This window comes from Artibeus jamaicensis, unplaced genomic scaffold, assembly GCF_021234435.1.
Source record: "Artibeus jamaicensis isolate MK-2021 breed Jamaican fruit bat unplaced genomic scaffold, CSHL_Jam_final contig_718, whole genome shotgun sequence".
In the NCBI taxonomy this organism is placed as follows: Eukaryota; Metazoa; Chordata; class Mammalia; order Chiroptera; family Phyllostomidae; genus Artibeus; species Artibeus jamaicensis.
Genome location: NW_026521936.1, coordinates 2,592,726 through 2,728,071, shown reverse-complemented (window position 1 = coordinate 2,728,071; position 135,346 = coordinate 2,592,726). Strand labels below are relative to the sequence as shown.

Genomic DNA, 135,346 nt, shown 5'->3' with positions numbered 1-135,346 from the left:
TAATTTGTCCTTAAAAATTTTGGGTCAAAAGAGAGAAAAAACGCACATATTGCGGACTGTATACCCTGATAAAACTGTATACCCTGTATACCCTGACAGGCCTGATAAAAACACCTGGAAATTCCAAACAGGCTGCGATAAACATACTGTTAAATACAGAGCTGGGAGAGAAAAGAGCACAGAGAAATTCTCGTGGCCAGAAACGAAGGCAGGACTGACCACCCACTCTGAGTGTTCGAGAAGAGGATGCACCCGCCTGGAGTCGGGTGAGGAGAAGGGCGCACAGGCCTCGGGCCCCTGCAGGTGAGAAGCTGCCCCCGATGCCTCTGGAGAAAATCTCTTGAAGGCGTCGTCTTCAGAAAATACGCAGCTCAGTAACAATGCACCCTGACACCCGGAGATGTATCCCTGGAGAGTGGATGCTGACTCAGACTTGCAGGAGGTTCACTGGGGAATGACGCCCATGAAAGGTCAGAGGAGGGGGGAGGAGGGCTTTGCAGGCCAAGTCTCAGCCCAGGGCGTGGGTCCAACATGTGGGACAGGAGAAGAGGCGGGTCTGGGTAGCAGCTCCCACCATGTTGCAGCCAACCCAGCACAGGGTCCTTCCTGGAGCAAATGTCGGCTGGCAGGGCAATCTCGTGCAGGGCAGAAAGGACCAGGCCTCAGACCCCACCCGCTCCCGGGGCTGGGCGGGGCTGCCCAAGAAAAGCGTGGCCTTAGTGAGAAAGCTGAGCCCGTCCTGAAGGCGTTAATGACTGGAACTGCCTGTTGAATCACTCCTGACAGCTGAATGATAAGTTCTTGACTAGAAAGCTGAGTGGCTTAACTCCACGGCTGCCTCGGGGGCAAAAAGCTTATCTGTCTTGGGCTAAGGCTCCGAGCAGCAGAAGTGGACAGGACAGTATCCGTCCTTGAAAATCCAAAGCCACGGCCACTACCTCATGGATGCTGGGATTCAAACTTACCATTACCCACGGGGCTGATAAACTGGCACGAGAACTGGAGTTTGGCCAGTGCCTGCACTTGAGGTTTCTGGCTGAAGGGAACTCGGGCGCAGGGGGGACCATCCCACAGTCCGAGCCACAAGCCTGGCTTGCTTAAGCTCACAACCAGAAACTGCAAGGTCCACGAGGAAGGAGTCCACCATTGGTGAGAACACAACAAACAGCATGATCAAAAATCCCAGAGATTGAATTCATGTGATCATCCAAAATAGAACATAACTGTGAACCGTCCCCTAAGGTATAAAATGAACAGGGCAGAAAGTGGAAAAAGCATGAAAAAGGCATGGTGAATAGAAATCGTGAAACTTTTTTTTTATTTTATTTATTTTCAGAGTGAGAGAAAGGGAAGGAGAAAGAGAGGAAGAGAAACATCAATGTGTGGTTGCCTCTAGCACGCCCCCCAGTGGGGACTGACCCACAACCCAGGCACGTGCCCTGACTGGGAATCAAACAGGCAACCCTTTAGTTCGCAGGCAGATGCTCAATCCACTGAGCCACACCAGCCAGGGCGAAATCACCAAATCTTAAGAAAAATCAAGATACTATTTAAAAAAAAACATATTTTTCTATATATTTCTAAACATAAACTATAAAACTATATAGTCACTGGAATTTTTACAACCTCCATAGGCTGGTGAAATAGTGGATCTGGACACAGCTAGAAAAAAGTTAACGGAATGAATGACGAGGAAAGTATGCAGAACGAGGGACGGAGAGAAAAGCGACGGCCGGAATCAGGACGCGTTAAGAGCACAGACCAGAAACACCTACATCGAATTGAATGTTCGCATCTAGGAAGAGATGATGAGGAAATTAGGAGACAGTTAATATCTTTTCAAAGAATAGGTGACGATCTTCAAGAACTGATGAAAGACATAAACATAAAACCCTCAAATTCAAGAGAAAAAGGCTGATGTCAAAGGAAAAGCTATTAGGTTGATAACAGACTTCTCTGAGGCAAAAACAGAAGTCGGACAGTGGGGGGCGGGGGGCTAACACGTACGAAGTGAGGGGATGCAGCTCGCCCTTAATTTTATGCCTCGACCTGTTATTGCTCGCAGGCAAAAACAAATAAAGACATGTTCAGGAAATAAAAACTGAGGATGTGCCATTCATCGAAACACTACTGAGGACTACCCTTTGGGAAGGAAAAAGAAGGACCTAAGGAAAAGAGTCAGCAAAAGAGTTTAGTGAACGTGGGTAAATCCAACATGCTTTGGCTTCGTAAGACAATAAAGACAACGTGGAACAAAAATAGTAGGACAACGATCGCACGTAAGACAGATGGGGCAGGATGTCAATAAAAGCATCTCAGGATCCTTGAGATTTCAAGGGACGGGCAGAAATATCGATTCCTTTTAAACGTTCTAACTCAGACATACACATTTAAAATGTCTGTCATAGCCAATAAGGGAACAGAGCAGAATGGCTCCCAGCAGAGAAGAAAAGGGAATAAAGGAAACCTGATCAGGCCCTGGCTGGTGTGGCTCAGTGGATTGAGAACGGGTCTGAAAACTAAAGTATCATGGTTCAATTCCCAGTCAGGGCACATGCTTGGGTTGTGGGTCAGGTCCTCAGTAGGGGGTGTGAGAAAGGCAACCACACATTGATGTTTCTCTCTTGTTCTCCCTTCCCTTCTCTCTAAAAATAAATAAATCTTTAAAAAAAAAGAAAACCTGATTAGCCTAATAGAAGGTAAGAAAAAGGGGAAAGAAGCGAAGTTATGGTCAATGAAGGTCACAAAATAAGATTTAAAATCTAAATAGATCTGTATTCACTATAAATGGGAAGAAAATAAGCTCTCTGGTCAGAAAAAACAAACAAAAAAAAACCCCAACTCATCAGATTAGAAACTAAGCAAAAATCCGCTCTATGCCTTGATGTTTTAGTGAGAAACACCAGGTCGTGGTGACAGCGGCGCAACTTTGAACACACGAAAGCCACCGACTCGCACACTTTAAACAGATGATTTACACCAGGCAAAGTCAATCTCAGTAAAGATGCAATTTATCAAAAGCCAAAGATTAAAGACCTAACTGTGAAAAAGCAAAACTGTACAGGTTTTAGAATAAAATGTTGAGGACTATTCCGAAGACATTGGGGGAAGGAAGAAAACAAACAAAAAAAGACAGGAAAAGCACAAACCCTGAAAAAGAAAAGTACTAGATTCGGTTATGTTTAAATATAAATAATGGTGCCACACCTACTATGAATGATGTTAAGAAAAGAGAGATCAGGAGAAGGGTTTTGTCCTGTGTATGACCCATAGCATTACTCAGCTTATAAGACAGATTTGTCAAATGGAAGCTAAACCCAGAAAAAGGGGGGGGGTGGAAAACCTGTCGGGAGGTAGTTGTGCACCGCAGGTGAGGTGGCAGAATGTGTGCCAAGTAGGCTGTTAAAAATTAAAGCTTTATCCCGTCAAACTCAGGGCAACCATTAAAAATGAGATGTAACTAATAAGTGACTGGCCAAAAATAAAATTATTTTTTTTAAATAATGCAAAAGCAGCCCTGGCTGGTATAGCTCAGTGGATTGAGCGCGGGCCTGGGAACCAAAGAACCGTGGTTCAATTCCCAGTCAGGGCACATGCCTGGGTTGCAGGCCAATTCCCAGCAGGGGACGCACAAAAGGCAACCATACATTGATGTTTCTCTCCCTCTCTCCTTCCCTTTCCCTCTAAAGATAATAAATAAAATTTTAATTAATTAATTAAAATAAAAATAATTCAAAAGCAGACCAAAAAAAAAAATCGGGAGGTATCATCACACACCTGGAACCCAGAAAAAAACTACTAGTAAAAATGGCAGAGTTAGGCGCAATCATTAATGACATCCCATTAATGATATAATTAACATCATTAATTACATGAAGGGTTTGGTGATGAGACCGATATCCGGAATGTTTTTTTTTTTTTAAATGGCTATAAAAACTGCCCTGACTGGTGTAGCTCAGTGGATTGAGAATGGTCTGTGAACTAAGGGGTCGCTGGTTCGATTCCCAGTCAGGGCACATGCCTGGGTTGCAGGCCAGGTCCCCAGTGGGGCCTGTGAGAGACAACCACACACTGATGTTTCTCTCCCTCTCTCTCTTCATTCCTTCTCTCTAAAAATAAATAAAATAAAAAAATCTTTAAAAAAATTTAAAAAACAGCTATAAACCAATACGAAAGACTTCACAACAGAAATACTGGTGAAGGATAGGAAGAAGAAATTCACCGGGGAAGAAATTCACAGGAGGAAGAGTGCCTAGTACAAGGACAAGATGTGCAACTTCCTTAATCGTCAGGGAAACACAACACAGACACCGAGAAAAGTTGTGAGCTACCATTTCACAGCCATTGTGATGCCAAGGCTACTGAGCCCACTGTCAGGGACTGTTGGCAGAGATATGAAGACGGGACCCCACCCGCTGCTGGTGGGGGTGTCCCCGGCACCCTCCCGCTGGTGAGCAGCCTGCGGAGCCCAGGGAAGGTGGAGGCCCAGCCTGGGGAGCCCAGGGAAGGGTGCAGCGAGACGCCGGCTTGTTTCCATTCCTCAGGGGCATGGAAAGTCCACCGGAACTTGCTTATTCGATGAAATACTATAGAGTGGTTAAAATGAATCAACCGGATATGCTTGTTTAAACATGACCTGCATCTCAAAACCAGAATGATGAGTGCCAATAAAAACGCAGATTCCGACAGGATCTGGACTGAACTGCATCACTCACTTGAAACTGTAAAATACCAAAGCCAGTGGAATGCACTGTTTACTGATAGAGGGAAGGAAAAGCAGCAAGACGACTGACTGGGAAGTCTGGTCTCTGGGAAGGGAAAGGACCGGGTGGCACTGGCCTTATCTCTACCTCTAAGTTTCCACTTTTAAAGAGACAGCTGAGCCAAAAGCACACACGGGGCCCTTCTCCTGTCGCCTCCACGCAGCTCACCCCTGACCTCCCTGGGGCCCCTTAGGTGAACAAATTTACTCCCTATCCCCGGCCCCTTTAAGTTAAGCTCCACTTGGATTTTCATCACTTGTAATCAGAAGGCCTGCCTGTACGTTGTTGTTGGGTTTTTTTTCCTCTTTTTTTTCCTTTTCATTTCCAGTTCTTGCCACCTGGAAGGTAGGTATGCCATGAATATGTGACTGAACCTGTCCAGGGAAAGGAGTCGCCAACTCCCAAGCTCTACCATGCCTTTGGGGATATCTCTTGTGGGTAGAAAGCACACTCACAGAGGGGACCGAGACCGCAGCTTAGAGTAAACAAGTCTCTTCGCACTCGGCCTCAGTTTCCTTCCAAAGGACGGGTCTGGACCCTGCGGGCCCCAGCACTCTAGAATTCTCGGAATTCTGTCCTTTCAGGTCACAAACAACACTCGGGCATTTCACAAAAGCACTCAACCCCCCGGCTACCCTTGGAAGCACAGCCCGCTTCCCTGGAACCCAGGGCTGCACAGAGCTGGTCACATGAACTGGGGCTGTCTTTGGTGTGACGGGTTTCTTAGATCCCTTTGTGAGCGCAGGTTTGAAAGGGTTCTGGGTTTGAGAGGAGCAGGGGATCCGGCGGGGGAAGGCTGTCGGAGCCAATCAAGCCGCCTCCAGACCCCACCACGTCGCCCGGGCTGCGCGCTCTTATTTCTCCTCTGCGCTCCCGCCTCCCGGTCTCGCCCTAGGGTGCCGAGCCGGCGAGGACCCCAGGTGAGAGGCCCGGGGGGCCCGAGGGTGGAAGGCCCGGGAGGTTCGGCCGGGGCTGCACGACGGGCTGGCCCCGGGCTCAGGGCGTGTCCGTCGCCGCCAGGCTGCTCGCTCGACACTGTTCGCTCCTACCGGCTGTAGATGGAGCTGTCTGGGTTCCTGCAGCCTCCGACGAGCCTCGGAGTGTTTCTCTTTAAACGGCCTGAGAGGGACATGCCTCCCAGGATGCAGTTTGTATCAACATGGCAGCTGCGGTGCAGCTCCCCTGCTGAAGAGGCGCCGGGACGGCAGCGCAGCTCGCAGCCGGGGCCGGGGCCGGAGCCGGGGTCGCCGCCGCGGCCGCAGAGGGGCCGCGCGCGGGCCGGGGGCCGCTGCTGAGGGCCGGGGCCCAGTTCGCGGCCGGAGCGCAGCCCGCCCGGCCGCCCGCACCGCCGCGCGCCCCGCTCCGACGCCGCCGCCGGTCTCGGCCGCTCCGTCCCAGCCCGCTCCGCACGCCCCGAGCAGGCCGGGCCCGACGGCCGCGCGAGCCCGGGCGGGGGAGGCAGGCCGGGCGGGCGGGCGGCGCCTGCGGAGAGGCCGGGGCCGGCCTGCGTGGGGCCGCGCGGCGGCGGCGGCGGCTCCGGGCCCGGCCGGACAGCGCAGGGCCATGGCCGAGGCGGTGAGGGCGGCCCGCGCGCGCACGGACGCGCGGACTCGGGGCCCCGGGGACGGCCTGCGCGTCCCAAGCTCGGCGGCCCGGCCTGGGGTCTCGGTAAGGGACAGAAACGCTGCGACGTTGGCGGTGGGGGGGTTGGAGGGCTCGCGCGCCCCCGAACAGGAGGGGGGGCTGCGGGACGGGAGCGGGGCCGAGGAGCCGGCCGCCGTCCGGGCGAGGCTGCGGGGACGCGCCTGGCCTGGCGCGCACGCGGGCCGGCGGTGGGCGCCGGGGCGGCGCGCCTCGCTCCCTGCGGAGCCGGCGTTGCGTCCGTCGGGGTTGCCGCCGCACGTTTTCCGCAGAGCTCGGCCCCGCGGAGCCTCCCGCGGCCGGAGCGCGGCGCTGACGCGGCTCTCCCCATTTCGCAGAGCGGAGACACTGAGGCACAGACACCTGGCGGCGACCTGCCCTGCCTGCCCCAAGGTCACGTAGCGAGTCATCCGTGGCTCGGTGCCCGCGTCCCCGGAAAAGCCTGCCTCCAGGCCTGCGGGCCTGGACGGGGTGGGGGCGGCTCTGGCGGCGGCCTCCCGGGAGTTACAGGCCTGGGCCGGGTGCGCGGTGGATGCGGCCCGTCGGGGGTGGGGGAGGGGCGACGGCCGGGTGGGAGGCCCGGCAGCGCCCTGCCGAGCGTCGCCACCGTGGGGAGCTGGTGACCCTCGGACTCGGCGTCTGGGCCTCCAGCCTCTGCCTGTGGAGGGTCCCCGGACGAACTTTGGGTGTCTAGACGGATGGGGTCTGGGGAGCGAGCTTCCAAGGGTTTGGGGGCTGATGTGCCTCTTCAGTGGGCCGTTCTTAAAAATCTGTCTGAAGATCCCCCATAGACCTGCTCTCGAAGACGCAGCAGCCGTTCTGGGAGGATTGCTGCATGGGAGTCAGTGCCTCTGAGCCTCAGTTTCCTGTTGTGCGCAGGAAGGGGTCAGGATGTACGGCTTTCTACAGAGCCTCTCAGTTCTTTAATAATAATAATAATAATGATAATAATAATAATAATAATAATAATCGTGTCTTAGAGAAGTAAAGTAAAATGAAGGTTTTTAAATGTCTACCTCCAGTATAGATCTGCAGGGCCCTACATAATAATTCCGGGTGAACCCCACTGGGTCATAAAAAAATGGCATAGCTCTCTTTATAAATCAGATATGTATGGCTCTGTATTTTTCTGCTAATATGGCGTGAATCCTGAAGACCCCATCCGCTTAGGAGAACAGTTACAGTTAAATGGTATAAAATACAGTTCAGAAGAATTCTATTCCCCCCTCCCCAACAGTTGGAGAATACACTTATTAATCTCAGATGTAATATTTACCTCCCACTCTGGCGCCACTTCTCTCTGCATAGGGTAACATAAAGCCACTATGAAATGATAGCAAGGGGCTTTTCTTTGGGGGCGGGCAGGGGGGTGGCATCCTATTGTGGCCCCTGGACCCTCCATAGCCCTCCGCATCCGGGAGTGGAGAGAGACGGTCTATTAATAGAAAGCAAAGAAATGGTATTTTCCTTCAAGTTCTGATTAGGCCAGTGGGTGAATGTCTTACTGTGCTGGCTCTATTGACTGTACTGGAGCTTGTTTTCATTGTTTGGGTTAAACCCCTGAATTACTCAGGGAGACTAACTCGGCCCTGGGGGATTTTCCCTTCTTCCTACTAGTTGTAGGCAAATACCCTAATCTCCTCTGAGGATGAGGCCATCCTGTGCCTATTGTATTACTTTACCTGAGTCGGAGGTTCCCTTTGCTGAGGGCAGCCCAGTCTTGTCCCCACCTGGGAAAGTTGAGAGGTGGCTTTGTTGTCGAACCTTCCGGTTTAGGGGTCTGTGAACCCCTTGGCAGTGTATGCAGAATTGTGTGTATGTGCCCACGTGCTCTTTTGGGGGGAGGAGAGAATCTATAGCTTTCACTAGGTTTTCAAAGGGAGCCCTGACCCCAACTTTAAATGGAAATGTCTTTTCCGGGGGCAGGGCCTTCCACACCCCCCCCCCCCATGATAGAACCTCCCACAGATCTTTGTTTAATCTCAGAGCCTCTGAATGTTGGAGGGAAAAGGGATTCAGAGCACCAACCAGCTGCCTCAGTTCACCAGGCGGGGAGGTGAGCTGCTGCGTTAGCTGAAACTTGGCCTAGGGGCCCCGACCACTTTTGTGACCTTGGGCAGTTATTTAGCCTCTCCTGCGTAGGTGTGGATGACAGTTCTAGTAGTCATTATTTCACAGGGGTTGGGGAAGATTAAGCGAGATAACCCTTTAAAATGCTTAACACAGTTCACAGCGAGTACGTGCTAAATACCGCTGAGCTATCTGACTCATTTAGCGGGTACCTCTGGCTAGCTCCAGAGCTCTTGATGTATCATACTACCTCCGAGTTTTCGTGCCCAAGTAAAGTCTTAAATCTTTAATCCTTGGCTTAAAAATGTAACGGTGTCTTAGTTAAGAGACCCGTAAGTGAACCAGTGAATGAAGAAAAGAAGGCAAGGGAAATATAAATAGGTTTAGACGATCTTTGCTAAAAGACGAAAGAAACAAACCTCATCAGTTACCCTACTAATTTTTTCTCATGATGCAACAGTTTATACTGTTCATTCATCCAGCAGCCATTTACTGAGCACATACTATGTATCAGACTGGACACGAGGGATGTGTTGATTTTCAAGCAAAGACAATGCGGATTTCAGTTATTTTAAAGATCTCTGGTATGGTAATTGGCATTCAGTGGACTCACTGAAGGAAGCTGATGAGGATACAGGCAGAGGTCGTTATAGGAGAAATTCAGTTGAGTTCCAGTGAAGTTTTTGGTGGTCTGGACAGGAAAATATGGAACTCATCACGTGGCCGTTGGCTTCACATTCCTGATGGCAGAAGAATCCTCTCAATGTGGCTGTATCAAGGTGGGGAACAGGGCCAGGGAGACTAATGGAAGCCCCCCAAAGAGTCAGTATTTACATGGGTTCTGGTCCCCTCCAATCCTGGCAGGAGGCACAGAACTTCAGCTCTGCCCCCAGCCCTTCTAGGCCTCCCTTGCTCATTCCCCACCTCACAAGTGGAAGGGAGGAAGCCAGACCACCAGAGCCGCTGTCCCGCCGAGCCCCTGCCTGTCTCCCTGTGACTCCTCCCCCGGTGCTCAGAGCAGAAGCCAGCTGGGAAGGCCCAGAAGGCCATTCAGCCTCTCCAGCGAGGGGGGGTGGGGGCTGGGTCCCTACAACATGTGTTCAAGCCAACCTACCGCATAAAACTCAGGAGTTTTATTGGTAAGCCCACAATTCAGGCTTGATCAGAGTTGGGGAAACTTGAGGTCAACCCTTCACTCTCGGACACAGTGGGAGGAAGAACACAGGTATTGTGCCTGCTGGGAATTCATGTAGGAGCAGTGGGACTGGAGGACTCACCTGTGAGCTAGGCCTGTGGACAGCACCGGCCCCCCACCTGTGATCACCTCCCCCCGGCCAGGAGTCGGGGGTCAGCCGCAGTGCCTGGCGCGGACAGAATTCCCCTCTGTTTCCCGGAGTTTTATTCCATCGGGTGCTCAGACACCTCACTGAGGTAGCAGGGTGTGTCGGGTTATAACCCCCACGTTAGGGGCACAGGACAGAGAGGTCAAAGGATGGGCCCAGACAACACAGGCAGCAGTAGGTGGGGACGGGCCTGAGAGCCAAGCGCTCGAATTCAAGGCCGGCACCCTTCCTCCTCCCCGATGCCCCGAGTCCTTAGTCGGGGTACGCATGAAAAAGGAGTTGGCTTTCCAAAGGTCGGAAGCTGGCATAACCCTCTTCTATTTGTTGTTAATGGTTTCATAATTGATGTCTACGCACTAGGCTTTAAAGAAAACATTCATATCCACAAAATATGGCTACCAGTGCCCTTGTAATGTGGGTGCTTGTCTTTGGCGTTTGTTTTGCTAGCTGGAGACCGTGGCGTTCACTGCTGCCCTTTCCTTGACCACAGGTCCAGCAGCTCGACATGGAGACCCAGCGCTCGTCGCCTCTGTCATTGCCCAGCGTTCCGCCCGAAGAGACCCCGAGACAGGCCCCTGCTGGACCCCCCCGGGAAGCTCTGTTCCAATCCCGTGTTCTTCCCCCCAAAGAAATTCCTTCTTTGTCCCCCTCTGTCCCCCGACAAGGCTCCCAGCCCCTCACTCCCAAGCAAGAGACCTCCGGCCGGATGCCGCCCACCCTCCAGAAGGGACCCTCACTCCTGTACTCTGCCGCCTCTGAGCAAGAGATGCCACTCCAGGGCCCCCTGACTTCCCAGGAAGAGACCCAGTATCCAGCCCCAGCTGCTGCTGAGCAAGAAATGTCACTGCTTTCTCACTCCACTCACCACCAAGAAGCCCCACTCCGCTCCCCCGAAGTTCCCGAGAAAGACCCCCTCACCCTGTCCCCCACCGTTCCCGAGGCCGACATGGACCCCCTGCTCCAGAGCCCGGCTTCCCAAAAGGAGACCCCCTTCCACGTCTCTTCCGCAGCCCAGAAGGACACACCCCTCCCGACGGCGGAGATCACCCGCTTGGCCGTGTGGGCTGCCGTCCAAGCGGTGGAGAGGAAACTGGAGGCCCAGGCCATGCGGCTGCTGACGCTGGAGGGGCGGACGGGGACGAACGAGAAAAAGATCGCCGACTGCGAGAAGACGGCCGTGGAGTTTGCAAACCATCTGGAGAGCAAGTGGGTTGTGCTGGGGACGCTGCTGCAGGAGTACGGGCTGCTGCAGAGGCGCCTGGAGAACATGGAGAACCTGCTGAAGAACAGAAATTTCTGGATCTTGCGGCTGCCCCCGGGCAGCAATGGAGAAGTTCCCAAGGTAACCCTGTCTGTCCCCACTGGGGCTCCCGGGGAGTGATCTGAATTAGGACGTGTTTTAGGAATTTAGTTTAATGTAAAGGAAGGGGAAAGTGATGGTTGAGAAGGGGAGAAATACACATGCAACGATACCCAGTTGTCAACATTGCTTTACTAAGAACAGGGCGTGGTACAGTCAAATGATTTCTCCTGTTGATAAAAACAGAAGTTGAGAGATCGGAAGAAGGGCCTGGAGGTCGGGGCGTGTTGGTTTTGCGGGGTGTTCAGTCTGTGACGTCCGAGAGGACGAGAAGGCAGAGAGCAAAGGCCCCGAGACGGGTGCTGAGTCCTTCCCGCCGGTCTGCGTGAGTGTGACATAGCCGTCCGCCACCGGGAGAGGGAGAACTCGCAGAAATATTAGGGGGCTCTGTGGGGCTCGAAGTTTTTATCAGTTGGCTTGTGAATCATGTCAGTGCCAGTAAAAATGTGCTCTCACGAGGGATCCTTAAAAAAAAAAAACTAGAGAACATGAGGTTTCGACATTATTTTCCAGAAGACTGCAAGAACTTGAACGTGGACCAAATTTCTTAGCGTTCCTTTGTGCCGCTGCCCTGGCCCCAGCCTTTAAGAAAGAACTCGGACTGTGTCCTCGGGGCCAGCACTGGCCCGGTTTGGTTGTGGTTGGGAATCGTGCGGGGAGCTCACCGAAGGCAGAGTCTGATTTGTGGGTCTAGGGTGAGGCCCAAGAGCCCGTGTTTTTAGCAAGTTCCCTGGTTGTGCTTATGCTGCGCACCATGCTTTATAGCAAGAGGGGGTTGTCCTGATGGAGGGGAAAGGACCAGACAAGGCAAGGTCCTTATTCTGTGTGGCCTAAGCCTGGCCAGACCCCTTGGTGACACCTCAGGGCTGTGCCCTTGGGCCTTTTCCCACTCGGGTCCAAAGAAGAGATGTTTGAACTCAGCCCAGGGTCGGGGGTCATCTGTTTCCTTGGGATTTGGCAGCCGAGAGCCTGTGACAGCTGTGCAGTTGGTCCCAGCTGAGCTTGTCGTATGGTTTCAGGTCCCTGTCACCTTCGACGACGTGGCCGTCCACTTCTCGGAGCAGGAGTGGGGGAACCTGTCCGAGTGGCAGAAGGAGCTGTACAAGAACGTGATGAGGGGCAACTACGAGTCTCTGGTTTCCATGGGTAAGGAGGGGGCTTCCCTCGCCGGGGCTGCCTTGCCTGTCCCTGTCTGCGGGTCATGTGGAACCATTGGGAACGTGGAACTCCAGTGATGGCCACGGGCCAGGGAGACTGGACACTCGAGAGCACTCCATCCACTTCGTTCACCCGTGTAGCCCAGCTCGGGACTGCTCGCGAGGGGAGTCATCCCCCGGCCCGCGGAGAAGCCACTGGGGCGAGGGGAGAGGGCAGATTCAGAGAGCAGGGGTCTCTCGCCTCTCTGGTGTTTGCCCCATGGACTCCTGCATGTTTTCAAATTAGTTTGTCCAGCAAACTATTACTAAGCAAGTGCGAGGTGCTTTACAGGAATCGAGTCATTGAATCCTCATGCCCGTCCACAAGGGAGCTAGGGCAGGGGCGGGTCCTCCTGTTTCACTCTGCAGGCGACCAAGCATGGTCACTTCTTGTTTTCCTTTTTAATTTTGTTGTTTAACAAAAGGGTTTTATTATTTTTTTTTCAAACAACGCAAGGATTTTAGAATACTGTGGGTTATGTGTTCTCCTGAATGGCGTGCTGTTGCCGTTTTTTAAAATTGTTGTTCAAGTACAGCTGTCTCCATTTTCTCACCACCACTCCCCCCTGCCCCACCCACCCCCACCTCCCACCCTCCATGCTTTCCCCCTTTGGCTTTGTCCTTTCTTGAGGGCTTAAGTCCCCTACATTTCTGTCCCCCTTGTCAAGAGAGGAAACTGTGACCCAGGGAGGTCCCAGGTCCCCACCAGACAGTCACAGGTTCACTGAGATCTCTCATACCCCAACGTCTGTGGACTGTTGTCTTTGTTCAATGAGAGTACTTGAGGATGAAAACCGGGAAAAACTATAATTTCATATGTATCCCTTTCTCAGGGTAACTCTTTGGGCACACCAAAATTTTTAAAAATACGAAGTACTCTGCTGTGTACAAATCATGATTCTTGTTAGAATTGTTAATTTTATACACACGAATCTGTGCTTAGGATAACTTTTTTCTTTTCAGTTTGATTTCTTCTTGTTTTCAAGATTTTATTTATTTATTTTTAGAGAGAGGAGAAGGGAGGGACAAAGAGAGGGAGAGAAACATCGATGTGTGGTTGCCTCTTACACGCCCCCTACTGGGGACCTGGCCCACAACCCAGGCAAGTGCCCTGACTGGGAATCAAACCCATGACCCCTTTCTTCGCAGGCCTGCACTCAGTCCACTGGGCTACACCAGCCAGGGCTCTTCTTTTCTTTTTAAAGTATGTACGTGCATAACTGTGAAAACTCAGCAATTTAGATTTCTCTAATAAAGGGCCACCCCCATCCCACCAGTGCCACTTCCCGGAGGTAGCCCCCCGTGAGCCCGCCAGCCCGTGTGGTCCCCCATCTTTTTTGTGCACATGTAAACACGCACACACCCCCCGCGCACTCGTGCACACGCAGTTTGTGGTTTGCACCAGCGGGACTGTTCACTCATCTCACTTCATGGTGGGTCACAGGCAGCTTTCCGTGTCAGCGCACGCAGGCTTGCTGGGGGAGACGGGCTGCTGGCGTGTAATGAACAGCCGCTGGGTTTGTCCTCTCCCCATCGGAGTGTTGCCATAAACACGTGTGGGCGTCCGTGCACTTCCGTGAGTGTTTCAGTGGCACGGATTCCCAAAGGGAATTTCTACTCTTCAGAGTAAAGATGGTGCACAGTTGCAGTAATGCCACGGCCCCTGTGATGGCGCCCTCCGGAGGCCGTGCATGTTTATGCAGCGGTGTGCAATAATGCCTTCCAACGCACCCTGACGTTCTGTTTTAAATACTTGTTTTTTCTGATGGGTGAAAAATGACACCTCATTTTTTTATCTGTTTCTTGGATGACTGGTGAACTTGTTTATCTTTTCATGTGTTAACTAGCCATTGGCATTTCTTCTATGAATTGCCTATTCTCATCTTTGCCTTTTTATTTTTCGACTAATTATAGAGACTTTGTATGTAGAATTATGGATATCAGCCCTTTGCCTTACATATAACAGATGTGTGTATATGAATATTTCCTCCAGTTTCATCTTTTAACTTTATTTTCAGAGAACTTTAAACTTTTTTTAAGATTTTATTTTTAGCCCTAGCTGGTGTAGCTCAGTGGATTGAGCGTGGGCCTGTGAACCAAACAACCATGGTTCGATTCCCAGTCAGGGCACATGCCTGGGCTGCAGGCCAGTTCCCAGTAGGGGAAGCATGAGAAGCAACCGTACATTGATATTTCTCTTCCTCTCTCCTTCCCTTCTCCTCTAAAGATAAATAAATCTCCTTTATTCTTATTTATTTTTAGAGGGGAAGGGAAGGATGGAAGGGAGAGAAACATTGAGAGAAACACACCCCCAGCGGGGGACCTGGCCTGCAGCCCAGGCATGTGCCCTGACCGGGAATCAAACCAGCAACCTTCTGGTTTGCAGGACAACACCCAACCCACTGAGCCACACTGGCCAGGGCTAAAGTTTTTTAATATAAGGAAATTGATCAGTATTCTTTAGATTTTATCAGGATTAGTTTCGTGCTTTATAAAGTTTTAAACACTTTGTGCATCTGTCATGAAAAACCTGAGCAACAGGAGCAGTAGGTGACAAAGGGGCCAGTTTCCATTGGTGGCAGGTGGCACCCCACCGCCGGTCCCCACGTGGGAGGACCCAGTATGTGGCTAACTAACACTTACACGCGTGTGCACACGCAGACACCCAGGGCACCCCAAGAAAAGGGCTGGAAACTTGGCTGGTAGCTGTTCCAACGTTGCTCGCTGTTCCGGGGTCGCACCCCCGCAGGTGACGCCTCTGCAGCGTCCGGTGCGCCCTCCCCCCAGAGTGTGTCTTCTTTCCTTCCCTCCGCACAGACTATGCGATTTCCAAACCAGACCTGATGTCACAGATGGAACGCGGGGAGAGGCCGACCATGCAGGAGCAGGAGGACTCGGAGGAGGGCGAGCCGCCCGCAGACCCCAGTGCCGGTGAGTGGCCGCCGGGCAGCTCAGAGCCCCGGCTTCTAGGTCCGTCCTCTGGACGATGCGGAGTAGACCCTGGACGGATGCGTTAGCCAGCTGTGCGTCGCAAGGCGGTCGGCCTGAGGTGCTGGGCCCTCCTCGGTCACCAGGCTGATACACAGGCCTGCCACTGTGTTCCTTGTCTCAGGGAGTTTTGACACGATCAAGTGTCACCTCACTCTGCGGGAAACAAAATGAGAACGGAGAGAAAGGTGGTCCTTGTTCAGGGTGCCTGTGCCTGCTGGGTCCTGCAGCCAGACAGCCGGGTAGGGACAAAAGTGACCTTAACCCGAAACGTCCTCCTCTGTGCAAAACCGTGTCTAGACAAGGCGTTCGATGGAGGCAGTAGACAGGTGCCAGGCAGGCCTGGCCATGCGACTCGAGTTCCGGGTTGCATGGCCGCCCGTGTTTGAGCCCCGCCTGTCTGCTTGCCAGCAGGGTGACTTCAGTTCCTCGGCCTTTTCGGAGGCCTCGTGTCCTCGTCGGTTAAGTAGGGCTTGCACTACTGTCTGGGGCCCGGCGTGGTGACTGGCAGGTAGCAGTGGCCGGGGAACACCAGCTGGGGTCGTGCTGCGCCGGGTGCTGTCCCTTCCTCACCGGCCGCTCAGTAGCCTGCATACTCACCCTGTGGTCTTGCGCGGCCTGCAGCTCCTAGTCTGGAATTGCCTTTGGACTTGCGTCACTTACCGTCAAGGTCTTCAGTGGAAGCAGATCCTTGTCCTTTGTAGCCAAATGTCATTGGTGATCGTGGAGGATAACCTCCTTGGGTCCAGCGTCAGGTCTTGTTGTGAGGAAATGTCGTGGATCCTGGGACCACCTATAAACTGGCTCCAAGGTTGAGACGTACGGAGTAATGTCAGCCCCATGGACTGAGAGCGGAGGTAACTTGTGGAAGAGACAGACCCTGCAGAGAAGGAAGTGCTGGCGTGTTTCGGGGAAATCAGTGTCGCGCCCCTCTAGGGCTTTGCCCTGGAGACTTAGCTCAGAGGGGGAGGCGGATCCTGAACTCATCTGGCAGACAGAGGAGATGGATTTACAAGGAGAAAGGAATGCAGGTCGGGGAGGAGTATGGCACTCGGCAGCAAGGGGGGGTCTTTGGTTCGAAGGGAAGTCTGGACCTGAAAGGTGCGAGTGGTCGACCCCAAAAACAAGGGGCTTGCGGGCGCGGAGCGACTCAGAGCAGGAGTAAGGCCGAAGCCTTGCAAGGTGAAGAACGCGAATGTGGGAGAGGCGACCTGTGGTTAAAATCCTGACATCCAGCCCCCTGCGCCAGTGTGGTTTTGTGGTCCAGCTGCTGCTTTTCCAGCATCTGTTTGAAAGGGCAGGAAGGAGAGTGTTGGTCCCCTGCCTCTGTCCACTTGTCACACCCTCATCACAGATGGGCCTCCCGCAGACCAGGCCAGAGTCGGGAAGCAGACAGCCCCAACCCACCGGGCCCGGGGCCGCTTTTTCCTGGCACATGCACGTCCACCCCAGAGCCTCTCTGGGAGGTGCTGGCCTCACAGAGGCTGCCTTGTGTGGCTGGGACGTGCCATTTGTCCCACTGACCATCTCCAGCCACTTGGAACCTGGGCTGGGAGGGATGGCAGGAGACAACACGGGAACCACGGAGCCCGGGCTGGCTTTGAACGTGTACCTCCCTGTGACCCAAGAGGCCCTGGCCTCTGGATAGCAGGGTTGTTCTGAGGATCCACGGTGACCAGAGGCCTGAACGTGCCCGGGGTAACCCATCCGCGTGTCTCCCTTACAACTTACAAGGCTGGCGGCCGAGCCAGCCCTCGGCCAGACCCAGTGGTGTGATCCCAAGGGGGAAAAGTCCAGAAAACGCAGAATCTTCGTAGTTGTTTGCTTAAGGCGGGGACTGCTAAAGCCTGTCGGACACGTTGATGGGAAAATGTCGGTACAACACGAAGTCCAGGATGTAAACAAAAGGGAGAGAAAATTGGGCGCAAACATACGAAAACCATTTCTCAGTGCATTGCAGGATTTTCTGAAGTGAGTGGGTATTACTTTTTATTCAGTAAAAAAAAACAACATTTTTAAGGAAGGACACGTGTAGAATGAGTTTGACCGAATGATGGCGGATTGAGTATGTGTTGACTCCATTTCCCCCCAAGTCTTTCTTAAACAAGAATAAAGAGACTTTGGAGAGAAGAGACGAGACGGCAGCTGCCAGGTTTAGGGAGCCTGAAGGCAAATGGCTGAACGGTGACTGATCTGAAAGCTGCATCCGAAATCAGCGCCGGGGGCAGTGAGGGGACACCGGACCTGGGCTCCACCCCACCCGCACTTGAGAGTCGGCAGTTAGCACCAGAGACTCCAGGTGTCTTTGGAAATGGGCGCAAAGGTGAGGCTGAAACAGGACTCGTGGAACATTTTTTTATAAAGAGGCCTTTAAAGGCACTTCCCGCTTTGTTGCTTCCCCCATCCTGGCCTCTGCCTCTCTCAGCCCCGGAAGAGAACCAAGGCTCAGTCTCTGGAGCCTTGAGGTGAACACGAGGGTGTCGGGACGTGGGCACCAGGCACGGCCGAGGGAGGGGTGCCACACTGGAAATGGGACCGCGAGAGTTGACATACAGATGTCAAGAGGTCCAGCATCCTTCCCAAACTTGGCTCCCGGAGTGATGCTGACGTCCAGGATTAGAATCCTCAGGGCAGGGTGTTGGGGGTTTTCCCAGGAGACCTCTGGGACCAGCCAGGGAGTGTCCCAGAGAAAGGACCCTCCTGGGAGGGTCCGCCTCCTGGGAGGCGTGCGGTCGGCGGGCTCCCCCGGAATGCGCCAAAGTCTCGCTTCTCTTCTGAGTGTCCACTGTAATAAAAATGGACAGCTGAGGGCCACAGGGCATTTGGGAAAAGCCGCCCGTGTACAGAGACTGAAGGGGAAAAGGCAGAAGAAAAACAGCTTTTGGGGAAACAGGGATCGTGTTGAGAGGAAAAGAGTGTTTAGAGACAGACAGGCACATGTAATCCTAAGAGAGATGGAAGTGACTGCATCCGTGCCACAAAACAGCGATGCTTATTAAAAAAAGACACTAGGAAGGGACGCTTCAAAATAAAAAATGGAATAACACAAATTAAAAGCTCATCAGCAGCAGTAGACGATAGCATTGAGCACACGTTTCATAAAATAAAGCAAAAAAGGCAAATGAAATAGGGCAAGAACAAGAAAACCAGAGGGTGGAAATTCAATGGCCAGAAAATGGGACTGTTGGGGGGAAAAAAACAGAAAAACCAGGAAGGAGAAAATTAGTAACAAAGCGATTCAAGAAACATTTCCATCTATATGTGACACTAACATAATATTGTATGTCAGTTGTAATTGAAAAAGTAAAAATAATAAAAAGTAAAAATAGCCCTGGCTGGCTTGGTTCAGTTGGTTGGAGCATTATCCCCCAAACAGAAGGGTTTGGGGTTCAATGCACTGTCAGGGCACATGCTCGGGGCTGTGGGTTCAGTCCCAGTTGGAATGTGTACGGGAGGCAGCCAGACTTCTCTCACACCTGTGTTTCTCTCTCTCTCTGGAATAAAAAAAACTATAAAGATAAACAAATAAAAATTAAAAAATAAATTTTGCAGAGAGAAAAATCCTCAGCACCAAAAGGCAGGGCTTTCCAGATTGGGAACGCCCACCAGCCGCCCGAGGGACGGAAATAGACACGCACCTTAGATCCTGCAGCCAGAAATCTCAGAGCCACCGAGGACAAAGGAGATTTTGCAAGCTTCTGGAGAGGGAAAAAAAAATGGGTTCACACCAGGGAGCAAGAATTAGAATGGCTCTGGACTTAGAAGGAATATTAGAAGCTACAAGATAGTATAGCAATGCCTTTAATATGCTTAAAATGTAAAAATAGGAAAATATCGTCCAACCTTTCTAGAAGGTGATACGGAGTCAGATTATTCTAATTAAATATGAGTGAAATTGAGACACTTCGAAGTGGTCACATCTCCTGTGCCCCCCATTCTGAAAATGGGGCGGTAAACCCAGAAAGGGGCGTTAGGAGTTCAACGCCAGAGAGGTGAAGGGAGCCCCACTGGGGTCGAAGCCCAAAAAGACAGCTGTGTACCTGCAGGCAACCTGGAGCTCAGACTGGAAGCACGTCAGAAGGTTCCAGAAATTTCCGCTTCAAGTAGATGAGATTCAGAAACACCCAGTATGTTTGCACATTTTGAAAGGAGAGTTACCTACAGAGCAGGGTTGGGGAAGAGGCCAGGATAATGAAGGGTGAGCCAGGCAGAAACAAAACTTACAAGCTCCAGGGAAAAGCAAAAAAGGTTTATAGGCATAGAACTGTGCTTATAGCATACTGCATGCTTTAGTTTAAAATAGCATTTACATAATGTAATAATGCAGACACCCTGATATCAATCCAGTCAGAATGGCAGACTGAACTGGAAGGGTCAGGGGTTTGGAAGAAAGGTGGATGGATGGGGAAGAGGTGGTCCTCCCGCCGGCAGCTCTTGGAAGCCAGTCAATTTACACTTAACATGGAAAATTCAAAGAGTAGCCACAGAAGAAGTATGTATGTTACTTAGAATTATGAAGATAAATGACAAAAAGTCCGTTAGAAGAATTGAAAGCAATCACCCCTGGGAGCCTTGTAGTAAGGGCTCCGGGATGGAGGATAGTGTTTTAAAAACAGATTTTGAAGAACTGTTCAACCCTCTGGCCTACATGCGTGTTTAACTGCTGAGAAAGATCTTAACGCTAGTATACCAGAATCAATAACATCTCACAGGAAGTGCAGCCATGAGAAGGTTGGAGGGCCAGGGCTCAGCCATCACGTCTCTGCGCGTTGCTGGTGGAGAAAGTTAACGTGGCAACACCGCTTCTCACTCCAATAAAGCAGAGTTTCACCCAGAGGAACAGATGCGGAGAGCGAAGGCTCCGGGTCATTCTCCCACAAGAGTCTACAGTTTATTTCTCACACACACACACACACACACACACACACACACACACGGCCTTAATAAGTCATATGTCAATACATACTCACTGTAAAAAAAAAATTCAAACAGCACAGAGGTATTGTTTGGCAGCTTGTTTGATTTAATAATATGTCTTTGACATCTTTACATGTCAGAACACATAAATCTGTCTTTTTTTTTAATAGCAGACTATAGTGTTCTGTGCACTGATTTTATAATTTACTTAAATCAGCTCCCATCAAGGTATATTTAGAGTGTTTGTAGTTTCGTTGCTTCATTAAAGGACCTTCATAAATATATCTTCGAACACTTGTCCGAAACTTACTTAGAAGTGGATTTTCTGAGTTGAAGGATACACCTGTTTAAAAATGTAATAGCTAGTAGGCCTGGCTGGCATAGCTCAGTGGATTGAGCATGGGCTGGAGAACCAAAGGATCGTGGTTTGATTCCCAGTCAGGGCACATGCCTGGGTTGCAGGCCAGGTCCCCAGGAGAGGAGACACATGAGAGGCAACCACACATTGATGTTTCTCTCCCACTCTTTCTCTTTCCCTTCCCCTCTCTCTAAAAATAAATAAAATCTTTAAAAAATACATAATAGATATTAGCAAATGCCCTTCACAACAGTTGTTTCAATTTGTACACCTTCCATTTACGCGTGAAACTCCTGCTTCCCCAGCATCCTTGGCAACAGTAGGTAATATTTATCTTTTTATTTGCCAGAGTGATGGGTAGAAAGGACAATATTTTGATGTTTTTATTTGACTTGTATAAGAGTGAAGTTGAGTATATCTTTATACCCTTATTGATCGCTAGTGTGTCTTTTTTCATGAGTTGCTTTCTGCCTATTGTTCTTTTCAGCTATTCATCTTTTTATTATTGATTTGTAAAAGCTTCTCACATATTATGGATGTTAGCTCCTCTGTGTTTTATGTGTGTGAACACACGTCAGAGTTTGTGCTTTACCTCTGGGCAATGTCTGTGCGAGGTACAGCTGCCTGACATTTGTCTGTGTGCAAAGCTGTCGATTTTAAGTCTCTACGTGCTCAGATTTACCAGTGCCTGGGCTTCCTAGCAAGGATAGGAGTACTTGGCACATTTTATTCAGTGCACATTATGATCACGGGTCTTGGACCTGTGAGCTTTTCAAAATTCCATAAAAGTATTTCAAACCTGGAATAAGATATATTTTTTTGTTCCAGAAAATAAAGAGAAAATTGCAAACTGTGAATCATTAAATGTTTAACTGCCTACAAACATAACTTCACATCAGCCTCATGAATTTTCAAATTCAGTGTTCGCAAACATTGAATAAATTGGCAAACAAGTTACAGGCCAGGCTTCCCCATCTCACAGAAGTTCTTATGAAGAGGCATGCCGGCCGAGGTCAAAAAGCAATCGCAAACGAAGTCAGTTCCCCAGAGCCAAAACAACATCGAGGCACAGCTACAAAAGTTATTTCCCAAAACTTGATGGCAGAAGATTATGGTTGACACTGGCGGGGCACTTGGGGTGTGTTCGGACCACTGAGCAGACAGCCTCAGGGGGGGGCGGCGTCTGAAGTCCCCGAGGCCCCGGGACAGCCTGTTCCTCAGCTCAAAGCTGAAAAAGGAAAAGAAAGAGAAGGCTGTACTTTTGTCTAACACCAGTAGGGTTTTATTATTTATGTTTGAATTTTTGATTCTTTGGTGATTTATGTCGACGTGAGATATGGGAAGGCAGATTTTTTTTTTCCCCTTCTACTCAGGAAGCCAGTTATCTCAACACCATTTCTCTAAAACTTTTGGAAAAGCTACCTTTGGTCGTAAATTATGTTCCCACAATGCATGTGTCTTCCGTTTTTGAAACGGGAGAGCAAATTGCCACTTAGAAATGCAAGTGGGTTATGGGGGTTCTTTTGAAACTTGTTTGGTGGGAGACCTCTTTGGGGGGAGACAGCTAGCTTCTCTACCATCTAACAGATGTGGGGGGAGAATGCGTAAATGTATGTTTCTGGAGAAAATGAATTAAATGTCAGAGGAAGAGAAAAGAACTTGGGGTTCAGGGAGGAGCACAGCTGGGCCCCCTGAGCGCGCTGTGCGAGGTTTGGGGGAGTGGGCTCTTGAAGGAGGGGCAGGTACTGGGAGGCAGCGCTGGTCAAGCTGGGGCAGCCAGGCTAGTGACGGCCCAGGGTCCCAAAGAGACACAACAGGAGCCTTGGAAGGTGCGTTTTCCAGGCCTTCGTCCATCGTCCAACCCCTCGGCGAGCGTGCACAGCACATGCGCCCCTGAAATGCTGGTCCCCGTCTCCTGCCTCCCCCATGACCGCAAAATTAAAAAAAAGAGCAGGCACCTCCACCCATCTTGACCGTGTCACAGAGGGTTTCTGTGAAGTTTGAAAAGCCCTCTGGGTCACGAAACAGGGACAGCCTCACACGTCGGGGTTCACCCCACACACGACCAGAAGTTCACTGCTCAGGGGGCCTGGGTGCTGGATTCTCTTGCAGGTTAGATCGTGAGACTTTGCTTTCAACAAAATTGAAAGAGAAACTAATTAAGTTGTCAGCTAGTAAGTCATTAAAAACAATTTGTAAGGTGTTCACCCTGTGCTGTTCTTGGTATTATAATTCAGAAGTTCAAAGAATGGGGTGATGATTCCCTAACAAAGCTCCCGCCAGCCCCTCCACATGTCTATGTAGGTGAGTTTACCCACTGCTTTTATTTGTAAAAATGAAAAAAAAAGGGAATAGATTGGGTTGTGAACTCATTTAAACGGTGGGAATATTCATCCTCAGATAAAGTGAAGTAATTGCAGGGGGGGGGGGGCTGTGGAATCCCTATCCATCCTTGTAAGAGGTACATTTCCAACTCGTTTTTTTCCCTTTGTTTTCTATCTTGAATAAAATTGTTTATCGATCTATAGTAGTTCTAACTAAGGGTGACTTAAGCCGGGGGGGGGGGTGGGGTGGGCGATTGGACACCCGGAGGCCTCTGGTGGTTGCCAGTGAAAGTGAAATTACCCTTTCGCGGTGCACACGCAGTTCTGTGGCGCAGTGGGGGACAAGTTGATTGGTGAGAGGGTTCTCAACCCGAAAATATGCTCCATTAGGATGGAATTCTGTGGGCACAGTAGGAGTGGAAACAAGTTCAAGGTGGAAAGGAATGATAGAAAAATTTCAGCTGTCAAAGAACTTGTTTATGTATTTCTTAAGCGAAGAACGGTGGGTTTTAAATTGCTGGGGTCCTTAGATTCCGTGGGCCACCTTCAAGGGCGACCGAAGAGTTTATTTTAAAACACCAATATTTACAATACCCCAGAAATCACATCTTTTGCAGTTATGGGAGCATTTTGTATGTTTATTCAAAAGGTGCAGAGGGCACATAGTTTTAAAAACATGTTTTAGGAAGGAGGCAAACAGAAAGGATTTTTAAGGAGTTTGTCGGTAGATCTTTTGATGCCGTGGTCGCGGTGATGTTTGTGGCTTTAGTGCGGAGACAAGGGTGGAAGATAGAGAAGGAAGGCACACAGCTTGCGAAGCGCCATTCCGAGGGATTTAGGTTGGAATGCAGGCAGAGGGGAGACACTGCTTTTCCTCAGATCGAGGAGGGGGGTACAGTCAACATGGTGGCCTTGAGCTAGAGCAGGAGGAAGTCCGAGAGGTAGGTGTGGACAGAGGCCAGCACGCAGATGACTTTGCACAGGGAGGATAGATCTTTGGGGGCTCAGTTAGGTGGGAAAGGATGCAGCATCTGCATTTAAGGCCGGAGGGGGTGGTGCAGCCGTGAGTATTGGAGCTGCTTTGTCTGGTGTCTGTCTGCCGATGGGCTGAGTTGTCCAATGGGAGAGGAATGCAAGGACTGCCACAGTTACTAGCGGGTCTGGTCGGTGTGCTTGCTCGGCCATGTGATTGGTTCACTTGACTCAGGAACGGCTAGGGGAGGGGATTAGGCAGAACACGGGGGAGGCTTCGTGAAGGCGGCCCGTCGGCTTTGTCCCCTGGCTTTCCGGCTTCTTCTTTTTCCTCCATTACTCACCACTGTCGGACACACCGTAGAATTTACCCATTACGTTTATTGGCTTCCGAAGATGCATGAGGCAGAGAGCTCTGCTCTGCTGGCCAGCCTCTCCCGAGCCACGGACCCCGCGTCAGACACCTCGTGCGCTCAGCGAGTGACCGTTGAGGGAGCGTTCAGCGAGTGCGTGAGTGTGTTCACAAGTTATCGCTCACGGTTTCCTTCATTGACAAAGGGATTTGCAGCCCAGAAGGGGGTTTATGCGGTCACAATTCCACCCTTAAGGGGAAAAAAAATAAATTCCAGGTGTAGTTAAGGCCCAGGTATGCATAATTGAACAATAAAAATCTTCAGATAAAATCTACAAGACCAGAAGAACCGTCTAGGACAGGGGAGACCCTCTTAACTAAGACCAAAAGCCCAGGGGTGATAAAGAGAAAGGGACGCACTTAACGGTATGAAAACTCGGAGGAATTTGTGTGGCAGAAGGGAACAGAGTAAGCAGACCAATGATAGACTTGGGAAGTACTTGAAATGTTGATAAGAGAAAATGGGTGATCTTTAACACAGAAATCCAAGGGCTCTTACAAATCGAACAGAACACAGTGACATGGATTCAAATCTACAAGACCAAGAATTATTCAGATAACCCTAGTCCAGGAAGCGCAGGGAAAGGGTCCTGAGTTACCACTTCCCACCCATCCGAGTGAGGCAGGTTGGAAGGGCATCGTACCTGTCGCTGGCAGGGACATGGGGACGAGGCCGCTCTCTGGCCGGGCCAGTGGAAATGGGAATCTGTCACGGCCTTGTTGAAAAGCAGGCCGAGGGCATTTCTCAGAATTAGAAAAAGACACAGACGGCTTTGGACTTTGCAGGGCCACTCCAGGAACTCGTGTAGAAATAAAACCCCGTCTGTGTAGTTAGAGGTGTAAATAAGCAAATGTTTATTGCAGCCTTGTCCACAGTGGCGAGAGACTGGGGAGGAAGAGTGCGTGTCCTGCAGGAGGGACCGGTCGGTCCTATCACAGCGCCCTCCTTACGGGGTGTGCGCACAGCTCGGGGAGGGAACGCATTGGCCCCGCAGAACGGGAGCGCAGGGGTCTCCACGAGATGTTTCAGTGAGCCAGGGAACAGAGAGGGCTGGGCACAAGGCGGTTTTGTTTTCTTAAACCAATAATGGTCAGAAAATAAAAACGTGTCAGTGCAAATGTGTTATAATAGGTAGTTACATAACCGTAAAGAAAAATACTGGGTTGGTTAGAGGAGTTATCTGGGAAGGTCATACCTGTGAGATGGGAAGTGAGGGGAAGGGGAAGGCAAATTATGGAGAAAACGGGCCCTGGCTGGTGCAGCTCAGTGGATTGAGTGCCGGCCTGCGAACCAAAGGGTCACCAGTTCAATTCCCAGTCAGGGCACGTGCCTGGGTTGTGGGCCAGGTCGCCAGTAGGGGGCATGTGAGAGGCAAGTACACATTGATGTTTCTCTCCCTCTCTTTCTCCCTCCCTTCTCCTCTCTCTAAAATCTTTGAAGAAAGAAAAAATTTCCCTTCAAAGAGAAAACTGCACTAGCGTGCTGAATCTCATTAACGTGGTGGCGGTTGTGTGGGTAATGAATTTGAACTTGGCCTACGTACCCATAGAGCAATGAGCGTGTTCTGGGTTCCTCTGTCCTCCTCAGCTCATGATGGCATCGTGATCAAGATCGAGGTGCAGACCAACGACGAGGGCTCCGAGAGCTTGGAGACGCCGGAGCCCCTGATGGGCCAGGTGGAGGAACACGGCTTCCAGGACTCAGAGCTGGGGGACCCGTGCGGGGAGCAGGCCGACCTGGACATGCCGGAGCCGGAGAACGCGCTGGAGGAGTCCCCGGAGGGCTCCGGCGAGTTCAGCGAGCTCAAGCAGATGCTGGTGCAGCAGAGAAACTGCGCAGGTCAGTCGGGGCGGGGACTCCAGGGTGCCCGCAGCTGGCCCGGGAACGCGAGCACAGCCTCAGGCGAGGGAAGAAGGTGTTACCGCCAGTCACTAGGTCAGATGGGGACCCCTCCTTCTACAGGCAGGAGAGAGTCCAGTGACAATGACAAAGCTAGAACTTCCCTGTCCTGACGGGTCTGTGACTGTTCCTGTGTCACACTAGACGCCGAACCTGACTTGAAGGTTTCAGCCCTTGGAGAGCACGTTTGTTAACATGACCGCCTGTCCTTTTCCTGGTGGAATGGAGGCATCATCTCTGTTTAGTTGTAAAATTCTGCACACTCGTGAGTGCGAGGAGAACGGGGAAAGTGGGCCCCCACTGCCCAGCCCAGGACACCTTTTGTGGACACCTTTTGTGGTGCTTGGAACCAGCGTGCCTTCCTGAGAAAAGCCCAACCTCCTCATCTTGCTGTCCTTTTTCAGTTAAAAAAAATTTAAATATACTTTTATTGATGTGAGAGAGAAACCTTGATCGGTTACCTCCCATACACACCCCAACTGGGGATTGAACTCACAACCTAGGTATATGCCCTGACCAGGAATTGAACCTGCGGCCTTTCAGTATAGGGGATGACGCTCCAACCAGCTGAGCCACTCCGGCAAGGAAGGGTGTGGTGTCTTTCTCAAACACGCTATTAGACCGAGTTAGCTACTCTTTTATGGAGGAGCTTTCCAACTCTATTCGTAAATGAAGTGAACTTGAACTTTCCTTGACTCAGTCTCATCCAGTATTGGAGACAAGATTGTACTTGACTTACCAAATGAGCTGGGAAGCTTTTGCCCTTCTTTATATTCTGAAAATAATGTAGAAGATAAGAATTAAGTGTGTTCCTTGGAAATCTGATAGAACTTGGCTTTTGGTTTTTGTTTGGATATTTTGTTTATGCGTGAAAGTCGTTAACCATGCTATCAATTTATGTGTTACTTATATTTAGAACTGTGTGCACATCCACTTTAATTTGGTTTTTTAAAGCATTATGTTGATTTTTAATCATAATATCTATAGATAATTCCTCCGAAACTTGCCTTTTTGCAACTTGATATAATTTGGGCATGTTTCTTTGTCCAAAGATGTGGACCTAGTTCATTTTATTTTATTTTTTTTTAAGATTTTATTTATTTATCTTTAGAGAGGAAGGAAAGGAGAGGAGAGAAACCTCAATGTGTGGTTGCCTCTCATGCATCCCCTGCTGGGAACTGGCCTGCAACCCAGGCATGTGCCCTGGCTGGGAATCGAACTGCGATCGTGTGGTTTGCAGGCCTGCACTCAATCCACTGAGCTATGCCAGCCAGGACCCTTATTTTTAAATAACCGCATGATATTTCAGAAGTTTTTAAAAATACACCACGTTGTCTTTCCCAAAGGAATAGTGCAAGACACAAGGCAAATTGTGAGTAGACACTAAATTAGAGCTTCCTAGTAGAAATTCCAGATCGTCTCTTGAACGGTCCCCATTGATTCTGGTAGAACCTTAGAAGATTACTAAGGAGTCCTTTTGGGATTCTGAGCCCTGGAGGGCTCAAAATTTTTTGAGATGTTTAGGGCCAGATGTTCCATTCTGATTTCATTAAGAAAAAACAACTCTGCCTGACTGGTGTAGCTCAGTGGATTGAGCGCGGGCCTGTGAACCAGAGGATCGAGGTTCGATTCCCAGTCAGCGCATATTCCTGGGTTGCAAGCCAGCTCCCAGCAGGGGACACACGGGAGGCAACCACACATTGATGTTTCTCTCCCTCTCTCCTTCCCTTCCCCTCTAAAGATAAATAAATAAATAAATATTTTTTTAAAAAAGGAAAAAGAAAAAACAACTCTGGTGTCGAAGGAGAGGGGGACCCTTCCGAGGCCCATGCTCCCCCCCTCTCTTTCATAAACAGCCCTGGAGAAACGTCTGGGCGGCTAGCGACCAATGTCGGAAGCTGCTTCCTCCTTCCCTGTCTTTTAAGCATTGTGTTCCTAGGACCCTGGGTCACGTCCTGCCGGGAGTCCTGGCAGGACTGAGCAGCGTGGCGTAATGGGCAGAGGCCTGAGCTGGGAGTCGGTGCACCTCTGTTCGGAGGTTAACACTGCCTTTTATTGTAGTGGTAGGAAGTCACCGACACTCCAGCTTCAGTCCTGTCAGGTGAGGGGAGAGGCTAGGTGTTCCCCAAATGGCCAGCTCTGCAAAGGTCTATGACTTACTTTACCCGGAAACATTGCCTGGCACCCCCAGGCTCAGGTGCCTCCCCGTCTGTGAAATGGGGGTGCTTCTTGCTTGACGTAGCCTGCAGTCAGATACTGTGGCTACGAGAGAGAGAACAGGGGGGAGGGGCGTTGAGAAAGGTCTCCTTTGCTTGTGAGTAAGAAATCCACAAGTGCACGCTGCTACTGTGTCTCCCGTCTCAGAGGTGGGCCCAGAAGAGTGAGTGACTTCCTCATGTCCCACAAAGCCGGTCAGTGAGACTGAAAATAGAGCTCCCCCATTCACAGTGTTTAGGGTGTACCAGTAAGTACAAGGCACTTGAGAAGACTCAGGCAGACTTGCATGGGAGGCCACTCCTTTTTCCTGGGATGTCGGTCTTCCTGGGCCACAGCACACACAGCCTTATTTAGGTCCTAGAGGGGGCGGAGGGAGGGCAGTCATGCATGGGGGTGTCTGTGGTCCCTGCACTGGGGCTTGTGGGACAGGCAGAGGAGGCCCCAGCTTCAGGGTGGCAACCCCCTGGGCAGGTGAGATGCTGCCCGGGAAGGCCGAGTCCTCGGGCCCGGGGAGGTGCACCAGCCCAGGCTGTGGGCTCAGGAGGCGCTGAGGGCTGCAGGGGAATGGTCAGGGGAGGTTTTAGGGAGCAGAGAGGATCGGAGCCGGTGCGCGTTGAGCGGCACAACTTCGAGACGTGGAAAGGAGGGTGAGTAAAAGTACCCGAGGAGAAAGGCCCAGGCGAGTCCACGAGAGACGTAGCTCAGTGGGACTGAGCTGAGTTCAGGTGGGGGAGACCGTGGGGAGGGAAGGTTGGCAAGACCCTTAACCCTAGTTAAGACCCTTTGGATACAGGCGGAAGAAACCCAACCCTAATGTGAAGTGAAGACCCGGTATTTGTGGGCTCAGATAGCCACAGGTTCACGCTGTAGGCCAACCTCAGGCACTGGGGGCCCCCAGGAGGGCTCCGTGCTGGTGTCCTTTCCTGCAGGTTGCCACTCGCTAGCAGCCCAGACAGTGGGCGTCCGCAGTGCCAGCTGCCCATCACAGGGACCCATCTTCCCTGCGTCCTCTGCGTCAAGTTCCAGCAGAGGGTCTGGGCTCACTCCTGAACCAAGTTGGCATGTTGTTGTATGGCCAACCCCCCCCAGGGGGGTAGGGGCCGAGGGCGGCAGAGGGTGGAAAGGAGGCTTTACCCACAGGAAGGAATTCGAGGGACAGTCTGCAGTGCTTGGGAGTGAGGATGGAGCACCAGTTATCAGTGCTAGGCAACAGCTAACTTCTTGCTGTCTCTCCTGCCCCTGCCTGTTCCTGGAGCAGAGGGGATTGTGATCAAGACTGAGGAACAGGAGGAGGAGGAGGAAGAGGAGGAGGAGGACGAGCTGCCGCAGCACTTGCAGGACCTCGGGGAGCTGTCTGGGAGGTACGAGGCCAGTATGTACCAGACCCCGCTGCCCGGGGAGCTGTCCCCAGAGGGCGAGGAGAGCCCCCCGCCCTTGCAGCTGGGAAACCCGGCGGTGAAGAGGCTGGCACCTGTCCCCCACGGCGACCGGCACATGAGCGACAACCGGGGCTCCTCCAGCCAGCAGCAGCGGAACCGGCGCGGCGAGCGGCCATTCACCTGCATGGAGTGCGGCAAGAGCTTCCGGCTGAAGATCAACCTCATCATCCACCAGCGCAACCACATCAAGGAGGGGCCCTACGAGTGCGCTGAGTGCGAGATCAGCTTCCGGCACAAGCAGCAGCTCACGCTGCACCAGCGCATCCACCGCGTCCGCGGAGGCTACGGGTCACCTGAGCGCGGGCCAAGCTTTGCCTCCAAGCACGTGCTCAAGCCTCGGCCCAAGTCACCCAGCTCGGGTAGCAGTGGCGGCCCCAAGCCCTACAAGTGCCCCGAGTGCGACAGCAGCTTCAGCCACAAGTCAAGCCTGACCAAGCATCAGATCACGCACACGGGCGAGCGGCCCTACACGTGCCCCGAGTGCAAGAAGAGCTTCCGCCTGCACATCAGCCTGGTCATCCACCAGCGCGTGCACGCGGGCAAGCACGAGGTCTCCTTCATCTGTAGCCTGTGCGGCAAGAGCTTCAGCCGCCCGTCGCACCTGCTGCGCCACCAGCGGACTCACACGGGCGAGCGGCCTTTCAAGTGCCCCGAGTGCGAGAAGAGCTTCAGCGAGAAGTCCAAGCTCACCAACCACTGCCGGGTGCACTCGCGCGAGCGCCCGCACGCCTGTCCCGAGTGCGGCAAGAGCTTCATCCGCAAGCACCACCTGCTGGAGCACCGGCGCATCCACACGGGCGAGCGGCCGTACCATTGCGCCGAGTGCGGCAAGCGCTTCACGCAGAAGCATCACCTGCTGGAGCACCAGCGCGCGCACACCGGCGAGCGGCCCTACCCCTGCACGCACTGCGCCAAGTGCTTCCGTTACAAGCAGTCGCTCAAGTACCACCTGCGGACCCACACGGGCGAGTGAGCACGCCCTGCTGCCGCCCGGCCTGGCAGCCTCGAAGCCCCAGCCCAGCCGGCGGGGCGCCCCCCCCCAGCCCCTTTGCTGTGAGCCCCCTCTCCTTTTGTCCCTCCTTCCAAGGACACAGGGGTCCTGAGACCAGGTCGCTTGCTGCCTTGTTTACCTGGGGCCCCAGGTGGGAGATCGTGGACCTGGGGAACCCCTTCGGGCTGTTAATTTCCTTGACAATAAAACGGATGAAACCAATCAGCACGGGGGGAGTGATTTGGCTGGCCACACGGAGAGGCGGTGCAGGGCCACTTAGTTGGGTATAGAACTTTATAATTACCTTTTGGATACTGTGGTTCTATTTGATAATAATAGAGTAATTTTTAAAAGACGAGCGTTTCCTGTTTGCCGTTTTTGTTTGGTTTTGAAGGGGCGGGGTTAAGGTGGCCAAGGGACATCACGTGCCTAGTGTCAGTTGACAGGTTTTCTTGAGTCCCCCTTTTATGTGCTCTTCCCCTCTGTTGGGTGGTGAAGGGGGTGCAGATCCCACCGATTATAAAATCAAAAAGAGAGACGGGATGGAGGCGCTTGAAACAGTGAAGGAGCCTGCAGAAGTGGAGAAGCTCTGGGCCCCTGGGTGTTGGAGGACAGGGGAAATCAGGAGGGAGACAGGAAGAGGGAGGGACTGGTCTGGAATGGGCTGGAAAGATGGCCCACAGCAAAAGTGGGTGCTTCCCGCAGGACCCAGCAGCCTTCCTGCGGAGCTTGCAGTGTGGCTGGGGAGGGGCGTGGCTGGGGGCAGGGAGGCTTAGGGAAGGGGTGCAGAGGGCCTCCCTGCCAGTCTTTGGGGAAACCACACAGGGCACCATTCTGAACTGTTTTTCATTTGTTTGTTGCACCAAAGCTGCTCTCTTTAGCTGTGTTGTTATGTGCACGAATGCACCCAGGTTCCCCTGGGTATTCATGAAAAATCGCCATCCACCGAGGCCTAGAGAAAATGTTGCATTGCCCACAGAGCGACTGACTCTCACTCTGCTCCTGGGCTTGGTAGCGGCCCAGAGGGAATTAAGGCAGTTTGAAGGGACAAGTCATGGGGGCTAGCAGAGTGCCCCCCCCTCGGCCACAAGCAGTGGGAGGCTGGACCTCTGCTGAAGCAGAGAGGCTGACCTGAGAGACAAGAAGGTAGGCAGACTTAAGTCGTGAGTCTGGGGAGGGGAGGAGGTGACAAGAGACACTTAAAGGAGAATTAGAGGGAGGCGCTACGTTACTGTTGGGAAGGGCCACACAGATCACGGACCCCGCTCTTCTCCTCACAGAGATGCACAAACAAGCACAGCGAGGGGAAGTGGTGCCCCCCAAACTCACACTTGAAAGGATGTGACTTCCCCGTTTACATTGAACATTTCCAAAAGGATGGCGGGCCCTCAGGGCGGGCAGGCAGCCAGGGAGGGGCAGATGCCTGGGCTGGCACCAAGGGCCGGGGAGGTGGCCAGTCTGGGCCCTGATCTCCGGAACCAGCTGGAGAGGAGAGTCGCGTCCAGGAGCAGGACTTCCGTGCGGTAGACGTGGGTGCCAAGCGCATCCACACTCTGCTGAGCACGGAAGGAGGAGACTGCAGGGGGTCAGGACGGCGTGCCCGGGGAAGGTGGGTCTGGGCTGGGAGGATTCCACCAGTGAGGAAACTGCAGAATGCCTTTTGGTGGGGGACCCTTAAAGGCAGAAGTGTGGAAAGTGGGCTCCATCGGACGAGGGAGCAGGAACTGATTCAGAGACAGCTTGTAGAGAGGAAGCAGGGTCAGCGAGGTTGGCTTGGGGTAGGTGGGGGTGCAGAGGGACTTAAGACTCCCAGGCTGGAGTTTGAATTTGACCTTGTGTGAGAAACCACTGAAGATGCCCTTGACACAAGTAGACAGCAAGGGACTGAATGTAACGGAGAAGGAGCCTGGCCGTAGCCAGGCCCAGGACAACCAGCCACGTTTGATGGACGGGTCAGGACAATGACACTGCAGGCTGCAAGTTCAAGGGTGGTGGGGGGCAGTGGCTCTTCTGAACACCAGGGTATCTGCAGCCTCTAAGGTTAGCAGAGCTATTTTGAAAAATCTTGGGGAAGGCTCATTGCTGCCCCAAATCTTGACTCATCCTAGAGCCTGAGGACCAAAGACTCGAGTTCTGACTCCAGTGAAAGACCATGGTGCTTTGGGGTGAAATCCAAGGTAGAAACCCGGTAACTTCATCTGTTATGCAATTACCAAGACTGGTGTTTTTGAGCTTTCTTTTTCTAGGCCCCTGGTGTCTGAAGAATTCAGTATAGCCAAAGACTGGAACTTCTTATGTGGAGTGGGGCTGTCAGGGGGGGTCTCTGTGCCCCTGCGTCACCTTCCTGGGCTCTAACCCCGTCCTCAGGCCTCTTTGAAGGGCCCAGAACCCTGTACTCCAGTCGTCCTCTCCCCATCCAGAGTCCCCGATACCAACACGATTCTCCCCTCCGACTGGCCGTCAGTTCCAGTGTGGTCCGAGACCAGCATCTCCGGAGGGGGGTCACTCAAGTCTGACGGCCTCTGGAGTGGAGCAGATGGGGATTTCACCTGAGTCGTGTGCCCCTTGCACAAATTAATTAACAGAACACCAACTTCCGCATCTATTCGGTAGGGATAATAAGGTTGGCATTGTTCTGAGGCTTAAATAACATAACACATAAATACATAGCAAAGGCCCTGGCACCTACTTGGGTTTCGACAAAAGTTGAATAGGAGCTAAAATTTCATTCTGAGCTCCTAGCTAATGACAGCTTAGTAAAAACAGAAGTTCACGTAGGTTGTGGGCCAGCGGTGTATTTTAAAAGAACAAATCGATGAAAAGGAAATTTCCCCAGCAGGCAGAAGTGGAAAATTATTTTCATGTGAGGAAATTCAAATCAAACCACATGGGCCACTATGCTTGGTGGTGATATTGGAGTGTCTGCTATCTCCGATCTGTGGGGGGAGGGTGACTCACCTCTCGGGCACGTGCCAGTCCGCAGCGGGCAGCACCCTCCTTGCTGGGCACCTGGTACCCTTTCGCAGTGGTAGTGCTTTCCCAGGGCGCCCTTGGTCTAATTAGAAAGCCAGACTTTGAAACTCCTAAATCTCCAGTTGCCACTGGCCCCGTGGAGTTGTGTCCCGGAAAGAGTAATCACCACAAACTGAGCACCTCTTGCTTTTGAAGACTTTGCACACCTCCTAACTCTGCGGTCTGCACCGTTTCCACTCGTTTTCCAGGGGAAGAACCTGCGGTTCGGCGTGATCCAATAGGCCCAAAGTCACACAGCAGCCAAACGGACAGGTCACGTCCGTCCCGCTAGAGCCAGGGTTGGGGTTCACGTCTGCCCTGGGTTGGTCGACTCCCAAGCCCCTGGGCTTGGCCACAGAGTTCTTTCCCTGGGATCTGAGTGGCTATTCAAAAAAGGAAAGCCAGCAGCACCTCTTGAAAATTACTCCATTTGGTCCTCAGACTTTAAAATGTAAGACAAAAAAATTAAGGTAAATAGAATATATCAAGCAGGACATTCATGGTGCCATATGGTTGTCAAAATTATGAAAGTAGTAAGAACATTTTTTTAAAAAATTAAAGGCAAAAGAGGCCTCAGCGTCCAGCTTCTGGTGTCACAGCTGGGGACACGGAGATGGAGAGGAGCAAGTTGCTGCCGCCACCTCCTCCGCCCGCCTCGCTGAGGGTCAGCGAGGGCTGCAGGGCCAGTGTCTGGCACCCCGGGGGAGGTTCACTGTCACACCGCCCCTGTGTGTGTGCACAGCATTGCGCTGGGCGCCACAGAGAAACACAAAAGGGTCAGGAAGCCCTCCACGGCCGTGACCAAGTTGAGAACCACTGGAGATTCTGTGGCCTAATTTTCTAGACTTGGCTTTTGGGGGTCGGGATAGCGGAGACCGTCCTAGGGACTGGAGACCGTCCTAGGGACCTGCAGGCGGCTCTCTGTGCAGAAAGGGTCACACCTCCATCTCTTCTTGGCCCCTCCCTTACAGCTTTCGATAGCCAGGTGTCTATGGGGACCTTTCATGAGGCGAGGTGGTTGCAGCTCCTCAGATTAAGGGATCAGGGCCCGAGGCCTCTGGGCCTAGTTGTTGCCAGGGCAACGGTGAGTCAAGCCAAGGCCTCTCCAGCTTTCTGGAAAGTGTTTTGGCCACTGCAGCCTCTTGCTGCTTCCCAGGCATAGTGGGGTCTTCTAGATTTAAATTTAAAAATCCATTCTGCATTTGCGGCTTCTAGCTGGGTTCCTTGAATTGAGTATTTTGTTGTTGTTAAAGCATAATAGAATCTGACCCTTTTCTTTCTCTTTTCTACAAAAGGTAACTCCAGGCTAAAAGAATTTTTTTTTTTTTAATGAAGGAAGGAAGGAAGGAGAGTTAAACCAAACAGTAGGGATTGGCCTTTCCTGAAAACTCCCAGGAAGTGGGCAAGCCCTGGCCTTGAGGTTATTAGAAATAATTGTCATCATCGCCAAGGTTCACTAGGTCCCACCATGTCCCAGGCACTGTACTGAGTTCATGCTCACAGACCGTGTTTGATCTTGTGACAACCTGTGAAATCATGTATGCATGAAGTTCGGAGAGATTAAGCAATTAGCCCAAGGTCACCTGGTCAGAATTTAAACCTAAGTATGGGCTGTTCACTGCTCTTAAATACTGCCTCCCAGTTTCTTCAAGATGAATCCTTTATCTAAAAAAAAAAAAAAAAAAGCAAACAGGCCCCGGCTGGCATAGCTCAGGGAATTGAGTGGGAGCCTGCAAACCAAAGGGTCACTGGTTGGTCTCCCAGTCAGGGCACATGGCTGGGTTGCAGGCCAGGTCCCCAGTAGGGGGTGTATGAGAGATAATCACACGTCAATGTTTCTCTCCTTCTTTCTCCTTCCCTTCCACTCTTTCTAAAAATAAATAAATAAAATCTTTACACACACGCACACACCTTGGTGCTTTTCTTAAAAAAAAAAAAAAAGGCAAAACAGTGCTATTTCTCTCTGACGGGCAGCTCTACCTATCCTGTGGTCACTGTGTGTAAGCTCTGGACACCGCTGAAAGCAGACGGCTCGCTGGCCGGCCAGCCCAGCAACGCTGGGCCTGTGCCCCAGCTCTCCCGACCAGCAGCGAATGGATTGGCTGGTGCCAAGCACCAAGCCAGCCCCCCGTTTTGAATTGGGCCCCTCTCTTCTGGAGGGACTTTGGGAAGAGACTGTCTGTTAAGGCAAGGGGTTCCCTTTCTGCGTCTGTGATGCTGGGGTCTCAGGAGCCATTCAACAGCCAGGGAAGGAGCCGAGTGAAGGAAGACCACAAGGAAAATGCGCCTGAACTCTATAACCAAATAGCACTCAGACCCTGACTTGAAATCGTTCAGGCTTATACTACCTGTTGGGCTTCCCACCATTCCTTCCCCCACTACCGGAGGGATGTACTCACTGCTTCTCTTTGTAGGATAATATCCAAGGTCTCTAACTCAGACTAGGAGATAGAAGCATCACTACTGTCTACTAATGAGGGTAATAGAAAGTTGAATTTTAATGACAAAATGGGCCAGTGAAAATTACCCTCACTAGTCATGTTATTTTTTAAATAATGAAGAACAGGGTAATAAACTCCTTCCATTTAGAATCAGAAGAGTCTAGTACATGTATAACCTTTTAGAGGGGCACATTCAATCAGTTCTTTATTTTCAGGATGCACAAATACTGAAGCTATGCCCTCCAAGGATTGAAATTGATTGCATTTGGGCTAACTTCAATTAAGGAAATTAAACAGGTTATGAAATGGGACGTTAACTGTGCTTCTGCTGAAGGAATGGTCCAAGAATCACAAGGCTCCTTGATCAAATTTTCAGCAGGTAAATTATTTATGCCAATTCTAAAATCTAAGATGAAATGTTTATGCCTGTATTATCCTCATGGCATTGACTTTCATCACGGGACGTCAGCACATTCATTTTGCCTAAAGGTAAAGGCCATAAAGTGGTTGGCACAGGTACCCCGAGCAGTTTAATAACAAATGTCCTACTAACTAAAATGATTATTATTCCTTTTGCATGTTAACCCAGTGCTTTCCTTTGTTTATCTTGAAGTATCGCTGCCTCACCAAGCCAGAGGTTTGTGATACACATTGAAATAAGGTTAGAAAAAAATTTAATAACGTGTTTCAGAGTACCACTGAAAAAGCGAGTCAATACCCAAACCTGAGCACACCCATCTCCAGTATATTTTAATTCAAACAGTAGACATGTAAGAAGAAATAGACATGTTTTCCTGCGCAAACCTCTCCCAGTTCTGCAGAGTCTGAGAACAGCATAAACTGTATACAGACTTGTCTGGGTGTTCATTTTACCAAAAAGACTAACTCAGGTAATAATCGCACAACAGGATTTCAGAATTAATTTAAAACACTTTACCCCTAAAGGAAAAAGCCCGTTTGTTGGGTTGTTTTCTTACTGCAAAGGAATTTCAGAGTTCTAAACAATAAAAACTTACCTTAGAATTAAATTTCCAAGGAGCCCCTAATTTCTTCAAGAGATGGTATCAAGTTTTGGCCATAAATGTAACAGAAGAAAGAATTTTATTTTCCCTCCAGGATGCAGACTTTTAACCATCTCCACGCCTGTGAAATTCAGTGGATGATTAGAATTCATCCCTGCTCTATAGAAACTCAATCCCTACTAGTGTATTTTAGACTCTCTTTCCAATTCAGGACCCAAAATCTTCATCAAGTTTACCATGATTGGCCAAATTTTCTGTGCTTCACGTGTCAGGGTTTTTAAGCTTTTATTTTTAGCCTAGAATCTCTAGTTTAAATAAAACCACTTGCAGAAGCTATGTATGTAAGATAAGTGGAGCCAGAGGGGGCTGGAATTGGAGGGGGGGCAGCTAAACCCACCTGCCTGGCCATCCCGGCCCTGGGGGCTGCTCTGAGGGGGCGTCCGAGGAGGAAGCTGCTTCAACCCCCCTGCTCTGGCCAAGTCCTGCCCACCCTTCTCTTTTGCTTTACCTTTCCCCAGTCTCAGTCCAAACTCTGTATGTTTAATTTGAACTCAATGCTTTCATAGGACATAGGGTCTCAAGTATTTTTCTTCCTTTTAGGGTATACCTGCATTTCTACTCTCTATACCCTTTTCATCCTTGGCCAGATGGTCTCAGCAGACAGCGGGAGCCCTTACAACCTCACCCGTGAATCCAGCCAGCTGACACCCCCCCCCCAGAATTCCTGGAAGGTTGGGGAACAAGCAACACAGATGTCCAGAAAAGCCCTGTCAGAAGCCACAAGGATCCCCAAAGTTATTTTTTTACAGCAAAACGCCTACACTGGGAAGGCAAGGGAAGATCCAAGTAGCAAGTTACAGCCAGGAAGGACCCTGGGCCACACAAACCAACTGGGGGCAGCTTTGAGGGTCTGGATGGGCACACCGGGTGGTATGTGTGCTTGATGTCCCCAAGGGCAGGCTTCTGTTTCCCTGCTCGCTCCTGGGTCTGGCCCTGCAAGGTACTCAATAAATGTTAAGTGAATGGGCAAAAGATTCACAGGTAACAGTGCAGGGAGAGACACAGGTAGAGCCCCAGATCTCTGCTCCGTTGGGCTGCAGATGACCTTCTTCATTAAAGCTAATCCAAAAGCTTTAAAAGATATAATAAAAATGTATTTCATCATTTCCTCCAATAGTTCAGCTCAAATACTAGGTACAGCCCCAGGGACAGTACCGAGTCTTTTTACCAGTCTCAGGGTACCTGGATGATGACACTCGTCCCCGTCGGGGCTGCTGGGCCTTTGAAGGAGGGTCACTCAGGCCCCTGAGAAGGCATCCAGGGGCGGGTAGGCAGGCGGCGGAGCTGGACTGCAGGGAGATGGAGTCGCTGGCACGTCCCTGGCATCCAGGGCGCCCTCCCACCGGTGCTTGGCTGGCTGCAAGCTGTCACGTTGTGACTGGTCTGTTCGCACAGACCTTCTCTTGGTGTAAGTCGCCTTGCTCCGCCGAGCCTTCCTGCTCCTACCGCAGTGGCGCGCGTGCACCACAACTCTGGGGCGTCGGGACCCCCAGGAGGCGACCACCCGAGTCCCAGGCCCCCAGTCCTGGAGGTCCCCACGGAGACAGCCTTGTACTACCTCCTGGCTCCGTCTCTTCCTGCCCGAGACTCCATCTACCCCCTCGGGGTGGGGTCCGAGTGAGCACCTGTGAAATGGGGGCACACCGTGTCTGTCTCCCGGGGGCGCGGTGGGCGATGCTGCGGGACGACGGAGGCTGGGACTAATAAGCACTATAAAATTTTTAATTAAAATATGTCTGCAGATTTACATTTTAAAGAAGTGTGTATGTGTTTTCTAAATTTAATTTTTAACGACTTGAATTTTTTTAATTCCTCGATCCGAGATACCCCTCGCCATCCCGCGGACCGGAGGAGCGCGCTCCCGCCCCGCCTCTCGCTCCGGGCGCCCGCGCCACGTGGGGCCGCCGGGCAGTGCTGCCCCCTGCCGGCCGGAGCCGGGAGGCCCGGAGGCCGGCGCCGCACCTGGCCGCCCGCGGCCGCTCTAGGAACGCGGGCCTCTCGGTGGTGGCGCGGGGTCGCCGTCGCGCGCCCAGGAAGGGGCCGTCCCAGGAACGCCCGGGTGGGCTGCGCGGTGGCCCGGCCTCGGGCGCAGTACCGGAACCGTGCTGCTGCGCCCCAGGGACCAGCCCTTCCTCCCGCGCTTTCTTGTTTCCTCCCGCGCCTCGCCCGATGGGGCCCGCGCTTTGTGCAGATGCAGAGCTGGAACCAGGCGGTGTGGACACAAAGGCAGGGCCTTAGGGTTGTGCAGAGTGCGACGGAGCTGAGACGAGCCCCACCCGGAGAGCGCAAAGCAGTGCCGGAGTCGCGGGGACCAAGAAGGGAGGGCCCCTGGAATTTACCCGAGAGTCAGGCTTTATAAAAACCCTTTCCCGGCAGCGGTTCATTTTAACAACTGTCCTCAAGCTCCAGTCGCTTAAGCCAGGGGCAGATGCACTTACCCCACGTGCAGGTGGGTGGACTTTGAGAAATGCCCCGGACCTCTTCTGGTCCCTAAAATATTTTCAGGTATTTGTCTACTTATGTCCAAGAGGTGGACTTGCCCTGTCAAAGGACATGGACTTCTTTTTTTTTTTTTAAGGCTTTTGATGCGTGTTGCCCAACCCCTTCCTCCAGAAGGTCCCTCAGTTCATATTTGTTCTCCGGTGGGTACCTGCAGCCAGAGATGAGAATTGAGAAGGCAGTTCCAAATTCTTGAGGGGGGGGGTGCTGAGACTTGGGGGTAAAATCCAGAACATCCTGAGGGCGCCGCAGGCCCTGCCTGCCTCTCTAGCCCTATCTTGGGCTGGGTATTAGTTAGTTTCCCTAGGGCTGCCATCACGAAGTACCACCAACTGGAGGATGGTCTTACACAACAGAAATGCATCCGCAAGAAGTCCCGAATCCAGGTGCCCTCAGGGTTGGTTCTCAGTAGAGGCTCTGAAGGAGAGTTTGGTCTATCCCTCTCACCCAGCTTCTGGTGGGGGTCAGTACTCTTGGCGTCTCTTGGCTTGAAGACACATCACTGCCGTGCCTGCCTCCATTGTTAACTGGCTTTTTCCATGTGCGTTGCTATCTCTGTGTGTCATAAACAACAGTCACACTGCATTAAGGGCCCACCTACTCTGGTGTGACTTCATTGTCATTTAATTCGTTACATCTGCAATGACCCTGTTTCCAAGTACGGTCACCTTCTGTGGATCCTGGGAGGACTTAAGTGGGAAGACACTATGTAACCCACAGAAGGCGGTGTCCCTGACTCCAGCATCCTGGTCTCCCCAAGGTGGTGGCTCAGGCTCCACCCACACTGCCTGGACCTCCTGGGCTAACTAACTGCCTTTTATCCTGCAAGGTGTTGTGGAAATGTCACTTCCTCAGAGAAGCTCTCCCAACTCCACAGGCTAGGGTCCTGTGAAGTTGGTTTGTGTGTGTGTGTGTGTGTGTGTGTGTGTATACATACAGTATATACACAGGTAATACACAGTATATATATATATATATATATATATATATATAGTCTTTTTATTGTGTTTATTTTAAAATATATTTTATTGATTATGCTATTACAGTTGTCCATTTTCCCCCTTTATTCCCCTCTGCCCTGCACACCTCCTCCCACCTGCATTTCCTGGCTTTAGTTTATGTCCTTTGGCTTCTACATGTCCTATACTGTCCTTAATATCTCCCTGTCTATTTTCTACCTACCATTTATGCTACTTATTCTTTTGCCTTTCCCCCCTTTCTCCCCCTCCCCCTCCCCTACTGATAACCCTCCATGTGATCTCCATTTCTGTGATTCTGTTCCTGTCCTAGTTGTTTACTTAGTTTATTTTTGTTTTAGGTTTGGTTGTTAATAACTGTGAGTTTGTTGTCATTTCACTGTTCATATTTTTTATCTTCTTTTTCTTAGATAAGTGCCTTTAACATTTCATATAATAAGGGCTTGGTGATGATGAACTTTAACTTGACCTTATCTGGGAAGCACTTTATCTGCCCTTCCATTCTAAATGATAGCTTTGCTGGGTAAAGTAATGTAGGTTGTAGGTCCTTGCCTTTCATGACTTGGAATACCTCTTTCCAACCCCTTCTTGCCTGCAAGGTTTCTTTTGAGAAATCAGCTGACAGACTTATGGGAACTCCTTTGTAGGTAACTGTCTTCTTTTCTCTTGCTGCTTTTAAGATTCTTGCCTCCCTTTGCCACCCTTTCATCTTGGGTAATGTAGTTATGATGTGCCTTGGTGTGTTCCTCCTTGGGTCCACCTTCTTTGGGACTCTCTGAGCTTCCTGGATTTCCTGGAAGTCTATTTCTTTGCCAGATTAGGGAAGTTCTCCTTCATTATTTTTTAAAATAAGTTTTTAATTTCTTGGTCTTCCTCTTTTCCTTCTGGCACCCGTATGATTCGGATGTTGGAACATTTAAAGTTGTCCTGAAGATTCCTAAGCCTCTCCCCATTTTTGAATTCTTGTTTCTTCATTCTGTTCTGGTTGAATGTTTCTTTTTTCCTTCTGGTCCACACCCTTGATTTGAGTCCCAGTTTCCTCCCCATCACTGTTGCCTTCCTGTACATTTTCCTTTATTTCACTTTGCATAGTCTTCATTTTTTTCCTCTAATTTGCAACCATATTCAACCATTTCTGTGAGCATCCTGATCACCAGTGTTTTGAACTGTGCATCTGATAGGTTGGCTGTCTCTTCATTGCTTAGTTGTATTTTTTCTAGAACTTTGATTTGTTCTTTCATTTGGATCTTTTTTTTTTTGGTCTTGGCATGTCTGTTATGTAGTGAGGGGAGGAGCCTTAGGGGCTCACTCGAGTGAGGCAATGCTGTGTTGTGACGCTGTATGTTGGGGAGGTGTCCAAAAGGGAACAGGCTCTCCGCTGGCTTTTAGTCACTTCTCCCACTACCCACAAGCAAATTGGGCCCTTCTGGTGCTGATTCCCGGGTGGGTGGGTTTGTTTACCTTCTAGGACCCTGTGGGTCTCTCCAACGAACTCTCCTGTGATGCTGGGACTTTCTCCAGGTGCTGCAACCCCCACAGGTTTTTTCAGTCAGAGATTTGAAGCTTTATTTCCCGGCGCTGAAACTCTGGGTTGCGTAGTCTGCCTCACTCCCCAGTTATTCCTCGCGGTTTATTTGCACACGAATGTGGGACCTCCCAGTCCTCCACCCGCTGCTTTGCTTCGAGTCCTCTCCACCCAGCTTCTGGACTCCGCCCTTCCTACCCATCTGGATGGATGTTTCTTCTTTAACTCCTTGGTTGTTGGACTTCCATACAGTTCGATTTTCTGTCAGTTCTGATTGTTTTTTGTTTTTAAATTTGTTGTCCTCCTTTTGGTTGTCCGAGGAGGCACAAGGTGTCTACCTATGCCGCCATCTTGGCCAGAAGCCCTTCACTGGTTTTTCTAATTTTTGAAAGTAATACATTGTATGCAATAAAATTGGAGACTGTAGAGAAGCAAAAAGGAGAAAGTTTAAGGAGTCGCCCATCATCGCCCTATTTATGTTTAGCCCTGGTCTTTACACCATGGAGCAAACAAGGCAAGTGTGAGTGTCTCAGAGAGGAACTGCATGGCCGCCCGCAGGCCGGCATCAGGGCAGCGAAGCAGGTAGGTCGTGGCCGTCTTTCATTGAATCTGCACATTTACTATGGTGGACCTGCAGGTCTACCTTCCAGGGGCTCAGTCCTTGGGGCTGTTTTGGTCTGGTGTTAGTAAGTGGCCTAATATCTCCTAGGACAAGTCCTCCAAAGCTGCGTTGTTATCGTCACCGTTTTCTCGGCTTCTGACCTCGGTTTTGTTTGGGGGATCAATGCTCCACCTTTTGTGGACGAGGCCTGTCTTTCCTTCGTATCTCAGGTCAGCAGTTTTAAAAAGGCACAACTTGAACTGAATGAAGGACTAAGGAGGCCTGGGCGGTAGGCTGGGAGGGCGGGTGGGGAGGAGGGTGGAGAGTCAGGAAGAGGAAACACAGCATGAATAAGAGAAGGAGGACAGAAAGAAAGGATGGATGAACGAAAGACAAGTAGGTGAGATGCACCAGGCCCTCAGACCCAGAGCTTGGGTGGGGAAGGGGTCCAGACCACCTGGGTTTTCTCATCTAGGCAACAGGAGGGTCCCTGCTGTCTCCCGCTGTGAGCTAAAGATTGTGACCAAAGCATCAATTATGGGTTGGGGTTCCCATGAGAAAGGCCGGTTTGGAGTGACAGACATGAAGCAGAAGACTCAGAGGCTGTGATGGTTTATAGGGTCTGGGTGTGGCGTTATAAGTATGGAGGTGTGAGGAAGTATATATTGCTGGGGGTATAGCTCAGGGGTAGAGCATTTGACTGCAGATCAAGAGGTCCCTGGTTCAAATCCGGGTGCCCCCTGTGTGTCGCTTTTGCCCAGACTTCAGGCTCCCATCAGCCTTCCCTGGTGGGTGGCTCCAACATCCCCTCTAGAATAAAACTGGGACCCACCCTGTCCTGCTGCAGCACAGGGACTCCCTCCTGCCTCTGTGCCCTCTGTCGAGAGGTGTCTTCACATTCCTATTTCATCCTCACAGGAAGCCTGTGAGATAGGAGTTTTCATCAGGGGTCCCCACCTCACAAGAGAGGAAACCAAGGCAGTTCAGTTCTAAGATGAAGGACTGCTGGGGTGTGGTGTGCGGCGTGGTGACTCTGGTTAGCAGCACTGTGGTCTGTGTTGGAAAGTTGCTGAGAGAGCAGGTCGTCCCAGCTCTCATGGGCGTTAGCTAGACCGAAGGGATTGCTTTTCACTTCATAATTTTTTTCAGTTTTATGGAAATATAATTGACATGGAACATTGTAGAAATGTGGGTGTGAAACATACTGATTTCATATTTGTATATATTGCAAAATGATCGCCGCAGTAATAACCGTCTTAATTTCTCCCTGTGTGCTAGTTGGTACATTTTCAATTCTGTGCCATGCGAAGGCATTGTCATATAAAAGCCAATGAATTTGCAAATGTAGATCAGCTCAGTTCAAGGGCTCTGGCCCCCAGAAGCCTTTGTCGGATGCTTGCCAGGCACAGGCTTCAGTCCCCCGTCTGCTTTTCTGGGCAACTCCATTATGAAGGTGTGGAGAGAGACTGCTGGTTGTCACGGGGCGGGGAGAAGCACTGGTCCAGAGGCAGCAGAGCCCTGGCACCCATCCTCAAGGGCAGCTGAGTCGGAGCAGGATGAAGTGGAGGCTATTGACTTCTTGATTCCGTTGCTTCCTCTTTGTGATTGGGGGCAAGTTGCTTCAGTCCCCTGTGTCACCGTCATCTGTGATGAGGATGGTGACGGTGGTGCGCGTCCAAGTAGTTCTATCACAAATCATTTTTAAATGCATTTATATGAAGCTTTTAGAATAGTTTGCCTCACTTGTTATAAGCACTTAATGCATATTAGGTGTCATAGTTGTGACAGGTGTCTTGGGTGTGGCTCCCCCATAGAGAAGTCCTAAGGAGGCCCATTCATTCCAGCAGGGGGTATAGCTCAGGGGTAGAGCATTTGACTGCAGATCAAGAGGTCCCCAGTTCAAATCTGGGTGCCCCCTATTATTATCCCAAATTTACCTTTACTCTGCTGGGTTTCCTGGTGACGTGTGCTTTATGCTGCCGTTTATGTTTATATGTAAAGAGTCAGGGAGAGCCTATGCTTTAATGACTCACATATACAGATCATCTAGCTCAGTTGGTGGAAGACTCATCCCAGACACTGAAAGGTTGCAGGTTCGATTCCCAGTCAGTGCACATACCTAGGTTGCAAGTTCAATCGCTGGTCAGGGTACATACAGAGGCAACGAATCAATGCTTCTCTCCCCACCCCCCACCCCCGCCCCACCCACAATTCCTCTCTAAGAACAACAAAAACATATCCTTGGTGAAAATCTTTTACAAAAGAAAAACAAAAGAAAGCATGAACATGGGTTTCCTGCAGGAGAGGCTTGTAAGATGAGTGAGAGGGAGAATTTTTACTGTATATATTTAATTTATTTATTATGATGGGTTTTTTGGTTTTATATTCGCAGACAGTTGAGAGGAAGATGCAGAGATCCCATAGACCCCTGCCCCTCCCACATACACAGCCTCCTCACTGTCAGCGTCCCTCCCCAGAGTGGCACATGTCCCAGTGGGTCAGCCACTGGCGTGTCATTGTCACCCAAGGCCATAGTCGACGTTAGGGTTCGCCCTTGGAGGTGTGCGTTCTGTCGTCATGCGTATGACGGCATGTAGACGTCAGTATGGTGTCGCACTGAGCCCTGTTTCACAGCCCTGAAAATCCCCTGTGCTCTGCCCGGGCGTCTCCTCAAAACCCCACCCCCTGACGACCGCCGATCTGTTGACTGTCTTCGTAGCTTTGCCTTTTCCAGGATGTCATACAATATGTAACCTCTTCGGATTGGCGTTTCTCAGGGATAATGCACAGTGAGGGTCCCTCCACGTCTTTTCGTGGCTCGTCAGCCCGCTCCTTCGCAGCGCTCTGGAAGGCCCGCTGTCTGCATGTTCCCCGGCCTGTCTACTCGTTCCCCTGCTGAGGGGCCGTTTCTTCCCACTGCACGGCTTTTGTGCCTTTTGAGCGTTGTGCCATGTGAATTCTGAGATTCCAGTGTTTATTTTCACAAATGCAATGGAAAGCTTAAAAATAACCAAGTTACATGAGGCATCACCCACCGAAAGGGTGGGGAACCCAGCCTGGGTCTCTCTGGCCTGTCTTCCCCTTTCCTGCTGTGTTTTGCAGGGGTCTCGAGTCTGTGATGGGTGCTCAGGTTCACGCCTCACCCAGGTCTGCTCAGGCCACATGGAGGCGGACAGTTCCCCAGGCCTCCGTCCCCCTGGGGGCTGAGCCCAGGACCTGCAGCCAGGCCTTCCCAGTTCTGCCGGGGCCTCCCCAAAGACTCTGTGCTGTTGGGAGTCTGCCTTCTCCCCAGCCCAGACCTGCCTTCCTGTCTGGGGGGCTCCAGCCAGCACTTCTCCAGCGAGGTCCGCCTCCCTCCGCCTCGGAGACTGGGCACGACACCTACTTCCGCAGCCTACCCAGCCTGGAGATTTCATTTTACTTGTGCGAACACACACTCACAGCAGACAGAAAACAAGGAAACTCTCCAAGACCTGCTGGAGCCTCATTCAGTGGGCATAGGAGCCTATGAAACAGGCTCCCAGTAGCCAAAGATGAGACAGTTTGAGGATGAAAAAGACCAAGGGCAATTGATTGAAACTCATAAAACATGCATTTAAAAAAATCCATTGATTCACTATGGTATATATTTTTTAAAGCTCCGACTAGTCAGATTTGAAGGTTGTTGCTAAGGCAGCAATTTATCATTCTGAAAACTCACAAAGAAAAGGACAGAATCAAGCGTTTCTTCTGTACTTTCTGTACTAACTATATTCTCGCAGAACCAAATGCCTATTTAAAAAATTGAGTTAGTAGAGATCAGGAATTCGAATAAAACCCTGTGCAGCTCCTAATGAAATAGAGGGCGTAAGCAAGTTCCACCAATGCCTGGGAAAGCCGTGAGGTGCGTGTTTGACGGGGAAGCTTACAATGCAGTTAACACCTCGGCGCGCCATCCAATCATGAGGAGGGCACACAAGTATTTGGTTAAACATTATCTCGGGGTGTGTTTGTGAGGGCGTTTCTGGATGAGATTAGTTGGTGTCAGCCATTCAGCGAGGGCCTGAACCGAACAGAAAGGCAGGAGAAGGGCCCACTTGCTCTCTGCCCGTCTGCTTGAGCCAAGATAGCGGTCTTCTGCCTTGGACCGGGGTTCACAGCATCCACTCTGGTCCTTGGGCCTTCAGGCTCTGGCTGGAGCCTCGTGGGGCTGCGGAGGGCAGGCCACGGACCTCTCAGCCTCCGTAATCACATGAGCCAGTTCCTTATTCTCTCTCTCTATATATAAATAATATACAATGATATATAATTGGTTACATAAGTTCTATATGTATATAATCAGTTATATAAACTCATATATATAGTTATACCCATTTATATATAAATGGTCATATATTTTTATCTATATACAATCAGTTATATAAAATTATATATAGTTATACCAAATTTATATATGTAATTGGTTATATAAATTGTATCTATATATGATCAGTTATATAAAATTATGTATATATGTGTATATATAAAAAAATATATAACCTGGCTGGTGTAGCTCAGTGGATTGAGCGCGGGCCTGGGAACCGAGCGACCATGGTTCGATCCCCAGTCAGGGCAAATTCCTGGGTTGCAGGCCAGTTCCCAGCAGGGGACTCAGAAGAGGCAACCATACATTGATATTTCTCTCCCTCTCTCCTTCCCTTCCCCTCTAAAGATAAATAAATCAAGTTAAAAAAAATATATATATATATATAATTGGCTCTGTTTCTCCGGAGAACCCCAACACATATACATATAGACACCACCACTTTTTTCTGTATTTGAGATTTTCCGTAATAACAGGGAAAAAATTTTCTTTCTCGTAGATACATATGTTTATAGACAATGAAGGAAACTATGCTAATTAAAAAACACTGTTTTCATTTCTGGTTCTGGCTTGGTTTAGTTTTGCATTTTGCATTAAGAAACTGAACTGGTGTTTCAGGGGGAAAGTCCTGACCCGTCTGAGTGCCACGGAGATGGCCGACATTTCCAGAAGGGACTTCGTTGAGAAGGAAGAAGAAACACAGGCGCACACTCAGAACCGGCCCCTGTCGTTTCTGGCTCATCAGCAGCGTCACCAGCATCACAGGGCTCGCTGACAGACGAGGGCACCTTGGCGGGCACCAGCCGCTAGGCCAGGTGGGCTCCTGCCTTGCTCTTCGGGGGAAGGCACTTACCTCTGCTTCTCTGGGGGTCCTCACACTTTTATTTATATTTTGGGATGAAACTGGAGGCTTCTACCACCCTGTACAAGTGAAACTAGAATCAGCACCCAGGGGTAGCATTGGCCATCAGAAGTGACATGAATAGACATGTTTATGAGCAGAAACCCTCAAAGTGACTTCTCCGAAGGGACTGTCAGTAAGAGTGAGCTATGACCTAATTAATTGTATTGCAACCAGATAGCCTAACACCACGGAGGTGAACTGGTATCTCCCGAATGTATTAGAAGGGAAATCAGACAGGAAGGAACTGGCTGATGTTTCATCTGACGCTGCCTCGCAGACAGAGATCGGATTCGATCTGTGTTGTAGCGAGAGTTCTTGCAACGTGGTCGCAGATTTCAGTTCTGGAGTCGGACTGTCCTGGGCTTCAGAGAACCGAACTTCTCTGAGCTTCCCCACCTGTAAACCGGGGATAATGATCGCCCCTTTCCAGAGGGTTGATGTGCAGACAAAAGGAGACAGCTCGTGGGAAGTGTTCGGTTGTAGGGCGGCCCCGCCACGGCTGTCTTGGAAGGGTGAGGAGGAGTGGGGTCATGGAGGAGGGATGGGGGGGTCTTCCTACAGTGCAGGTGTAGTGGTCACCAAGCCTCCTAGGGCTTGCTATCCAGCCCCTCCCCCCATCTTCCCAGGTGAGTCTTTTGCCTGTAACTGCAGGGAAAGGACGACCCTGTAGAATGCACAGTGTCAGTGTCAGCTTTCAAATTCCAACAATCTGTGTGCTGGGCGACTCAGGGACTGAGACTGGCACCAGAGCAGAAAACATTGTGCCAGAACAGGACAGCCATAGGGGATGTGCCAATGCTGGCAGTGCCAGGGAACCGAGCAGGAGATGCTGGGGACCCCAGCGTGGTATCAGAAGGTCCTGCACTCACAATGTGACCGAGACAACATGGAGGACCAGTGCCCGCCCGCCCACGGCTGCAGTACCCTAAAAAGCCCCTTCAGAACTCAGCTGCAACACGGGGCAAATTGTGGGGTTTCACAGGGGTTGGGACATTAGATCTCTGCCACTTAGCATAATGGGACACGAATCAGAGGTCACACTGGTTTGTAGAAAAATTAAATTCTATACCTTCCACCCCTCCATTGGTGGATGAAGATTTGTACACACAGAGCAGGTCACCGAGCCGAGATACCGGGTGGAGGAGAAGGGATGTGCGTGTTCTGGACACAGAGTGAGAGCACTCAGTGACCTGCAGGGAGTGAGGACGCTGAGGTCCCCAGCTTGGTGCACGTAGATGTTCTGGGCTCTCGAGAACGGACAGTACTTTGGAACGGGAACAGCTCATACAAATTTTCTGGGCCTGAGAAAATACCCTCCAGAGGATTCAATTCCATTGCTCCAGCTGCAGCCTCGCCAAGCAGCCCTCTGATAGCTCATTTGGTTTCCCGGGTAACCTGGAGGGCATTCTGGCTTAAGCATTGCCTTGGAGAGTCTGGTGAGGGAGGTCTCGCGAGCCAGGTCAGACCGGGGTCAGGGTCTGGGGCTGTGAGTCCCGAAGTCACGCTCCGCACCTTGATGGTTGTGCCAGTTCCGAATTTTTGGACGCTTTTCTGAAGCTGATTGTTAACACTCCAGTGAGGGGCCGAGTGGAGGTTGTAACATTGCAGGACTGTGGAGGCGAGGAGGGGGGGTGTGAAACAGTGTAGGGGCCAGCACAGGAGACCCATCAGCACTGAGTTACCGCTGCGGACCGCTGCCCTGGACCACCGTTCCAGGGGTTGGTCTTGAGCCTGGTATGTTCACTTTAAGGAATTGCTCCTAGGGAAATAATGAGACTGGGCAACGACGTGTGATTGTGTTCATCAAGGTCTTTAGAAGCCTGGCGGTATTCTGCCTGCCAACACTCTAAACTCATTTTTTTTTTTAAAGAAAGGCCGACTGCCACATGCCAGGCCATGTGGCGTCTTAGAAGCTTGAGAAACCTACTTTCTCCTACAAGTGGCCTCGAGGGCGTGTATGCAGGTTCTAGCTCCTCAGATGCCCTTGGCCAAAGAACTGTCCTCCTTGGCCGGGGTAGGCCAATCGCACTTCAGAATAATCTAAACTGAAGAGCAGAAATCTTACCCAATACTACCACGTAACTGAGAGAGCCCCAAGCAGATGAAGACCTGGCTCAGGGTTGGAGAAGTGTAAGTGCAAAGAGTTGGGCTGCAGCTTTTTAGTCAGGTGCCTGCCCTGGGAGCTGCTGATTGGTCCCAGGCCTTGGTCCCTGGGAAGGGAAACTGAAACAGAGAGTGGGAGGTGGGGACAAAGGAAGGAAGGAAGGGAGGGAGGGAGGGAGGGAGGGAGGGAGGGAGGGAGGGAGGAAGCGAGGAAGGGAGGGAGAGAAAGGAGGAAGGAAACATCTTAGATATATTTTTTAAATATTTATTTATTTTTAGAGAGAAGATAAGGGAGGGAGAAAGAGAGAGAAACATCAATGTGTGGTTGCCTCTCACATGCCCCCTACTGGGGACCTGGCCTGCAACCCAGGCATGTGCCCAGACTGGGAATCGAACTGGCGATCTTTTGGTTTGCAGGCTGTCGGTCAAGCCACTGAGCCACACCAGCCAGTATCTAAGAAACATCTTAGATACTAAGAGAATGGGTAGAATTCCAGCTGGACCAGTCATAATCATCATAATAAGTCTAAACACTAAGTACACAGACCCTGATAAAAGGGAGCAGCTTCTGACAGGTGTGGAGGTGGGTGCCCAGAGCAGCGGCTCACGCAGCTCCCCAGGGAGACAGGTGATGGTAAGAGCAGAGCTTGGGAAAGACTGCGGTTATGAAGGTATCTTTACTAAGAAAGGATAATGCTGGGGGTGTAGCTCAGGGGTAGGGCATTTGACTATCGATCAAGAGGTCCCTAGTTCAAATCCAAGTGCCCCCTATGCCCTTTGACTTGTGCTCCGGTGGAAGTGTAGCTCCAGGCTATCCCACAGGCCCAGTCTGGTGGGATGTAAATTTTCAACATGTGTTAGAGACCTAAGTGTCTCTCCTGTGACCCTCCTTGTGCCTTTCATTTTTACCTCCTCAGCCATACTCCTTTGCTGGAGGGGCAGAGGAAGTCTGTCCTAGGCTTCCTCTGTGCTTCTCCGGTGTGTAATTACCACCATCCTGATTTTATTTGTGTATGCCAAGCTTCCTTCAAAGAAAAAATAGCATCTGAGGCAGCTCGCAATAAAAGACGCAGTAAAAGCCCAGCGGATAGAGCAGGTATAAAAAGGCAAGGGCTGCTGTGTATGAGCCGGTGCAAGTCATGGAGACGGAAGGAATCACGAGAGCCAGGGGCTGGGGGTGGGAGGAGGCGGAGTCGTTGGTCAGTCCAGATGGTTTCTGTTGGGAAAATGACACATTTCTGGAGATGGATGGTGGCCATGGTCGCACACCATGATGAATTAGTTGACACCACTGAACCGCATGCTGAAAAATAGTATGTGTGTCTTACCGCAGTTCTACACATTGAAGGAAAAAGGAAAAGCAAGGTCTGGTTGTTTAGGAGAGGAGGTAAGTAAATATTCCTGAGCCCAGGTTGGGAGAGGCTACCACTGCTGAATACAAAGCTTAGCGCTGAGCTTCCTGGCGTTCGAACAGAAGTGAGAACAGGGTAACTCGTCCACTTAGTAGAATGTTTTATTAGCTCTGAAAAAGAGCAGGGACTTACACCACAGGTGTTTGCAAGGCCCCACGGAGAGTCAGTGGTGACCGCCAGGGCAGCGGGCACAGTCCACCGGTTCCAATACATAGTCCCCTACAGTGGCACAACCTACTGACCTTAGTAATTGGCCACACTGGATCCCTTTTACAAAACAACAGGATAGAGCAGACAGGGTGGTTTTATAACAACAGAAAGTTATTTCTCACAGTCTGGAGTTTGGAAAGTGCACGATCAAGGTACCGGCACATCCTGTGTCCCGTGAGGACCTGTTTCCTGGTCACGGACATGCTGTCTTCCTGCTGTGTCCTCACGCGCCCAGAGAGACGAGAGAGCTCTTCTGGGGCCTGTCCCGCAAGGGCACCGATCCCATCCCGGAGAGTTCTACCCTAATCACCTCCCAAGTGACCCCCCTGGACGTGTTAATTTGGGGGTGCCACAAACACCCCATCTGTAATACATGTCTGTATGGCCCAGGAAAGGATTTTTTAACATGCCCCCAAATCACAAATCATAAAAGATAAATTCGATATCTAAATTTAAATTTTCATAAGACAAGAGAAATTCCTTAAACAAGAGACTTTGAATTTTGCAGCCATGTAAAATGGAGAATGGATTCGTACCGGAATATGAGCCAGATGAAAAGGTCATGGAGGTCTGTCACAAACAATGCGGACAAACTTCACACTCCTGAACTGTCCGCTTAAAAATGGCTTAGATGGTAAATTCTGCATGTTTTTTACTTCAATTAAAAAATTTGTTATTTTTATGTTTATTTTAATTGTTGTTCAAGGACAATTCTCTGTCTTTTACTCCCATCCCAGCCCACCCCTTAAAATTATTTAAAAAAAAATTTCTATATAGAAAAATATAGCCCAGGAAAAGAATAGAAAAAGACAGGTTCAATAATTCACAGAAGAGGTTTTCTATGCCAAATAAATCTATGAAAAGGTGCTCAATTTTGCTAGAAATGAAAATTAATTAAAACAATAGAGAGGCACCATTTTCACTCCCCTCCCAAAACTTAGGGTACATTCATGTTTTACTAGATCAAGAGTTGGTGGGGGAAATGGTGTTCTCATCTGCTCGCAATGGGAGTACAATCGGTACACTCACTCTGGAGGAAATTTGGGCAATAAAAATAGTAAAGTAAAATTACAACAATTACATAACACTGTGATAGTAACATTAAAAGTGTGCCTACAATCCAGGAATTTCATTTCAGGGGTGAAACTGCAGCAGAAGTGAATCAAGAGACGTGTCCAAATCTGTTCATTGCGGCATCATTTGCAAAGCAACAGGAAACATTCCTAGTACGTCCATTCATACTGCAACAGATAAATAAAACTTTTGCACTCCTATAATGTACCCAAATAAAGCAGTTAAAGGTAGTTTCAACTGAGAGCCCAGGATGAAACAGGTTCAGGCACCAAAGGCAGGAGTGGGGCAGAGTGCCCTGGGCACGTCCCAAAGTCCCTCTGGTCATCAGATTACTCACCCCTCCCCCAGGTGTAAGAGTGCCAGGTGGCTGGGGATCCGTGAGTATTGTGCGGACACCCTTTTCTGGCCAGACTGTGTTGTGAGGACCACTCCTCAGCAGAGGAAGAGTTGGGGCGTTCTCCTCCAATGTTGATCCCCGCCTGGGTCCCATGTCCTGGGGCTGGGATTTGCAGTGAGGTGTGCCCGACTCTGAGGATAGAGAGAGGCCAGGCCACTCTCTGGAATCAGCAGGTGTCACCCGAGTGGGTGGGAACAAAAGGCACACAAGGGTTTCCTGGGCCACACAGGAGAGAGGCATTCTGGAACGATTCAAACTTTCTGCAAGAGGACAGGGTCGTGGACCCTAACAGAGGGAGTTGGAACACAGATCCCGGAAATCCAGGAGAAGAATGCACGGCCAGGCTGTGGAGCTGGTCGGGTGTCCCAGCAGAGGCCTCAGATGCCCCCGAGGAGATGCCCCCAGGAAATGCCCCAGGAGTAACTTCAGACATTCTCCAGCCCGGAGAAAACGAGTCTGTTTCACCTAGAACTCACCCAGTGAGAGCTCTCCTTTCCTCTCCTCCTTCCCATCCTTCTCCCCGCCTAAACGCTAGCAATGGATGCCAGGTGGGGACAGGGAGACCAAGGAGCACGTGCCGACTCTCCCACTTCTCAGGGAGGACAGAAGTTGAAGTCAGTTTCAGAGCACTGGTTATGGCCTGGGACCAGACACCCTGGTGACAGAATTCAGACTGCCACCCCGGGGCTTTCTGTTACCTAAGAATGGTCATTAAAGTCACCTGGAGAAGAAAAGTTTCACTGAGAAAAGTTTAAAGGGACAGCGTGAGACGCAAAGATGAGGTTGCTCTTCTTAGGACTTTGTGAAGACTTGGAAAAAACGGATCCCTCACATTTAGCAGTCAGAAGGTGACATGGTGCAGCCACTCCAGAAAACAGGGTGACAAATTCTTACCAAGCCGAATGTACTCTTACCACACGTGATGGTTGGTTTCATGTGTTGCCTTGCCTGGGCCACGTGGTACTCAGATTTTTGGTCCCACACTGCTCTGGGTGTGTGGGTGAGGGTGTTTGTAAATGAGATTAAGTGTCAGGAGGCCCTTGTGCCAAGGACGCAAGCCTCCTGCCTGCAGCCAGTGAGGAGCGGAGCCCTCCCTCCAGCAGCACGTGGGTGCGTGTTCAGAACCGAGACTGGTCCCCCAGCCCCAGGCCAACCCTCAGGTGAGCAGCCCCACTGACAGCGCACCTGCAAGCCCCTGAGAGACCCTGAGCCAGAGCCACCCAGCAAAGCCACCCCCAGATTCCGAACCTCTGAACCTGCAAGATAGAATGAAGATTTGTCATCCGAGGTTGCTAGGTTTTCCTTTAGTTTGTATCTAAGACGGAGTCCTTCTGCCATCAATCCTGACGCACCTGCCCTAGAAGCTCCCAAGCCTCTGAACCATGTGGAGGAAGCACAAGGGAGACAGGGACTTGGTGATGACAGAGAAATCCTGAGAAACAGTCTAGAAAGTGTATGTCATCATGGATTGGAGGGGATGGCTAAAGAACAAACAGGAAGCAGCCGTGAGCAGTGAGGGCAGGACACACAGGACAGAAAGCTGAAGTCAGAGCTGAAGTTCAAGGGCCTTAGAGATCTGAGTCCGTGCTGCCCAGAGAAACTCCCCTGGGCTTCATCTTCCGCCTGATACACCAAGCAAGGTACAGACTTTGCTGCCCCAGATGGAACCCTCGGTGACCTTTCAAGCTGGCGCTCAGAAGAGAGGGTGCCTTTCTGGAAAAAGAATAATTATGGCCTAAGAGTTACAAGTAGAGTTGAGCAGGACTAGCAACTCTGCTGAGTCAGAATCAACAGCCTGTGTGTGAGTGGAGGTGTAAAGTGTATTAATTATACACCACTGTTAATAAGAGGGGGTATAGCTCAGGGGTAGAGCATTTGACTGCAGATCAAGAGGTCCCCGGTTCAAATCCGGGTGCCCCCTCGGAGAGTCTCTTTTTCCTCCTGGAGCTGAACTGACAAAGTCACTTCAATGGAGAAGGCACTCTAGTCCCCCCTTTATGGCATCTCTTCTGATTCAGGACCCAGTCAGGCACTGGGCACAGCCGAGAAGGCCAAGGACAAGCCCAAATCCATCCCCAAAGCCTCCTTCCAGGGTCTGTTTCCTGGCACCCCAATGGGACCAACTTTAGTATCACCCATGGTCCAGTCCAGACACAAAACCTGAGCCAGTTCTTCTAACAGGAGGTGATGTAGATTATCACTAATGAGCATGTCCTGTAGCTTCTGCAACAAAGTACCGCAGGTGACATAAACAACAGGAATGTAGTGTCTCACAGCCCTGGATGCCAGCGTCTGAAATGGAGGTGTCAGGGGGGCCGGGCTCTCTCCGAAGGCGCTAGAGGAGGCCCCTTCCTGGCCTCCCTCCAGCTTCTGGTGTTTGTTGGTGACCCTGGGCCTTTCTCAGCTTGTAGATGCATCACCCAGGCTCTGCCTCTGTCTTCAGCCTGAGTCTCTTCTCTTCCTAGGACACCCATCACGTTGGAGTAAAGACCCATAATATTTCATGTTAACCAATCCCACTACTTCAGATAGAGACAGGAAGAGAGAGAGAGATCAATTTGTTCTTGAACTAGCAATGCATTCATTGGTTGATTCTTGCATATGACCTTGGGGACTGAACGTACAACCTTGGTACAACCTTGGCATATTGGGAGCCCCGTCTTTGAGGGGCTCCAGGCTGGATCTGGCCACAGGGACTTGGAGTCTGTTCTCAGGTGCTCAGCACGAACCCACTACACAGACGTGACTGTCAGTTCTTCCAGCTGTCGCGGCTGCTCCCCAGGTTACTGCCCCCTCCAGGGCCTGACAGTGAAGAGGCTGTGGGAGGAGGGAACCTGTGGCATCTTCAAAGTGGGGGGATAAGTTAGCAGTAAAGCAGGTCTGGTGACTCAGCCAAGCCACGCGGAAGGGGCATCTGGGGCAGGAGCTCTGGGTGTGGCTGTACAAGCAAAAGGTGCTCATCGGGCCCCACTGGTATGGCAGGGGGTATAGCTCAGGGGTAGAGCATTTGACTGCAGATCAAGAGGTCCCCAGTTCAAATCTGGGTGCCCCCTAGCATTTTAGTCTCTAAAGGTCTCAAAGGAGTTTCAGTTTTCTCTCCTCTTGCTGAATGTGGTCTCTGAGTCCTCCTGCAAATGGTGAAGAAGCAGGGGGACCCATCCCACCCAGAAGCAGGGCTTCTCTGCTCAGGTGATGTGTTTTTCCAAGTCCTCTGATCTTCCCACTGTCCCCTGGCCTGGTCCCCTGCTCTCCAGTGTGAATGTGATCTCCTGGCTGAGGCTGCGGACCTGGCCTTCACTGTAGCCAGAGAGAAATCTGAGATCCCCTGTAGAGGAACAAGAGCTGGACTGCTGGTCGGCTTGTCAGCAGTTGCCCAGGAAGCCAGAGGTGGCGCAATGCTGCACCGGGTGTGTTGAGAAGAAACAAGAGTCAGCTCTGAATTCTATTCCCAGCTAAACTGTTCTTCAGGGACAGACAAAGCTGAGCGCTCACCACCAACAGACTCTCACTAAAGAGAATTTTAAATATATACTTTTGAAAAACGAAAAATGATCCCAGATGGGAGGGCTGAGTTACAAGAAAGAAAGTGGAACAAGGAAATTGTAAGATACGTAAGTAAATCTAAAATCCCTGATCATACAACACAATATCAATGTCTCATTTACAAGGGTTTTTAAAAGGAAGGACTGGCCGCAGGCTCCCCTAAGTGTTCAGCCGGCACCGCTGGCCTGCCGGCATGAGCAGCCTCTCAGGGCCTGCACCCTGCTGCGGAGGCTGTGATGGAGCCCCCCTGGGCCCCTGCCTGCCCGTGCACCCCAGCTTGGGTGCCAGAGAGTGTCCTTGCTGAGCATCACAGAGATCCGCAGAGGAAGCCCTTCTGCCCAGCCTGCGTCAGCTCCTTGAGCACCAGACATGGTGGCCATGGTCTGGGAAGGCCCCACTGTGGTCTGTACATCGAGCGAGATGGTAGGACACACTGACTCAGCCGAGGCTGGCCCGCTACCATTTCTACACCCTCAAGGACACTTCAGCTTCCACATCAGCAGGAGCAGTGTCCGTGCCGGTGACTCAGAGGAGGAGACCCAGAGGCAGATCCAGCCAGGGTTCCAGAGCAATGAGCCAGTGGACCCAGCAGAGAAGGCCACCGCAGCGGCCTGAACCCAGACTGAGCTTAGGCTGCCTGGGGCTGCCCCCCTCATCCACCTGGACCAGCTGCCTCCATCTGCAGGAACCGGGGCCACCCCTCTGCCCTGCTCATCTGGCCCAGATCACCTCGCGGCTGTCTCCAAAAACACATAGCTTGACCTCCTCTCCTCCAGAGGGGAGACATTGAAATTCATCATGCTGTGAAAAAAAAAAAGGTAGAACTAAAATGCTGGTTAATAAGAACATAAGGAACGGGATCATACGAGTTCAGTGTAATTTGAGAGGACAGTAAAGAGATTTATTAACTTAGACTTCAAAATTTTACATGCAGAAATATCTAGGATACCATTTATTTTATTTTTATCTATCCATATATCTCTATCTCTCTCTATATATTTTAGAGGGGGGACAGTGGGGGAGGAAGAGAGGGAGAGAAATACCAATGTGAGAAAGAAACATTGGTCTGGTGCCCTGATCAGGAATGGAACCGGCGACCTTTCGCTTTGCGGGATGACACCCAACCCACCGAACCAGACCACTGAGGGCCAGGGTATCATTTTGGAGGTTGAGGTTTTGCCAAGTTAAAGGCCATAAGAGGATGCATGGCTTATGGTAGTCGTCTTGCCAAACACTCATTAATTGTAGTGATTTGTTGCTTCTTTTAGATTTCTCATGTATGTGATCATATCTTCTAAAAATTCAAACGTCTTGCATTTCTATCCGTTCTTTATACATTTAATTTCCTTTTCTCACTTTATGACACCGACCGGGACTCTAGTCTAATGCTGAATAAAGGCATTGACCATAGGATTTCACAAGAAAAGCTTTTTGATTTCACCATTAAGTCCATGTGGTAGACTTCGCTTTTGTAAACGGTCTCTACCAAATGAAGGAATTTTCCTTTTGGTTTTCTAAAATAACATTATCGTTAAAAAAATAAATAAATAAATAAAAATAAAATAACATTATTGTGAATGAATGCAGAATTTTATCAAGCCCCTCCCTTTTTGAAGCTGTTGAGATAATCATATACTCTTTCTCCTTCAGTCCAGTATTAAATGGTGAATTACATATGTTGCTTTTTATAAAACTAAACACACTTTGCACATTCTAGACGTCAATCCTACTCGGTCTTGGAGTCCTATCATTTTTATTCAGGGAGGGGCTAAAGTAGGTTTTCGGTTATGCATACGCAAAACAGAGTTTATTCTTTCTTTAAATTTCTTTATGTATTGATTTTAGAGAGAAGAAGGGAGACAGAAAGAGACAGAGAAACAGGGATTTGTTGTTTCTTCACTGGGTTATGCGTTTACTGGTTGATTCTTGTACATGCCCTGAACTGAGGATCGAACCCGCAACCTTCATGTATCAGGATGGTGCTCTGACCAACCGGGATAACTGACCAGGGCTCAGCGTATTCTTGCATTACTATTTATTAATAGACGTATCACTTGCCATATGAACAACTCTAAATCTGCTTTTGCCCATCCCCGTGTATTTAGTTAGATTATAATTTATCTCTTTTGCACCTGTGTTATAAGTCAGATCAGCCTATACATTTTTTTGTAGTGCCCCTGTTGGGTCTGGTATGAAGATGGTGTGTTAGATGTCTTCTGTAAAGAGAATAGAGTTAGTGATGTTTTAACCCAATTTGACAATCTTTGTCTTTTAATCTGGGGCATTCAATTCACTTACTTTCAGTGTAATTGCTGCTGTATTTGTATTCACATCTACCACCTTATTTTGTGCTTTCAGTTTTTAGCCCTTCTGTGTTTTTCTCTCTATTTTTATTTGATTGCGATTTCTTTATAATGTCATTATGCTCCATTGCTAGTTTGAAAATATAAATGCTATGCCTTCTATTTTTCTGGTTATACTAGAAACTCCAGAAGCCTGTGGTTAACCAAAAACTGTACCCTCCTCTTAGATAACATAGGCTTCTTCCAACATTTTAACTTTTTTTTTACTTCCCTCCGGCTCACAGGCGGTCTTCTGATTCCAGCGTCCTGTCCTACGTGCTACTTTGGCATCCTTTGTTCCATCACAATGGAATTCGCTCTAGGCCCTTAACTGGTGCTGTTGTGAACCTTCAAAGTTGCTGCAGCCCCTTCCTCGTTATCAGTATCCGCAGGGCTCAGGATTCCCCAGTGTGGCTGCAGTTCCTCCCCCTCACTTCCTGCCCAGGAGGAGCATGTGGGTAAATCTCCAGGTGTCCACCACGGCTGTGGCCAGTGGCTGTTCCTCCCAAAGCTGCCTCCGCATCTTCAAAACTGGGGGCCATGTTTTTTTAGAGGTATATTTTTCAGTTATAGTGTGCACTCATTCTTGTTCCGTATCAGTTTCAGGTGCATAGCACAGCGGTTAGAAAACCATGGGCTGTGCTGAGTGGTCCCCCTGCGGCTTCAAGCACCCAGCGGGCCCATCCACAGTTATTATGGTGTTACTGACTCTGTTCCCCGGGCCGCACTTCACAGCCCCGTGACTGTTCTGTGACCACCAACCTGGGCTTCTCCATCTCTCCCTCCCCCTTCCTCAACCAGCCAAGACTCCCCTCCCCTGTCCTACCCCCATCAATTGTCGGTCTGCACTCTGTGAGTCTGTTCCTATTTCATCTTGTTCTTTAGATTTGTCTTTCTCTGTCTGACTTATTTTACTCAGCATAATACCTTCTATTTCCATCCATGCTGTTGCAAAAGATAAGATTTCTTTTCTTTTCTTTTCTTTGTGGCCGAGTAGTATTCTGTTGTGTAAATGTACCACAGCTTTTTTACCCACTCATCTTTTGATGGATGTTTGGGCTGCTCCCATATCTTGGCGATTGTAAATAATGCTGCAATGAACATGGGGATGCATATATGTGCCTATATTCTTTAGAATTGGTGTTTTGTCTTTCTTTGGATGTATTCCCAGAAGAGAAACCGTTGTTTGTTGTTGTTGAGCAATTACAGTTTCTATCATAATTAAGTTTCTGGGTTTATAATTCCTTTTCCTGGAAACTCACATGACATTCCCAAAGGACCAGAAAGGTGAGCACCTCAAAAACCCCACTGCGGGGTACACATCTGGTGTGTAAATGGCAGCCGGTCTCTGCCGTTTGCCTGCCCTGCTTTCAGAGAAGAAACCCTGAACTGGGAGGAGGCAGCTGTTTTTGTTAAGATTCTGCTTAGCTCCCTAAACCATCCCCACCAGGGCAGCGCCCCCTACCACCACCACGTTCTCCACAGGTAAGGAAGGTGTTTCCCTAGTGGTGGTGCAAGAATCTTGCCCTAAGCTTTAGGTCTTCCTGAACCAGCTTTCAATGCCGCCAATATCCCCAGAGTTTTTTTTCTAGCTGATGTCAGCAAGTCCTAACCCACGAGGAAGTGCACTTGAGCCTGACTTTTACAGCGGGAGAGACGTGCATTTGGATACTGTCTCTAACATCTGCCATCTTTGTGACGGCAGGCAGGTCATTTGGGCCCTTGGCACTTCATTTTCCATATCCCAAACATGGGTGTGTCTAAGAATTGCTCTACAGAGTCGTATAAAACCTTGTGCATTGAACTTGAGGAGCAAGTTGAAGGATGTGCAAGATCATTTTGACACCACATAATTTTTGCCTAATATGCTGGTGTTATGCTGAATCATTTGCAGGGAAATAAAACAGGACCAAGATCAGGCCAAGAGAGTAAATAATACTTGAGAGCCCTGGCTGAATGGCTCAGTGTATTGAGTGCTGGCCTGTGAACCAAAGGATTGCTGGTTCTATTCCCAGTCAGGGCACATGCCTGGGTTGTGGGCCAGGTCCCCAGTGAGGGATGCACAAGAGGCAACCACACATTGATATTTCTCTCCCTCTCTTTCCCTCTCTCTAAAGATAAATAAATAAAATCTTAATAAGAAAAGGGAGCCAAGGAGACTTCGAGGTGGATGGAAAAGGTGCCTGTCAGCACAGTGGAAAATCTGAGGCCAAGGGATGAGGGAAGCAAAGCACAGGAAAAGAATAATAAATGTCAATGGAGACAGACGAAAAGAAAAAGTAAACGCATCCTTCTCAGAATGTTGGTGGCCATTGCCAGTAAAATACAGAATATTTTCAACCTATTTTCATTACGTAAATATAAAACGATTTTTAAAATTTACAAATGACACCCATAATTTCAGCCTAGGTGGACCACGACCACTTGGAAATCTTAAATCTGCCGTCACAGTAACATGATCGGGGCCCAGTGGCTGGTTCTGCACGTTTGCCGAGATGAGAGCTGCAAGCTCGCGTGGTGACCTTCGCTTGTGTGGTGACCTTCGGCTTCCAGCCGGCGTTTGGCCAGATTCTCCTGTGTCTCTGTGGCTTCAGCCTTGGCCTTTGCCAAGTGGAATAGCTGAGCACTCAGTGTCCTTTCCAGCACCTCAGACTGAACGTGAGTGATGACGGCAACTGGATAGATTTCCACCCTGTCCCACCAGTGAACCGGTCTGCAGTAACAGAGTCACGGCAAGGCATCCGCAGTGGTTGGTACTCCGAACACCTGCTTTCCAGGTGAGGGGTGCCAAATTCTAGCAGTAACTGGAAGCTCAAGATCCGATGATGGACTTTTTAATGTTGCAATGCTAACAATCTGTTGAAGTGTATAGGATTATATTTTTTAACATTGCAAAAGTGAAATGCTATAATAATTATTGAAGGTTATGAAGGTTAGTAATTATTGAAGGCTGATTCTGTGGAATAAATGAGAACTTTCAAATAGTTAAATAAATATATGAACAGTTAATGTCAATATTGAGAAAATATTACCCAGATATTTTTAGAAATAACATTATATCTTTTTTGAGCCTACATATAGCTACAAAAATGTGACTACAGGGGAAGATAATAAAAGTTATATTACATCATAATTCTAATTACTGTAGAATAATTTGTTGCAATTGCATACATAACACTAAATAAAATAGTTGGTAGAAGCTGATGTTTAATTATTTAATTCTGTAGTTGTTAATTAAATACTTAATCATTTAATTATTTAGTCTGTAAATCTTAAAAAAGAAAAGTCCTACTTTGTGATTTTTTTACATATCAGAAGGATATATTAAAAGCAGAATATTAGCCATTAATATTAATGGTTTGGAATGAGAATGTTAAAATGGCTACTTCAAAATTTCACAAGGAAAAAATACTCATGTACTCTATAACACATGTATGATAAATAATCTTTGATTGAAACATAATTGAAAATATAGAGAGAAAATGAAAAAAGTTGAGAGTTTAGATAAAATGAGACACCCCAAATACATTTGTTCTCTCTAAACAATTAACTTTACAAGAATGTTTTTAATAAGACAATGCCTCATGGTTTGGTATCTGCGAAGGCTAATTTTTTTAAGCTTGTAGAAATAATTGCTATAGACTGATAATCATTTTCAGCAGTTTAAAAAAAGGATTTTTTTTTAGATTTACTCAGGCCATGAATTCTGAATACTAATTTCTTTTAGAAAAATCTATAAACACTTTCTCCTGATTCATATTTGCCATGTACAAAAATATTAATGAAATTATTAACTATGCTCTCACTGTGTCTGGTATCTGTGACATTTGGACATGAAGGATCAACCTTAATTTCTTAGGTTTGACATCATAGAGGAGTAATGATTCATTCAACCATATTTCCACTTTCCTTACTTGACGAAAGATTCCTGGGTCCCACACACAGAGTGAAGCTGACTGCAAGTGATATTTATGGGATGCAAAATCAGTGAAGAGAAATGCATGAAATTATCACTGACTGTGGACAAGATGTGGTGATGGCTATGAGCACCGTATACTATAATTCATTTATGCCCTTTTGTTTTATATTCAGGAATGGATGCAGCTTTTAAAGATGTAATTCAAAATAATTGGTTGTAAGTAGAAGAGTTGTCCACCACTCTCACCAATAACAAATTATATGATAGGCAATGGATTTTGAAATTATCGTGTACATATACAAAATATTTAAACGAGATGAAACAGCAGTTCTTAGGCCCTTCAAAGGCTTATAGAACAAAGAAAACCTTAATTTTGTGTTTTCCAGAGAACACTGCATAGTAAGATTTACTAATGACCCGTAGTTGCTTACATAGAGAGCAGTTAGTTGGTAGGAACTTGCTCAACAAACTGATGTGCTTACATGATTCCTGCTGAAACAATTTCCCTTTGATTCTGTCTCAGTGAAGATGCTATAGTTCGTGTGCCTACAAGGGAAAGCTAAGATGCAGGTGAAAATATTGATACTTTCTTAACTTGAAAACCAATTAAATTGCTTCATTTTCATATTTCTAGGTCCCAGCTTGAAGGACAAATTTTCTCCCTAGTGATTGTGTATAGCGGCAAGAACAGACAAAAATGTTAGAAGTTGGAAATAAAAAATATGAGTGCAACAACCCTAAATTTACTTCTGAAAATGGGTATCTTCTTGAAACAGTTCACAGAACTTCAGTCTGTGAAATTGCTTCAATGAAATGCCATCACCATCCAAAATTTTTCAAGACCAAGAATTAAAAGGAAGTGAAGTCTTGATCTTAATAAGTTCCTACTAGAGGAAGGAGCATTTAATTAACTGGTAGCAATGTTACCATATTCTACTGGCAGAACTAGCCTTGCTGGTCCATGAGACTAGTTGAAAGTATCTTATTTAGTGACGTCCCTGTTTAATGGCCTTAGAGGTATCCAGCAGTTGACCATCTACATTTTTTAATAATAAAATGATAAAAATTAACATTCTTTCCGAGAAAATTCAGATTCTTCCCTTTTTTTGGAAGGTCGTTCTGTCCTGGTGATATTCTGACTCACAGAATAGCAATTTTTAATTGCCAAGCTTTCATTTCGACCAACACATACATTCAGGTATATCTCGACTGGCATACTGCAGGTGTAGCTACTGTCTAAAAATAGCTTAGAATGCAGGTGCCCCAACAGGATGGTTCTCATACTTCTGTGATTGATGTACTTTGTTAGGGACATTGGCTTGATTCAGTTGTCGACATACAGGTTTAGGAAGGCTATACGATTCACATTCAGCTTGTCTGAAATGAGAACTGTGCTGGAAACTCCGGATGACGTGGTTGTCAACCCGAAACACAACTTCCCTACAGAGCAGGAGCTTCTTTCCTGACCATTAGCGCAGACCCAACAAACCGACCTCAGTGATCGGGCTGTAAGAACAACTGTACAGAAGTTTTGGCCCTAACACGAACCACGTGGGTCGTGACCCTCTTCATCTAGGCTGCTACACTCGCAGTTTCTGGAAAGGACGAAAGTGCTCTTCATCACAGCCCTGGGCCCCTCCGGCACTCATCCTAGCCCGCAGACTCACTAGCTCCCGGTCCCTGCACTTCGCTGACTTCCATCTTTCTGAATTCCACTAGCTCCCGCCCCAGCACCTCCCTTCGGGCGGTGCCTGCTCATTGGCCCTCCTAGAAGAAAACACTCCCCTGAAGAACTCTGGTTGCGGCTGGGCCCTAAGCTGCAAACTGTTGATCGCTCTCAGGTGTGGGAAAACAACACCTGCGTTTACTAGTGCAACCGCCTTGCACGAGTCCAGCCAGGCCAGCCTCAGGGCGGGAGTGTCCGCCTGGCCGGCAGGGGGCGCGCTGCGCGGAGGGCGGCGGGCGGCGCGTCTAGGCTGCAGCGGTGCCTGGCGTGCGCTCGGTGCCCACAAAGCGCCAGCTGAAGGGGCCGCTGCGGACCTAGCGCTGCCGAGCTCCTCCGTCACTCGAGCTCCACCTCCGGCCGGCCGCTCCTGCCCCTGCCGCGTCCTCTCGCCCCCAGCAGCCGGGCCCCACGGCCGCGAGCCCGGACGCGGAAGGCAGGCCGGGCGGGTGGCGCCTGTGTGGGGCGGTGCGGCGGCGACTACTGCGGGTCGGGCCGGACAGCGCTGGACCATGGCCGAGGCGGCCCCCGCTCCGGTAAGGGCTGCCCGCGCGCCGAGTGCTGCACCCCCGGCAGGGTCCGGGCGTCTCGGGCTGTGGTCCCCGGGCCGGCAGGGGAGGAGGAGGGCCGGAAGCCGGGTCTGTCAGGCGCCGGGCTGCGACCCTGCACCGGCGGCCCCGGGCCGGACGCCCAAGGCGAGTGTGGAAGAGCTGGTCCCCTCCTGCATCCCGAGGCCCCGCCCTGGGTGCGAGGCCCTGGGTGCGAGGCCCCGGGCTCCCCAGCCGATCCGAGGGTTCCAGCGAGCGCAGGGTGCCAGCCCCTTAGCGCCGCCCGGACGCAGGGTGGTGGGCTTGGCGTGGCGTTTTCATCGGCCATGCAACGGCTCTGCGCGTGAGGTCGCCCTCCGTGCGGCTCCCCGAGCCTCGCACAGCCCCAGAGGCGGTGTGACAGTGACAGGCGCGACCGAAGGACGGCGGGGGTCAGGGATCCCCAGGGCCAGGCAAGCGGCAGTGCTGGACGCACAGGGGGGCCCTCCATCAGTGCGCTGGGTGGGCTTACTTACGTGTTTATTCACTCAGGGGGCGTTGACTGTGAGCCTGTGGGCGCCAAGCCCTCCGCCAGCTGCTAGCGCTGCAGGTGACCGTCCCAGTCTGGGCACACGACACCCAGGCAGCATGAGCAGGGACTAGACAACGGACGTGGGGATGGAGAGTTAGGTCTTGGATTTGCCTCGGGGCTTTGGTCACCCCGAGGAGAGCCGTTTTAGTGGGTCGGGAGCCAGACGGGGCTACTGAGGCGTGACCGGAAAATGGGAAAAAGCGCAGGAAAGAGAGGAGCAGTAGCAGTGTGGTGGGGAAGAGAGAGGAGCGGAATCTCTGCCCAGGACTTCCTTTCCCGAGCTTTACACATATGTACATGCACACACGTGTGTGTACATGCATGTGTGCATCTGTGTATAGGGTGGTGGTGGCACATGTCTGCCAGCCCTGGCCAATAGAAATATAATGGAAGGCACAGATCTCACTTGATGTTTTCTAGTAGTCACACTTAAAAAGTGAAAAGAGATAGATGCAATTAATCTTAATGATCCATTTTATTCAACCCAGTGTACACAAAATATTTCCCGCATGTGGTCAAAATTAAGAAATTAATCGAGCGTTGCATTTGTGCCCCCATACTAAGCCTTCAGAATCTGGTGTGTATTTCATACTCGGCAGCGCATGTCAATGGCTGAGCACATTTCTGCTCAGTAGCCACACGTGGCTACCACATTGAACAGTGCAGGGCGATCTTATGGGGAAGAATCAGGAGAGATTGAAATACCACAAAACAGAGGTGGGGGAGGGGGACAACGTCCCTAAAAATGTGGAAGGAGCTGGCATTCGGAGCATGAGTGGAAAGATTGGTTCTGAATCGGATGAAACTTTTTCCTGTGGGAAGGAAAGCAAGCACAGGTTAAGTTATTGATGAGTCTGAGGTGGAAGGCACGTGAAGAAAGAGTTGAGAGAGTTTGGGTCTCATCCCCCCCCCCCCCAGCCCACCATCTGAGGGTGAGGGCCCTGCGGGCCCGACTCTTCCTTCTCAACATCTGCTCACCCCTGCCTGGCAGCAGCAGCAGCCCTGGTGAGCCCGTTAAAAATGCAGAATCTCAGTTTCCCTCCCAGCCCTAGGGCATCAAAGTCTGCACTTTAACCCAATGATTCTTATGCACATAAATTTGAGGAGAGGGTCTGGAGTTTGCAGTGGCCACTATAGGGACCTGGAAAAGCAGCATGGGGGCACCAGGAGGGTGAGTCCCCACCCAGCTTAGAGACCGTTGGTGTGTGTGTCGCTACCAGTTTACCTGGTTGGGTGACTCACCAGCCTGCTTACAGGAACAGGGAATGAGGAACAATTGCACTGGTTCACACCTGGAGGGTGCTGAGGATTAGGCAGGTAGACAGGGTGGAAGGTGGCTGAAGGGATCACTGAGGCTGAAAGCAACGCTCAGAGGAGGCTGACGGACAAGCAGCAAGTGGAATGGTCAGGGGATTAGTGGGATTGCAGAGCAGGTGACACGAGAATAAGGTAGTGGGTGAACTGGACGGGTGGGAGGTCGCGGCCAGAGTGCCAGGAACCATAGTGTCAGAAGTCTTTGTAATGCTCAGTTAACCTACTTGTTATAGGAATTTCTGTGTTGTTGTTTTTTTTTAAATACTGTTTCAATGTATATTCAGTGAAGGGACAGCCTATTCTTTTCTTTAAAGATTTAGTTCAAAAGTTAATTATATAGGCCAAAGTTTGCTTGCCTGAAAATTCCACGTTGGTTCTAGTTCTGCCCAGCAGAGCAACACAGTGTGAGAATAAACAGGTCTGCTCTGCCTTCTGTTTTATAACCCTGCAGACTCAGCCTTCAAAGCGTGCTCACTGTTACTGAATGGTGGGTTGTGGTTGGTAGGCAGGGCCCTTGCGTAAGTCAGTGAGGGGTTTACCAGGGCGCATGAGCTGGGTGTCACCTGGCACGTCCTGGGGCACGGGGGCCTTTCCCACAGACAGAGTGCAGCAGCAGCAGCAGCCCGAGCCTGCAGACAGTCGGCTGATGTTCCTTGCGCCCAGGGAATGTGCTGGGGTGGTTCTTGATCCAGTTTCACTTACTGTCTTAACCTGATCCTTCCCTGACCCACCAGCAGTTTTGGCTCTCGGTGCCAAAGAGCCCCGTGACCGTGAGGCTTGTGCAGGCACCACTAAAGCCGCACCGGGTGGATCTCAGATGCCCGGTAAAGCGTCCTTATCTCACTGGAGTTTGGATTAAGGCTCCTTCTAACACTCGGTGTCTTGTCTCATCTCTCCACTGCACAGACTTCGGAATGGGACTCCGAGTGCCTCACGTCCCTGCAGCCCCTTCCTCTGCCCACGCCCCCAGCAGCAAACGAGGCGCACCTGCAGACCGCAGCCATCTCCCTGTGGACGGTAGTGGCAGCTGTGCAGGCCATAGAGCGCAAGGTGGAGGTGCACAGCCGGCGACTCCTGCACCTGGAAGGACGGACAGGGACGGCAGAGAAGAAGTTGGCCAGCTGTGAAAAGACAGTGGCTGATCTCGGGAACCAGCTGGAGGGCAAGTGGGCTGTGCTGGGGACCCTGCTGCAGGAGTACGGGCTGCTGCAGAGGCGCCTGGAGAACTTGGAGAACCTGCTGAGGAACAGGAACTTCTGGGTCCTGCGGCTGCCCCCGGGTGTCAAAGGAGATGTCCCAAAGGTAGTGCTTCACTGCTAGATGGGAAGTGGTACCCCAGGGCCTGCGTAAGGGACAGTCAAGGAGGCCGTGAAGCCGTTTGTGTTTATCTGTTTGGGGAGCACTTCACGTTCAGTTTAGCGATCATCCGAAGTGTCAAACTTCAGATTGGAAACTCCAGATAACGTTGGTGATCTGGTGGATGGATTTTTCCCTCTTTCGCTTTCTCCTGTTCATTACCCACAAGTCACTTTTCTTTGCTAACCTGTCTGCCACAATCTTGCTGTGGCAACTAAATTAAATCTCATTTAACTGAGTCAGTTTGAATATGTTACCAATGCTGGTGGAAAAGGTCGAGGGGGAACAAGGGAAGAGACGTTGAGTAAGTGGTTGGGGTTAAGGGTGTGGGGTGATCGGTGGGTTTTCGGCACAGACCCTGTCTTCAGCTCCCTCACAGGAGGGTGGGCTGCAGTGCTGGGGCTCAGCCTTCCCGGAGTGACTGGCCTTTAAAACAAAAGGCAGTAAACATCATCCTCACCTCTGGAAGACAGCCTTGAGGCTGCCCATCCCCAGCCGCCTGTTTATTTATTCATTTATTCGACACGGGTTTCTTGAGCACTTACTGTTTTGCTTGATATCTGCATCCTGAAGGCATCGCTATGAACAATTCATATAAATTTCCCTGGAGTTTACATCTTAGTGGGGAAAGAAGGACGATATCAACAGACAAGAAAATTAACACATTTCAGTGCTTTGGTAAAAAGGAAGGCGCTGTCTAGGAATTCATTCTAGATCGGCTGTCAGAGAAGGTCTCAGAAAGGAGCTAATGTTCAGGCTGAGACCGATGGACAGGAAGGACCCAGCTGTGAGGAGAGGGAGGAGGAGCTTTGGCAGGAAGAGGAGCTAGCACCGAGTCTGGAAGATACGAACAAACTTGAAGTGCGGGGCGGGGGGGTGGGGGGGTGGGCATCATCCCGGACTATGGAAGGCAGCCCTGGCAGGGCGTGCAGTGGGCGGAGGAGGGCGCCACTGGAAGGGGGGTCAGGGTTGGGTCATTTTGGGCGGCGTTTTTTTCAGTCCTGGCTGCACACAGGCATCCCCTAGAGGGTCTTTAAACTTTGGTGAACTTCACCCCCTCGAGATTCTGATTTAATGGAATTCTGAAAGCCCTGTATCTGATTCCAATGTGTGACTAGGTTTGTGAACAACTGACGCAGGACATTGGAGACCAAGGTGAGGAATTTGGATTTCATCTTAGCACGGCTAGGGGAAGACGGACGTTGGAAGGTTTTGAGCAGAGGAGATGTGTCTGCTCTGTTTTGAAAGAGTCACTGGCTGCTGCGTGGAGAATGGACCGTGGGGGTGAGAACAGAAATGAGAAAATGAGTAGGGCCACTGTAATGGTTGCAGGGATGAGAGGGGCTTGGACGAGGGTAGCAGTAGTGGCAATGGACACGAGAGGACAGAGTGAGGACATTTAGATGGCAGAACCGATGATGGGCCTTGCTGATGAGAATCGGGATGAGGAGTTGAGAACGATCGTTGTAAGTCCACCGCGTAATAAGTGTTTCTGTTATTTCCCTAAGAACCCCAACTTGTCCGGGATCTCGCAGTTACTAAGTATAAATAACAGAGTTATATTTAACCCAGAGAACATGCTCTTAGGTGCACTGACTCTTAGCCTTGAGCTTGAAGAGCTGCGGGGGGTGTTGACAGTTCCTGACATGGGGACGCTCTTGCGGGGGGCGGATTTGGGAGTTTTCCTTCAGCAGGTTGGCGGTGCCGTGACACATGCAGCAGAGGTGCTGAGTGGCCTCTGAAGCTCGAAGGTGAGGACAGTTTGGGCATCGCTGATGTGCAGGTCATAGTGTAAGTCGAGAGAGAGTGGAGTCTGCGGGAGGGAAAGTGGAGAAGCGGGAGAGGGTCCGCAGGCCAAGTTCGGGGGGTAGGAGGAGGGGTGGCCATGGCAGAGGATGAGAAACCAAACAGGGAGGTGTGGGGGGGCACAGGGCCGAGGGGAAGAAGTATTTCAAGGAGAGAGTGTTCATTTGGATCGTGTTTGTTGCTGAGAGGTGGAGAGAGATAGATGATGAGCCAAATGAATGTGATTTGGCGACACAGGGTGGCGAGTCGGAGGAGAGCTTCTCCGTTGCAGAGGTGGAGACAGGGTTTCAAGGAGAGAGAACGGAGGGAGGGAGGGAGGGAGGGTAACTGACCCCCTGTGGGGCAGAGCTGCCCCGGAGGGATCTCAACTCCGTGTCTGCGTGGTTTATCTTTGGTTAGGATAGTTTACTTAGCCTTTGCAGTAAGGAGAACAGAATAGGTAAAGTTATTTATTGTCTTCCCTGGGTAAATGGGTAACATTTAAACGGTCCGTCTTCAACTCTAAAATCCTGTATAGAATAATACTATGATTTCTCTTCAAGATTTCTGAATGAAATAACATCTGTTGAAGATTTGCCGGATCGATGTATGGGAAGTAAAGTTTTGCGTCCTTGCTTTGTTGAAAATACTCTTATTCTGCCCCTACTTTTGAATTCCAAGTGCAAAATAATTTTCTCTCAGAATTTCTTCTTTATTTTGATGTTTCACATTGTGGGAAGCTATACATAACAGTGACCATTTTAACCGCGTGTAAGTGCACAGTTCAGAGTCATGAAGTGTGTTCACTCTGGGCAGCCGTCACTGCCACCCAGGTCCAGAGCTTCCCAACTGCAACTCTGTCCCCTAAACACTCTCCCCCTTCCCCCCCCCCAGCACCCACCATTCTACTTCATTTCTCTGGGAATTTGATGATTCTTACTTGAGTGAAATCATCCAGTTTTTGTCCTTTTGTGACTGGCGTACTTCACCGATGTAACATCTCAGGTTCATCCATGTTGTAGCGTGTCAGAGTTTCCTTCCTTTTTAAAGCTGGATAATATTCCCCGTTTCTTAGAATTTTGAAGGCATCGGTCCTTTGTCACACATCATCAGATGCCACTGATGAAAAGTCACTGCCAAACCAGTTCTCATTTGTTTGTAAGACATCGGTGTTTTCTCTCCGCAAGCTTTTATCTTCTCTTCATACTAGTTTTTCTAAAGTTTATTGAGGAACTGTCTGGGTGTAGGTCTCTATATTTGTTGTGGGTAGTGGGTATGGTCTCTCCATCAGAAGACTGGTATCTGTTTTTTTAAGTTTGTTTTCTTTAAATATTTTATTTATTTATTTTTAGAGAGAGGGGAAGGAAAGGAGAAAGAGAAGGAAACATCAATGTGTGGTTGCCTCTCATGCGCCCCCTACTGGGGACCTGGCCTGCAACCCAGGCATGTGCCCTGACTGGGAATCAAACCAGCAACCCTTTGCTTCACAGGCCTGTGCTCAGTCTACTGAGCTACACCAGCCAGGACTGAAGACTGGTATCTTTTCAGCTCGGGGAAATTTTCTTCTGCGAATCTATGTTTGTAACATTTTACCCCCTCTCCTTTTTCTTTCTGTTTTCATTTTGGAACTAGTTGGACAGACGATGGATTATTGTCTTTTAACTTTTGCTTCATTTTTTTCACCTTTTTAACCAGGGTTCTGTGACCTTGCCTTCCAGCCTTCCTCCTTTTTAACAGTTATGTGTTTAATGTATTCCCTGCCCCGGGCCGGGTGGCTCCGTCGGCTGCAGCGTCGTCCTATACACCAAAAAGGTTGCAGGTTCAATCCCCAGTCTCGGTGGGTATGGAAGGCAACTAACTGATCTTTCTCTTTAAAAAGATACTAATAAAAATCAATAAACATACCCTCGGGTAAGGATTTTTTTTTAAAGAATATTTTCTGGTTCTTTTTTAAAAGCAGCTGGAATTTTTTTTTAATGGGTACACTATGTATTTGGCTTTCTCTGAGACTGTGTTAGAGGTTTGTCTGATTGCCAGTTTATTGTGTTTTTTGCCTCCAGGGTTGTGTGTAGTGTTTGTTCATCTTGGTGCTATTAGTTTTTTGTTGTTGTTTTTAATATTGAGTAATCCTTGGTTGTACACTTGTAAGTGGAGACTCCAGTTGATTAATAGGGCGATTACAGGAAGCAGGCACGTCTCCCCCCGACCCGTGTACGTCTGTTTAGTTAGAGGGTCTTCCCTTTGCAGGAGAGCACTAGGTCTTAGGTGCTCCAGACACGTGGGCTTCTCTTTAAGGAGCCCTGGCAAGAAGCAGACAGGCAGTTCAGGGACCGCCCTGTGGCCCCCAGCGACACCATACTCCCGGTGGTCACACTCCTGCCTCCAGGCAGGTGGGCCATTTCCGTACAGATGAGGTCTGTGGCTTCAGCTCGGTAGTAAATGCTGCTGCTCCTGCCCTCTGCCAGGCGGGTGAGGACGACAGTGGGGGCCGCTCTTCTACAGACAGACCTTCCGATGCAGTTTGGAACCCCTTGCTCCTCTGCTCAGTGTTCCTGCCAGCTCTGAGCTTGAGGTTCTCCCCAGCTGCAGCCCTTGCCTGGTGCAAGGCAATGCCACCGCCTCCTCCACCTCAGGCTCCAGCACGAGCCCCTCCTCTGGGCCCCAGTGAGAGAAACCCCCCAGAAGTTCCGGTCCTAGTGATGGCCTCTCCTCCTCATCCTTGGTGCTGCTGTGGGTGGTCCCTCCTGATCTCACGAGTGTCGTTTCCGTGGAACTCTGGGCGTGCATGTGCGTAGTTCACTGCCTTGAACCAGAAGTCCGCCCTGACCCTTTATTTCTGTCGTTATTTTATCATCTGTACATTTGTTGTAAGTTATCACAAATCTTTTGTGTGTGAGAGTAAATAAAAATAAACTATTGAGTATCTGCATTTGCCCTGAGACTCATTTCAGGTGCTGAGCAAGTTGTAAAAATGGGCAGTTTATGGTTCTAGCCTCTTTGTAACCTGCCTGTCCCTTAGGATGAGCCAAAGTCCTGTCTCTTCCAGACTCACCGCAGCCCCGGGTTCCAAAATTTCCCCTCCATGTCATTAGTTTGAATACAGCCACGTGCTCCTTTTGGACAGAAAGTTTGTTTTTATAATTGTGGTGCTTAGGATAAACCTTGTATTTAGTGGGTCTTCAGAACATGTTGTGTCATGTGAATTAAACACTGCTGCCCGTTCGTACGCAGCTCCATGACTGTGGCCTGCAACACACCGTCTCTCTCCTGGAAACGTGGTCTGCTCTCGCAGCCTGGGCCTGTGTCTTAATTTTTTCCTGGGTCCTATCAGCAGCTCACTTAGTTTCTTACAACCAGATGGCACTTGGTGTAGATTATGGGATGACTGAGCTGCAGTGGGAGGGACTGACCCCAGCGTCACTGTCCTTCCAGGTGCCCGTGACGTTTGATGACATCTCCATCTACTTTTCCGCTCCGGAGTGGGAGAAGTTGGAAGAGTGGCAGAAGGAGCTTTACAAGAACATCATGAAGGGCAACTACGAGTCTCTCATCTCCATGGGTGAGGTTCAGGGGGCACCTCGGGAGTGAGGTGACAGCAGCCCCCGGAGGGGGGCTCAGAACAGTCCCTTTTCCTCCTTATTTCCATGCGGTCCTTGCACACCTCAGAGTCTGGCTCCAAGCTAAAGATTTCCCTTTCACCTTTGCTACGTAGGAAGTGTAACTCCTCCTCGTGCCAGTCAGGACAGAGGAAGACGTTTGGGGTTATGGATGTGCCAGCTGCAGGGGAGTCCGTGGGTGCCCTTCACTCTGAGAGGGCCTCGGTCCCTCCCCGCGCGACACCGTGTCACTCTTGCTTAGTGAGAGTAGCAGGTGGGCCCCGCGACAGTGGCACGAAGCTTCTCCCACACGTCGCCTCTCCCCGTCCCAGCTTTGTCAACAGACGCCGTCCGTAGCTGGAGGTGAATGGGTGGGGAGAAGTGACTTCGAGTCTAAAAGAAATCCCCTTGGACTGGGGACCCCGGAGCCTTCGCTCAGCCCTGGTGGCAGCTCGTCATCACTCTCATTTATCTCTTTTGTCACATCCCCATCCCTTCTTCCTCCTAGATTATGCCATGAATCAACCTGATGTCTTATCACAGATTCAGCCAGAAGGAGAACATACTACAGAGGACCAGGCGGGGCCAGAGGAAAGTGCGATTCCCACCGACCCCAGTGAAGGTAAGCGCGGGCAGAGGTTCGCCGCTGTCTCACTCTCCTGGCCAGAGACGCGGGCGCAGAACAGGGAAGCAGGGCTGGGGGCCCAGAGCCTCTCCGCGCTGCGGCAGCTAGACTGACCCGGTCAGTAGGAGGGTGAGCTGAGCGGTCACCTTGTCCGTGCCTTCACCCGCCACCACCACACGTCCGAGGGCTACTGATTGCATTCCACAGAGGTCTCGAACCCTTGCTATTTAGTAAAACAAACATGTCACATGTCCTTAGGTGGCAGAGCGAACAGCGCTGTTCGTGTGGAAGGAAGTGGCTTCAGGGACTGTACACCCGATCACAGAGAAGTGCTGGAGGGGCTGGCCATCTGCGTGGTCCCTCGGAGATGCTCTTGACCCGGGGACCCCAAAGCAGGTGTCGCCGGGCATGGGAGCCAGCTGTCATTAAGTAACCCTCCCCAGTGTCTTTGGTTGGCAGCTACTTGGTCCTGTGTGGGAAGGACTGCTAGCCCACGTGGAGTTGTGTTTTTTTCTCAAGTGCCCCCCTCTGCTGAGGAAAAACCTCACCTTGTCTTTGCTCTTTGCTGGGTAGAAAGCTCACAGGAAGTTCGTCCTGCAGATGTCTCTGCTGGACGCGTCTCTTACCTCGTAGATTACTGAACCGGAAGGTGGTCTTGGAGCCCCAAACGACAGTATTTCAGCAATGTAACAGATTGAGTTTGATTAATATCGATGTCATGGGTATATGTAATGAGCCTAAACCTATATCACAGAGAAAGATGGGTGACTTAGCCAGAAAGGTTCACTGCTGGAAGTAACTCTTAATGTGCTCTTGTTAGTTATCTGACATAGCTCTCAGCAAGCAAAAATCAGTGTGTCATTTCTTTTTGGGGACGAATGGAAAGGATGTAATTTGTTTTTGTAACGATGCATGAAAGATGCGTTTACCTTTCATCTTGTCAACTTGTGGGTAGTCAGCCTGTATACAGTAACTCATCGTTACTTAAAATTAAATGCAGTGAGCTTTGGATTCACCTACTGCTGTGGTTTGATCTTCACGGTCGTAGCTTTCATTAGCCATTAACAGCCTAGATATTTACCAGAACTTGAGGCTAGGAGGCACATGACCTGACCTCTCAGGCATTGACCTTTTGGCGACTGTGGGCCACACTGGAAGAGGAAGAGTTGTCTTGGGCTACACACTAAATACATTGCAACACAGAATCACACGAAAAAAGTCATAATGTTTTAAGTAAATTTACAATTTTGTACTGGGCCACATTCATAGCCACTGTGGGACGCATGCAGCCCACGGGCCACAGGTTGGACACCCTCGCTCAGACCCATCAATACACGGCATTGAAAAACGACCCTCAGAGTCTGTCTTCAGAACCTTAACCCTGATGTCTCTCCATCTCTTTCTCCTTTCTGCCCTCTTTATAAATAAATAAAAATCTTAAAAAAAATAACCCTTTGTATTTCCCCCCTTTTATGTTTAACTATATATTCAAGAGGTTTTTTTTAAGATTTTTTAAATTCATTTCTCTTTAGAGGGGAAGGGAAGGAGAGAGGGAGAGAAATATCAATATGTGGTTGCCTCTCGTGCGTCCCCTGCTGGGAACTGGCCTGCAACCCAGGCCTGTGCCCTGGCTGGGAATTGAACCGAGATCTTTTGGTTCGCAGGCCCACACTCAATCCACTGAGCTACACCAGCCAGGGCTATTCAAGAGTGTTTTATTAAGTCAGTTATTTTCTTTGTGGTGTTCAAACTGTCAATTTGGCAAGTGAGAGGACTTTAAATGGTCTCCTGTGTCCTTCCAAGTACTGCCTCAGTGCTCGTTTTCTTTAAAAAAAAAAAAAGTTCCAGGCTGAGTTTGGGGCTCCAGGACCCCCTTCCGGTCCAGTAGCCCACGAGGGGGACACCCGGGACCCAGCATGTAGTCATGCCCGGGGCTGAGATTTACTGCAGCGAAAGGATACAAAGCAAACAGCAAAGATAGAAAGCAGCGGGCAAGGTCCGGTGGAAACGGAGGAGCTTGAAGAGTCCCCGTCTTTGTCCAGGACACACTCAATTCCTCCAGCAGGGTTGTGACAACGCTTGCAGAGTGTTGTCTCCCAGTGAGGCTGACCAGGGACTCAGCACCCAAGGTGTTCGTGGGCGCCGGTCACGTAGGCCCCCACCGCCCAGCATGTGCCCCAATTCCAGGCTCCCGGAAGCAAAGCAGCGGGTGTTCGGCGCAAACCACAGCGTAGGCCTCCTGAGGCTTAGCTCTCAGGGAGGCTTTCCATCAGCTCAGGCAACCGCCTGCCAGCCAGGGGCCCACTGTGCAAGCAGGCCTTCCTAACAACAGGCCTGTGTGGGTTTCTGTTCTCCGTACACATTAAAAAGGCCCTGGTTTACCCTGGCCAGGTAGCTCAGTTTGTTGGAGCAGCGTCCCAATGCACCAGGGTTGCAGGTTCAATCCCCAGTCAGGTTGCAAACAAGGGCCACCCCAGACTGCACCAATGAGTGGAGCAACAGACGGATGCCTCTGTCCCTTTCTCTTTCTAAAATCAGTCAGTAATTTTTTTTTTAAGTCCTGGTTCCTTTCAGTAGAGAATAGTATTAAACTGTCTGCCATTAAGGTGCATAACCGGTCCTTTCACATGAAGACTGTGTGGAGGATGCTAATTTTAGGCGACTTTAGTGACAGAACTAATAAAATATCTTTTTGATGGGTGATTATCCACGTTAACCTTGTAGGTCATTAGAAAAAGCCAATCAAATTTCCTGATTTTTGAGCAAGCAAGCAACTTCTCTCTCCTCTAACGTCATCTTTTAATCAGCTTTAGTACACCAGGAAATGCGTTGTTGGACCGGTGTGTTTACATGAGAATATTGATGCGCCTAATTTTCTGAAATACATTTCAGATTTTGTCCATATTTCTTGTAAAACCCATTACTTATTATTGCACAACATTTTAGAGCTTGCAGAAGACTTGTGCATTATTATTAAATAAAAGTATATAGGTAGAATAGAATCAGTTTTATGCTTCCTCGTCATCGTCCGCATCTGATAAAGGGAAAGAGGAATTATTACACCCTCCTCTGGGAGAGTCATTGATGCCTGGGGTCTGAGACAAAACTGTGTACGATTAGTAGAGATCGAATAGCAAGTAGTGAATGGGAGAATACAGAAACATATGAACTTGAAATTTCCTGAAATTGTTCAAGTCTTACTTGGGCCAAACTGCAGACCAGCTGTGTGTGTGTGACTATTATTTGGTCACTGAGAGTATATACATGTATTTTTTAATCCTCACCAGAGGATTTTTTTTTCATTGCTTTTAGGAAGAGAGGAAGGGAGAGGAGAGACAGAGAGAAACATCAATCTATTGCCTCCCACACACGCTCTGACCAGGGATTGAACCTGCAGCCTACATGTGCCCTGACTGGGAATTGAACCCCTAACCTTTTTGTGTTGGGGATGATGCTCCAACCAATGGAGCCACACCCGCCAGGGCAACCACCACTTTTTCTTTATCTGTTCATCTTTGGAAGGACACTTGGGCGGCTTCCACATCCTGGCCATTGTAAATAATGCTGCAGCGAACATACGGATCCCTGTGCGTTTGGGATTTAATACTGTTTTGGATTCCTTCGCGTAAATACCCAAAGATGGAATTTCTGGGTCCTCCTTTGTCTCTCGTTCTATGGCCCTTGTTTTAAAGTCTGTTTTTGTCTGGTGCAGGTGTTGCTACCCCTGCTTTTTGTTTGTTTGTTTGTTTGTTTGTTTGCTTCCATGTTCATGAAATATCTTTTTTTTTTTTAAGATTTTATTTATTTATCTTTAGAGGGGAAGGGAAGGAGAGAGGGAGAGAAATATCAATGTATGGTTGCCTCTTGTGCATCCACTGCTGGGAACTGGCCTGCAACCCAGGCGTGTGCCCTGACTGGGAATCGAACCTGCACTCAATCCACTGAGCTATGCCAGCCAGGGTGTGAAATATCTTTTTCTATTCCTTTATGTCTCTGAGGTGAGCCGGGGAGACTTCTTGGATGATTTTTACTTCATGCGCATCACCATTAACCCACGTTTATCCCCGTTCACTCTGGGCCAGCGAGTCCTTCTTCTGATAAGCAAAACCAGTGGTTAAGTCACATCCAATATAATCCTTTTATTTTAGTTTATCCTACTTGAGAACATGAATCGTCCTGGAAATGATAAAACTTAGAGGTTTTAAATTATTGCACAAATACTTAACACATCCACTCAGCTGTGTTATAGCCCCACACCTGTTTCACAGAAAGTTTCCAAAAAAAGTTTTTATATTTTTACCAGTGGTAGTTCGTGTGTCAGATATTTTTATCATCTGCTTAAGGAGTCAGACTTCCACACAGTTAAAGCCCTATTCACCCAGGGTAGATGTTACAATCTTATTCTTTTCTTGTGATCAGGCTTCCTATTTTTTAACTGCCTCTCGAACCTAAAACCTCGGCATTTATCCGCTCTCTCACCTGGTCAGTATTCAGTTTTTCTCAATTACCTGGCTTCCTCCAGAGCCTGCAGTTTGCAGGAACCAATGATGTGCTTTCACTTGCGTCCCCAGGTGTGCACTGGTGGGATTCCTCAGGCCTTTGAGGAGTGTGCTCCGAGTGCCACTGTGGTGACCTGGCCAGCAGCTGCCATACCGGCACCACACAGGTGTCCGTGTCAGGCCATCTTGGTATTCATGGTGGGCTGCTCCTTCACTCCTGAAAGGTCCCCAGGGTACCCATGTCCACCAAACCTCAGCTGATGTAACTGTATTCTATGCATTCTGTGACTGTAGGGTTAAGACCCACTTGTTTAGTGCAGTAAAAATATTAGCTTAGTTGTACTGATCTAGTTAGTTAAGCAACCAGAGGACCTTTTAGCATCGTTAGTCAAAACTAATGGTTAGCGTCCTAGGGCTTCCCAAGTTGAGTGAAGACACACTTAGTCCATGAGCTGTGTGAGCACAGCCACGCACACTTCTGGAGAACTGGCATGCTCTTTTTCATCCCTGCGTAGCTTTTACGATTGTCCGCTGGCTAATGTTGTAATACAAGGTTGGAAAGAACACAAGCACCCATCATTCAGGGAATTCCTGAGTAAACAGTGGTGCAGCTACACAGAGCAGCTAGGAAAAGGAGGGAGAAAGGTCCCTGTTAGCTGCTACAGGCATGTGCAGAACATACTGCAAGTGAGAAATCCAGGCACAGCACAGTTTGTGCAGGGTCACGTAGCAAGAGGGGAATTATCGAGATGCATACGTACTTGCTAATAGTTTCACAAAGAAACGATGGGAAATTAAAACAAAAACCAGTACGAACAGCTTGGAAGCTAGACCTTCTGAATGTACTGTGTTTTACAGTTTTGATTTTGGAATTTTGTAAATATTTTACTTACTATAAAACTTCTGTAGGTGTGCTCTCCCTGGGAGCCTGCCTGCTCCCGAGTCTCTCCTTTCTCCCTCTCCTTGCCCCCGGGGTGTGTAGCCTTTGCTTTCCTCTCTCCTAAGCCCTGAGGGCCCTTCCTCTGCCTCTGTAACTTGTTTGCTGAGCCTACACAGCCCAGCTGGCTCGCTTCTACTGCCTTTGTAACTTTCTAAATACTCTCTCTTATTTAAAAAAATTTTTTTAAATCAAACATGCCGAAACAAGTAAACTGTATCACGTTGGTGACAAATGCAAATGCATAGAATACATTTCTTTCAAATACTTTTAAAACACAGTATTTCAACTATATATCTCTAAGGGAATATATCCTAAAGACCAAAAGTACCACCAAAAATATTTACATGGAGTTTACATTTTTGTTAATAATATTGGTATTATTTTGAAACATATATTCAGAAAAGCAGAGATCATGTTAATGTCATTAAGAACCAAAAATTTTCAGGGTAATACAGAAAAGATACAAGTACTAAATCAAAGGATTTCATTAAAAGCCTGTAACCTTAAATATGGATGTAAACTCATAACCCTTTTCTTTTTGTAAAAGGCACACGTTTTATAGCTCTGTCCACTGAAAAGACTTGCAGCAGTGACAGCCGGTTACCGGTTAGCATCCTTATCACCCCGACTGTGGTCTCTAAATTCCATTTCTCAGAGATCATTGATTCTGTGCCTGGAGCAGGGAACTTCCCAGGCGAACCTGGGATGGTTTGTCACACCAGAAATGCAGAAAATCCGGTGCTACTGGATGTGGACTGACGTAGAGCAGATCTGAGCGGGCTCCTGCTGGCCAGAGAAGGGACAGTTCAAGCATTAGAAAGAATAATGACTGCAGTGGATTGTAACTCATCAAATGCATGACATTATATGAATCCATAATGATAAACCAAAAAAAAAGCCAAACCACTGGCATCACTGAGGTTTCTGGAGCACGAACCTGTTCCTCAGAAAATTGATGCAGAGATGCAACTAAGCATTTTAAAAGTCTCATATTGTGTATTGTTGATGAGCAGGAAGTTCGTCCTCTAGATGTCTGTTAGAGACCGTTTTCCCTATACCTGCCCTTTGTCCTTCTACTTCTCTCTCTGTATATGTGTTTGCGGAAAATCTGGGCCCTGGGTGGGTGGCTCAGTCGCCCGGAGCGCCCTCCTGCGCCCTGAAAGGTCGCAGGTTTGACCCCCATCAGGGCGCATGCAGGAGACAACTGATAACGATGTTTCTCCGTCTCCCTTCCTCTCTGTCTAAAATCAGTGAATGTGTTCTTGGGTGAGTGTTTAAATTTTTTTTCATCTGGAAGAAAAAGAAAAGATGAAGTTGGAGTATGTTTCATAGATTTTAGTCAAATAGCTCCAAGTAGGAAGTCGAAAAGGCAACCTGCCACCTGTGCTAAAATCTGCATCTCTCCAGTCTGTCCGTGTGACCTACCTGACAGTCTTTGGGCCTTAGTTTCGTCCAGCCTCTTACTGTGGCCCTGGGCGCACCCTCAGATTGCAGTGGTCTCTGCCAGCGTGAAAGGCATCGGGAAAGCCAGGGAGTTCTCATTTGCGAGCAAGAAAGCCGTAACCAGCTTACCAGGCTTTTCTGGGAAATAATATGGAAGCATGAAATTACTCTCTGGACCTTGTCAGCTGGCCAGCCTGTCCTTTTAGGCCAAAAACGGTGAGGTAGGCCTTGGCTGGAACAGCAGGCACAGCTGCTTTGACACTGACCAAATGAGGCATGTTCCGTGGGAAGCCTTTGGAGGCCGTTCTTCTCTTCTTTCTGGAAGAATCCCTAAGGCCTGAGGGGCTTACAGATGTGATTCTCCCCACCCACCCCCTGCACTGCCCCCTTCAGGAAACCATGACCTGTGTCATTTAATAAGCAAAGGTGCTATGATCTCTTAGAAAAAGCCTAGAATTGGGAATCTGAAAAGTAACATTTCTGAGGAGTCAGGTCTGTATTTAAACTGATCCAGCTTTCTAATTCTGGAAGTGTATTTGGTTTTTAATTAGCATTTAAGAAAAAAAACTTTGGTCAGTAGTGTTTCTTCACTTTTTTTGTGCTGTGTTTTAAAGGAGACATTTGAAAATGTGTTCTTTCACTGTAAATTCTTACTGTTTATTTAACATCCATGGGCCCTCTCTATTACATGGAGAGAATATTCCTGTTTCCATTAGTTCATTAAAAGGCTGCAAGACAAAACAATGAAAAGATTTTTTAAGTGATTGTGCTAATGCAGCGAAAAGTACTGTTGATTTTAGATTATTTCAGGATGTCATCTCCAAAATAAAAATTGGTTTGTTTTGAAATAGGCTCACTGAAAGTGGTGAATCAAGCTGAGCACATACATCCTGTAAAAATAAGTAACTTTGGCTTCATTCTGAACTGGCTCTCTAGGTGTCGTATGCCTCTTTTTAAAGGCTGGTTCAGTTCCGTTGGTTAGAGTTAAATTTGGGCGAAACATCGTGTGCCACACACCAACGTGATTATTTTCACTTTCTGATTCAAGTTCCTGAAGGCTATTTTCTTTTCCCCCACAAATAGAGCCTGGCATCTCAACATCAGATATTCTGTCTTGGATTAAACAAGAGGAAGAACCCCAGGTCGGGGGCCCCCCGGAGTCCAAGCAGGGTGACGTGTACAAGGGTCCCTATGCTGGTGAGTAACAAATGAGAGGCCCTCGTGGCCAGCCCAGCCTGTGCCAGGGCTGACCGAAGACACAGCGGGCGGAGCGGTCCGTGGAGGCCAGGGGTGGGAGAGAAGCGGGAGAAGGGGAGAAAAAGGACCTGCCCAAGTAAGTTAGAAACGAAACCGAAATCAAACTTAAGAAATTTAAAGTGAAAAGACACTTTTAAGTAGAAAGACAAATCGGAGTTGTCAGAGGAAGAAAAATAAGTACATACAGATGGACTAAAAATAGGGTGGGGAAGGACAGGAGAACATTTAAATATCACAGGGAAGGGACAGAGAACAAAGAGGGGGCAGGACAAGCAGACAGACGGCGGAGACGAAAATGCCACTGGGGAGGCGCAAACGGGAGTGTTGGTGAAGAGCTGGCCCTGGGGGAAAATGGTGACGGGGAAGCAAAACAAGCCACGTTCCTTCCAATGTACTGAGCACCATCTGTGTTTTGCCATTTGAACCCTGAAAGAGAATCTCGAGGTCAGAAGGGACCCGATTGTTTGCATAACTTCATACAACCTGATTTTCAGTGCCCTCCATGCCTTGTGTTCTCTTAGACTCTAGGAAATAAATGAGACCGTTTCTGCTCTTCAAGATACTTACATTGGGGACACATATGTCACTGCTGGGCCTGCCTGTTAAGTGTCAAGGGCGACCGGGATAGATTACCTATATACAAGAAACGAGCTGTTTGCAGAACATGCGTCGGTTTTAGTTTACGTTTGTAGATAAGGCCTAGGGAAGGATGTGAAGCCAGAACTGGGCCTGGGAAGGTTGGTATGATGTGGCTGGGTGTGATTTCGAAGACGGGGGATGCATTCTACAAAAGGAACGACGGGATGAGCAAAGTCGCGAAGCAGAACCGCGTACTTCATTTCCAGGGTCCGTAAGAGAGCTAACAATCAGGAAGGGCCTGCCTGGCAGAAGAAAGAGGGATAGGAGTAGATTAATGCGTGACTTTAGACCCCGTCACCATAGGCAGCAGTCTCTTCCAAAGCTGGCGAGCGGAGGAGGGGCGTGACGAGGGCAGTCCCTTTTCCCGGCCGGGAGCCTGAGGAGGTTCAGGACCCTGGGCACGTGATGATTTGCCCCGCCCTCCACTGAGTTTGGTAGGGGAGCAAACTGAGAGCTGCGGGTGGTCTATGAGAGCCAGGGAGGGGTCACCACGTGGCCGTGAGACCTTTGCTGGTGGGCATGACTCTGAATCCTTTCTTTCAGATGAACAGCTTGTCATCAAAGCCGAAGGCCTTACCAGGGCCTCCTTGTGCCCTGAGATTCCAGTCAGCTTCCCTTCTCCACCAGCCACAGCAGCGAAGGACACTTTTTCAGATGTGACTTTCAAAAGCCAGCAGTCCACATCCATGACACCTTTTGGGCGGCCAGCCCCTGACCTAGCAGAAGCCTCCGAGGGACAAGTGACTTTCACTCAGCTGGGTAGCTACCCCCTGCTGCCTCCAGCTGAGGAGCAGATGTTTTCTTGCCACCACTGTGGCAAGAGCCTCAGCCAAGACATGATGCTGACACACCAGTGTGGCCACACTGGCGAGCACCCCTTGCCCTGTGCCCAGTGTCCCAAGCACTTCCCACCGCCAGCGGAGCTCGGCAGCAACCCCCAGGCCCACGCCAGTGAGACACCTCCAACCTGCCCGCACTGCGCCAGGACTTTCACCCACCCCTCCAGACTCACCTACCACCTCCGCGTCCACAACAGCACGGAGCGCCCCTTCTCCTGCCCCGACTGCCCGAAGCGCTTTGTAGACCAGGCCCGCCTCACCAGCCACCGCCGAGCTCACGCCAGCGAGAGGCCCTTCCGCTGCACGCAGTGCGGCCGGAGCTTCAGCCTGAAAATCAGCCTCCTGCTGCACCAGCGCGGGCACGCGCAGGAGCGGCCTTTCTCCTGTCCCCAGTGTGGCATTGACTTCAACGGCCACTCGGCGCTGATTCGCCACCAGATGATCCACACAGGCGAGCGCCCCTACCCGTGCACTGACTGCAGCAAGAGCTTTATGCGCAAGGAGCACCTGCTGAACCACCGGCGGCTGCACACGGGCGAGCGGCCCTTCAGCTGCGCGCACTGCGGCAAGAGCTTCATCCGCAAGCACCATCTCATGAAACACCAGCGCATCCACACGGGCGAGCGGCCCTACCCCTGCGCCTACTGCGGCAGGAGCTTCCGCTACAAACAGACCCTCAAGGACCACCTGCGTTCGGGCCACAGCGGAGGCTGTGGGGGTGAGAGCGACCCATCTGGACAGCCGCCCGACCCTCCAGGTCCCCTCCTCACTGGGCTCGAAACCTCCGGCCTAGGCGTTAACACTGAAGGCCTAGAGGCCAACCAGTGGTACGGGGAGGGCAGTGGAGGGGGAGTCTTGTGACCCGCCCTCGCTTCCTGGTTATCCCTGCGCACCCAGGGCCCCGCAGTAATCACTATTGGCACACCGATGCGCTTGGGGTCCTATGCACTTGACCAGAGACATGCTTGAGTTTGGGAGCTTCATAGCATTACAAAAACACCACATTCTGAACCCCAGAAAGGCCTGGAAAGGAGCCCGGCACCCCCATCTTTTCAAAAATGTGGCCTAAGCAGAAGTTGCAGAGAGACAGGACAGCGAGGGTGGGCCCTCCTCATTCATCATGGGGCAGTGGGTAGAGGGTGATGGCAGGTCTGGGTCGAGACAGGCGGTGGGGACAGCCTCCAGAGCTCGAAGCCCATCTGAGGCAGAGCATGTCTCAGCCTGTCATTAGTTTCCTGGTGTAAGACGGTCACTACAAGAAAGGGGTCAAGCCTCGGTCTGTGTTCCTGCTCCTCCCCAGGCCAGCTAAAGTCCACTCGTGCTAACGGAAGCCTCTCCCCGAGTGATAGCTGAATACAGTCTTCCCAGGGTTCCCAGATGAGTTCTTTTAAGTACATTTTGTTAAATATTGGGTGTGTAAGAAATTTGATTGGAAAGCTTAAGGAGAAGAGTCCTTAACTTTTCATGGGCCTGATGTGCAGTCTTCAACCCTGCTGGCATTTAAACTGCTAGAAGCCTCCACCGAGGTCCCAGGTGAAAGGCTGGGAGCGGGCTTCTCAGCCCCAGCTTCAAAAGTGAGAGGTCCCAGGGAAATGACAGAACAGCCTAACAGTTGTGCCTGAGCCACATTTCTTAAGAGTCATTTATTTCAAATTCTTTATTATTTATAAGTCAGTAGATGATTTTTCCATTTCTGGTGTCTGATGTTCTTGACAGTCCTCAGCACACTCCAGAAGTGTTAACGGAGTTTCAGAAAGTGCCTGTGGACGCCCAGCTTCTGTTTTTCCAGCAGAGAGGTGCTGTGTGATGTGCAGCTTTCTCGAGCCAGCAGAGTGGGCTCACCCACCTGGCAGACCCCCCACTGGCAGGGGGCAGACTGAGGGGCCTCACAGATCCCCAAGATTTAAGCCACAGTCAGGGATGGCCTCTGCCTGCTGATTGTGCTTGTAGGGACCTTTGCCACCATGCGTCCTTCTGTCACAGTCATTCAGTTACCTGGGAGCATTTGAATCTTTTCTGCACCGAAGTGGCTTTGCAATTGGGTGTAAGTCCCTTTCTTTCCTTTTATAGAGCTCAGACTTTTGTCTGCAAAATGAGGCTGGTGAAAGGGGAAAAGTGAGCTGCTAAGGAAATTTTTTTAAATCTTGTGATACATTTCTCCTCCTGCCAAAATCCTATCTCTGCCTCTGGCTTCTATCCAGGCAACGCCAAATAAGCAGCAAAATCAAAGCAGACACATTCCTGCTGAAACTTGACTGAAATCAGCTTGGTTTGTTGTTTTGTTCTCGCGTTGAGCCCGAGGTGGAAGACGGAGAATGCAGAGGCGCTAGGTCTCAGGCAGGTGAGCTGTTCATTGCCCGCAGTCCTGCTCCCCCTGAATCTATCTGAGCCGCCTCAGAACAAGGTCTGGGAGTAGTGAGGAGACTTTGTGGATGAAGTGATGAGGGAAGGACTCATGGTTTCCTTACCGCCTAGCTCACCCTTCACCCTGTCTGGTTGTATATAGCCACCCTAGGGAAAAGCACTCAGCCCAGGTAGCTGTGCTCCTGGGAAGGCTCTGCCTGAACATGCTGCTCTTCAGGATAATCGCACTGACAGCATCTGCTCTCTGACAGTCACCATATCGGGGATCGCGGGAGACCTAAGCAATGGGTGTGAGATCATAACGTGAAGTCCAAAGGTGATGAGGCAACCCAAGGGTATAGAACAAACCGATGAGGAACAGAGTGCTGGTGTGTCGGGGGCGTTCTAGCGAGGATCTGAATTCCTGCGCTGAGAAAATTGGGGGTTCTGGGAATTCCAGTTCCACGGGTAACCCACTAGGAACCTGAGCGAGATCCAGCTGGGTTTGCTCCTGCACTCCCTAAAGAAAAGGTAGAAGAATCAAAGTACTGCCTTTAGACGGTGCATCCCTATTCTGACCGGGTCTAAGCACTTACCAGGGCGTGCCGAAGAGGGGGTTCCAGCTGTGACGCTGGACTAGGTAACGGGGGTAACTGAAAGATTTACCGAAGACACCGAGTCTCCCAGTGACAGAGGCCCGTGGGTTGAAGTGCTGGAGAGGGTTCCCACAAGCCCTCCCGCAAGGAGCTGTAGTCAGCAGGGTCCGAAAGTTCCACCGGAAGTGGACACGTTTCCGATACCAGTGAAGCTGGAGCCGTGAGGCTGAGTGAAAGGGAGAGGGCGGGGCCACGTCAGAAAAGGTGGAGGTCGGTGTGGGCCGGACCTTGGCCCTGGTTCGGACCAGGAGTTCAGCTGCGGTACGTTGTGGTCTTCTCTCCCGCCACCAGGTAGAACAGTAGGCCAGCTCCAAATCAGAGGGTTTGTTTGCCTGAGATTCCAGAACGGATAAGTAAAATGCGTCCGGGGAAAAGACAGAGCCAAACAGAAAAGTTTCCGTGTGTGGGGAAGCGTGGTCCATCAGGGGCTCCTGAGAGAAGCCGTGCACTTACTCAGCACTTAGAGGAGAGCCTGGGGGTTGGTGGTCAGGAGCAGACGCGGCAGGAAAGAGGAAGAGCCAGAGCGGGCTCACCGGTGCGCCCTCTGGACGAAGAATCGGTTGGCTGTAGGACCAGATTCACTCTTTGCTTCCTAGGTGTTTCATTGTCGCCATGAGATGAACCTCTGGTTCAGCCACAGATGTGCAAATAAATGGAAGTTGATTGTCTAGAAAGAGAAAGCTGATGACTGATCCTTTCTGCTGCGTGTTCGGTATTGGCAGCACGGTGGCTGGGCTCTAGCTGGAGCAGTGCTTTGCATCATTTCCCTGGGCAGGGACAACCTGCAGCGTTCTCGCTGGGGCCTGCCGGGCTGCTGTGGGGCATCTCTGAGAGCTCAGCGTCCATGCCCACCTCCACCAGGACCAGACCCTGGGCTTTCCCGGGAATAGCGTGCTCACTGTCCGTGTCCGCAAAAGCCTTGGCCGTGTAAGAGGACCCCAGCTCCTGTATCTGTTGGTTCCAAATGGTGTGGAGAACCCCAGTTTCTGCTCACATTTCCTCTTGGGGAGGCGCAGGAAAGCCCCCGTTTCTTCCCCCATGTTGTACCGTCTCTCAACAGCTGCCCAGCGGCAGCTCAGGGGCAGTGGATAAAAGCAGGTCTTTCCCCAGACCGCGCTCACAGACCAGGAACTCCGTTACCTTCAGATACGGGCCTTGTGTGTGTGCGTGGCGGCCACCCTTGACCCTGGTCTCTTCACTCTACAGAGGAAGCAGCGTTCGTACACCAAGGACATTCTTGAGGCAGGTGGCGGGCTCCTACAAGCACAGGTACTCGGGTTAGGTCCAGCCGGGGTGGGACGGGAACGGGGCGGGCAGTGCACCGGGCCTGCATGTGAGGCCACATCGGGGGGGTTAGTGCAGCTTCTCGGTTCTGGAGAATGGACTCAGCCCCAGATTCAAGTCTCGGCATCAGCAGAAGTGACACAACATACATGTATTATTTAAATGTCATGAGGCTAGTCTCCTTATCTGTGAAATAGAGTGATACCTGTGTCTCCGGGGTGTTAGGTGAGGGGACACCAGAGCCAGTGCTGAGCCCGGCACCTGACACGTAGAAGGGGGCAGGATGGCAGCCACCAAGAGGTGTTCGGGGCCCAGCCGGAGAGGGGCCAGCAAAGCCGGCCGAGCCTGGAGCAGAGCGTCAAGAACCGAAACAGCTCCAAGGAAGCACATGGTACCCGAGGTCCCTACTTTTCATGCCCACCCACGTTCTTTTACTCCGCCTTTTCTGTGCTTCTGGCTCCACAGGTCCCCGTGTGCCACAACACCGTGTGGCTCTGGCTCCCGTGGTTTTTCTTAGTTCAGGTTCCAGGGTGTGGGTTCCGTTCCACTCTCCGTGCCAGGCCACAGGCGTTCCCGGCCAGCCCTTGGACCGGCTGCTCTTGGGCTGTGCGCTCCTCTTGGTTCGGTCACCTGCAGTTGGGAGCGGAGGCCCTGGGCCCCCACACCAGGGTCTGGGACTGGGCAGCGGGCGAACCATGGCACGATGTGGCATTTCTAGTACGACCGGGATGGGAGAGAATCTGCTCCGCCTGTGTCGGGGTCCTCGGAAGAGGACCTCGTTAGCACTGTGGGGTCAGGGGTCACTGTCCCTCGCACAGAGGGCCTGGGAGGTGCTGTTTATATGTCTTGCAGAAGGAGTAATTTGGCGCTTTCTGGGCTGTTATTCCTTCCTTCTGGCCCTGCTTCAGTTTTATTTTTAAAGTGTGTTAGTGGCCATAATTATATGTGTGTGTGTGTACATATGTGTGTGTGTGTGTATATATATATATATATATATATATATACATAGATACATACACACGCACAGAGACTTGTCAACTTGGTCAAATCGCTTCTTCAAAACCAAAAACTACTTCACCCCTGAGACCATCTACCCACTAAATGCAGAAAGACACAGTCCAATCAGAGAAGCCTCAACGGCAGTCTGCTCCAATGCTCTGAAAATTGCCAGGCCGCATCTCCAATGAAACACTGCGTAAAACCTCACCGGGCCAGGGGGTAGGTGGCTTTGATTTTGTCCATTAGCAAAGCCAGTATTTGCTGTGACATCTTGAAACCAGTGCAAAGACCAAGCTACTCAAGAAGTGCACCTGAGCAGGGGCTAAAACCGGCTCCTGACTCTCACTGAGTGTTCTCTGCCTTCTTGATGCAGAACCAGCTGCCCAGTGTGTGGAGATCTCGTCTCGTTCTCCTAATTCTAACGTGCCCGTCAAACAGGATGGAGACATAAGGTCACTTCCAACTCTGAAATCATGGACTTGAAGGTTTTACTGCCTGGTCCTGTTTTCCTTGTCTGGTTTCTCTCCAGATTCTGCCCTTCCGAGGGATTGCTTCCATCCAACAGAACGAACAGCTTGGACAGGTAAGCATCGTTACTGAATAAAGAGTCTCTCATTGTAACCGTACTGTAATTACTCCAAAGCCACACAAACCGTCAAGATTTTAGCAAAACTATAAAATTTTGTTTTAAATAGACAGTATGCAGTTGATGGCAATTTTTAAAACCTTACCCAAGGACATTTTTTCATTGCTTTTAGAGAGAGAAACATTGATGGGGGAGAGAATCTTCAGTCTGTTGCTTCCCTTACACGTCCAGACCAGGGATCAGACTTGTAACGTGGGTGTGTACCCTGCCCGGGAATCGAACCCACAACCTTTCGGTCATGCGATGACGCTCCAACCAACGGAGCCACACTGGCCGGGGCTGACTGTGTTTTTTAAGGATAGGAAAACACACCAAAATAATAGTGGTGGTTCTAGGGTGTTGGGGCCATTCAGTAGTTCTTTTTCTCTGTAAATTCTGTGCAATGTAAAATATCTCGTGTATGGCCTTCTTAATGCTTTTAATAAGAACAAAGACTTGTTTTAATGAGAACGGTCCTGGAAAAAAGGCCAGGAGGCCTTGCTTTGGTTTCTCGTCTCTAGTGGGAGGGAAACGCATGCTTTCCCAAGTTGACACGGGTGGTGTGGAGGCTCAGAAGAAGGGTGGTCTTAAAAGTGCTTTGAAACACACTACTAAGAAGGTCTAAGAAGAAATTGCTGCAACAGGAGCCGGGGAGTCACGTGTTGACCAGGTAAACAGTTTCTGGAATTGTCCGTGCTTCTCACTCCGGACTGCGCAGTGGTCGTTCCTCCACTTCCAACTTAACTTGTCCATTCTGGGTGCTGGGGAGAAGCAGCCCGAGACTGCAATTTGCAGAAGTAGGAGTGGACGGGGATGGAGAACAAGGCAGGGTGGGGAGGACACCATGCTGACCTCTGTCAGGTGCTGGCTTCTACCAGCAACTTCTGCAGGACGACCAGTTCTACGTCTGTGAGGGGGTTGCAACACATTACGGGGGCAGGCATATTACTGGAGAGATTGGGGTAAACCAGCGGAATGCAGAATTAAGGAATCTGCTTGTACATAAAACTCTGTACATCAAGCTAGTTCTTGGCTCTGAGTTTATAGTTATTAAAATTATATAAGAAAAACTATCTAAAGGCCAACTTTATGAGTAAACAACAGCATAAAAACTATGAACAAGAATAATTCAATTAATCATCGTTTTTTAGCCGGTAAGTGATCATTTAGAATGGCCCCCAGGGTCATCTCGTGGGGCTGGGACAAGGACACAGGGAGTAGCAGGAAGACTGTGGTGCTGGTTCTTGGCCGAGCATTAGAACAACCTGGGGAGCTTGAAGAACCATCCGTGTGTGCCAGGGCCCGCCCCGGCGTGATTTCCTTCGTCTGGGACGGGGCCTGGATGTTTTTTTAAAGTCCTCTGATGTGCCCGTGAGTTTAGGATGCCGTGGAAACAGAAATCGAATTACCGGGCTGGAAGCGACCAGGTAGCCTGCTTTGCTGGTCACCTCCAGTGCAGGGGAGCTGTGCACTGGAGATTAGTAAAGGGTCTTGGAGTCCGCAGTGGGAAGCCATGCTTTGACTGGGCTCGGACGGAAATACGGCTCTGGGAATGGCTGTTGAGATGGTTCTGCCAGATCTCAGAGGTTAAGTCAGCAGCTCCAGGCGCCGCGGGAGGAGTGGCATTCACGTGAGCTGTGCCCACTGAAGAGGCCGTGCCCGGAGACCTGGTGTGCAGAACACTGGCAGCGAAGCGTGAAGTGTGGGGGCTGAGTGCCGATGGGAGTGTCCCAGGGCCGGCACCCGCCTCCCTGACCTCGCCGGGTGAGGCCAGCACCTCCTTGTCAGAGCAGGTTGCTGAAGAGCACAAAGGGACCTTGGCGACGCCATTACCAGCTCAATTTCACAACAATACAAGGAATTAATACCTGATTTGTTGCTGTTAGGAAAAAACAGTAGTATTCTGCATGAATACTACTTTATTTTGAAAGACTTTTGACCATTTTTAGTAATTAAATCCACACTTAATAGCAGCCCTGGCTGGTGTAGCTCGGTGGATTGAGCATTAGCTTGTAAACTGAAAGATTGCTGGTTCCATTCCCGGTCGGGGCACAGGCCCGAGTTGCAGGCCAGGTCCCCAGTTGGGGGCGTGTGAGAGGCAACCATTTGACGTTTCTCTCCCTCTCTTTCTCCCTCCCTTCCCCTCTCTCTAAAAATAAAATTAAATCTTAAAGTAAGGGTTGCCCATTGAGAAAATTCAGAAGAACATACTGCAGCTACTTCCAACATAAGACATGTCTTCTGCATAAAGGGTCTCACACAGGTGCCTGTTGCATTAGAACTGATGAGCTCACCCTCAGCCACTGAGCGATTACACGCTTTTTAAAACAAGCGAAGCAGCATGGAGCCATTGAGGACTGAAGAGAAGCCAAAGAACTTCACTCATCTCCTGTGTCGAGATCTGTGAAGAAGGTGACGAGATGCCTATTTGAAGAAGGCCGAGAATAAACTGAGCAGGGAAAAAGTCATCTTTCCTCCAAGCTTTACATAGGAATAAAGCAGAAATGTGCAGAAGTTCGGAGGAAATGGGGCATCTGAAATGGAAACGTGTGTGTGTGTGTGCACGTGTGGCATTTAAGCTTGAACAAAAATGGTAGCAAAAGGTGGATCCGAAAAAAGCAAGGATGTTGGAAACTCATTAGCCAGAGCCACCTGACCGTACAGCTGTAGAATATAAACTATCTGATCGCCGCAGCAACCCCTGGCGCCTCTCCTCAGGAATCTTGCAGCTGTATCACCTCATGCCCAGCACCCCTCCTCTCCATAAAGCACCCCCTCGGACTTTCGGTCACACTTAGGATGTCAGTGGCTTTGAAACCTAAACAGTCACCCTTCGTTGGAGTTTGGCAGAAGGACAGTGTCCTAGCGGGAAGACAGGTTGTAACCATGGACATGGCAGCGGGCAAGGGGAGCTCGAGGATCCCTGCACGGCCAGCTTCTCTTCTCCACTCCGTCAAGGATGCTGTGGTCCTAAAGCTACACAGTCAGGCCTGGGGGATGCCGAGAACGAAGAGCAAATCTGGTCACCGTCTTCACTCAGCTAAGAGTGAATCTCGAGGTGGCGGTGGTTCCCCCCCACCAAATACAGCTTGTAGTGCACAGGGACCACCGGGGACTCTTAGGAAATGGCAAAGTTCTCCAGAGAAACAGAACCAAAAGGCTGCAAAGAGATCTGAGATTTATTACAGGAATGAGCTTCTGCAGTAAGGAGGTCAAGAAGTCCTGCAGCCTGCCACCTGCAAGCTGGAAAGACGGGCGAGCCTGTGGGGTAGCATTCCGAGTCCCAAGGCTTAGGGACCAGGAGGGCGGGAGGGGATGCACATCCCCCCTCCAGGAGAAAGCCAGGTCAGCCCTCCTCTGCCTTCCGTTCCAGCCAGGCCCTGGGTGGGTTAGGCAATGCCCACCCATGTGGGTGAGGGCAATTTCCACTCGGCCAACTGAGGCAAAGGCTGATGTTTTCTGCAAACACCCTCACGGACACACCCGAACTGTTTCCCTGGCTGTCCGGGCATCCCTCAGCCCAGTCCCCTCAATGCATAGAATGGACCCTCAGGACGCCCACATGTTCTGACGTTTATAAGCTCCCTCCCCTTTGGCCTCCCCTACCCCCTGTAACTGAGCATCTTCTCAGGTCAAGTGCCCGGTCCAGAGCGATAGCTGTGGAGTTCCTAGGTAAGGAGAATTCCCACCGGAGAGAGTGAGGGGCCAGCCTGCACCCTTGGCTCAGGAGACACGTTTATTAACAGAGGTGCTTGAACCCTCAATCCGCTTTATCCAGTTGCTGGTTCCGCTTCTCAGTAAGTTAGGCAGCTGCCTCGTGGTCACCCAGTGATTTACGTGAACAAGCCCAGCGACTGGACACCTCTCCCAGCTCAGGACCGGTCCTACCCTAGCCTCTCTCTCGGCACGGGGATCACTGGAGCACCCGGAGGGTCCACAGCCTGTGCAGCTATCGCAGCCCCCTCCTCAGGCCCCTCTTGTCTTCCTTCTGGGAAGTGGCCCCTAATCCCACCATTCGCTCCCCTCCTGCTGGATCCACATCCGGGTTTTGTGGCCTGTGGTTGCTAGGCCACAAAACGGCCATTGGGCCGTTACAAACCAATGCTAATACAATGGAGCCTGTGCATTTAAATTCTGCCTGAGCCACAGCTTTGCTCCTGACAGTGGACTGGACAGCCCCGCGCAGCCACTCCCTGGCCGCAAGGGGTGACCGTGGATGGCTGGGCGGAAACCCACCTTCTGGGGAGGAGAAACGTGAAGTGGATTTACCACGGTGGTATCTTATTGTGTAAGGAGGGAAGTACTCAGTTAACTGCCTTATACTGAAACCATAGCTTCAGCCTGGCCTCTTCCAGTAGGGGAGGGAGGGGGAGGGGAGGACGGCTGATGACGTATGTCAGAATGTGTTCTCTACAAAGTACCTCGCTGGTGCAGGTAGATTTACCTGGTGCTTTTCAGTCTCTGCTTGCCTGGTTCCCCTAATAATGGTGGACACGATGTTTACCCGGGGCAGCCTGTGGCCAGGCCACAGGGGGCCAGAAACCCTGACTGCTGTGAACAAAACCTTTGTTAGCCTGTGTGCTGTTCCGTGACGGTAATACTACGGCACTAACTCTGACTCCTGGAAGTGTGTCTCACAGAGGAAGTCCTTGGCAATCATCCTTCTGAACATGGAGCCCTAAGGACATGCCTTACTTTGTTTGCTAAATGCAGAGAAACAAAAGGGTGTCAGCCTGGGGTGGTTCTGCTTACAGGGCTGCCTCCTTCCCGGCCATGAGACAGTCATTTAGGAAGACAATGTAGACATTCTTTTGAAGATAATTACAAGGACTTACCTGTTTGTAGTAACTGCCCTTGCTCAGTACCTACTGTGTGCTAAGCACTGTTCTCATCTTGTTTGCTTTTACAATTGTGGAGTTGGCATTCCCCCCCCCACTTATATATGAAGAGACCAAGTGAAACTCAGAACTTAAGTAACGGTAACAATCAAGGCTCTTGATTGATCAGTTCGGAATTTAAAGGCAGGTGCATCTGGCTGCAAAGCCCAACCCCTGCCTAAGCGGTACCTGGTGCGCATATGTAGTAAATGCTTGGTAAATATTTGTGGGAGGAATGAATGAGTTTCCCTTCTGCCCAAATTCTCCATTTGCCTACCCAGCCTTGGCCTGCTGTTTCAGGGTGGCGCTGACCGACACACATTCAAAGGTTTTGGAAGAGGCTGCTGTTAAAATGCCATGCGCCCATCCTGAGGGGAAGAGGCCAGGCCTCTTCTGACCCGTTAGCCCAGATCACTTCCCCATCGTCCAGACCAAGGCACAGGCCTGGACCTGGTGGTGCAGGTGAATTTGAACTGGGAAGAGGGAGAGTGGGGAGGTGAAGCCTGCAAAGGAGTGAGGGGAGGGGAGAGACCAAAGAAAGAGTCCGGAGCACAATTATTCTTGCAAAATTTTCAAAAGGGTCAGACACCATTTTCCTTGGGATGCCCAGTACATTTGCGGAACTGGCAGAAATCAATACCCTGCGTTGTTTGGGACGTTAGGGTAGGCCACCTCACACTGAAGGGCACTAAAGAGCATACCCGCCCAGGGCCACTTCGGGGTGGCGGTGGCCCTGGCCGGGGAGTGGCCCCGTCGGTCCCGCAGGCGGGCAGGAGCTCGGAAGCCATTGGCTGGCGCGCTGGCTGCGGAGGGGCGGGGAGCGCCTCCAAAGGGGACTGTTTGCTCCTACGGGCTGTAGATGGAGCTGTCCGGCCCCGGCGAGGGGGAAGGCGCCTGGAAACCGTTCTTCTTCTCCCTGGCCGGCCCGAGCGGGGAACAGCACTCCCAGGATGCAGTTTGTGTCAACACGGCCGCAGCCTCAGCAGCTGGGCATTCAGGGGCTGGGGTTGGACAGCGGGAGCTGGAGCTGGGCCCAGGCTCTGCCCCCGGAGGAGGTCTGCCACCAGGAGCCGGCGCTGCGCGGGGAAATGGCCGAGGGAATGCCGCCCATGCAGGTGGGTGCAGCCCCAGCCCAACGCCATGGCCGCGCCGCCTGGCCGTGGGGGCGGGGCTGCGGGGCTGCGGGCACCGCGGGCCCTGGGCGTGCGGGCGCGGACGCGGAGGCCCCGGGCCGGTCGGGGCGCGGGCGGGCTCGCCTGGCGGGCGGGCACCGTGGGCCCTGCAGCAGGCCCGGCCCTGATCCCCGGTGCCCTGGCCGGCCGGGCCCGCGCGCCACCCAGCAGCAGGCCCCGGAGGCCGCGTGCCGGCCGGGCCCAGTACCGGTGCCTAGCAGAGGGCCCGCGGGGGCGGGCGGCCCGGAACGCGTGGTTCCCGGGACCCTGCGGAGCCGCAACCGCGTCTCCGCCCCGGCCTGGACTCACGGCTGCCGGGAAGGAGGCTTGCTGGCAGTCCCCGGGCCGCCTCCGCAGGTTTACTCCGTGGCCGCTGTGCCGAAAGCGGTGTTCAGTGTATTTCCATCTTTCACCGAGCGTGACGAGTAATTCACTTTCCCTTACGCCGGGTGCGCCGGGGCCGCTGAGAGGTGACTTTGCCTTCTCTCCCGCGGTAGGCAAACTTGGCTGCACATTCTAATCACCCGAGCCGCTCTGAAGACTCCTGCCCCCAAAGCCTCATCCCAGACCGGTTAAATTGGCGGCCCCGGGGTTACGAGGAGGCACCGTCATTTCCTAAAGGTTCCCAGGACCCCTGTGCAGGCGCGCCTGACAGCCGGTGCCCCCGAATTGTGTGCCAAGGCCGCGGTCCTGAGAGAGGCCCCCCCCCACCCAGCCGGACCCCCAGAATTCCCTGCTGATCTCCTGGTCTGGCCACAAGTGTGTGTGATGGTTCTGCAGCTTTAGGTCTGCGAACCTCAGAAAAGTTAGCTGGGCCTGGTGACTTCCTCAACTTCCCCTGTCAGCTCTTGTCGCCTCCTGTGGGCCAGACAGGAGGGAAGACTAAATGAGCCCATGGGCATAGCTTTGATGGAAATACTGTCTGTCACCCCTTACTTAGCCGGGTCTGCGAGCCCGGAGCCCCTGTCCTCTTTCTTCCACGTCAGTGACTCCCTGGACAGGGCAGGGTGTTCCTCTGTGGCTGTCACAGCTGCTCCCAGTCAGAGAGGGCATTTCTTTGGGCATGCCTGTCCCAGGTCACCTCTAAGCCACCGGTCTCTGCTTTGCCCAGCTTGAGGGCCTCTTCTGCAGCAACAGGGAGGACAATGACACCTCCTCCTGTCCCTGGTGCCATTGGCTGGTAAGCCCTGGGTGCTGGTACGATGTGGGGCAGTTCCCGGGTCGCAGTGGACGGTCTCCATCCTCACTCGTTCATAAGGCTTCGCTCCCTACCTGCACCCATGGGCTCTTGCCTGTCACAGTGAAGGCCTAGGCTGGAGGGGGGGTAGTCAAGGGAGGCCCCGGGCCATGGGGTACCCTTCCCCAAGAGACAGGAAGGGGGCCGGGAGGTCTCCTTTTCCATGTAGGGATGTCCCCTCCTTCCCTGAATGCACTTTTTTGGCAAGCCCTATGTTCATTTTGGAAACACAATAGTCACATATGGAAAAAAGGCCGCTCGCCTGCTCTCTTGCTTGGGCGCCCGGGTGCGCCCCTTGGCATTGCCCTGCTGGGAAGGCATCGGCAGCAGGGACCGAAACTCTGTTTCTTGTGGCCCTGTGGCAGCTCTGAAACGGAAAATACCAGGCCACTCTGAAGAGTTCATCATTCAGTCTTGCCTTTGAGGGAAAATAGCCGTTCTATCCAAAGAACGTCATGTGTGACATTTTAGGCCAAAGGTCAAGGTGGGTGAACTGGTGAGACCAGCCTGACTCGAAGTGGGAGCTATTGCCAGAGACATTCCTGCTCACCCTAGCCTGAGGGGCGGGGACTCAGCAGAAGAAAGAGGATCTGTGGCATTTAACCAGTTGTGCTCTTAGGCCACCGTCCCTTCGCACACGGGGTCTCATCCCACTCTCTCTCTCTGCACCCAGGCTCAAGAATGGGACATGGATGCCCGGCGACCAATGCCTTTCCAGTTCCCGCCCTTCCCAGACAGGGCTCCCGTCTTCCCTGACCGCGTGATGAGAGAGCCCCAGCTGCCCACGGCGGAGATCTCACTCTGGACCGTGGTGGCCGCCATTCAAGCGGTGGAGAGGAAGGTGGATGCCCAGGCCAGCCAGCTGCTGAATCTGGAGGGACGGACGGGGACGGCCGAGAAGAAGCTGGCCGACTGCGAGAAGACGGCCGTGGAGTTCGGGAACCACATGGAGAGCAAGTGGGCCGTGCTGGGGACCCTGCTGCAGGAGTACGGGCTGCTGCAGAGGCGGCTGGAGAACATGGAGAACCTGCTGAGGAACAGGAACTTCTGGGTCCTGCGGCTGCCCCCGGGCAGCAAGGGGGAGGTCCCCAAGGTATGTGAGGGTCCCCAGGGGCAGGGATGGAGGTAGGGACCTGCACAGGTAAACAAACCTTGATTTTATTTTGTCAGTGCTCCTCACAAACATCTCTGGCTTCCTGGTGTTTAAGCTTTAAGTGTCTTCTTAGCCCTGACCAGTGTGGCTCAGTTGGTTGGAGCACTGTCCTGCAGAGCAAAAGGTTACCAGTTCAGTTCCTGGTCAGGGCACATGCCCGGGTTGCAGGTTCAGTCCCCAGTCGAGATTCCTACGAGAGGTAGCTGACCAATGTTTCTCTCACACGTCAGGCCTGGAACATTCTATTCTCCCTCTGTGAGCTGGTGTACCACTGGTCCCCACAGAATCTGCCTATTTCTGTCTCGGAGTCTTTACCCTCCCTGGGATGTCTGGGTGTCATGTGTGGGTTTTCCACTTGGCCTTGACTTTGGGACCACTTGCCATTGGTTATCTTTGCATGTGCTTATCTGGCTGTGGCTGGAGATGGACCCAACCCATGCTGACTGGAATCCCTTGGAAGTCATGGCCACTTCCCCTCCCCCAGGTATCCCTGTGCTCTCCGTTCAGAGTTCACGCTCCGGGTCCTATTGCATTCGCCGTCCCCTGGTTCGGCAACACCACACCCTTGGTGCACGACCCTGCTTTCTAGTCCACCGAGAAAACGGAGTCACTCACAGGCGACGTCCCCATGCACCCACGGCATCTGTCCATCCGCCCTCCTCGTGCACTCTGCCTGTCCTGTTTCCTGTGGGCTCACTGTCCCCCTGTCACTTACTCCAGGACGTCATGGCAGCTGTCCCCCTTCTCCTCGGCATCATCAGCTCTTCCCTGGCTGTGGGACTGGCTGGCCGTGCACTAGAAAAGCCCCCCCGGTCCCTGCATCTCCCACAACTAGTGCCTCGGTTCTCTTCTCCTCCGGAGCGGAACTCAAGTGGCTCATCTGTATGCCCCCGATTCTCACTTCCCCACTTTCACTCCCTCCCTTGTTAATCTTTTTATTATAGAAAATTCACACCTGCACCAAAGTAAGTAGAATAAACTCTCCTGAGCCCGTTACCCAGCTTCAACGACGGTCAGCTCTCGGCCGGCCCTGCTTCATCTAAACCCCCACCCACCTCAGACACTAGTCATCGCAGGCATTTCAGTCTGTGGCTCGAAGCGGTCAGGACTCTGTTTAAAGATAACAGTCTCAGCCCAGCAAAAGCCTAACCTCCTCAACTATCCAATCGGTGTTCACGTTTCCAGTTCTTTCAAAAATGTCATTTTTTTCCCAGTTGTTTTTTTAAATTAGAACTTAAGGTCTATCCACTGTGGTTGCTTTGCCTCCCTCGTTTTTTTGTTTTTGTTTTTTTAATCTGTAGGTCCCTCCTCCGTCTCTTCCCTTTTTTTTTGCACTCTATCCGTGGGAGGCACGGGACCATCCTTCCTGTCGCAATTCTCACTGTCTGGAGTCCGCAGCCGCCTCCTCCACGGGGTCTCATTTGCCGTGTTCCTCCGTCCTCTGTGTTGCACAAAGCTGGTCACTGTAGCGCGCTCCTCGGGCCACCCCCCCCCCCGGTCAGGCCACCTCTCCACCCTCCTGGTCTTGTCCCAGCCCTGATGACATCTGCGGTGTTAAAGCTGGTGGCCCTGTCCGCAGCACGTCATGGAGGTGACCACACCCTCCCTGAGACACCTGTCGTGTGGCTTCCAGGACACTTCCCTGGGCTCTTTCCCTGCCTCACCTGCTGCTCGTCTCTGCTGGTTTCCGCTCCTCTTCCCGACTTCCTGTGCGCTGAGTGGGCCCGGTCCGTCTGACCTGCGGCTCGTTCTCCCTGCCCCCTCGCTCTCGACTCTGTCCAGTCTCAGGGCCGTCAGCTTTGCCCGTGTGCCCTCAGCCCCCAAAGGCCGTCCTTTCCTCCTTCTCTCTCTCTGTCCTGCCCACGCCGTGAATGCCACATTCGCACTCAGCCTCTCCCCCGGGGTGTCGGTAAATATCCGAGGTTTAACAGGGTCTGTCAGGGCGGACCCCCCCTGCCCGGCCCCTGTCCTTGTTAATCTTTTTATTATAAAGATTGTCCTCATGTCCGGCGAGGACACACGCTCTCCTTCCGTTTGCTTAGGGCAGGGCCTTGGGGTCACATGTCTTCCTTTTTGTCATACCTACTTCTAATATTCGGTAAACACCATTGATTTTTCTTTGAAATAGCATCCGTAGCCCGACCGTTGCTGCCGCCTCCACCGCTCCCACCGCCCTGGCCTCTCACCTGGCCGTTGCCCTGCCTCCTGCCCGCTCTCCTGGTCTCGGTCCTTGTCCCCCACCCCATGCGCTCTATTCTCAGCAGAGGGGCCAGAGGGGACCTTCTAAAATATCAACAGTCTCATTAGCCCTCTGCTTAAAACCCTCCCACGGCTCCTCCCCATCCCGCCCCTGATTCGGCGTTAGGCCCCCTCGTTGCCCTGGCCGGCTCTCTCCCACCGCCCTTCCAACCCCGTCTCCACCCCGCCCCTCTGCCCACTCCTCCCGGCCCGGTGGCCTTCTGCTGTTCTGCCCTCACACCGCCCTTCCCTCCCCCAGGGGCTTCCCTCCACCGAAAAGTTCCCTCTCTCGCCGTGGCTTCCACCAAGTCTGCTCAGCTGGTACTTGTTCAGTGAGCGTGCCCGTCCTTGGCCAGGAGAGAGCCCCAGCCCCCCGGCCCCCCCCACACACTCCTGTCTGTCCCCACTCTCCTGTTCTCCAAGCACTTACACCATCAGGCAGCTGTTTAGGCCCCTTGGGTGGTTTTCTCTGACCACAGTGTGAATTCTGCCTGGCTCGCTGCCGCGTCTCCGTGCCTGTAACAGGACCCGGGTGCTAGTCCGTGCGAAGAAGTGCCCGCGTGAGACCTCACACACCACACCGGGACCGGGTGGTCCCCGCCTGTCTCTGTGGAGGCAGCACCCAGTGACTCCGCCAGAGGAGTCGTTTGTCAAGGGCTTGCTGGGGCTGCACAGAGCCGAGCTGGAACAGTGGCCTGGTTCCTCCCGAAAACAGGCCCCTCCACCGAGGCCCACGGCACCCGGCTTCCAGCATGGCTTTTACAGGGCTCTCCCCGTATAGCCGGCGTCTCCACACGCGGCCCCTTCTCCTGTCCGGGCTACGCGTTCCCCTCGGTGCTCTGTGCTCCTGTGGCCCCGTTGTGTGTTGGAGCAGGAGCTGAGGCCCTTGAGTCGCCAGGTGCCCTCACACAGTGATGGACCGGGTGTGGGGCCTGGAATCGGTGGGCTGGCTTTGCATCCTGGCTTTGCGGGTACTGGTCAGGTATGTTTTTTCGCTCTTGCTGAGCTGCCTGAGTTTCTCCTCTGAAGGAAGGGAACTGTAAGTAAATAATAATTGAGGAAATTCCCCCAGTCTCTCTGAGCGTCAGTGTCCTCATCTGGAAAACGAGGTGATGATGTGCTTAGTGTGTGGGGTCGTGAGGACGCATCGATTCTGCTAATGGGACAGGCCTATGTATCAGTTACCTATTGCTGTGTGACAAGTCGCCCCCAGATGGAGCCGCCTGAAAAAATCGTTCTGTATCATCGTGCACAGTCTGCGGGTTAGGAGTCCAGGAGCAGCTTTGCTGAACGGCTCTGGCTCAGAGTCTCATCAGGTGGCAGTCGAGCTGTCAAGTGGGGGTCCGGTCACCCGAAGGCCCGGCGGAGGCGGTGGCAGGAGTGTCTGCCTCCAGTGAGGCTTGCTCGCTCGGCTGTGGGCAGGAGCCCAAGTTCCCCCCACGTGGGCCGCTCACAGCGCTGCTTGGGCGCCCTCCCGACGTGGCAGCTGGCTTCCCGCAGCGTGTGCGTGAATCAGGGAGAGACGAGCACGGAAGCTCACGCGTGTCTGAGGCCTCCTCGCCTCAGAGGCCGCTCCTCCTCACTTCTTCATTTCTTAGAAGCGAGTTACTAAGTCCCGCCCTCACTCAAGGGGGAGAGAAGTGGGCTCTGCTTGTTAAAGAAACTGTCTGGAGAATTTGTGGACGTATTTTAACCCCCTGCAACCGTGAAGCACCGTGAGCGTGTACGTGCGTGCGAATAGCTGGAATTCTCCGCGGATCCTGGCCGCACTTGCCACATTCTCTTGGTCAGATCCAGGGAGGCTGTTGGCTCTCAGGTGCTCTGTGCCTCTCGTTGCTGCTGCGTCTGGTCATGGGCACGATCCCAGAACGCTGGCCGTCCACGGGGCCTGTAAAGCGAGGCAGAGGAGTAGGGGTGTCGGAAGAGACAGTGAACTTGGTTTGGAGCGTGCTTAGTTGGAGGTGCTTAGAAGGTGATTCCGTGGAGCCGCTCGGAAGGCTGTCGAAATGTGCACCTTGAAGGGCACCAGGCAGGTCGAAGAGTGCTGTCAGCACAGGGAAGGGCAGGACCTCGGCCTTGGCAGAGGCAAAGGAAGCCGTGAAGAGGACAAGAGTCATGCGTGCAGGACGCAGCATCGCTGTGGACACCGAGCAGGAAGAAAATTCCACGAAGGTGGTGTGAACTTTCAGAGAGGTCGGAGAGGGTGTGAGGGTTAACAACAGGACGACCTTCCAGGGTGTGGTCCAGAGAGCGGGCGCTCTTAGATACAGTGGAAGGGGTCAAGTGTGGAGTGGTTCCAGGTGGAGAGAGAGTGTGGCGTTGCTTGAGGCAGCAGAGTTGGGGTTGGGGGCCCCGAGGTGGGAAAGCCCGAGTGACCTGTGGGCCGAGTTTCCCGGGCAGGGGGAGGAGGAGAAATAAATGAAGGGCAGGTAGCGAGGGGGTTGGCTCAACAAGGAAGGGAGCTTGCCAACAGCTCCTTGGGTCAAGGACAGACAGGGAAGGCCAGGGAAGGGTTCGAAAGAAGACTCCCGGGGAAGATGACCAGGAGAGGTGCCGATCAGCGAGAGGCTACCTGAGCAGCCTTGAGACAAGTGATGTAAATGTATGATGGGTGTTACCTGCAGAACTTGGTGACTGTCATGTAGCCACAGGGCAGTACAGTGAAGAAAACAGTCTGTAATGGTTTCCCCCAGTTGGGGCTTTGCCCAGGTCTGGTGGCGGGTCCAGGGAGTCTGTTTCCAAAGGCGGCTGGTGAGCTCTTCCCGGCGCACAGGTGTGCACACCTTGCACCTGTGCAGGGCGCCCTCGGGGCCATGAGCACCTGGCACAAGGGCTGAGCTTTCCAGTTTAGGGGAAGCGAACCCCCCCCCCCCGCCAAGCTGCGTGCCGGAGGGCCTGACAGCCGAGGGCTGTCTCTCTCTCGTGTGCACGCAGGTGCTGTGTGTGCCAGCTGGGGCCTGGATGGGCAGGTAGGAGATGATGGACAGGGATGAGGGCCTGAGAGAGAATTGAGGGGCCGGGTTTCAGAATGAGGGTGAAAGGCCGGCCCGCTGGGGATGTGAAAGGGGTGGGAGGTGAGGCTCTGTGGCCAGAGGAGGGAAGTTCTGTTGTGAAAGTCGTGGAAGTGAAACCGTTTTTGAACGATTGGGTCCCAGGTAAGGCCATGCTGGTGAGTGACAGAGACGCATCCTCGTCAAACGGAAATAACAGCTTAAATAACAGATGAGACCACTTCAGATAACAAGGGACGGACGGATGTGAGATGGTAGATGACTCAGGCTACAGCGGAGCTACCCAGTATTGGCAACCTCAATTCAGCACATTCCACAAATATCTCAACTTCAAGCCCTGTGCGTCCAGATGCTTGGGACACAGTGCGGAGCAAGCAGACAAAGGTCGCGGGGCTTCGGTGCACGCCTTTAGATTTGACCCCGGTAGAGGCAGAAATGTCACTGCACGCATAGAGGTGACTTGACCAGAAATACAGGCTTCGTGACAGGGCCGGACTGTACTTGGCTCACCGAGAGCCACTCAGAAGCTGCCACACCCCTGTCACCCTGAGCCCCAAACGCTACACATGGGCTCCAGCTCTCTCCTCAGGGCTGCGTCATCTAGAAATGAAATTACAAAGGATGCAGTAAATGCTTTAAAGGGAAAAAAAAAGGAAGCATGAGGAGATCAGGAATAGAGTGACTGACACCCTGCAATGGACCAGGCTGGGCCAGGAGGGCAGGGGGTCCTGGAGAGCAAAGGCCAGGCTCCAGGTCCAGTGGGCCCCGAGGTCTGAGAGGGGAGGTGTGGAGGGGTCACAGGAAAACTCTCGTTGGCCCAGGTTCCGGTGACTTTTGTCGACATTGCCGTTTACTTCTCCGAGGACGAGTGGAAGAACCTGGACGAGTGGCAGAAGGAGCTGTACAACAACCTGGTGAAGGAGAACTACAAGACCCTCGTGTCCCTGGGTGAGGCCACCTGCCTGCCTCCGTGGCCAGCAGTCCCGGGGGGTCGGCGGGGGGGGAGGTGCAGCTCGCTTTCAGCCCTCCTTCCCCCGACCTGGGAGGGCTGTTTCCTGCTTGTGGAAACTCAAGGAACCAATGATTTGCCTCTAATGCTAGGAAGGTAGAATGGCTCCTCACAGGACGAAGATTAAAAAGCCAGGACAGGGCCTTGGACTGTAGAATCAAACCCCTCCCCCGCTGTTTTGGGACGCAATTAGGATCGTTTGCGCCTCACCCCACGCTGCGTCCCAGCGGCCTTGGTAAGCGGCAGTCGGCCTGCTGTTGGCTGTCTGAGACCAGCTGTTTCCACGCCGGGAACTGGGGAGTCTGTGGACTTGTTTTCAGGTTCCTCATAAGAAATACCAGCTCATATCATGGCTACCACCCAGAGGGGCATTTGGCTGGAGAGGGGAAGGGGTGTGGGGGAGGGGAGAGTTCTGCCATCACCCTGGATCGTGACCCCTTGGTCACCTTCACTCGGTCCTTCCTTCCTTCCAACTTGTTCCAGATTCAGAGGCTCCAGGGCCCAAGCCGGAGGCCCCGTCCCAGGCGGAGCCCAGGGAAGAGCCTTGCGTGTGGGAGCAGCGTGACCCAGAAGAGAGAGAAATCCTGATGGACCCGGACACAGGTGATAGCAGCCGAAAACACCCCCAGGTCCAGGGCAGGGGGGGAGAGAAGCCCCATCTCCCTTGCCCTAGTTCAACAGGGGCTGCTCTTGAGTCGCTTGTGGGGCCAGTTCTGCCACCGTTGAAATGGGGTGGTCACCTCCAGGCGAGATTTCAGGGCCTGAAAGCCCACCCCGGCACCTGGTTAGAGCCAGGCAGCTCTGGACGCCCAGGTCAGCTGGGGAGGGACATGGGGACCGGGCAGGCTCCAGGCATCCCGGGCCTAATGGTAATCTGCGGCGGGAGGCCCGAGACCTTGGAGCAGTGCCAGGGGAGGGCAGAAGGGGAGTCTGCATAGGTGTCACCTCCAGGGTCGCCACCCTGCCCTCACAGAGAGCCCCACGTCACAAGCAGACTCACCCACCCCTCCAGCCCTTCCCCTCACTCGGCCTGAGGGAGCCCAGCTCCCGGAGCATCGCACCTGCTCAGTGTTCCCTGGGGGGGCCCGGCTGCCAGTCCTGGCTCGGCCCCCTGGGGTCTCACCAGCCTGCGAGCTGCTGGACAGAGCCCAGTTTGAAATCTGGTGCTCGAACTGTGTTCTCTGCCGATTTATCGCATAACCGTCACCTGTTTGTCCCCTTGTTTGGTATTTTTGCCACATCCATGTCACCATCCAACTGGCCCTCGGCAATTTCACCATGAAAGGCCAAGTAGCTGGCTGTTGGCTTCACCTCTGCAACGACGAGGTTCTCACAGTTTTCTTAAATTTTTTAACTTTGTATTTATTGATTTGCAAGAGAAAGAAACACCGATGTGTTGTTCCACTGAGTTACGGCTTCGTTGGTTGATTCTTGTGTGTGCCCTGACCAGGGATCTAACCGCCAACCTTGGCGTATCGGGGTGACGCTCTAACCCCCTGAGCCACCTGGCCGGGGATCATGTTGTTATATAAATCTTGTCCCTCTGAGTGGTCTCTACGGTGACAAGTAGGTGTGGTGATCTTCACAGGCCTGATGATAAAAATTACGTGTGACGTCAGAACGCAGGGACGTGGTTCCCTAGAAGGTTGATGAAGACCCCTCGGTGGGTAGCCATCCCCCCGCCCATCCCCCCCAAAAGGTTACCAAGCTGTGCAAATCCGAAAGACAGCCTCTAATTCACAACAGCCTCAGTAAGAGCGTTAATTACTGATTCTTTCTTCGGAAGCGGGTAACCTCTCTTCACTGAGAGAACAAATTGTAGCAAAAAGAAAACTGTGTGTGGAATGAGGAGATGAATGAAAAAGGAAAAAAATGTGTTAGTGCTCAGAATGAAGGACTTCAGAGACCGTGTATTTTCATTTCTATAAAGTCTTTTTAGTTTTATTATCAATTTTTCATGTTTTATTACATCCTTTTTAGTGTCCCTCTTTTATTTTCTGGTATTGTTACCGCTGATGGCTGAAATTGCCTTGTGGCCTGTTTGTTGTCCCCTGAAAATACTGGTGGCCCAGATGTTGGTGGCAAAGATGCTTCCAATGAAAATACCTGGAACCTGCCACCACCTGAGTCCGGGTCTGAGGCCCAGAGTTGTCATCCCTCACGGTGCCCGTAGGACAGGGACCCCTGTGCCCGTTTTACAAACAGGACGAGGAGACAGAGCCAGAGGGGTCAAGTGACTCGTCTGCAGGGCCGAGGGCAGAGTCCAAACCAGAACCACGTCTTCCGATTCCTCCCCAGTCTCTCTCCTGTGGCCCGAGCCGTCTGCTGCTGGGGCTGGCACATCGCATGGCGGCAGGGCACCGGGAGAAAATGCCCTCTTGTCACCTATCAGGGGCTATGCACAGGAAATGTCACTGTTTGTGCCCCAGGATGTATGGGGCGGTGGGGGTTGTATCTCTTTGTCCAGTCAAACTCCTTGCTAATTATACACACGTGCGTGGGTGTGTGTCTGTGTGAGTCTGTATGTCTGTGTTCTGTCGGCCCCCTTTCTGACTCGGGGGACAAACAAGGACAGATGACTCCTACACAGAGGTCAGACTAGTTCTAATTAGCATCCAACCAGCGCGGGGCTGTTTCTGGAACTCTCTCCTGGCCTTTCGCACCCCGTTTTGTGCCTTGGCCCACCCCTTTGTCCTGGATGTTGATTGCTTCTCTGCTCCCAGGGCCTTCTGCTGGTTGGGGTCCCCTGTAAGTCACCCACAGGAGCCTGAGACCCCGGTGCTTCTGCCTGGCAAGGGCGGTCTGCTGTGCTCCTGACCCCGAGAGCGTCCGGGGTGACAGTCACTCAGGAAAAGGACACCCAGTGATGTGACGCTGTGTCCCCAGGAGCAGAGCCCCTGGTGCCCGCCCAGGACGGGTCCTCTCAGGTGAAGCGGGAGGAAGCCCTGTGTGCCCGAAGCCAGCGGGGCCCGGAGGAGAGAGCCGCCCCCTCGGAGCCCATTACCGGTGAGCGCGCCCAGCGGCTGCCCCAGCCACGGACGGAGAGGGAAGGTTCGGCAGGGTCTGCAGCTCCTAAGCCTTTGTGTGCTTCGTGGGCGGGACTGGCTTCGTGGGCGGGACTGAGCGTGGAAAGGGGGTGGGGCAGGGAGGTTGCCGAGCTGGAAGAGCCCATAGGTCCAGGGCGGGCGGGGAGACAGGGTTTCCTCGTGGGGCGCAGATGCGAAACACAGTGTGGCGGCTTGCCCGCACATCTGGGCCTACTTTGTCCGGTTCTCTTTGTTCCTTGTCATACCAGGGTTCACCTGTTCCTTTTGACAGGCAATACCAGGGCAGCGCTTTATGAGGTGCTGTGGGCGGGGGGGCTGTCTCGGTCCCTGAGACCTGCACCTGACCGGGAAGAGCATTCATTCACTGTTCCATACAAATGTTCAGGGCTGCGGCCTGTGGGCCCCACTGGCCGCGGTCCGGGTAGCCCGGAGAGACCTCTGATATGGCGCTGAGCTCGATGCTGTGCGACAGCTCTGTCAGAGCAGAGGCGTGTTGGCGATTTCCAGAGAACCGACGGTGTGTGTGCATGTGTGTAGAGAGACCGATCAATTGATCAACTGATCGAATGATTGATAATTTGAAGTCATTGCCTTCCAGGGCTGTGGAATCTAGCACATGCAGAATCTGCAGAGTAGGCCAGCAGGCTGGAGACCTGGTCTGTTGGTAGAAGCACCTCTTCTTCAGGGGGCGGGGGAGCAGTGGTTTCTTTAAGGCCTTCAACTGATTAGACGAGGCCCACCCTCATAATAGAGGGTCATCCGCTTTACTCAGAGTCTGCTGAGTTCAGTGTGAATGTCATCGTTAAAAAATACCTTCACTCTAGAATATTGTTTAGCCAAATGCCTGGGCGCTATGGTCCAGTCAAGTGGACGCTCCAAATTCACCATCAGCAGATAGACCCACATCTGGTAGCTCTTTACTTGTCCACAGGTTAGGGCTCCAGCGGCCTGGTCTGCCTTAGTCAAAGCCTCACAGCCACAGTGAGACAGCGGCCAGGGGAGGAAGGTCCCCCTCACCCAGTCCTTTAGGGCATGGCAGCTTTACTGTCTCAAAGAGATAGTTCAGGGTTGAGAGGGCCATAGAGGGCAAATGAGTTATGATGACCTCTGCAGAAGAAAGATGTAGAACACGTCTTAGAAGAATCCCATGAAAATGGTTACAATGAAGGGCTTCCTGCCCCAACTGGTGTGGCTGGGTTGGTTGGGCATCGTCCCACGAAGCAAAGGGTTGCTGGTTCGATTCCTAGTCAGAGCACATGCCTGGGTTGCGGGTTTGGTGTGCATTCGAGAGGCAACCTATCAGTGTTTCTCTGCCCCCCTTCCCCTTTAAAAGTAAATTGTTTTTAAAAATATATTTTTAAAAAGCCTTCCTGGAAGGTGTCATTTTCCTAGGAAACCCCCACATGAGGAATGGAATACCTGTTTCCATGGGGGTGCTCAGTGCTCAGTGCACAGTACTTGGTGCTCAGTACTCAGTGCTCAATCATGAACGTCCTCTAAGGAGTTCAGTCCCCAGAGCACAGAAGGACTCTTTCTTGAAGTCACTGTCACGTCACTCCCCAATAGTATCCACTTGTGTGCAGCAAAATCTCCATCATCTGAGGCCAAGCGGACTTAACCCTTCCATTAATGAGCATAAGTTAATTGCACCCGCTTTGCAGGGGAAAGACATAACTGCGCGAAGTGAGAGGTTTACTCAAAGCGCAGATGTGTGGCCATTTCCGTGTCCCCTGACCCCTTTGCTGGTGTGTCCCCCCCACCGTGCAGACTCGCCGGCCTCCGCCCAGGACCTCCTGTCCCGGATCAAGCAGGAGGAGCACCCGTGTGTGTGGGACCAGCAGGACCTGGCCGAGAGAGACATCCCCACGGACCCCAACTCGGGTGAGCCCGGGGTCCCGCCGAACTGGGCGCGCCTGTCTGCGGACTTCGGTGACTGCGGCAGACCCAGCCAATTGGATCACTTTGGGTCAAAGGCCAGTGAGGGCTGAGGGAGTCGCAACTGCTTCCTCGGTTAGCAACTCCGTACAGATTTTAGACTACGACTTAATGAAGTAGAGGAGGGCTTTCTAACGGAGTTGCTAATTGGTAATTGGCTGCGTCAATGTCACTAACACTAAAATGACTTCGGCGCTTATTTTTAAATAATAAATAGAACCAAAAAGGCTTCTGAAAGTTGTGTAGGTTTCTATAAATGCAAACGGACATTTTCTGGAATTTGTCTTGCGTGAAGAACGCAAGATGTCTCCCAGGAAAACTTCTGGGGAGGGTCCAGGCCTAAGGGGAAAGCCTAATGGGGGTGTTCCCCCCACCCGTCCGTGTGTGTGCACTCACACGTGTGTTCTCATGGCTGAAAGGCCCGGAGGACGCCAGTGTCGTCTCGTTCGGCAGCTGCGACCCCAGAGTCTGAGCCCACATCTTGTCCCAGGAAGATGGGGTCAGATACGAAGTCTAGGGTTCCTTGAGACCGTCAGCTCGGCCACTTTACAACGGGGAGGTCGGGAGGCTCCGGGGCAGCAGGGGAAGCCAAGGTTCCTGACGAGGAGCAGTTCTCATACTGACTTGTGCTCCCTGCTTCGGCTAGCGCTGATTTTTAAGTCCCTCATCCCCCCGGGGCCTGTGGGCCATCCCAGACCAGGCTGCCCTCTGGCTGCTTTGGGGCTCAGTGGATATAGTTGGGAGACCCGGGTTCTAATCCCAGCTCTGCCGCCACACACACTTTGGGACCCGCCTCCTCCTCTCAGAGCTCCTGGCAATGTAGCGAGCACAAGGGAGACCCCATTTGTGAAGGGGTGAGAGGGGAAGACCACCAGTAAATGAAACACAGGTACCTCCACGCGCCCTGAGAGCTGGAGCAGCAGCCTGTGCGCGGGTGGGATGGCTTGGAACCTTCGGCGGGCTGCCCAGCGGGAATGAACAGGTTCTAAGATGCCTTCTTTCCACGAACAGAGTCTCTGATCTCAGCCCATGACATCTTATCATGGATCAAGCAGGAGGAGCAGCCGTACCCGTGGGCCCCGCGCGACTCAATGGAAGGAGAGCTCGGATTGGACTCTGGCCCCAGTGAGTAATACTCGTGGTGCCCCCGGGGCCCCTGGGTGTCCGTCCAGAGGTGTGGCTGCTCCCGGAGGCTGCCGCCTGGTAGGGCGCTGTTCTGTTGTGGTAGCTTTTCCCAGGTCTGTACCGGAGAGCTCCCTGCTTCCTAGAGGAGGAGGGTCCGTGTGCCCATTTCCCAGGGCTGCCTTCCCAAAGCCTCCCACGCTGGGTGGCTTCAAAGAACAAAAATGTGTTGCCTCACAGCTCGGGAGTTCAGGCCGGGAGTCCGGAGGCCCGAGGCTGGCAGGGCCGTGCCCTGTCTGAAAGCCACAGGGAAGCCCTCCTTGCCTCTTCCCAGCTTCTGGTGTTTGCGGGCAATCCTTGGGGTTCCTCGGCTTGCAGGTGCATCACCTCAGTCCTCCGTCTTCACCAGGCCGTCGTCCTCTGAGGACACGGTCATTTGGGATCAGGGCCCCCCCCACGCCAGTGTGACCTCACCTTAACTAATTCCATTCACCAGAACCGTACATGCAAATAAGGTAGCATTCTGAGGTCCTGGGGGCTTAGATTTCCCCATGGTTGGGTGGGGGTCAGGGGTTGCAGTTCAGCCCATCACAGCAGGGAGAGGAGAGAGGAGAGTGGGCTGGGACCCCGCAGGGCCTGTGCAGCCCGAGCGGGGGCCGGAGGCTCACACCTAGAAAGTGCTGGCCAGAGCCAGCCCTGGCTGACACCCTGGGGTCACTGGTGAGGGTCCCGAAACCCCAGTGGAGAGAGGGGACTTCCCCCAACAGATTTCTTACTGAACGTCTCACCCAGCTGGGGTCTGCGGGGTGTTATTTGAAGCCTCTCAACTTCGTTCCTGGCCAGAATAGTCTCGCCACCCTCACAAGAGCGGACTTAGTGTCTTCTGATTGATCAGAGTGTTGAGTCCGTAGTCCCGACACCCTCCAAGAGTGCAAAACCCACGTCAGAGCGGAGGGCGTGGGTCATTTCAAACCCGAGTGCATGCGTCCCACTCTCTGTGAGACAAACAGCGGCAGCGCTGGGGTTGCCCAGGCAGGCAGAACGGAGCGGGGGTCCGGGGCTTCTCCATGGGTGGCCCTGGTGCTGACCACAGAGCTAAGCTGGTTGGGAAGGGAGAACTTCTGGGGGAGACAGAAGCGGGCCAGTGCTCACACCGTCTGCGGAGTCTTCAGAGCAGCATTCGGCCTGCGTTGGGTCGGATTTCAGGGTGACCCAACCAGAGATGGAGGCTTGAGTGGAAGTGCTTTTTCGGGGTCCTCTGGGGCAGAGGCCCCTCGGAAGACTGAAGGGGGCAAACAGGGAGAGGGAGCAGCCAGGCTAGGCCTGTGCCCGGGATGGGAGGCGGCGTCCTGGGCGTTCAAGACGGAGGCCCGAGCATTGCGCCCCCTCCACCCTGGCCAGGGTCTGGTGTGGACAGCTCTTCGCTGGTCAGCTGTGATTGGCTGGAGAGGGGCAGGCTGTTTAGGGGTGACATACCAGGGGAACAGGGCTCAGTCAGACACTGACCAGCATGGGGGAGGGTGGCAGTGTGGCAGACATGGCCCGAGAAGTGGCCTCCAGGGAGCAGATGGGTCCTGGGCAAAGGAGAGACAGGGATGCCCACAGGAGGTGGGGGACAGAGGCCAAGTGTCACCTTCTTTATGGTTCTCCCATGGGCTGCCCCTCAGTGCAGGAGGGGGCCCTCCAGGGGAGAGGATGTCCCCCTGGGTTTTGGGGAGGTGGTGGGGGGCAGAGGGATGAGAAGACTCCTAAATCTAGTAGCAAACGGGCAGCTCCTCAGTGGGAGGGCGTCCTGGGCCTAAGGTCATTGATCCCACGCTCAGAGCAGGGGTTTTGTGCCCACTGACCCCCAGGTACCGGAGGACCTGGAACTTGGCCTGGGGACGTGGGCTGGGTGGGTGGGGGGGAGGGGTGAAGGCCGGGAGGTTGGGGGGAGTGCAAAGAGAAAGGCACCATTGCAGGAGCAGGGACAGGCCTCCTGGGGAGGCCGGCTGGGCAGCCACTGGGTTACTGAGCCCCAGTCCCATGTGCCAGGGTCCGGATGGGGTCAGGCCTCCGGGCGGGGCTGCCAGCCCAGCTGAGGGCGGGCTGCTACACACGTGGGGAGGCGGCTGGCCCAGTGGAAAGAGGGGTGCGGGTGTGTGTGGGGTGGAGTCCCAGAGCCCACTGCTGCTGGTCTCCAGGCAAGCTCCTCACCTTGGATAAGTTCTGGCAAATTCCCTCCAGTTGAGAGAGTCTCTCCTTAAATAAATTAGCCTGGAATGTGAGAATACAATTTAATCTATTGTATTTTATTTCCAGGCAATTCTGCCTTGGAAGGTGACTTCCAGGTAGCACCCTCCCCCACACACACACACCCTGCCCTCAGCATTCTGGATGTTTTTCCTGTCCTACCTAGGAGCTACCCACTCACCAACAGGTGGCTTGGGGCAGGTCAGAAGGTCAGGGGGCCCTAGAAGCATATGGAAAATGACCCTTTGCCTTGTTCAATCCCCTCATTTTTGTTGGAGAAACTGAGGCCCAGATCGCCTATGACTCGCACGAAGCCACAGAGACAACTAGTGAAGGACCTGTGCGCTTCGCAGGGACCAGGTTCCGGGGAGAGCGCTGTCAGTGTATCACGTCTCCTGTCTCTTCCTCCCTAGGTGACAACCTGCTGCTGGTGAAGAACCCGGCCCCAGTCCCGCCGCCACCGCAGCCCGCTCCGCCGAGCCTGCCCGCCACCCAGGCCCCAGCGGCGGAGAGCACGGGCGGGCCCCCGAGCCGGGGCGCGGCGGGGCTGCTGGATGAAGGCTTCCCAACGGCCCTGTCCGGGGAGCGCGGCGCAGCCAGCGGGGCGCAGGCTGGCAGCGGGGGCGGGGGCGCGGGCGGGGGCCCGGAGGGGGGCGGGGGCTGCGGCAGCTGCTGCCCGGGGGGCGGGCTGCGGCGGGGCCTCTTGCACGGAGCGCGCAGCAAGCCCTACTCCTGCCCCGAGTGCGGCAAGTGCTTCGGCGTGCGCAAGAGCCTCATCATCCACCACCGCAGCCACACCAAGGAGCGGCCGTACGAGTGCGCCGAGTGCGAGAAGAGCTTCAACTGCCACTCGGGCCTCATCCGGCACCAGATGACGCACCGCGGCGAGCGGCCCTACAAGTGCTCCGAGTGCGAGAAGACCTACAGCCGCAAGGAGCACCTGCAGAACCACCAGCGGCTGCACACGGGCGAGCGGCCCTTCCAGTGCGCGCTGTGCGGCAAGAGCTTCATCCGCAAGCAGAACCTGCTCAAGCACCAGCGCATCCACACGGGCGAACGGCCCTACACGTGCGGCGAGTGCGGCAAGAGCTTCCGCTACAAGGAGTCGCTCAAGGACCACCTGCGGGTGCACAGCGGTGGCCCGGGCCTCGGGGCCCCGCGGCCCCTGCAGGCGCCGCCCGAGCGAGACTAGGGCTGGGCTGGGGGAGGGAGGGCCCCGCGGCAGGAGCAGGGGTGCGGCGGGCCTGGGGCCGGCCTGACCACCCGGGATCCTGCCCGTGGCTCCCGGTGCGCCTTCCCTCCCTCCGCCCGCCACCTGCTGGAAATCGGGAATAGGAATTGCACTCTAAACAGGGTCCCCGGTGGTTGGGCGGGGGTCCCCTAGACCCGTCCGGCCTGAATGGACAGCCCACCCAGCTCATCTCGCAGAGTGGACCAAGGGGCGGCTGAGCGGCTTCCCGCAGGGTAGGGGCCAGAGGGACAGTGACGAGAGGCTTCCGGCGCCCCCCTCAGACACCTACTGTGCCCATTGGGCCGCTGGGGGCACAGGTGGCGGTGGGGGAAGCAACCAGGGAGTCTCGGAAGCCTGAGGTCAGGAAATCGGGTCCGAAGAGTGAGAGGCGGCAGGAGGAAGCCAAGGTGCGCCCGCGCAGAGGGACGCGCTAAGTAGGGGATACCACCACCTCCACGGCGACAACACTGCCTCGCGTTTCAATAGCGCTTTGTACTTTTTTAAACGTGTTTTCTATCCGTTACCTATTTTCACCCTTAGCCTATCCCTCTGCAGCGGGTGGGGGAGGGTTTGCCTGACTTGGTAACCGAGGAGAGGAGATGCAGGTCGGACGGTTTAGCCCGGATCACACCAGAAGAGCCGGCGGAGCTGGGCCCAGGGCTCCGGCGCCCGGCGCAGTGCCCCCACCACACACACGGCCTACCTCCGATGTCTGAGAGACAGGCCTCCCTGGCCCGGCCTCTCCCGGTCTCTCTCCTCTCCCTTGCCCCGGACCCACCAAAACCAGTCAGAAGCAACCAGGGACCACTCGTGGGGCACCTGGGCATGGGGCACAGCGGGCTGCAGCGGGCCCCGGGCTGCGCTTCTGAAAGGCTCCTCCTGTGTGGGCATTCTCGGGCCCCAGGGCCCCGTCCCCCAGCCCGCCACCTCCAAGCCCCTCAATATGGTGCAGCACCCGCCACTGCGCGGCGGTGACCCGTCCTCCCGGGGCAGCCTGCGCCCTGGGTCAGACCTCACCCTGGTGATTTACTCCAGTCTCTCCGGGGCCAAGTGGTGAGCGCGCGGCTCACGCTGCAGGGGCTGCCGTCGCGGAAGCGAGTCTCTCCCCAGGAGGGCCAGGCAAGTGGGTGCTAGAGGCCGAGAGCCTCAGTCTCTGCCCTGCCCTGGGCCGCCCCACTGGTGCTATCCGTTAACTGCCCGTGGACATGAACTCAGACCCTGCCGGCGCCTCGGGAGGCGCCCCAAGGACTCCCCTGTGTTGGTGCAATGCTCCGTGGCCCTCAGGGGCCACAGTCTCCATTTCTGCGTCTTGCATGGCCAGGCACTGGACTGGGGTGCCATGCCCCAGGACCCTCGTTTGTGTCGAGAATGACTTTTCCTGCTCCGCCCATCCGCCCCACTTCTCCCGCCGCCGCCTCCGCCGCCCCGGGAGCACAGTGGGCAGCCAGCACCTGGCACAACGTTCGTGAGCGCTCCGCTTCCTCCCTAGTCCACGCAGCTTGGCTCCCCTCAGACCCCTTTCTGCCATGCAAAGGGAATTCTTGAAATGAAATAAAAGGTGTCCGGATTGCAGACTGCATGTTCACGAGACCGAGGGGGCTGCCGCGTGGCCTCGTGCAGATGGCCTCCAGGGCACTGAGATGCGACACCCGGGATGCCTCCCCTTCGTTCTTTTTGAAGGAGGCCAATGTTAAGAAAACAAGTTGAGAAATTAAACATAGACAAGTTCAATGGAGTTTTATTAGAGCAGAAGGGACCCTCTAGGCCAGTGTGCGTTTCGGTGGGGGGGGAGGGGCAGTGTCCTGCTTTTCAAAGGCGCATGTGGAATATCAAATTTGTAATCTAAATCGAGGAAAATAAGACCCACAGATTTTTTTTGGGGGGTGGGTGTTAAGAGAATAAAGACCCGAGGGAAAGGGGGAGAAATCACGGAGACGGGTTTGAAGCATTTGAGCACCTCGTTGAAGTTCCTATTTTGCCCTCAAGGAGCTGGTCCCCAAAGAGCTCTAGTGACCACGTGAGAGGGCCAATATCTAGTACCTGGTCCCTGCATCCCCGTTCAGTGGGTCCTGGGGCCCCAAGCGCCCCCTCGGCTGCACCAGGACCTCACACTTACCCCCCAAGAGTCCCAGAGTGACCTCGGCTCTGGAACTGATCAGAGGTGGTGCCACCCAAGGGACCTCTCCGTGCAGCAAGGACCTGGAGCTCGGACCCTGCGCTCTGCTTTCTGAAGGGCCTGCTTTGGGGAGGGTTTTTATTTTCCTTCTGATGTGTTCATTAAAATTAACTTTTAATTTAAAAAAATGCATGCAGTAAAAATTCAAATGGTTAAAAAAAGAGAGACACAGTGAAGAGTAAAACTCTTTCCTGCCTCATCCCCTGTTGAGAAGCATCCACGGCTGAGAGCTGCTGCTGCTTCGTTGTTTTTTGTTTTTTTTTTAATTCTCACCCAAAGATATGTTTTCATTGATTTTTAGAGACAGAGGAAGGAGGTGGGGGAGAGAGACAAACATCGATTGCTTTCCTGCCTCTTCCCCTGTTGAGAAGCATCCATGGCTAAAAGCTTTTTTTTTTTTAATCTTCACCCCAGGATATGTTTTTATTGATTTTTAGAGACAGAGGAAGGGAGGGAGCAAGAGAAACATCGACCGGTTGCCTCCTGCATGTGCCTCAGCCAGGGATCGAACCCTCAGCCTTCTGGTGTGCAGACCAATGCTCCAAACTATTCAGCCCCGCCTCCCCCCGGCCTGGCCAGGGCTACTAAGAACTTCTCCCGAGTTCTCTCAGAACTGGAGAGCGCCCCCCAAAGGAAACAAGGCGACAGGCACAGAGGAAAGAGATGCTAAGCCGACAACGTTATCAGATGTGGGACACACACACACACACACACACACACGTATACACCGCAGGGGGTGCGGCTTGAGCCAAGTGTGTTCACACTAGGGTTCTCACCGACCTGCACGCCTCATGCGGCCTGCTCCCCGGGGGGCCCCTCCTCTGCCCCCCCAGAAGGTACACACCGGGCATGGCCCCTGCCATCTGGAGACTTGCAGGATAGCAGAGGGAACCGACCAGAAGGCGTCTCTACTAAGTGGAATAAGGCTGTGACCTGTGAACTTTGTTGAACCAAAAAATGGGTGCACATGGGCTAATGCATCCGGTAGATAAATCACACAGTAGAAGAGTTAAAGGCCAAGGTAGATATTTTAAAGCATTTCAAAGTATTATTTGGGGTTAAAAGAATACTTTTCTGTCCCTAAAAATGAGGGTGTGGGTGAGATAATATCTAAGGTCACATTCAGCTCTACGGGTTTTTAAAAATTTGTTGATTTTTAGAGAGAGAGAAACATCAGTCTGCTGTTCCACTTTTTACTGATGCATTCGTTGGTTGATTCTTGCATGTTCCCTGACCGGGGATCAAACACACAACCTTGGCGTACTGGGAGGATGCTCTGACCGACTGAGCTGCCCGGCCAGGGCCTCTGCATATTTCAACCATCGCACAGGCGCCAGGATACAGAGACCGAGAGTGCACTGACTCTTCTGAGACCAGTGCCACCAGTGGGAGTCATTGTGAACCTCATTTAAAGTTTATTCCGAAGTTGCTCTCTGGTCCCGCCTACTCTCTCTCCCTCCCTCCGAGAGTATACTTGCACTTTAATAAATCTTTCCACTGCCACTGAACTAAAAATAAAAAAGTAAAGTAAAGAAAAGAAAGAAAGAAAGAAAGAAAGAAAGAAAGAAAGAAAGAAAGAAAGAAAGAAAAAGGAAAACGTTTATTCAAAGCTATGTGTCAAAATCTGAGTGTCATTGGGAAAGGACCAATGAGTGGCTTCTCAGAGACGACAAGGAGACATTTATCTCGGCGAATTCCTTGCAGTTCAAGGCTAGGGCTTCGCCAAAGCAAAGACGAACCAAAAGGAGAAATTGCCTGTTAGCAAGTGCTCGCTCTGTCCAGGGCATTCGGCTGCACGCACGTTTCACTTACACAATGTCGTTTCTCTTAATCCCACCAACGCCCCGTGGAGATGGTGCTCACAGTCCCAGTGGGAAGGACTGAGCCGGCACCACACCACTTAGCGAGTGAAGGAGCCGAGAGGTAAAGAATAATGGCCATCGTGAGCGCACCTTGAGCTTTTACGACGACAGGCGCTGTTCTAAGCGCTTGACATTGAACGAGCTCACTTAGTCTGCACAACAACTCTGTGACACACGTGCTGTTAGCCACCACTAATAACAAGGAGTGGGAGGTGCCGAGAAGTTGATGACTTGCCCAGTGTCCACATCGAGGAAGTGGTGGTACTGGGCGAGGGACCCGGGTGGTCTCTCTCCTCCTTGGCCCCACTTTCTAACCCTCTGTGCTGCCATCTCCAAAAGCCCATGACACTGCAAAGTGGTGCCTGGTGCTGCCTCCCCTGCACACTGGAAATTTGATCTACATATTCTTCCAGAGTCCCAGGCTCGCAGTCGGGGATGCTGAATCATGCTGACTGACTCTCAAGAGACTGGCTGATGGATAAGCTGGAGCATTGTTTAATAATTTTCAGGGGTGGACTGGACATTCACATCAGCCTGACGCCCAAGAGCTACAGGGGGACCTGCATCAGCATAAGGTGGCCTGGTGAACAGAGCAATGGAACAGAACGTGTGAGTTCCACTACTGGACCATTTAACAACCTCAGTATCCTATATCTGTCTCCACAATCTTGATACATTATTTTAAAAGATTTTATTTTTTTTTAGAGAGAGGAGAAGGGAAGGAGAAAGATAGGGAGAGAAACATCAATGTGTGGTTGCCTCTCACACATCCCCCTACTGGGTACCTGGCCTGCAACCCAGGCATGTGCCCTGACTGGGAATCGAACCAGCAATCCTTTGGTTTGCAGCCTGCAGCTGGATCCACTGAGCTGCACCAGCCAGGCCTGTGGGAAGCTTTTGTCGGCTGGGGAAAGTAGGTCGGACCCTGGACAGACTTCCATGGTAGACTAGGTTCCTCTGCCTGGCCCATTCTTTAGGTATACCAATGATTCAATCAACCTCCTGGCGATCTGGTTGCCTTGGACATCACGCCTTCTCTTGGAGGAGACTTTTCCTAGCTTTACTCATTGATTTGCCATCTGATCATCCAAAAGTATTCATGGATGGATTTCTTGCACTTATGTGTGCAAGAAATGGAGGTACCATGGAGGGACATTTTAGTGAAAGAGACACATAATTACCACATAAACGAATGAAAGGAGTGAGATTTCAGATCGTGATAAATGATACGACAAAATTTCCAAAGCAGGTAACTAGACTGATATTTGGGATGGAGGAGGATGTTGGGGTGTAGGCAGGGTGGGCAGGGAATGCCTCTCTGAAGAGGTGAAGTCTCACCTGGGCCTTCCATGCCAAGAGGGACCCAGTCATGTAAACACGAGTGTAGTTCTCAGGGGAAGCGTTGCATATCTATTGTATCACTGCAAGTGGAAGTCCATCGCAAATCTCTAAAGAGACCACGTGGCACAGACTAGGCAAATACGGCTGCAAAACTCCACACCCACCATTTATCACAGAGCATGTGCCCTGGATTAAATACTTGAAATCAGGGCTATCTTGCTGTTTCCAAGGCATGTGATTATTATAATGAATAGGCCACAGTGGGGTGGTCTGGGCGCCTGGCCCCACACTGTTGAGATGCAAAGTGTATTTCTAGCTTCTAAAAAGCAAAATTTTGAGATAACAACAACCTCTTGCCATTTGGGACCATAGCTTTTTTTCCCCAATTAGATGACATATTCTTCCCTCAGAGCAAAGTCTGAGCTTTATACATTTTGGAATCTCTCAAAGCACCTAGCAGAGCGCTGGGCACGTAAAAAACACACACGTGAAGTCCCGTGGGTTTGTTTGCTCCGAAGCTGCAACTGACCTGGAGGGACTCAGTCAGCCCTGCGGGGCCCGCCCCCTGGCCGAAAGCGCGGCGCTGCTCTTCACCCTCCGGCCGCACGGGGGCGCAATGGGAATCCCACGCGCCGAGGACGAGCGGCCGGAGCCAGTCTTGGCCTTGTGTCAACACGGAGCTGGAGGTGGCTGCGAGGAGGGGCAGGGGACGCCCAGCGGACCCGCGCGCAGTCCGAGGGTATCAGGCGAGGCTCCGCTGCGGACGGGCGACGCGCAGCAATGGCGGAACCGGCGTCGGCTCGGGTAAGGGTCCCCCTGGCGCGGCTCGGGGGCGCGTTCGGGATGGCGGAGCCCCGGGGCGGGGCTGGGTGTCCCCGGCGGCCGCTGGCGCCGGCGGGTACAGACCTGCCCCCGCGACCCCTGGGCTCTGCCCTCCGCTGTCCGATTCCTTCCGCGCGGGGCCGGAGCCCCAGCGCCACGCGCCTTCGCCGGGAAACTTCTCTGAGGCTTGTTGCCTGTTCTTGGGTTTGTGACCGTCCCCACACGTTTTCTCCGTGGTGCCAAAAGCCAGCCCGTTTGCAGGCTGGAGAGGTGGCGCGGCTTGGAAACTCTGGGTCCGCCTCGCTGCCGGTGAGCGCGCCGGGTGCTCCGGCGACCCCGGGGGGCGCAGGGCTGGTCCGAGACCAGCTCGTCCTCGGCCATTGTGTTTCGCTGGTTCCTTCTGCCACCTTGTCCCGCTACAGACTTCTGTCCCGCGGTTGCAGCCGCAGGTGGAAGCCCAGCCCGGGCTTCCTCTCCCAGGGCACAGGTGTTGTCTCCCCAGGGAGTTGCTGGGGTTTGCTTTGCGAAGCTGTGGGGTCTCCTCCAGCCCTCGCAGGACGCAGAGCTCGGGGCGAGGGAAGCCCTGGGCATGGAGGCAGGAAACTGGATTTCAGCCCTAACTCAGCTCTGGGCCTCCGGTTTCTTCGCTGAACGCCGAGCGTGGGACTAGTTGCTACATAGTCTCCAGGGATCCTGCGAGCTCTGACATGCTCAGGTTATTCGAAAGTAGTGGCTAATTTGATGATCCAAGAGGATGTGCTGTGGAAAGGGCAGATGGAATTTAATGTTTTTTTTTAAAATTTATTTAGCGAGGAGCGGGGAAGGAGAGACAGAGACAGAAGCATCCATTTGTTCCACTTATTTATGCATGCGTTGGTTGCTTCTTGTATGTGCCCTGAGGGGAGATCGAACCTGCAACCTTGGCGTCTCCTGGCGACACCCGGCCAGGGCTGGAATTTAATTGGTTTTTTGTTTTTTTGTGGGTTTTTTTTATTATTGATTTTTAGATAGAGGAAAGGGGAGAGAGAGAGAGAGAGAGAAACATCGAGAAACATCGATTCGATGTTCCACTTATTTATGCGTTCATTGGTTGGTTCTTTTTTTTTAACCCATTGATTTTTTTTTTTTTTACCCATTGATTTTTTTTAAGTCCTCACCCGAGGATGTTTTTATTGATTTTAGAGAAGAAGGGAGAGAAAGAGAGAAAAGCATTGATCGGTTGCTTCCCCTACGCCCTGACCCTGGGGATCGAACCGGCAACCTTTCAATGTAGGGGACGTTGCTCCACCCCACTGAGCCACCCGGCCAGAGCTAGTTGAGTCTTGTAGGAAGTAGGTAAGAACTAAAAAGGGAAGGATTGGAAGATTTGGAGAACACGGTGTTCCCTGTCAGGGAGGTACAGCTTAACTGTGAAGACAAGACACAAATGCTCACAATGTTCACCTCCTGCGACTCATTTAACTAAGGTGATAACAGTCAAAGAGTTGGCTTTTGTTCAAGGCCAAATTAGTGGTAAAGTGGAGCAGGAGGACAAGTTCACCAACTTCCAAAGTACTTTTTCCCACTGGTCAGTGCACAGTTACTTACGTCATCAACAGATGTTTTTAAAAGGACGCCTTAAAGATCCTGCAGAATTCAAAGCTGTGCTTTAAGTAACGTGTGCATTTGTCTTTGTAGGGTGTGTTGAAATTGCCTTTGAGGATATTATTTTTTTTAACTTTTTTTTATTGTTCAAGCACAGTTTTCTGCCTTTTCCCCCCACCGCTCCCCCATGAGCCTATTTCTGTTCTCAGACATTTTCTCTTCAGATGAGGACTTGGTACCTCCTATTTGACAGTGTGACCAAGTAGGTACCATGATGAAAACGGAAAATGCCAGTGGGAAAACACAATTATAACTAAAATATATGTTCATAAAGAATACTTGGAGCCCAAAACTGAAGTGAAAGATGGAGCTCTTAAGAGGTAACCAGAGTTCTGCCCTGGCTGGAGTGGTTCAGTGGGTGGAGCGCAGGCCTGTGAACCAAAGGGTCGCCAGTTCAATCCCAGTCAGGGTGTATGCCTGGGTTGAGGGCCAGGTTCCCCGCTAGGGGGCACCTGAGAGAGGCAGCCACACACTGATGTTTCTCTCCCTAGCTTTCTCCCTCCTTTCCCCTCTCTCTAAAAAGTAAATAAATAAAATCTTAAAAAAAAAAAGAGGTAGCTAGGGTTCTGAAACCAACTTTGAAGGTTTTTGCTGAACATGCATCTGTAGTGTTTATGACCTGAGGGGCCTAGAATATAGAAAGCGCAACTCAGAGCCTAAGAGGGGGCATCCAGGAAGCCTCCTACCTGAATCCCATAAAGCTGAGTCTTCAAAGGGCAACATTCAGGGTGAGCTGAATGTAAGCTCTTACCCTGGGGTAGCTGCAGAGAACATTGCCTATTTCAAACCTCAGTGCCAAGAGATGGGGGCAGGGTGACCCTGGAAAAACCACCGACTCTCCAGTGGGTTTATTGCCTGAATTTCTGTGACCTGGATGGTCCAAGAAACCTCAAGCAGAGAATTTCGTTTAAAGTAGAACCTCCAGCCGTCTTTGAAAAACAAGCACGAATCTTCTCTGGAGGAGTCTGCATTTAACTCAGACTTCAAATAATTCTCATAGATGGAATTCCAAGAAAAATGAATTCATAACAACAAAAAAAATTTACCAAACAAACAATGAAAAACTATGCAGAGCCCTGGCCAGTGTGGAAGACAGCTGGTCAGTGTTTCTCTCTCATATTTGCTGTCTCTCTCTCTCTCTCTTTCTCCACCCCCTTCCTAGCTCTCTAGAATCAATAAACATTTAAAAAAAAAAACAAAACTAGGAGGAAAAGCCAGTAAAAATAATGGGCAACAAATTTAGACCTTCAAAGATTTCTGGTAGTGAGTGTCCGGGGGAAGGACGTGTGGAAGGCCCAGAGGGACCCGGACACGCACAGTCCGCACTGGAAGCCATCGTGGCTGAGGAACTAGCAGCTGAGGGTCCAGTGGGCCCGGTGCACACCCCGATACGGAGAAACCCAGTAGAACCCGACCAGGATAAACGAAAGTAAATCTCTGTCTACACACGTCATAGTCAAAGCACGAAATCCGTGGCAGAGAGAATGCTTACAGGCAGCCAGAGAAAAGAAGACCGATTACCTGTAAGTGAACTGTGGTGAGACTCTTGGGATCCAGAAGCAACAGGGGAGGCGAGGTGACAGCAACTGGTGACAGTAACGATGTCATCACCGGGCCCTTTGGGGGCTCAAAGCTCAAAACTCTGTGAGCCCAGATTTTTGTAGTCAGCAAGAATAGCTTTCTAAAATAAGGGTAAAGAAAAGATATTTTTAGACAAATTAAAATGGAGGGTTTGCTTGCCAGGACACTGTCGTGAAAGGAAATTTGAAAGGACAGCCCTCAGGTTAAGAAAAATTATCCCAATGAGTGTGGAAAAGTGTGATGAGCTGTGAAAATGGGTAACTCGAGCCTGGACCTGAGCAGCTCAGTCAGTTGGGGGTCGCCCTGCAGAGCAAAAGGTCGCCGGTTGGATTCCCAGCCACGCAGGGCATGGGCCTGGGCGGATGTTTTTCTCCCTCGCTCCCTCCCTTCCCTTCTCTCTAAAAGTAAATAAATAACATCTCAGAAAAAAAGAAAGAAAGAAAAGCAAATGGGTACATCTGAACAAATACTGACTGACTAAAATAGTCATCTCTTGTAGAGTGAAAAACCAAGGCAGATTAAAATACACAGCATCATGGATGTAAAAGTTAGGAAGAGGTGATCAGAACTCAGACGTTTAAAGTCTCTCTAGGTACCTCCCCTGTCATTTCTAGGATAGTTGCTGAAAGACAGGAAATGAGCTGCATAACTTACAAAATAAAAGGGGGAATAATAGAATAAGAAGAAATTGTCTTGCCCTGGCCCAGTGGCTCAGTTGGTTGGAGAGTCCTCCTGTAGAACAAAAGGTTGTAGTTTGAATTCCCAGTCAGGGCACACACCTGGGTTACAAGTTTGATCCTCGGTTGGGGTGTGTACAAGAGGCAACCAGTTGATGTTTCTCTCTCTCTCTCCTCTTTCTCCTTCTCTCTCCAGAACGGGCGTCAAACTCATTTTCACTGGGGGCCACATCAGCCTCGCAATTGCCTTCAAAGGGCTGAATGTAATTTAGGACTATGTAAATGTAACTGCTCCTTAACTAGGGGCAAGGAGCTCGGTGCTCAGCTGCCAGGTAGAAACAAAGTGCCAGGCTGGATAAAACAAGGTGGAAGGCCAGGTTCAGCCCTTGGGCCTTGTGTTGGCCACCTGTGCCGTGGAGTATTTGGAAGACTATTGTCAGTTGTAGTTTTTTTTTAAACCTGGCATAAAAGTTCAAATCATTAAATTATTAATACTGGTAAAAACTTAATTCCATTAAAGTTAAGGACTTTATTAAATGATACTAAAGAGAGTAAAAAAAATGAGAAGATATTTGCAAAGTGCAAGTATATACTGATAAAGATAGAGTCCAGGATTCACAGCCAAGTTCTAGGACACAGGAAGGAAATGTCAGCTAACCGGAAAGGTGAAGGTGTAAGACTTGAGCAGGCTGGATGGCCAGTAAACACTTTCCTCCTTGGGGGCTTGGTCTCACGTGAGAGAAGCAGCCACAAAAAAAGGAGCGACACTTTGGGGGGTCAGGACTGAGGGGTGACCTGCACTGGGGCAGCGGGGCTGAGAAGACAGTTGGAGCTTCAGCCACAGTGAGTTTCCTACTCTCGGGGACAAGACCGCAACAATGAGCCGTGTAAGAGGAATGTCAGAGGACTTAGGTCATTCCAGTGAGTGCCTGTGAAGGAGGGTCATTTAGTAAGTGTCACTTGCATATTACATTAGCTGCTGGGGTGCAGAGAGGAGTGAGTTGAGTCTCACGGGTCCTGCTGAGGGGTCTTTACGGTAAGGGGCTGCTGGGAGGTTGCTAGCGAGGGGGGGCGTGATCGCCTGGGAAGTCAGACAGCAGTGTGGAGTCCAGACGAGATGTAAATTATGTCCCTTACCATAACAAAATATCCCAAATAGCCTGAAGTATCAAACAGAAAGAATTGGATGAGAAAAATGAATCCTGCCCCGGCCCGGTGGCTCGGTACCAGGTCTGAGCGCCGCTGGCCCCCCTGGGCCGTGGTGTTCTTCGCCCGATGGTCGGCAGCAAGGCCGGCTGACCTTGCTGACCGTCCCTGGGTCTGCCTCTTCAGCACAGGAGGAAGCGCCGCGCCACCCCCCTGGCTTCCTCCCCACCGCCTCCGCCAGCGCCAGAGGACAGCTCCTGCCCGCAGCCCCCGGAGCTCCCGCTGCAGGCCGTGGTGGCCGCCATCCAGGCCGCGGAGAAGAAGGTGGAGGCCCAGGCCGCCCAGCTGCAGAGCCTGGAGAGGCGCATGGAGACGGTGGAGAAGAAGCTGGCCGACTTCGAGAAGATGACCTTGGAGTTCGGGAACCAGCTGGAGGGCAAGTGGGCTGTGCTGGGGACGCTGCTGCAGGAGTACGGGCTGCTGCAGAGGCGGCTGGAGAACATGGAGAACCTGCTGAGGAACAGGAACCTCTGGGTCCTGCGGCTGCCCCCGGGCAGCGCGGGGGAGGCCCCCAAGGTAGTCCCTCTATGTAGCTCTCAGTTGCTGGTTCTTCCCGCCTGGCTGAGATGGGGAGCGCTCACTGTGTGGCACCTGTGATTTCAGGTGTCGCGGGCACTGGACAGCGATGGCGTCTGTTTCTCGGAGCAGGAGTGGGAGAATCTGGAGGACTGGCAAAAGGAGCTGTACAGAAACGTGATGATGAGCAACTACGAGACTCTGGTCTCTCTGAGTGAGTGGCAGCTTCTTCCCGAGAATGCTCTCGGAGGGCCCGCCGTCCCTGGCCCAGGCCGGGCTGGGAAATGGGAGTCTCGGGTCCTCTGCGTACAAGGGTGTTGCTTCTCGGTGGTCGGATCTGACAATATCTACCAGGAGATAAGGTGCTCGTGGCACATCTTATCTATAGTACAGCGTGGCTGGGGTTCCTCGTGCAGCTTTTGAGAATACTGCAGACTCTTTGATAAGAAATCCTTTGTTACACACCGGAGTGAAAAGTTGCCCTTGGCCCTGGGCTGGAATCCCAGCCAGTGGTCTCGGGATTTACGTTCGTGTTGACCTGGAGTCAGTACAGGGCCCAGCATGACGAATAAGGCCCGTTTTTATTACAAAATAATAGCACATCATTCTGTCACACAGCACTGTCATACTCAAGCACACCACGTGACATTTCAGGTGAAATGTTCAGATTAAAACTGTAAATTATGCCCTGGCTGGTGTAGCTCAGTGGATTGAGCACGGGCCTGCGAAGCAAAGGGTCGCCAATTTGATTCCCAGTCAGGGCACATGCCTGGGTTGTGGGCCAAGTCCCCAGTAGGGGACACATGAGAGGCAACTGTACATTGATATTTCTCTCCCTCTCTCCTTGCCTTCCTCTCTCCTTCCCTTCCTAAAGATAAATGAATATTTTTTAAAAACTGTAAATTATCACACCCACCACGTTATCACCCTCCCAGCCACCCTCACACAGGCCCTCCTTCTGCAGACCCTGTATCTCTTATTGTTACATTGTTACTGGCTCTCTCCTTGTTTGCGCATTTTGTTTGGTAGATAAAATCTTTGACAACCCAGGTCCGAGGAGGCTTGTCAAGCAGGCCACGGGAGCGCAGTGGAGGAGGGAGGGAAGGTAGCAAGCGGGTCAGAGAGGTCACAGTGACCTAGGCTGGGTCACGTGTTCTGCCTGCGGCTGCTGCCACGTCTGTGACAGGCCTGCTTGGGCCTCAGTGCGGTGGCACCGGTGGACTCAGACCCCCGAAAGGGAGCAGCACGTGAAGCCGTGGGCACGTGAGGGCGCGGTGGTGTTGGGGAGGTGAGTGGGGGCTCCGGCGGCCGGTGGCCGGAGCCACAAGTGGCTGATGAAGAAGGAGCCCGAGGGGCTGGTAGCCAAGTACATCAGCCGTAACTTTCTGATGGTCTCAAACCGCTGGGGGAGGTGACAAGAACAATACTTCGAACCTTACAGAGTTTTCATATTGACTCCTTGACACTGGTCACCGCGTTCATGGGCAAGTGACCGGTGTGCAGTGCGTTCTGCGCTCCCAGACTCACTCCGTGCCGTTTCCACCCCAGAGGTCCTTGGCCAGCCGGAAGGAGACGCGGACCTGGGCACAGAGATGCTGGGCGACTTGGAGGAGGAAGGCCTCGGGGGCGTCCACCCGGGTGAGTGGCTCCAGAATGTCCTGCCCCCCTCCCCACTGCCTGCAGCGCTTTGCGAGCTTTCTCCGAACTGCTGAACGGCCAAGCACTGATGACCAGCGACCTCTTGTGACCGTGGCTTGTTCTGGGCTCTTTCCTGACGGTCATTCGTTCAGCCGTCGCGTGGGTATCTTAACTCCTCACCGCTGTGTGGAGCCCTTGAGATTCACGACCACGTCGGACTTCCTCGTGCCCGCAGAGGAGCGCACGTAATAGACCATCCACACCCACAGCGCGTTCGGAGCGGGGCTGGTCGGCCTCGGGGAGGCTGGCCGGGCGAGAGGCAGGAGACGCGTCTGTGAGCTGGGTTGTTTGGCAGGAGTGGGCAGAAAGGACAGAGGTGGACACATGAATGTTTAAACTGTAGGCTTAGGCTTTTTTAAAAATCTTATCTATTACTCTAATACTCTCCTAAATTAGTACACTTTTGCAATCTTTTGAGCCATTTTTCAGAGATTAAATACAAATTTGTGGACAAGCTTGGAGAACTATATAACATTGTTCTGTGAGAATAATATATTCTGCCCTAGCTGGTGTGGCTCAGTGGATTGAGCACTGGCTTGTGAACCAAAAGGTCAGCGGTTCGATTCCCAGTCAGGGCACCTGCCTGGGTTTCGGGCCAGGTCCCCAGTAGGGGGCGTGTGATATCTCTCTCACACATCAAAACATCGATGTTTCCCTCCCTCCCCTTCTCTCTAAAAATGAATAAGTAAAATCTTTAAAAAAAAAAAAAAAAGGATAATGTAGTCAGATTTCCAGTCGACGTGTCTCTACTTGAGTAAAGGTTACATTTTTCAGGTTTTGGAAGCCAGTCCGTCTCTTCATTCTCCAAGTTGTTCTAAGTCCCTCGATCCTTTGATGTGAGCCCTTCTGGAATTCACAGATGTGTGTGTCTGGCTCTGGAGGTATTAGAATGTGATCCCTTTTTGTTGGTTCTCTTTGTCTTGGCAGTTGAAGGGGTCGTGATCAAGCAGGAGGTAGAGTCCCCCCAGGGACAGGAGCGCTCGGAGGCCCTTCCCGGGGAGTTCCCGGGCCTGGCGGAAGAGCAGGCTTTCCTGGGCCCCGTGCCGACTGAGCTCTGGAACGGTCAGGGCGCGTCTGTCCTCTTGGAATCAGACCCCAGGGACGTGACTCTCGAGGAGCCCGTGGACGGCAGCAGGGGCCCCGGCAGCGACAGAATTCTGGGCTGCCCCCCGAGGCAGAAGTCCAGCAGGCCGGCGCAGCTGGGTCAGGAGTGCGGGCAGGGCCTGAAGCTGCCGAGGGACCTTCCTGGCCCCTTCGAGTGTCCCGAGTGCGAGCTCAGCTACCGCTGCGAGCAGCAGCTGGCCACCTATCTGCGGACCCACTCGGGGTGGGAGCCCCCTGCCGCGCCGGCACCGGAGCCGGAGCCAGAGCCGGAGCCGGAAGAGAGCCTCAGGCCCAGGCCGCGGCTGAAGCCCCAGTCCAAGAGGACCAGACAGCATCAGTGTGACATTTGTATGAGGAGCTTCAGCTGCAGGGTGAGCCTGGTGACCCACCAGCGCTGCCACCTGCAGGAGGGACCCAGTGGCGGTCAGCGCGTCCAGGAGAGGTTCTCGCCCAACAGCCTGGTCGCCCTGCCGGGCCACATCCCCTGGAGGAAAAGCCGGAGCTCCCTCATCTGCGGCTACTGTGGCAAGAGCTTCAGCCACCCATCGGATCTGGTGCGGCACCAGCGCATCCACACAGGCGAGCGGCCCTACACCTGCCCCGAGTGTGAGCGGAGCTTCGTGCAGAAGCAGCACCTGCTGCAGCACCAGAAGATCCACCAGCGGGAGCGTGGCGGGCTGGCTCCGGAGCCCGGGAGGCCCAGCGGCCTGCTTTAAGGGTGCCAGCCCCTCGCCTGTCCGGGGGGGCCGAGGGGGCTGGCAGTGGTCTCCCGAAGAGACGCTGTGCGGAGTCAGGGGCTGGCTTCTTCCTGAGGGGAGTCGCTTTGATTTGCCTAACCTTGGCCAAGCGACAGGCCGAGCCGCGCCCCCGAAACCGTGTGGAGCGGGGTGGGGCCCGGCCTGCCCCCGATGTCTGCCCTGCTGTTGAGTGGGCCGTGTCGTCGGCACCTTCACGTCTCGGGTTTCCCCACCCACACCGATGCGCGTGGTCTGGGGTGGGTTTGAGGGCCCGGCCCAGCGATTCAGGCCTCCCCGCGGGGCGGGGCCAGGCCAGAGGGGTGAGCTGGTGTGCAGAAGAGCTCTGGGGAGCATAACCACGTTTGCCCTTTTGTAGTCTCCTTATTATTAACAACAAGTAGAAAAATAATTTAAATGAGCGCTCACCCTGCTCTGGAGAACCTTTCTGGAATTAGATTTTAGTTGATTTAAAAAACTAATATGCAGCCCAACACTTGTTTTCCAAGTCTCCAGAGCTGTAGAAGTTGTTCCTAACAACTTCTGGCCTGCCATCCGGGAGGGAACTGTTTCCGGGGCTGTTTTCGCCCACCCACACTCAGGCCAGGGTCCAGGGGTCAGGGGGCATCGCAGGGCTCCATATCGTGGGGGGTCTTAGCACTCTCGGATGGGGCTCACTGAATCAAAAGAACCGAGAGGGAGAAAGCAGCAGGGGTGGACCCCCGAGCGCCCCAGCGAGAGCGAAGAGCCTGGTGCACGAATTGCTGCCTCCTCCTGGGAGCTGGGAGCTGGGGTTTCTGCCTCGGCTCCTGCCCCTCCATCCGCTCCCTGCCGGGTTCCACGGCCTCACGGGGTGGACGACTCCCTTGTTACTTAAGGCTGTTCAGCTTGTGTAGTGGTTATTTGAGTTCGTGCCTGTTGGACCAGTGATTCCCGGAGGTCGTTCAGGTGACACTTTCCAGACTAGTTCTGGGACGGACCCTTGCGGAGCTGATGGAGGAAAAGCACACGGCTTCTGGGTGGGCTCCTGGCTCCTGGGTGAGTGTCCCTTTTGATGACTTGGCAGTTGCTTAGAATAAAACTTGCTACTGGCAAAGGAAAAGTGCTCGTGTCGGGTGTTTTTCTCCCGGTGTCAGGAAGACCTGCGTGGGAGTGGGGAAGAGGTGGCATCTGACCTGGAGAGGAGACAGAGGCCCGGCTCAGACCTAGAGCAGGCGAGAGGGGGGTGTGTTTGGGACCCTGTGCACAGGGGTCAAGGGCCACAGACATTCTGCGTGTTGGTCGTTGGCCACAGCAGGTAGAGAGGCCAGGGCCCCAGGGGCTCCCGGGGAGCCGTTGGGAGAACCGACTTCCGTACTCTAGTTGTGTAGTCTCATCTGCCGACCTTAAACCTGCAGTGCTGGGCGGGAATGCGAGAAATTGAATGAGATCCACAACAACACCATCTACGTCCACAAAGCAGAACAGAATGGAGACGGCGAGTTACATGTTAAAGGCGTTACAGTCCCCTGTGGGAGGAGCGAGTGGGATTGGGGACCAAAGGAACAAAGACAATAAATAGATGCGGCCTGGCCGGTGCGGCTCCGCTGCTTGGGTGTCATCCTGTAGGCAAAGTGAAAGGTCGCCCGTTCGATTCCCAGTCAGGGCACATGCCCGGGTTTTGAGTTTGGCCCTCAGTTGGGGAGCCAAAGGTGGCAACCGATGGATATTTCTCACATCAGTGTTAACCTCTCTCCCTACCTCCCCCTCTCTAAAAATAAATTTAAAAAAGTATTTTTAGATTTTTATTTATATTCAGAGAGAGAAGAAAGGCAGAGGGGTAGACAGGGAGAGAAACATCCATTGGCTGCCTCGCACAGCCTCCCAGCCGGGCACCTGGCCTGCAACCAGGCGTGTGCCCTGACCGGGAAGTGTACCGGTGACCTTTCAGGCCGTGGTCTGGGCTCTGTAGCCCACAGGGAAGTCCCTGGTGTCCAGGTCGGGTTCCAAGTTACCCACAGTGCGTGCAGTGTCTGATGCCTTTTCACAAGAGCTGCAGGTCACTTCTGCACACACAGGCGCTGTCCCTGAGTGACCCAGAACACCAGCCTCTTGCCCCCTTCAGCCGTCCTTCACGGGAAGCCTGCTCGGCCAGGCGCTGGGAAGGAAACTGGCAACGGGACTGTGGGAAGTCCAAGGTTGACCAAATGGGCTGGAACCAAGTCCACACACAGGGCAGAATTAAAGCCGAACATCAGGGGCTCGTCTGGCCTGTCTCCTTTTTCCTGCTCCACCGGGGGGGGGTCCTCGTTGTCACCCCCTGAACTACTCCGCCTAACCGGCCTCCTCCCTCTCCTCCCTCCCGTGTGCCCCCGGAATCCCTGTCCCAGACGCAAACTGGACGCGGGCTTTCCCCAAAGCCTTGAGATGCGTCTCACCGGCCCTGCCGAAGGGCCAGCTCTGTAGAGTAGAACTCACAACCCCGACAACCTAACCTCCTCTGGGTTCCGCCAGCTTCCACTCACGTCCAACCCACCCAAAGCAGCCACCGTGGGCTGCTCAGGCCACAGGACTTCCCCATGTCCACATTCAGCCCCTGCGTCCCCTCCCAGGAAGGCCTTCCCTGTGAACCCAATTCTGTTTCTTTTTCCACGATTGAATTTGTAACCTCCTCCTGTGAAAGCTTCCTCCATTTTTTCAAAGGTTTTATTTATTTCTCTTTAGAGGGGAAGGGAAGGAGAGAGGAAGAGAAATATCTCTCATGCGTCCCCTGCTGGGAACTGGCCTGCAACCCAGGCATGTGCCCTGACTGGGAATCAAACCATGATCCTTTGGTTCGCAGGCCCAAGCTCAATCCACTGAGCCACACCAGACAGGGCTCATTTTTTAAGAATTTTTATTCAACAAGTATATATATACTGAGCATCTATTTTCTGGGCGCTGTTTTAAATGCTTAGGGATACGTCAGGGCACAAAGCTCTTTGTCCTGGTGAAGTTCTACCAAAATCCACTTCTCCCTGTGTGCACGTTTGCACAGCGCTTTCCCGGCCCAGCCCGTATTCCGTCTGCCTGCCAGTCTGTTCACTCACAAATACGAGTGGCCTCTGTGTGCCAAGCCTACGCAGGGGCACAAGGGGGAGTCAGAGATTCCGCCCTCGGGTCCCCGGGCTGTTCGGGGAATCTAATGCAAGATAGAACAGGATATGCCCCAAGGGAGGCTAACGGTCTGAGGATGCAGAGAACAGTTACAGTGACTTGTGGGCCAGTGGGGAAGGTTTTACGGGAGGTGACTGTGGAACTGGCCCTCCAAAGATGGGAAGAGGACATTCTAAGTGGAGCAACACGGCCCAAATAGGAGACGTGACGGTGTGTGCAGATAAACGCCACTTCCTTTGATTTGGCTACGGGCATGTCCAGCCTGCAGCCGGTGAGCTGCACGCAGCCGGGAATGGCTGTGACTTCGGCCCAACACAAAATCGTAAATTTACTTACAACCTTTTTTGTTGTTGTAGTTCATCAGTGTTCGTTAGTGTTTGTGTATTCAATGGGTGGCCCAAGACAACTCTTCTTCCAGGGTGGCCCAGAGACGCCAAACAGCTGGACATCCCTTTAGAAGGTGGGGTGTGAGGAGGGGGTCCTGGGGGGCGTGGTTGGAAAGAGGTTGAGGTCAGGCCAAGGAGTTTGGGTTTTATTGCGTCAGTGACGGGGAGCTGAGAGTTTTGAGCTAAAGGGTGGCCTGACTCTAGCTGCGATTTGGGAATATTAACCTCATACATGTTATATTGTGTTTTTTTGTTGCTTTGGGGGTGGAGGGACGTTAGAAGGTTTCTAAGTGAGACCAGCAGGAGCCAGTAGGAACGCGGACCCAGTGTGACTCGGGTGGGTGGGCGGCATCCTGCAAAGTGAAAAGTTGCTGCTTTGATTCCCAGTCAGGGCCCGTGCCTGGGTTGCAGGTTCAGGCCCCGGTTGGGGTGTGTACAAGAAACAACCGACTGAAGTATCTCTCACACATCCATGTTTCGCTCCCTCTCTTTCTCCCATCCTAGCCCCCTCTCTAAAATAAATAAATAAAATCGCTAGCAAACAAAAGCCCAGGGTACAGCAGCAGTAGGAAGAGAACAGTGGACAGGAGAGGTGGCCAAGATCGACAAGACAGAGTCAGTAGGAGGAGGTCCCTTTCTGAAGGCAGGGACCGTGTCTCCACTGTATCCAGACTCCCGACTCCAACCACAGGGGCTTTTCTCCACGGTGCCCACCACGCATTGACTGAACGAACAGCGATGAGGCGAATTCACAGAACAAGGAGCTCCCTGTTGCCTAGACAAGGGTCAGCTTCTAGGAGAAAAGGGGGCCTTGGTTCCGCTTCAGGTCTCCCTCTGCTAAATCTTTCTCTCCTCAGCTTTCCCCCTCTGGGCAGGAAAAAACGGATACTTTCTCCAAGTACACCTCTGAAGTGTGGGACAAGGTTAGGAAGTGCTAGTTCAAGGTAACAAGGGGCCAAATGAATATATGATGTTGTTCATTGAGAAATCCCTTGAAGTCACGCAGCCTAACAGTTTGCAAATGAGCGTTGGAGGTGCTGACAGTATCCCTACTGTGGGCCCTGAGAAGGAAGGTTCGTTTGCTGCGAACCCCAGACAGAATTCATCTGCTGAGACGCCTGTCTGGTCAAGCGAAGGCCCAACTTTCATAAATAAGAGCCTAGTAGCCATTTGCTGATGGGGCTCCTCGCAAACGCTGTGTAGAAGGGAGAACCTCAGACTGGACACTGAGTGTCCTGCGCCATCCCCCTGCTTGTCTGCACTGGGTCAACCTCTGCAGGGAAAACCGCAGACTCATCTTCTGTTAACAGACTGAGACCTGCCGTATCAGAACTGCACAAAGGACGTCTGGCATAGAAAGGACCCACCTGAGAGCCTGGGCGGGAACGTTCACTGTGGAAAGTGACCTTCCCTCTGTCTTGGAGGAACACAGTTTGGGTGGGTTGCCGCCTTTGAACGTGTCTCCAGGGCTGCTGCTCCTTTTTGCTCAAATAACTGCCTTTTTTTTTTTTTTTTACTCTTTATTACAGGCTAAAATTAATTTTGGTTTACACTAGGAGCTCATCAGGAATTGGTCAGACCAAATACTTCAAGGATTATAAAATACCAGTAAGGTGTGACCTTAGAAAATAAGAATTCAAGCCCAATGCAAACAGAAGAGCTGAGGGGCTCGTTGGACAAAGATTTTGAGATGAATGGGTAGTGTGGAAAAGGTGGAAAATAAAACTCACACTGGGTACACCAAGCACACTTCACACTGTATTCAGTGATTAACTCTGGTGTTCCACAGTCAGGCTCTTTACAAATGAGGAAGAATGAGTCCTAGATTTTGATAGGAGACTTAAACATTTTAGTTTAATAGCTAATAAGCTTAGTAATTCCCAT

General features: G+C 51.9%; 4 protein-coding genes, 1 long non-coding RNA gene and 4 other non-coding genes across 14 annotated transcripts; all 9 read left to right on the top strand.

Moving 5' to 3' along the window:
• The first annotated feature begins 5,898 nt into the window (after nucleotides 1-5,898).
• ZNF777 (zinc finger protein 777) lies at nucleotides 5,899-31,113 on the top strand. Its single transcript, XM_053671911.1, has 6 exons — nucleotides 5,899-6,431; nucleotides 10,308-11,159; nucleotides 12,197-12,323; nucleotides 15,191-15,304; nucleotides 25,933-26,184; nucleotides 29,720-31,113. The coding sequence occupies exons 1-6, from the start codon at nucleotides 6,327-6,329 to the stop codon at nucleotides 30,871-30,873; spliced, it is 2,604 nt and encodes an 867-aa protein (XP_053527886.1). The 5' UTR covers nucleotides 5,899-6,326; the 3' UTR covers nucleotides 30,874-31,113.
• Nucleotides 31,114-39,508: 8,395 nt separating this feature from the next.
• Nucleotides 39,509-62,393, top strand: LOC128628367 (uncharacterized). Its single transcript, XR_008392748.1, has 3 exons — nucleotides 39,509-39,875; nucleotides 47,989-48,185; nucleotides 61,760-62,393. It is a non-coding gene; the product is annotated as an uncharacterized LOC128628367 (long non-coding RNA).
• On the top strand, nucleotides 43,699-43,770 carry TRNAC-GCA (transfer RNA cysteine (anticodon GCA)). Its single transcript has one exon. It is a non-coding gene; the product is annotated as a tRNA-Cys (tRNA).
• On the top strand, nucleotides 44,875-44,946 carry TRNAC-GCA (transfer RNA cysteine (anticodon GCA)). Its single transcript has one exon. It is a non-coding gene; the product is annotated as a tRNA-Cys (tRNA).
• On the top strand, nucleotides 55,320-55,391 carry TRNAC-GCA (transfer RNA cysteine (anticodon GCA)). Its single transcript has one exon. It is a non-coding gene; the product is annotated as a tRNA-Cys (tRNA).
• On the top strand, nucleotides 56,452-56,523 carry TRNAC-GCA (transfer RNA cysteine (anticodon GCA)). Its single transcript has one exon. It is a non-coding gene; the product is annotated as a tRNA-Cys (tRNA).
• A 2,893-nt stretch (nucleotides 62,394-65,286) lies between the features above and the next one.
• Nucleotides 65,287-88,098, top strand: ZNF398 (zinc finger protein 398). 2 transcript variants are annotated; one of them, XR_008392763.1, is made up of 7 exons: nucleotides 65,287-65,533; nucleotides 68,337-68,732; nucleotides 74,004-74,130; nucleotides 74,676-74,789; nucleotides 82,758-82,871; nucleotides 84,114-85,942; nucleotides 85,998-88,098. XR_008392763.1 is itself a non-coding variant. In XM_037127340.2 (6 exons), the coding sequence occupies exons 1-6, from the start codon at nucleotides 65,510-65,512 to the stop codon at nucleotides 85,268-85,270; spliced, it is 1,932 nt and encodes a 643-aa protein (XP_036983235.2). In that variant the 5' UTR covers nucleotides 65,287-65,509; the 3' UTR covers nucleotides 85,271-88,098. The 2 variants fall into 2 exon arrangements, 1 of the variants encoding a protein (XP_036983235.2); XM_037127340.2 differs by having other exon boundaries at nucleotides 84,114-88,098.
• A 7,921-nt stretch (nucleotides 88,099-96,019) lies between these two features.
• Nucleotides 96,020-116,801, top strand: ZNF282 (zinc finger protein 282). 2 transcript variants are annotated; one of them, XM_037127335.2, is made up of 8 exons: nucleotides 96,020-96,308; nucleotides 98,276-98,695; nucleotides 104,826-104,952; nucleotides 105,497-105,616; nucleotides 107,900-108,019; nucleotides 109,828-109,941; nucleotides 111,007-111,120; nucleotides 113,763-116,801. In XM_037127335.2, exons 1-8 carry the CDS (start codon nucleotides 96,144-96,146, stop codon nucleotides 114,539-114,541), a joined length of 1,959 nt encoding a protein of 652 aa, XP_036983230.2. In that variant the 5' UTR covers nucleotides 96,020-96,143; the 3' UTR covers nucleotides 114,542-116,801. The 2 variants fall into 2 exon arrangements, with proteins under 2 accessions (XP_036983230.2, XP_053527887.1); XM_053671912.1 differs by having other exon boundaries at nucleotides 96,046-96,308; nucleotides 107,906-108,019.
• Nucleotides 116,802-120,612: 3,811 nt separating this feature from the next.
• ZNF212 (zinc finger protein 212) lies at nucleotides 120,613-131,055 on the top strand. Of its 4 annotated transcripts, XM_037127332.2 has the most exons (7): nucleotides 120,614-120,763; nucleotides 122,575-122,745; nucleotides 123,588-123,948; nucleotides 126,016-126,405; nucleotides 126,493-126,619; nucleotides 127,954-128,043; nucleotides 129,031-131,054. In XM_037127332.2, exons 3-7 carry the CDS (start codon nucleotides 123,910-123,912, stop codon nucleotides 129,921-129,923), a joined length of 1,539 nt encoding a protein of 512 aa, XP_036983227.2. In that variant the 5' UTR covers nucleotides 120,614-120,763; nucleotides 122,575-122,745; nucleotides 123,588-123,909; the 3' UTR covers nucleotides 129,924-131,054. The 4 variants fall into 4 exon arrangements, with proteins under 4 accessions (XP_036983229.2, XP_036983227.2, XP_036983228.2 ...); XM_037127333.2 differs by lacking the exon at nucleotides 122,575-122,745; XM_037127334.2 differs by lacking the exons at nucleotides 122,575-122,745; nucleotides 123,588-123,948 and having other exon boundaries at nucleotides 120,613-120,763.
• The last annotated feature ends 4,291 nt before the right edge of the window (nucleotides 131,056-135,346 follow it).

Bases quoted from the DNA above. Each gene is read 5' to 3' on its own strand.
- ZNF777 (XM_053671911.1), top strand. From the start codon at position 6,327: ATGGCCGAGGCGGTGAGGGCGGCCCGCGCGCGCACGGACGCGCGGACT. The intron at 6,432-10,307 runs GTAAGGGACAGA...CCTTGACCACAG, and splicing joins CGGCCCGGCCTGGGGTCTCG to GTCCAGCAGCTCGACATGGA. The intron at 26,185-29,719 runs GTCAGTCGGGGC...TTCCTGGAGCAG, and splicing joins GCAGCAGAGAAACTGCGCAG to AGGGGATTGTGATCAAGACT.
- ZNF398 (XM_037127340.2), top strand. From the start codon at position 65,510: ATGGCCGAGGCGGCCCCCGCTCCG. The intron at 65,534-68,336 runs GTAAGGGCTGCC...TCCACTGCACAG, and splicing joins CCGAGGCGGCCCCCGCTCCG to ACTTCGGAATGGGACTCCGA. The intron at 82,872-84,113 runs GTGAGTAACAAA...CCTTTCTTTCAG, and splicing joins GTACAAGGGTCCCTATGCTG to ATGAACAGCTTGTCATCAAA.
- ZNF282 (XM_037127335.2), top strand. From the start codon at position 96,144: ATGCAGTTTGTGTCAACACGGCCGCAGCCTCAGCAGCTGGGCATTCAG. The intron at 105,617-107,899 runs GTGATAGCAGCC...CTGTGTCCCCAG, and splicing joins CCTGATGGACCCGGACACAG to GAGCAGAGCCCCTGGTGCCC. The intron at 111,121-113,762 runs GTGAGTAATACT...CTTCCTCCCTAG, and splicing joins CGGATTGGACTCTGGCCCCA to GTGACAACCTGCTGCTGGTG.
- ZNF212 (XM_037127331.2), top strand. From the start codon at position 120,803: ATGGCGGAGCCCCGGGGCGGGGCTGGGTGTCCCCGGCGGCCGCTGGCG. The intron at 126,620-127,953 runs GTGAGTGGCAGC...TTTCCACCCCAG, and splicing joins CGAGACTCTGGTCTCTCTGA to AGGTCCTTGGCCAGCCGGAA. The intron at 128,044-129,030 runs GTGAGTGGCTCC...TTGTCTTGGCAG, and splicing joins CCTCGGGGGCGTCCACCCGG to TTGAAGGGGTCGTGATCAAG.